At 42.5% G+C, this 144,179-nt stretch overlaps 6 protein-coding genes across 9 annotated transcripts in view; all 6 read left to right on the top strand.

Annotated features, from left to right (window-relative positions):
• The window catches only part of LOC139374766 (uncharacterized), a 14,388-nt gene extending 3,249 nt beyond the window's left edge, over positions 1-11,139 (top strand). The window contains exons 4-7 of one of the 2 annotated variants that reach the window (XM_071115899.1): positions 204-368; positions 727-838; positions 5,766-5,866; positions 7,493-11,139. In XM_071115899.1, the coding sequence (XP_070972000.1) occupies positions 204-368; positions 727-838; positions 5,766-5,866; positions 7,493-8,419 (1,305 nt within the window). In that variant the 3' untranslated portion in view covers positions 8,420-11,139. Of the gene's footprint in view, positions 1-203; positions 369-726; positions 839-5,765; positions 5,894-7,492 lie in introns of both variants that reach the window. The other variant, XM_071115898.1, reaches the window with a different exon arrangement.
• A 3,243-nt stretch (positions 11,140-14,382) lies between these two features.
• LOC139374786 (uncharacterized) lies at positions 14,383-24,047 on the top strand. Of its 2 annotated transcripts, none has more exons than XM_071115924.1 (6): positions 14,383-14,890; positions 15,286-15,416; positions 15,617-15,781; positions 21,127-21,291; positions 21,687-21,798; positions 22,724-24,047. In XM_071115924.1, the coding sequence occupies exons 1-6, from the start codon at positions 14,608-14,610 to the stop codon at positions 23,602-23,604; spliced, it is 1,737 nt and encodes a 578-aa protein (XP_070972025.1). In that variant the 5' UTR covers positions 14,383-14,607; the 3' UTR covers positions 23,605-24,047. The 2 variants fall into 2 exon arrangements, with proteins under 2 accessions (XP_070972025.1, XP_070972026.1); XM_071115925.1 differs by having other exon boundaries at positions 14,384-14,890; positions 21,130-21,291; positions 22,724-24,046.
• A 3,264-nt stretch (positions 24,048-27,311) lies between these two features.
• On the top strand, positions 27,312-58,677 carry LOC139374760 (uncharacterized). Its single transcript, XM_071115890.1, has 7 exons — positions 27,312-27,824; positions 30,848-30,978; positions 31,181-31,357; positions 45,556-45,717; positions 46,130-46,241; positions 47,674-47,801; positions 54,274-58,677. The coding sequence occupies exons 1-7, from the start codon at positions 27,542-27,544 to the stop codon at positions 55,189-55,191; spliced, it is 1,911 nt and encodes a 636-aa protein (XP_070971991.1). The 5' UTR covers positions 27,312-27,541; the 3' UTR covers positions 55,192-58,677.
• Positions 58,678-63,917: 5,240 nt separating this feature from the next.
• Positions 63,918-76,939, top strand: LOC139374756 (uncharacterized). 2 transcript variants are annotated; one of them, XM_071115884.1, is made up of 7 exons: positions 63,918-64,431; positions 64,803-64,933; positions 65,141-65,323; positions 67,589-67,753; positions 69,798-69,909; positions 70,197-70,324; positions 74,978-76,939. In XM_071115884.1, the coding sequence occupies exons 1-7, from the start codon at positions 64,149-64,151 to the stop codon at positions 75,974-75,976; spliced, it is 2,001 nt and encodes a 666-aa protein (XP_070971985.1). In that variant the 5' UTR covers positions 63,918-64,148; the 3' UTR covers positions 75,977-76,939. The 2 variants fall into 2 exon arrangements, with proteins under 2 accessions (XP_070971985.1, XP_070971987.1); XM_071115886.1 differs by having other exon boundaries at positions 67,592-67,753; positions 74,978-76,937.
• A 3,858-nt stretch (positions 76,940-80,797) lies between these two features.
• LOC139375546 (uncharacterized) lies at positions 80,798-142,621 on the top strand. Its single transcript, XM_071117376.1, has 12 exons — positions 80,798-81,266; positions 81,429-81,559; positions 81,753-82,916; positions 89,599-91,032; positions 104,795-105,064; positions 111,175-111,286; positions 117,506-118,451; positions 118,705-118,726; positions 133,096-133,147; positions 136,059-136,352; positions 140,897-141,027; positions 141,219-142,621. Exons 1-12 carry the CDS (start codon positions 80,990-80,992, stop codon positions 142,449-142,451), a joined length of 6,066 nt encoding a protein of 2,021 aa, XP_070973477.1. The 5' UTR covers positions 80,798-80,989; the 3' UTR covers positions 142,452-142,621.
• On the top strand, positions 99,544-107,544 carry LOC139374817 (uncharacterized). The gene is made up of 4 exons (XM_071115963.1): positions 99,544-100,064; positions 103,569-103,699; positions 103,886-104,071; positions 104,620-107,544. The coding sequence occupies exons 1-4, from the start codon at positions 99,770-99,772 to the stop codon at positions 104,746-104,748; spliced, it is 741 nt and encodes a 246-aa protein (XP_070972064.1). The 5' UTR covers positions 99,544-99,769; the 3' UTR covers positions 104,749-107,544.
• Positions 142,622-144,179: the final 1,558 nt, after the last annotated feature.

The following is a 144,179-nucleotide window of genomic DNA, read 5'->3' as shown; positions in this document are numbered from 1 at the left end:
GCTGACTTGTTTTTATCCACAACAACATGTTTATGTCCACCATGATGGGTTTAACAACAATGAGGTAATTCTGTTACTACATTATAGGACTCAAACCTAGTGGGGATGGGTAAAGACTCCATGTTGAAAGTGTGTTTATTATCTGTGTGTATGTACCTGAGGGAATGTATGTCTGTGTGATCTGTATCACCTGTCCCTTCCAGGAGGAGGAGGGTCCAGAGGTGCTGCTGGTGAAGGAGGAGGGGTGTGAGGAGGGTCTGTGGAACCCAGAAGGGACCATGGTCATAGAGGACAACCAGACTACACCTCCTCCTGAACCCGCAGAGGAACCAGCTGAGCAGCACAGGACCACACACAATCTCACTGAGGTGAGCCCACTGTAAACTACTGTCTGAATGGTATTAGGTCAGGGCACGTATCCACAGAGCGGGAGTGCTGATCTGGATCAGTTTTGCCTTTTTAGATCATAATGAGTGACTATGTAGGCAGGTGGGAACCTGATCATAGGTCAGCACTCTTACTCTGATGCTTTGTGAATACGGGCCCAGGTCTTGACATGCCTTTGAATTTATAAAACTATTAAAGAGTGACAAGTGATCAAATTAACTAACATGTTTGCATAGTACTCATAGCAATCCCTCATTGCCCAATCAGAAGATGCTCCACAGCAGGGTGCTCATATCAGATTTCTTAATCCAACATCCTCTCACTCTGTATCTCTTACAGTCAGTAGACATGGAGGATGGGAAGCCTGATCTGCTGCTGGTCAAAGAGGAGACAATAGAAGACGAACCAGAGAGCATTGATCTGCTGAGTGGAATAAAGATGGGGGAGCAAGGTAAGGGAGAAATACACACACTGCCTTCAGAAAGTATTCATACCCCTTGACTTATTCCACATTTGGTGTTACAACATGAATTCAAAATGTATTAAATAACAAATCCTCATCCATTTACACACACTACCCCATAATGACAAAGTGAAAACATGTTTTTATATATATAAAAAAAAATGAAATTCAGAAATATCTAAGTCACAAATATTCACACCGCTGTGTCAATACATCCTAGAATTACCTTTGTCAGCTATTACTGCTGTGAGCCTTTCTGGGTAAGTCCTGCTAAAAGGTGATTTTGTCTCCCAATGGAAAGCAGACTGAACCAGGTTTTCCTCTATTATTTTGACTGTGCTTAGCTCTATTCCATTTATTTTCATTACCAAAAACTCCCTAGTCCTTGCTGATGACCAGCATACCCATAACATGATGCAGCCACCACCATGCTTGAATATATGAAGAGTGATGCGTTGTGTTGGATCTGCCCCAAACATAACCCTTTGTATTCAGGATGTTTTTAAAAAAAATTCTTTGCCATATTTTTTGCAGTTTTAGCTTAGTGCCTTATTGCAAACAGGATTTTTTTTAATACATTTTTTTAGGGGGGGGGTACTTTTTACCCCATTTCTCACCAATTTTGTGATATCAAATTGGTAGTTATAGTTTTGTCCTATCGCTGCAACTCCTGTATGGACTCGGGAGAGGCGAAGGTCGAGAACAATGCATCCTCCGAAACACAACCCCTCCACGCTGCACTGCTTCTTGACACACTGCTCACTTAATCCGGAAGCACCAATGTGTCGGAGGACCGAAGTCAGTGCATGCGCCCATGTAGTCGCTCGAGCGCAGACAAGGACATCCCAGCTGGCCAAACCCTCCGCTAACCCGGACTACACTGGGCCAATTGTGCGCTGCCTCATGGGCCTCCCAGTCGTGGCCCGGCTTGAACCTGGGATTGAACCTGAATCTGTACTGACGCCTCTAGCACTGCAAAGCAGTGCCTTAGACTGCTGCACCACTCGGGAGGCCCTACAGGAAGCATGTTTTGAAATAGTTTTTTTTCTTTACAGGCTTCCTTCTTCTCACTCTGTCATTTAGGTTAGTATTGCGGAGTAACTACAATGTTGTTGATCCATACTCAGTTTTCTCGTGTCACAGCCGTTTAACTAAACTAACTATTTTAAAGTCACCATTGGCATCATGGTGGAAATCTGAGTGGTTTCCTTCCTCTCCGCAACTGATTTAGGAACGACGCCTGTATCTTTGTAGTGACTGGGTGTATTGATACACCATCCAATGTGTAGTTAATAACTTCACCAGGGCTCCTGAGTGGCACAGCGGTCTAAGGCACTGCATCTCAGTGCAAGGGGTGTCACTGCAGTCCCTGGTTTGAATCCAGGCTGCATCACATCCGGCTGTGATTGGGAGTTCCTTAGGGCGGCGCACAATTGGCCCAGCGTCGCCCGGGGTAGGCCGTCATAGTTAAGAACAAATTCTTATTTACAGACTTGCCAAGTTAAATATAGGGTAAATTCATTCGTTAATTTATTTTTATTTTTAAAAATGCTCAAAGGGATATTCAATGTCTGCTTTTTTGTTTATCCATCTACCAATAGATGCCTTTCTTTGTGAGGCATTGGAAACCTTCCTGGTCTTTGGTTGAATCTGTGTTTGAAATTCATTGCTTGACTGAGGGACCTTACAGATAATTGAATGTGTGGGGTACAGAGATGAGTCATGTTAAACACTATTATTTCACACAGTGAGTCCAAGCATCTTATTATGTGACTTGTTAAGCACTGTATAGCCTACATACTGTACAGTAATAGATATTACATTTTCTTAATTCATGAAATCAATAGAACTTATGTTTACATAGAAAAACACACACATTATAATGCATGAACTTGACTCAAAAAACATTGACTTATCAATGACCCAAGTCCAGCTCAGATAATCCCTACCATTGTGTCGCTGAGTTTTCGTAGTACTGCCTAAAATGTACATTGTCCCAGGGGTGTTGTCAGTCATCAGTAACTTAATTAATGTCCCTCTAACTGCCCCGAGTGCCTCTGTTCATCCTACAGCTATTGTATGCTGTAATGTGCCTATGAACTAGAGTTCTACTCTTAGCACTGAGGTGGTGTGCCCTAGTAGGAATTCCACTGTGTACAGCTCACCCTGCACTATCAACTCAAACATAAATAACATTGTCATGTCTACTTATAAGCTTCCCAGAAAAGTGCTGAAAATAGCCCACATTAAGAAGCAAGGTTCATTAATAAATTACTTGCTAGTAACAGATGAAATTCATATTTTGACTCTGAAAAGCACTTAGATAATACCTTTGATAATACAGTGGTATCAATACATGGTTATAACATCTACAGGAAAGACAGAAATGCCGATGGGGGCGGTGTTGCGGTCTATATTCAGAAGCACACTCCTTTAGAGCTTAGAGAGGATCTCATGTTAAATACTGTTGAAGTAATATGGCTACAGGTTAATCTGCCTCACCTAAAGCCCTTCTTGTGGGAAGCTTCTATAGACCCCCCATCTGCTAACAGTCAATATCTGGATAATATGTGTGATGCTTGATAATATATGTGATATCAACAGAGAGGTGTATTTTCTGGGTAATTTCAATATTGATTGGCTCTCATCAAGCTACCCACTCAAGAAAAAGCTTCAAACTGTAACCAGTGCCTTCCATCAGTCAACCTACCAGGGTAGTTACAAACAGCACAGGAATATAATCATCAACATGTATTGATCACATCTTTACAAATGTTGCCGAAATATGTTTTAAAGCCGTATTCAAATCCATTGGATGTAGTGATCACAATATAGTAGCTATATCTAGGAAAACCGAAGTTCCAAAGGCTTGGCCTAATATAGTGTATAAGAGTCTTGTAGTGATTTGTATGTTGTTGATGTAAAGAATATTTGCTGGTCTGTAGTGTGTAATGAGGAGCAACCAGACACTGTACTTGACACATTTATGACATTGCTTATTCCAGTTACTAATAAGCATGCACCCATTAAGAAAATGACTGTAAAAACTGTTAAATCCCCTTGGATTGATGAGGAATTGAAACATTTTATGGTTTTGAGGGATAAGGCAAAGGAATGGCAAATAAGTTTGGCTGTACAATCGATTGGCGAACATACTGCAAATGTGACTAAACTAAATAAAAATAAGAAACTGTACTATGAAACAAAGATAAATTATATTATAAAGAATGATCGTAAAAAGCTTTGGAGCACCTTAAATAAAATGTTGGGCAAAAAGGAAAACTCAGCTCCATCATTCACTGAAACAGACATTCATTTAATTGCCAACTACTTGAATATTTTTTTAAAAATTGGCAAGATTAGCAAGCTTAGGCATGACATGCCAGCAACAAACTCTGACACTACACATCCAAGTATAACTCACCAAGTTATGACAAGCATTGTCATTTTGAATTCCCTAAAGTGAGTGTGGAAGTGGTGAAAATATTGTGTTCTATCAACAGTGACAAGCCCCCGGGGTATGACAACTTGGAGGTAAAATGACTGAGAATAATAATGGATGATATTGCCACTCCTATTTGCCATGTCTTCAATTTAAGCCTACTAGAAAGTGTGTGCCCTCAAGCCTGGAAGGAAGCTAAATTCATTCATCTACCAAATAATAATAAAGCCCCCTTTACTGGCTCAAATAGCTGACCAATCAGCCTGTTACCAACCCATAGTAAACTTTTAGATATTTTTTTTGGGGGGTGCAAATACAATGCTATTTTACAGTAAACAAATTGACAAGACTTTCAGCACACTTCTTGGGAAGGACATTCAACAAGCATAGCATTTACACAAATTACTGATGATTGGCTGTGAGAAATTTATGATAAAAATATTGTGGGAGCTCTCTTGTTAGACTTCAGTGTGGCTTTTGACATTATCGATCATAGAGGCTGGAAAAGCATGTGTGTTATGGCTTTACACCTGCTATATTGTGGATAAAGAGTTATCTGTCTGAGGGTGCTCTTTAATGGAAGCCTCTACAACATAAACTAGGTAGAATCAGGAATTCCCCAGGGCAGCTGTTTCGGCCCCTTACTTTTCTATATTTAGTAATGACATGCCACGTGTTGATACAACAGTGGGGAGAAGTCTGTCCATAATAAAGTGCTGCTCTGCCTTAGCACTATCAACAAGGCAAGTCCACCTGGACTACTGTTCAGTCGTATGATCAGGTGCCACAGAAGGACTTAGGAAAGTTACAATTGGCTCAGAACAGGGCAGCTTGGCTGGCCCTTAAATGTACATAGAGAGCTAGCATTAATAATATGCATGTCAATTTCTAATGGCTCAAAGTAGAGGAGAGGTTGTCTTCATCACTACTTGTTTTTGTAAGAAGTGTTGTCAAGCTGAATGCACCGAGCTGCCTATTTAAACTACTAGAACACAGCTAGGACACCCATGCATACCCCACAAGACATACCAGCAGAGGTCTCTTCACAGTCCCCAAGTCCAGAATAAACTATGGGAGGTGCACATTACTACATAGAGCCATGACTACATGGAACTCTATTCCACATCAGGTAACTGATGCAAGCAGTAGAATTAGATTTTAAAAAACAGATAAATACACCTTATGGAATAGTGAGGACTGTGATGAGACACACACAGGTACAGACACACGCACACGCACTCTACACACAAATATATTGTTGTATGGTGGTATTATACATTTTGTATTGTAGATATGTAGTGGTGTAATAATGCTATATGATGTACTGTTTTAGCTTTTGTTTTATGTGTGATGTAAGTGCCTTAATGTGTTTGGACCCCAGGAAGTGTAGCAGCTAATGGGGATCCCTAATAAATACATATGTAGAGTTCTCTACCATGTTTGTAAAGTCTACTTTGTAACCTCTTCCTGCAGGTGGTTGGCTGGAGGCTAACAGAGGAGACTGGGCAGCCATATTGGATTCCCAGATCCAGACGGATGCAGCCAAGGGCCCAGGGATCAACATCACTGAGCAGGTCAGGAACAGAGGCGACATAGTGGAGGTCAGTGGATGGGACAGCATCCTCAACTCTGGGCTGGGGAACAACACTGTTAACTACAACCAGAAACAGACAGTGGAACACAAAACGACAACCAAAATTAGTCTCCATGACAACAGACTGGCTGAGACCAGGGCGAGGCTTAGATTTGGTCTGCGGGGACAGGGAGGTGTCCGTAAGACAACAGACACAGACTCGGCTAGCGATGCTCCATCCTGCTCCTATAGTTGTGATTCAGAGAGACTGATGACACCTCAGGTTAACCCCCTACCAGGTACTGCCTTCAGCCTGCCTTCTATAGGATCTATCAACTGGAACATGGACCCTGCGACGACACAGACACTCCCTGGCCTTAATCCTCCTCACACTCTCCTAATGTTAAACCAGACCTCGGACAATGCCAGTGCCTCAACACTAAATGGCTACACAAACCTATTGACAAATGACAGTAGTAGTAACACTATCAGTCGGTCCAGTGGCAAAGAGAAGCGCTTCCCTTGTTCATTCTGTGGGAAAACTTTCAGTTTTCCTAAACAGGTGGAGATCCACCAGAGGATGCACATAGCAGAGACATCGTTCAGCTGCCACCTGTGCCGGGCCTGTTTTTCACACTTGTCCAGCCTAAAGAGGCACCAGAGGGTCCACACAGGGGAGAAACCATTTGGCTGCCACCTGTGCAAGGCCAGTTTTTCACACTCATCCAACCTGACAAGGCACCAGAGAGTCCACACAAGGGAGAAATCCTAGAGCTGCCCCAGTGTAAGAAGAGGTTCTCGCACCAGCTGAAGATGCACCTGAAGATCCACACAAAAGAGCCCGTTCGCCTGTACGCACTGCGAGAAGAGGTTCTCAGAGAGGAGCTACCTCAGGATACACCAGCAGAAAATGCACACAGCCCATGTGTAGGGACATGTAATTTAGTACTAGTTAGTTTGTAGTCAATTCTGTTTGTTTTGGATGTAAGTAGGGAAACTGAATGAGGTGAATTGAGGAAAGAATGAGTATGATGAGACAGAGTTGATGATATGGTGATCGTTGGTGTGATGGTGTCTCTAAAAATGCTTCACTGATGTAAAGTGAACCTTGTCCTGTTTTGATGCCGGTGTTTTATAATGAGGAAATGATAGTGCCTTAATTCATGTTTACTTGACTTGAAGTAGTGATGTGTCTGTTGAACCTTTTCCAAAGTATTCTAAAATTAATTTTCTCAAAGCGAGTGTCCAAGAGTTACAGAAAAAGTCAAGTGTTACCATAGTGAAGTTATTCTACTTGTTACATGTTTTGTACAATTATAAAGTACTGTACTTCACTGTGTGTGTATGACCATTTTGTTGAAATTAAATACAACATTGACTCTGTTCTGACTGACTTGGTTATTTTTGTGTCATTGCAGGGACTGAGTTCACTTTCACTTTTTTAATCAACACATGGACATTTTTTATAATGAACTCCAAGGCTCCATTGTTATTGTTAGCTACTTGAATCACAGTGATAGAGATGGGCTTGACTGTGGTTATTTTTACTATCATGTCAATGTTCTGTGTACAGCAGAGAGTTTCTTATATAAACCTTTATGCTTTTCTGTTCAATTTGTGTTTACAGTCTGCAGTCCATGAGGACCTGCTGATATCCGGTGTTACTGGCGGGAGAGACTGGACCTCTGAAGCGGCTGGTCACAAACTCTGGCCCCGGATCAGGACCCTGGATCAGGAGCCGTCACTCTTCCTTCGTGAGTCGGAACCAGGACCCAACCACGAAGGACAGAGACCCCACCACCACACAGAACACAACCAGTGGACAGGTGGACTCAAGACCCTCAGTCCTGGTGGTCATCAGAGAGACCGAGGATCCAGTCAGCAATTGAGGCTCTTGTCTTCACAGTCTCAGTGCAGGGAAGGAACAGGGCCTGGGGCTGATAGAGATAGACCCTCCTGTTCCTATGATACAAACACCACAGTATCCATGATGAACAGAGCAGGTCACCCTGGGCTTCAGCCTTCACAGAGAGTGGTGGGAGACCCGCCTAGTGGGAGTCTAACAGGAAGTCTTTCTCCTTCAAGATCTCCTCTAATGCCTGGTGACTGGGTTCATAGAAAGCCTGGACCTGGGTCTAGCCTTTCTCAGCTGCCTCATAGTTATCCCACCAATACAGACAGGGTCAGGATGGGCTTTCACCATGAGAGGTACCTAGCCTATAACACTGCAGACAATCCCAACAACACCGAAACCATGGCTAGAGGTCAAGGAGGGAGCTCAAAGACTAACCACATGAGGGTGGTGGCTCCTGCTTCTACCTCCTCTGGTGTCATTGGGTCACAACGTGGGAGACCTAGTTTTAGGACGGACGCCGACAAGCCGTACGCCTGCCCCACATGTGGGAAGCGCTTTGCTGAGGCGAACTATGTGAAGAAGCACCAGACCGTTCACACCAAGGAGAGGCCCTTCAAGTGCAAACTATGTTACAAGAGCTTTTCCTTCCAGAGTAACCTTATCAAACATAGGAGTGTCCACAACGGGGAGAAATCGTAGCAGTGTGGCCATTCTTTTTTAGGTCAATTAGGGTAATGTCTGTACTGAGCTTGAAAGAGACTCATCATGGCCTTTTCTCATTTGGATTATCTCAACTTCTGCGTCCTCTGTCTTCCGTCCTCTCTCGCCTCCTTTTGAAAAAGGTAATCGAGGAGAGGGAACGTGGATGAAAATGCGCTTTTTTAAAAATCGACTCACCTTCTCCACTTGTGCGTCATCAGGCAAGTGACGTTTACAGGGGTGGATCCCAAAATAAATAAATGTGTAAAGTGATAAAAACAAATTTAGTTGTGTGAGACAAGTAGCATACAGGTCTGGGATAACTATAGTTTTAACGGTGCTTTGTGGAAAGTAACTTTGTCAGAGGAAAAAAGTTACTTTGGAGATGACTACAATTTTTTTGAATATTGATCCCAAAAAATCACTACTTTTTAAAACTATTTTGAAAATATAGATCTCAGAAAGCAACTACTTTTTTTTTTTTTTAATACAGATCTCAGGAAGTGACTACTTTTCTGAAACTGTTGGATTGGCTGTCTTCAACTAATGGCAGGGTTGTGCAGTGCCTAATTAGAAAGTATTCACACCCCTCGACTTTTTCCACATTTTGTTGTTACAGCCTGAATTTAAAATTGATTTAATTGTGATTTTGTGTCACTGGCCTTCACACAATACCCCATGTCAAAGTGGAATTTTTTTTTATTTTTACATATTAAAAGTGAAAAGCTGACATTTCTTGTCAGGTATTCAACCCATTTTGTTATGGCAAGCCTAAATAAGTAGAGTAGTAAATGTTTGGATTGTACCTTTTTTCAATTTTAGCCTAAAATGACACACAAATCAAACTGCCTGTAGCTCTTATCATGCATGCAATATTAGTGTAACATTATTTTTCAATTACTACCTCTCTGTACCCCGCACATACTATTATCTGTAAGGTTCCTCAGTTGAGCATTGGGTTTTTAACACTGATTCAACCACAAAGACCAGAGTTGTTTTCCCCCAATGCCTCACAAAGAAGTGCACCTATTGTTTTACATTTAAAAAAAATAATACATTTTTTACTGACGTTCAAAATCCCTTTGAGCATGGTGAAGTTATTAATTACACTTTGGATGGTGTGTCAATACACCCAGTTGCCGGAGAGGAAGGAAACCACTCAGGGATTTCACCATGAGTCCAATGGTGACTTTAATACAGTTACAGAAATGAATGGCTGTGATAGGAGAAAACTGTGGATGGAGCAACAACATTGTAGTTACTCCACAATACTAACCTAAATGACAGAGTGAAATGAAGGAAGCCTGTACAATATAAAAAAAGTTCTAAAACATGCAGCGTGTTTGCAATAAGCCATTAAAGTATAACTGTATCTGGAACTGCATGTTGAAGGCAGAATGAATAGAGCACACACGATCTCCTATACTATTCCAATATACTTGACAGTCATTTGATCTACACAATACATTTCTATCTGAACATTTTGTAAATGACCATTCTCCTGAATGTCCTTTGCCCTAGGACAGGGCTGCCCTACCCTCTTCCTGGAGATCTACTGTCCTGTGAGTTTTCAGTCAAACCCTAATTTAACACGCCTGATTCTACTGATTAGCTGATCAACAAGACCTTAACTAGCTGAATCTGATATGCTAAATTAGGGTTGGACTGAAAACCTACAGGACAGTAGATCTCCAGGAAGAGGGTAGGGCAGCCCTGTCCTAGGGGTACAAAATCAAGTCATACCAATTAACCAATGATATTTTGTACAGATAAGTATAAATACATTGACACTCAACTACTCTTTCAACATGCCACTGAAATGTTCAAAGCTCCAATACATTTTATGATACCTGAAAATACTGCAGAGTAATTCAAACCCATTTGCAAACGGCAAGTTGAATGCTTAGCAAAAACAACTTAGAACCTCTACGTTCATCTGAAGGTAAGTGTTCTTGTTTTGAGCACAATATACCATCTTTAAATAGACAGTTTACTCAGAATATAAACTAAAATGATTTTCCACCTACCTTTTGCCATAGTTGATTCAAGAAGGCAGTTTTGTGATATCTAGTTTACTTTTCAATGCTAAATACACATTTTGTTACTGTTAGCATTCTCAGTAATACTCTACGTTAAACTGTCATTGTGCCTGTGTAATAAAACAAACTACTTTTGGAGCAACATTTTACATTTACTTTTGTAAATGGATTTTAATTGCATGGCAATGAGCTTAGCGTTTTTAGCTACTGTACCTGAGGAATGGGGACTTCCTTATTCCACTTATGTAATAACTCCATTATTATGCTATTATAAAGCCATTTCCAAAGGCCTATGTAACAATGTTGCTATTGTAATAAGTTACTACACATGTATAAGAACTTGTCAAGTGTTACTGTATTACCTTATGTCTCACTCATGAAAACATATATGTTAGTCATTTTTGAAGTTGCAAAAGTAGTCTAGTGTAATGTTGAGGTGATTCCATGTTCCTCTATTTAATTCTAGGCTATAGGCTATATTAAGATTCATATCTGAGAGCCCTCTAAACCATATGCTTATGATCATCTATTTAGACTAATTCAACTAACTTTTTTCTTTTCAAATGATTTGCCTAGATTCAAATACCTCCAAGTATGATTTGGTTTTCTGAGACCTGTATTTGAATGTCAAACAACATAGTTGCCTTTTAGTTGAAACTCCATATAAACTATATTTGACTACTTCGAATTGGTATTTTCAAATAAACGACAAAATACAACTACTTTCTGCCGAGGACTGGTAGTATATTATTTATAAACGTGTGCATTATTTTCCCCCGACAAAAAAGCTCAATTCAATAAACATGACTATCGTCAATGAAAGGTGGCTGTCGAGGAGGGGAGGACACTGCAGGCAATACGTTAGTAATTGAACATCTCCTCGACCACGTCGGTTTCCCGGTGTTGTGCCGAAAATCTCCCTCCTGACAGAATCCCCCCCCCCCGCGTGAACGCGCACACACTCAATTCTTCATTGCTGCGACTTGTTTCTTGCTAGTTGAGATTTCTGCTCTTCACTCCGTTGTCAGTTTAGCCTACAATTATCTGATCTTAGTAGCAGAAAGCATTTTTTGGTTTGGTTATTACCCTTAGTCTTGTAATAAATCAAATCTAGTGATACGTAACTTGACATTTCTTCCATCCATTGTGATATTGTGGGAGAAATACCAACCTTCCAATTAATGGCCATGCTTTTCTTAGACGCTATAAATGCTAGGTTACACAGTTTCTTCTGATAACTGTAGTGTCTACATTTCCAAGCAAACAAAAACAGGGTGAAGGGAGGATCTGTAGACGTGCTGAGAAAAATAACATATTCTTTTCCGGAATTCAGCGAGCCTTCACAAGATCATAGCATATGCAAATATGTCCCCTTTTGTTTTGAGAGCATATATTAAGTTTTACTGGTATAGGATCTTCTGTGGATGGTCTTAAACTGCATTAATTTGTCTGAGATTATATGAACATGATTCGGCATTCAGACATACACTACATGACCAAAAGTATGTGGAAACCTGCTTGCCGAACATCTGATTCCAAAATCATGGGCATTAATATGGAGTTGGTCACCCCTTCGCTGCTATAATAGCCTCCTATCTTCTTGGAAGGCTTTCCACTAGATGTTGGAACATTGCTGCGGGGATTTTGCTCACTTTCAGCCACGAGCATTAGTGAGATTAGGCTTGGCTCGCAGTCGGCTATCAAATCAAATGTTATTGGTCACATACACATGGTTAGCAGATGTTAATGCGAGTGTTGCGAAATGCTTGTGCTTCTAGTAACGTCAGTGCAGTAATATCTAACAAGTACTCTAACAATTCCACATCAACTACTTGTACACACAAATCTAAGTAAAGGGATGGAATAAGAATATGTACAAATAAATATGGATGAGCGATGCCCGAGCGGCATAAGCAAGATATGTAAACATTATTAAAGTGGCATTATTAAAGTGACTAGTGATCCATTTATTAAAGTGACCAATGATTTTGAGTATGTACAGTGGGGCAAAAAAGTATTTAGTCAGCCACCAATTGTGCAAGTTCTCCCACTTAAAAAGATGAGAGGCCTGTAATTTTCATCATAGGTACACTTCAACTATGACAGACAAAATGAGAGAAAAAATCCAGAAAATCACATTGTAGGATTTTAATGAATTTATTTGCAAATTATGGTGGAAAATAAGTATTTGGTCAAACAAACCTACAAACAAGCAAGATTTCTGGCTCTCACAGACCTGTAGCTTCTTCTTTAAGAGGCTCCTCTGTCCTCCACTCGTTACCTGTATTAATGGCACCTGTTTGAACTTGTTATCAGTATAAAAGACACCTGTCCACAACCTCAAACAGTCACACTCCAAACTCCACTATGGCCAAGACCAAAGAGCTGTCAAAGGACACCAGAAACAAAATTGTAGACCTGCACCAGGCTGGGAAGACTGAATCTGCAATAGGTAAGCAGCTTGGTTTGAAGAAATCAACTATGGGAGCAATTATTAGGAAATGGAAGACATACAAGACCACTGATAATCTCCCTCGATCTGGGGCTCCACGCAAGATCTCACCCCGTGGGGTCAAAATGATCACAAGAACGGTGAGCAAAAATCCCAGAACCACACGGGGGGACCTAGTGAATGACCTGCAGAGAGCTGGGACCAAAGTAACAAAGCCTACCATCAGTAACACACTACGCCGCCAGGGACTCAAATCCTGCAGTGCCAGACGTGTCCCCCTGCTTAAGCCAGTACATGTCCAGGCCCGTCTGAAGTTTGCTAGAGAGCATTTGGATGATGCAGAAGAAGATTGGGAGAATGTCATATGGTCAGATGAAACCAAAATATAACTTTTTGGTAAAAACTGATCTGTGTAAAGGAAAGAATGAATGGGGCCATGTATCGTGAGATTTTGAGTGAAAACCTCCTTCCATCAGCAAGGGCATTGAAGATGAAACGTGGCTGGGTCTTTCAGCATGACAATGATCCCAAACACACCGCCTGGGGCAACGAAGGAGTGGCTTCGTAAGAAGCATTTCAAGGTCCTGGAGTGGCCTAGACAGTCTCCAGATCTCAACCCCATAGAAAATCTTTGGAGGGAGTTGAAAGTCTGTGTTGGCCAGCAACAGCCCCAAAACATCACTGCTCTAGAGGAGATCTGCATGGAGGAATGGGCCAAAATACCAGCAAAAGTGTGTGAAAACCTTGTTAAGACTTACAGAAAACGTTTGACCTCTGTCATTGCCAACAAAGGGTATATAACAAAGTATTGAGATGAACTTTTGTTATTGACCAAATACTTATTTTCCACCATCATTTGCAAATAAATTCATAAAAAATCCTACAATGTGATGTTCTGGATTTTTTTTCTCATTTTGTCTGTTTATAGTTGAAGTGTACCTATGATGAAAATTACAGGCCTCTCATCTTTTTAAGTGGGAGAACTTGCACAATTGGTGGCTGACTAAACACTTTTTTGCCCCACTGTATGTGGTAGTAGAGTAGGAGCCTGAGGGCACACACTTAATGTGTTATAAAAATCTATTGTGAATGTATGGGGATCCATAATAAATACAAATGCAAAATGCACCACAACCCGTAGTAAATGTTTATTGGCAGTCAAAATATACAGTTAAAAATCGGATTATTTTTTGCATCATTGCTACATTTATAAACTGTACTGGGACTGAAGGATTTTACATCTGATGACTTGTGCTGGTGCAAGAAGACCGCCCACCATTCCAGGCTCCCCTTGAGAGTGTGTAGGGATCAGATATGTTTTATTTTAACAGAAAAGTCGTTTGATTTAGTTTAGGTTATTCATTTTTGGAGGTTTGTATGAATATACCCGTTTCCATCCCGCACTGTAGGTGGCAGCATGCACAATACATTCTGCGAACTCAATATGCCAAGGAATAAGAAAATCACACGAAGAAGAGATAAGCGGATGTGAACAGTGACCAATAACAATTTCCACTTTGGCGCATTGTAATTTGTATTGTTGTTATTTAGACGTTTATGAACACACTGGAACTCGACATCACTACTTCAACTGCACAGCATCACTTAATCTAGTTCCCAAATGTGTGTTGGAGAAAGGACTTGGTGGATAGATTTGATATAGGTAAGGCTAGCCTAGATGCTAACGTTGGCTAACAATGGCTAATTGCATGGTTTTTCACACTCAAATAGCCTCCGTCATGGAGGTGCTGGCGAATGCAGCCGTGGCAGACATCTGTAAACTCGTAGACGAAGACTATGCAGTGTTTCGTTTGGAAATAACTCAAAGCCAGAAAGAAAACAGGGCATTGCGGAGGAAACTACAGCTACTAGAACTGAAGGTGTCACGGGAGCGCGCAGAGAGGACAATACGAGAGCGCGTCCTCACCAGTCGTCCCAGAAGTGTCAACATTCTTGACCGATACAGAGGAATGGCAAGAGGTACATTTAGCTTCGTTCCCCACTGCACATGTGTTCAGATTCTAGCTATGTGTACATGACCAATAAATGTGATTTGATGTGTTACCCAGAATTGGGTCTTGATCAGTTTTTGGATAGTATGCAATAATTCCTCTGATTACCTAACTATCTTGCGCAAAGAGCCAATGTCATATTCTAACCAGATAATTGATTACTGTATTCCCTATTATTTAGTCCTTGAAAACAATGTGATGCATGGAACATAATACATTAATCAATAAATAGTATATCAATAAGTTATGCTTACATCATTGCCAATTCTACACAGTATCAAAACTGTCAATAGTGTACAATATAGCGTTGACCATTGACTTTAGCTAACCTAACCACCTCTTTTACCCCAATCACACTCTCAGGTGAAGGACATCTCACTGGAGGCTACAGGAGTTTTGTGAAGCCAGCGGGACACAAAACATGGAGAGATGACCAACCAATCACTGTTGATGAGGGGAGTGGAACCTCAACCCAGCACATTATCATGATAGAGGTTAGTGTAATGGTATTACATAACAATGACAGTACATCAAATGTGGCCATTTTATTTCAGAAAGGCTCCCCTCAGCTATTCACTTGCTTACATGTACACCCTCATTTATCTGCCATAGGGGAGCTTGTGAGACTTCCCTATGGTATTGTTATGCAATTCTACACATGTACCGGAAATGACCTCTGCTCTTCTTGTCTCAGTCTGAAGATACAGAGGCTGCAGGTCCTGGGGTCAAGCAGGAGATGACCAAAGGAGAGCACCCACGACACAGCAGAGACAACCTGACTGGAGCGCCCCCTGTAGCCATAGAGGATCTCAACACTGCCACCACTCCCCACGCCAGGACCCAACACAGCATCACGGAGGTCAGTGGAATGCCGAACACCGTCCTCAAGTCAGAGACCGACACAGAGACTTTAACTGTAACACACAGGCTCTTACACACAGGATCTGACCACAGATCAGCCCCAGTGGACACTGGGCTGTCCTCTTGTCCCTGGCTCATAGTATTTACTTTGACTCGTTAGAGACCGGTAATGATCTGTGTTGCTCTTACACTACAGAGATGGACCCTGGCAACATGCCCTTGGCTTTAGAGACACAGACTGATCTGTCTAGAGCGGACTGGAACCGGTATAGTAGTAGTGTATACTTTGAAGGGTACCTAGATAAGAAAAGGGAGGGTCTGGTCGTAGATGAAGTGACTGGGAACGTTTTCGGGCAACGTTCCTCCCACACGGAATGCAGATAGTCACAGAGGAGATGGACACTCATAGGGGAAGAGAGTTCTTAGATTACAGGAAAAGCTTAGAGACAAATCTCGCGACCCACTCCCCTTTACATGCGCTTAGGGATCGCGATCCAGTGTCCATGTCAATGGGGCCTTCCGATTCACACAGCTGCATTCTTTTCGATCGGTTATTGAACTCAAACCACAGGGCTAGAGACCACTCGCAGGGAGGGGGAGCAACATCAGGCAATAGTCAAGAGAAATGGTTCCTCTGCATGTTCTGTTACAAAGGCTTCAGCTGCCCCCAGAAGGTGGCGATCCACCAGAGGTTCCACACAGGGGAGAAATACTTCAGCGGTACCCATTGTCAGATGTGCTTCCCCGAAAGTGGCAACCTGAAGATGCACCTGAAGGTCCACACAGGGAGAAATCATTCGGCTGCCACCTATGCCTGGTCAGTTTCACCCATTCGTCCAGCCTGAAGCGGCACCAGAGGGTTCACACAGGGAAGATATCATACAGCTGAGAAGAGGTTCTCCCCCCAGCACCTTCTCAAGATACACCTGGAGAGAGGCCATTCACCTGTATGCACTGCGGGAAGAGGAGCTACCTCAGGATACACTAGCAGAAAAAACATTCCACTCAGTAACATTGAAAGTAACCGTTAAACTCGATAGCATTCAATATTTATATCAAATCCTTCATTAAAGTCAAAAAATGAATTCATTATTGTCAATAGAAAAGATCCACAGAAGCATTTGGAATAACGAGAGTAACAGATTTCAGTGTTGAATATTCCTGGGTAGAATGTTGAATCCAGACATTGTGTGATACTCTGAGTGTACAAAACATTAAGAACACCTGACTAATATTGATTTACACCCCCCTTTGCCCTCAGAACAGCCTTACTTCATCGGCATGGACTCTACAAGGGTCAAGTGTTCCACAGGGATGCTGGCCCATGTTAACGCCAATGCTTCCCACAGTTGTGTCAAGTTTGCTGGATGGGTGTTGGACCATTCTTGATACTAGAGGTCGACCGATTATGATTTTTCAACGCCGATGCCGATTATTGGAGGACCAAAAAAAGCAGATACCGATTAATCTGACTTTTTTTTTTTTTTTCCTCCTTTATTTGTAATAATGACAATTACAACAATACTGAATGAACACTTATTTTAACTTAATATAATACATCAATAAAATCAATTTAGCCTCAAATAAATAATGAAACATGTTCAATTTGGTTTAAATAATGCAAAAACAAAGTGTTGGAGAAGAAAGTAAAAGTGCAATATGTGCCATGTAAGAAAGCTAACGTTTAAGTTCCTTGCTCGGTGGTTCCTTATAACATGAGTCTTCAATATTCCCAGTTAAGAAGGTTTAGGTTGTAGTTATTATAGGAATTATAGGACTATTTCTCTCTATACCATTTGTATTTCATATATTTGACTGTTGGATGTTCTTATAGGCACTTTAGTATTGCCAGTGTAACAGTATAGCTTCCATCACTCTCCTCACCGCTACCTGGGCTCGAACCAGGAATACATCGACAACAGCCACCCTCGAAGCATCGTTACCCATCGCTCCACAAAAGCCGCGGCCCTTGCAGAGCAAGGGGAACAACTACTCCAAGTCTCAGAGCGAGTGACGTTTGAAACGCTATTAGCGCGCACGCCGCTAACTAGCTAGCCATTTTACATTGGTTACACCAGCCTAATCTCTGGAGATGATAGGCTTGAAGTCATAAACAGCACAATGCTTGAAGCATTGCGAAGAGCTGCTGGCAAAGCGCACGGAAGTGCTGTTTGAATTAATGCTTACGAGCCCGCTGGTGCTTACCATCGCTCAGTCAGACTGCTCTATCAAATCATAGACTTAATTATAACATAATAACACTCAGAAATACGAGCCTTAGGTCATTAATATGGTTGAATCCGGAAACTATCATTTCGAAAACAAAACGTTTATTCTTTCAGTGAAATACGGAACCGTTCCGTATTTTATCTAACAGATGGCAACCCTAAGTCTAAATATTGCTGTTACATTGTACAACCTTTAATGTTATGTCATAGTTATGTAAAATTCAGGAAAATTAGTTCGCAATGAGCCAGGCGGCCCAAACTGTTGCATATACCCTGACTCTGCGTGCAATGAACGCAAGAGAAGTGACACAATTTCACCTGGTTAATATTGCCTGCTAACCTGGATTTCTTTTAGCTAAATATGCAAGTTTAAAAATATATACAGTGGAGCAAAAAAAGTATTTAGTCAGCCACCAATTGTGCAAGTTCTCCCACTTAAAAAAATGAGAGAGGCCTGTAATTTTCATCATAGGTACACTTCAACTATGACAGACAAAATGAGAAACAAAATCCAGAAAATCACATTGTAGGATTTTTTATTAATTTATTTGCAAATTATGGTGGAAAATAAGTATTTGGTCAATAACAAAAGTTTATCTCAATACCATTTGTTGGCAATGACAGAGGTCAAACGTTTTCACAAGGTTTTCACACACTGTTGCTGGTATTTTGGCCCATTCCTCCATGCAGATCTCCTCTAGAGCAGTGATGTTTTGGGGCTGTTGCTGGGCAACTCAGACTTTCAACTCCCTCCAAAGATTTTCTATGGGGTTGAGATCTGGAGACTGGCTAGGCCACTCCAGGACCTTGAAATGCTTCTTACGAAGCCACTCCTTCGTTGCCCCGGGCGGTGTGTTTGGGATCATTGTCATGTGAAAGACCCAGCCATGTTTCATCTTCAATGCCCTTGCTGATGGAAGGAGGTTTTCACTCAAAATCTCACGATACATGGCCCCATTCATTCTTTCCTTTACACGGATCAGTCATCCTGGTTCCTTTGTAGAAAAACAGCCCCAAAGCATGATGTTTCCACCCCCATGCTTCACAGTAGGTATGGTGTTCTTTGGATGCAACTCAGCATTCTTTGTCCTCCAAACACGATGAGTTGAGTGTTTACCAAAAAAGTTATATTTTGGTTTCATCTGACCATATGACATTCTCCCAATCTTCTTCTGGATCATCCAAATGCTCTCTATCAAACTTCAGACGGGCCTGGACATGTACTGGCTTAAGCAGGGGGACACGTCTGGCACTGCAGGATTTGAGTCCATGGCGGCGTAGTGTGTTACTGATGGTAGGCTTTGTTACTTTGGTCCCAGCTCTGCAGGTCATTCACTAGGTCCCCCCGTGTGGTTCTGGGATTTTTGCTCACCGTTCTTGTGATCATTTTGACCCCACGGGGTGAGATCTTGCGTGGAGCCCCAGATCGAGGGAGATTATCAGTGGTCTTGTAAGTCTTCCATTTCCTAATAATTGCTCCCACAGTTGGTTTCTTCAAACCAAGCTGCTTTCCTATTGCAGATTCAGTCTTCCCAGCCTGGTGCAGGTCTACAATTTTGTTTCTGGTGTCCTTTGACTGCTCTTTGGTCTTGGCCATAGTGGAGTTTGGAGTGTGACTGTTTGAGGTTGTGGACAGGTGTCTTTTATACTGATAACAAGTTCAAACAGGTGCCATTAATACAGGTAACGAGTGGAGGACAGAGGAGCCTCTTAAAGAAGAAGTTACAGGTCTGTGAGAGCCAGAAATCTTGCTTGTTTATAGGTGACCAAATACTTATTTTCCACCATAATTTGCAAATAAATTCATAAAAAAATCCTACAATGTGATTTTCTTGATTTTTTTCCCTCATTTTGTCTGCCATAGTTGAAGTGTACCTATGATGAAAATTACAGGCCTCTCTCATTTTTTTAAGTGGGAGAACTTGCACAATTGGTGGCTGACTAAATACTTTTCCCCCCACTGTACTTCTGTGTATTGATTTTAATAAAGGCAGGTGGTTAGAGCGTTGGACTAGTTAACCTTAAGGTTACAAGATTGAATCCCTGAGCTGACAAGGTAAAAATCTGTTGTTCTGCCCCTGAACAAGGCAGTTAAACCACCGTTCCTAGGCCGTCATTGAAAATAAGAATGTGATCTTAACTAACTTGCCTAGTTAAATAAAGTTGTAATAAAATATATATTACAAAATATATAAAAAAATCGGCGTCCAAAATTACCGATTGTTATGAAAACTTGAAATCGGCCCTAATTAATCGACCATTCCGATTAATCGGTCAACCTCTACTTGACACACGCAAGAAACTATTGAGCGTAAAAAACCCAGCAGAGTTGCAGTTCTTGACACACTCAAAAAGGTCCACCTGGTACCTTCTACCATGCCCCGTTCAAAGGCACTTAAACTATTTTTGTCTGGCCCATTCAACCTCTGAATGGCACACGTACAAAATCCTTCTTTAACCTCTCTTCCTTTTCATCTACACAGTGGATTTAACAAGTGATCTCTCAATAAGAGATCTTAGCTTTCACCTGGTCAGTCTGTCATGGAAAGAGCAGGTGTTCCTGTTTTTAAAAAGTCTTACATATTGTGTTTATACTGTGTATATGATGTTCACAAATGCCTATTTCATTACTTCCATTCAACTCCATTGTTTTTTTCCCAAGACACTTTTAATGAGAAAATGAATGCAGTTTATTAAGTTCATGCAGATTTTTTGTTGAGACGTGTATGTGGTTTTCATTTGGTGTATTTAAAAACATTATTTTAATTCTAAGACTTTCATTGAGACCCTCTTTAGAATACACCACCTGATCTCACCCTATTCTGAATAAACAGACAACGCTTTATAACAATTAGACTTAATAAATATACCTACGCTCTAACAAACACCTACTGTAAAATAGTTTAGTAAGGTTTGACTGACTTTTGAGTTATCGTAGCTGACTCATATTTACCCACAACATCATATTTATGTCCACAATGATGGGCTTAACAACAATGATGTAATTCTGTAATTACATTCTAGGTAACACTTCATGTTGAAAGTGTGTTTATTATCTGTGTGTATGTACTTGAGGGAGTGTATGTCTGTACTCTGTATCACCTGTCTCTTCCAGGAGGAGGAGGGTCCAGAGGTGCTGCTGGTGAAGGAGGAGGGGTGTGAGGAGGGTCTGGGGAACCCTGAGGGGACCATGGTCATGGAGGACAGCCAGACTACACCTCCTCCTGAACCCACAGAGGAACCAGCTGTGCAGCACAGGACCACACACAGCCTCACTGAGGTGAGCCCACTGTGAACTACTGGCTGAATGGTATTGGGTCAGGGCCCATATCCACAAAGCCTCTCAGAGTAGGAGTGCTGATCTAGGATCAGTTAGCATTTTAGATCATATTGAATAAGACTATTTAGACGGGTGGGAACCTGATCCTCGATCAGTACTCCTACTCTGATTCTCTTTGTGGATACGGGCCCAGGTCTTGATTAATTTGGTCTTAAGTGTGGGACCATGCCTTTTGAATTATTTAACCATTTAAGAGTGTTAAATAATCAAATTAACTAACACGTTCGTATAGTACTCCTAGCAATCCCTCATTGCCCAATCAGCAGATGCCCCATAGCAGGTTGCTTATATCAGATTTCTTGATTCAACATCCTCTCACTCTGTATCTCTTACAGTCAGTAGACATGGAGGATGGGAAGCCTGATCTGCTGCTAGTCAAAGAGGAGACGATAGAAGACGAACCAGAGAGCTTTGACCTGCTGAGTGGAGTAAAGATGGGGGAGCAAGGTAAGGTAGAAATACATATAGCCTACATACAGTAATAGGTCTTCAATGGGAATAGTAATACGCCTGATTTATTTTTGTATGAAACAATATGAGTACTTCATTTATAAATCAACATCAATACAATTTGTATGAAATACAAATAAACAATATGATGCAACATAAGTCATAAGCTAGGTTTCCATCCAATTGGTGAAAGATTTTAATTAGAATATTATCAAATCTGCATTTTCCCACCAGTGTGTTTCCAACAAACTGACTTGAGGGTAAAAAGCAGTGCGTAATGACGTAGTGCACATAAAGGGTACTTATTCCACTTTCAAAAATTAAATGTTTCTGCATCACATTTTGAACTCTACTGATAGTAAACTGTTGCGTTATACGCGAATATGCCCACTCTGGTCTTGAGGAGTGCGTTCTAGCCAACAGCTCGCAGATACAGTGCTGGTAAACCAGCCTACATGATGAGATAATTATGGATAAGAGCGGGATTTTTATTTGTCAAATGGCAGCCAAGCATCGATCATGTCACCAGAATAAGTAGCTTCAAGCTGAACACTGTGCATGTTCACCATCCTGTGAAGTCCATCGTAACTAATTTGTATCTGTAATAAACTGGATGCTTTCCCAAGTGGTAGTGGGAGAACCACAAAACATCACGTGACTCCATGTTTATATCAATACTTTCGTATAAAACATTTTACAGACAAAAAAGATCCCACCATGTCTAGCATATTTACTTTTGTCAACTTTTGGAAAGTTTAACAACAAAATTGCTGTTTCCATCAGGCCCTTTTTTTTTATCGTAAACGTACGTTACTCGTATAAGCGGTTGGATGGAAACCTGGCTATAGACATCACCAGGCCATGTCTATGATTTGTTTCTGTTGTGTCATGTTTAAGTCTGGATTGTAACATTTGCCCATAGGTGTTTGGTTGGAAGCTAACAGAGGCGACTGGGCTGCCATCTTAGATTCCCAGACCCAGACGGGTGCAGCCATGGGCCCAGGGGAGGACATCACTGAGCAGGCCAAGACCAGAGGCAACATTGTGGAAGTCAGTGGATGGGACAGCGTCCTCAACTCTGGACTGGGGGACAACACTGTTAAGCACAACCAGAAACAGACAGTTGAACACAAAACAACAACCGAGCAATGTCTCCATGACAACAGATTGGCTGAGACCAGGGCGAGGCATAGATTTGGTCTGCGGGGACTGGAAGGTGTCCCTATGCGGCGGGAGAGAACAGACACAGACTCAGCTAGCGATGATCCATCCTGCTCCTATAGTTGTGATTCAGAGAGACTGATGGTGCCTCAGGTTAACCCCCTAACGGGTGCTTCCTTCAGCATACCTTCTATAGGATCTATCGACTGGAACATGGACCCTGCGACAACACAGACACTCCCTGGCCTTCATCCTTCTCACACTCTCCTAATGTTAAACCAGACCTCAGACAATGCCAGTGCCTCAACACTAAATGGCTACACAAGCCCATTTGCAAATGACTGTAGTAGTAGCACTATCAGCAGATCCGGTGGCAAAAATAAGTGCTTCCCGTGTTCGTTCTGTGGGAAAGCCTTCAATTTCCCTAAACAGGTGGAGATCCACCAGAGGATGCACACGGGGGAGAAACCGTTCGGCTGCCACCTGTGTGAGAAAAGGTTCTCCCACCAGCACCACCTGAAGAGGCACCTGAAGGTCCACACAGGAGAGAGGCCATTCGCCTGTACGCACTGCGGGAAGAGGTTCTCAGAGAGGAGCAATCTCAGGATACACCAACAGAAAATGCACACAGCGCATGTGTAGTGTCGTGACATGTAATGTAGTACTAGCTAGTTTGTTTGCAGTTAATTCTGTTGGTTTTGGATGTATTTATTTATTTTACTAGGCAAGTCAGGAACAAATGTAGTAGGGAACTGAGGAAAGAAAGAGTATGATGAGACGGAGTAGATGATATGCTGATGGTGTCTATAAAAATGCTTCACTGATGAAATGTGACTATGACCATTTAGTTTGATACTGGTGTTTTATAGTGCCTTAATTCATGTTTACTTGACACAAAGATCTGTGTAATGTTGTTCATTTTAGTATTCTAAAAATATATTTTATCAGAGGGTCCCAGATTTACAGGAAAGGTTAAGTGTTACCATAGTGAGAAGTTATTGTTTTGTACAATAAAAGTGCTGCACTTCATGTTATGTGAGTGTATGACCATTTTGTTGAAATAAACATGTGCTGATTGACTTGGTTATTTTTGTATCATTGTAGGGACTGAATTTCCCTTCTCAGTCGAACCAAAACATACTTAATTCTTGAATCAACATATGGAATAGTTTTTATAATATACTCCAATCACTCCATATGGTTAGGTACTTGAATCACAGTGTTAGAAATGGGCTTGGCTATGATTAACATTGTATGATGTCATGTTTTTGTGTACAGCAATGAGTTTCTTATATAAACATTTATGCTCTTCTGTACAATTTGTGTTTTACAGTCTGCAGTCCATGAGGACCTGCTGATATCCAGTGTTGCTGGTGGGAGAGACTGGACCTGTGAAGCGGCTGATCACAAACCCTGGCAACGGATCAGGACCCTGGATCAGGGGCCATTGCTCTTCCTTCCCGAGTCAGAACCAGGACCCAACCGCAAGGGACAGCGACTCCACCACCACACAGAACACAACCAGTGGACAGGTGGACTGAACAATCTCGGTCCTGGTGGTCATCCGAGAGATGTAGACTCCAGTCAGGGATCAACTCTGCAGCCTAAAAACATTGTTTTTATGGGCAGAGGCAACTCATTCCATTCTGAGGCTCAAGTATACAAGAAAGTACATTTCCCACCATTACTCCTGAACCTGTATAAAAACACATTAGCAACACCTGATCTGGTGCTGGGATTATGTGCATCCCTAAAACGGCTAAAGTAATCAGTTAGATATCTGGGCGCAGAACCATATATACTTCTGTAAACCAAACCTAGCCTCAACAGGCAGCCAGTTTAGTTCCAGAAAGCAGCTCCTGCCTATGTGAGTACATGGACTCATCTTCAATACTACCCTGATCAGCTTATACTGGACTATCTGGAGCTTCCCCTTCGTAAGTGTAGATAAGCCCCCAAACCAGGAAGTACTAGCGTAGTCAAAATGGCATTGAATTAGGGCAGTGGCTAGCACTTACATGGAGTCCTTATCAAGCAGCTTGGACTTTCTAGCCAAAAACTTAGTCCTGGCATTTATCTTCCCTAGCACTTTATTGGCCACCCTCTCACCTCCCAAACTTCCATCTAGAATGCATCCCAGGTAGCTAACTGGTTTTAGTAGTCACCCCCTAACTCCACTCTGCTTTCAGAAAACCTACTCAATTTAGGTCTGGATCCAAAAATAATTGCCTCAGTTTTCCCTAAGTGCAGAGAGAGCTTCCAAGCCATTTGCTATTATTAGTATGCTCTCCAATATAGTTGTACTTTTGTGAGACTCCAGACGTCATTTGCATAAAGGAAAATTATCTTTCATAACGTTAATATACACTAAAAATAGTAGAGACCCAAGCACGCTCCCCTGCGGAATGCCACAACTCATTCGTTTTGCCTGAGACAGTGAACCATTAACCTCTACTACTTGCTCCCTACCTGATAAATAGGACTTTACCCAGCCTAGCGGGATGCTGCATTACCCCAGTGCCTCCATTTCGAGATTACTGTGTCAAAAGCCTTTTGTAGGTCAAGCAGTACCATTCCACAGAGATTTCCTTCAATCTCTTTCCTGATGAAGTCAGTCAAGTAAAGTAGACATGAATCGGTGGAGTATGCTTTTCTAAAACCTGACTGAAAATCATACATTAGACTATGTTGACATATTCATACATTTGCTCATGTACAACTCTCTCCAGGATCTTTGATGTTACACTGGGGATAGATACAGGCCAAATAATTCCCAGGTTCAGACTTTATCCCCTTCTTATACAGAGGTATACCTTTAGCTTGTTTCATATCCCTGGGAAAGATGCCTTGTTCAAGAGAGAGATTAACGATATGCCTAATACAAGGGCCAATTTGCTCAACAGAATCTCTAAGAAACCTTGCAGGAATGTTATCCAGGCCTGTGGCTTTGGAGCTAGCATACTGACTATTTTGGCTGTTGCTACCTTTGCAAAAGAAAGAGTTTGGCTGAACCCCTAACTCTGCATAATAATTCTTGACTTGGTTGTTTCCATGCGCGCCAGCTTGCCAGTCAGGATGGGCGTTCAACACGAGATGCCTAGCCTATAACACAGCACACAATCCCAACAACACCCAAGCAATGGCAAGAGTTCAAGGAGGGAGCTCAAAGACTAACCACCTGAGGGTGGTGGCTCCTGCTTCTACCTCCTCTGGTGTCATTGGGTCACGACGTGGGAGGCTGAGGATTAGGACAGACACAGACAAGCTGTACACCTGCTGCACGTGTTGAAGTGGTTCGTTAGGGCAAAATATTTGAAAGAACACCAGACCGTTCACAACAAGGAGAGGCTCTTCAAGTGCAAACTATGAGCTTCACCTTCTTGACTAACCTTGTCAGACATAGGAGTGTCCACAATGGGCGAAATAGGAGCAGTGTGGCTTGAGATGTGCACAGGGGCTATCTGGGAACCATTCTGTAGCTGACATACTTAATCCTATAAAACCGTTTTTCCAGGTTTCCTTTTTTGCAGGTTCTCTCTCGAAATCACATTTTTTTTAAATAGAAAAACAACATTTGATAAGTCCGCCTGAGGTCTGGGAAAAATAGAAGATATTTAGTTTGTGTAGTTACCCTTTAATGCAAATGTGCACCAGCAAGAGACTATATTTTGGTTGTGATGTTTCTGTAGCGCTCATGTGATTGCATAGTTTGCTAAACAAATGGCCACTGGATTGATGCAAATAATCAAGCCAGGTCGTCATAGGCTACATTGTAGTTAACATTTAAATTATTTTTTTGCGAAAGGCTTTCCATCTCTATCAGAAGAAGGTTATCATTAGCATCCTCGCTAACCGCTACACAAAGTGTAGACACAGGCACACACACACGGGCATTCATGTTTCAGGAAGTTGTAGGAAAATACGAATCACATGCATTCTTTATGTCTTATGATTCATATTTTTAAATATCGTTGAATTACGTTTTGATGTATAGATTATGTGATTCCGTCCGATTTTATAGGGCTCTACATATCATGTGAAGTGTCTTGGTAAGAGGATAATTAACACATTAATCACTTAACTTTTTTATTTGAAACATCCTTGTCTGATTACCTGTTTTTAGAGACAGTAAACCTAGGCTAGAACAAGGACAGTTTAATATTTACCTTACGGAGGATTAAATAAAGTAATTATAGTTTCTACTCTATTCTTGCTGACTTCTTCTAAAGAAGGCTGGGTTGAGCTTGGAAGATCATTAATATAATAGTTAGTACCGTAATTCAACAAACAGCGCGCATTCCTATTCCATTTCACCACAGCATTTTAGCTATGACGCCAACCAATAAGATGCCTTCTCTTTAGTGCGAAGTTAAGCTAACGTAACCAGGCTTAGTGAACGGATGTGCAGTAACCAAGAACAAATTCCACGTTAGCGTTTTTGTTATTTAGACGTTTATTGACACCGTGGAACTCAAAATATGACATTAGCAGCACACACTTGCCTCAGGTAGTCTTTAATTCGCGTTGGAGACGGAACTTGGTTGATAGATGTTATCTAGCTAGCTGCCTGCTAACAACAATGGCGGACTGTATGGTTTTTCACACTCAAATAGCCTCCGTCATGGAGATGCTAGCAAATGCAGCCGTGGCAGAGATCTGTAAACTCGTAGACGACGACTATGCAGTGTTTCGATTGGAAATAACTCAAAGCCAGAAAGAAAACAGGGGATTGCGGAGGAAACTACAGCTCCTGGAACTGAAGGTGGCACGGGAGCGCGCAGAAAGGACAATTAGAGAGCGCGTCCTCGCCAGTCGTCCCAATAGTGTCAAGATCCTCGACCGATACAGAGGAATTGCAAGAGGTACATTTAGCATTCGGCTGAGGGGAGTGTCGCCTCTGCACATGTGTTACCCAGAATTGGGTATTGGTCAGTTTTTGGATAGTTTTGTAAAGAAACAGGCAGGGAGTGCAGCTCTAACCCTTAACCTTCAGGTCCATTGCCCCGCGGAAATCGATACATGCTCAAGTGGCAGTGGCAGAGTAGATATCCGCTACTTTAAACCAGGGTCCGCCACACAACTCCCCTTTCTTGCTAGTTATTGTTTATGACCCTCTCGTGATAAATTACTTTTAGTTACATTTGAACATAGACTGCACAAATTGACTGTCTGGACTCAGCCATATCTTTTTTTACCCCCTTTTCCTGGTATCCAATTGGTAGTAGTTACAGTCTTGTCTCATGGCTGCAACTCCTGTACGGACTCGGGAGAGGCAAAGGTCGAGAGCCATGCATCCTCTGAAACACAACCAAGCCACACTGCTTCTTGACACAATGCACATCCAAGCTGGAAGCCAGCCGCACCAATGTCTCGGAGGAAACACCTTACACCTGGCGACCTGGTCAGCGTGCACTGCGCCCGGCCCGCCACAGGAGTCGCTAGTGTGCAATGAGACAAGGATTTCCCTGCTGGCCAAACCCTCCCTAACCAGGAAGTTGTGCGCCAATTGTGCGCTGCCCCTTGGGCATCCCGGTCGCGGCCAGCTGCGACAGAGCCTGGGCTCGAACCCAGAATCTCTGGTGGCACAGCTAGAATCTCTGGTGACACAGCTAGCACTGCGATGCAGTGCGTTCGACCACTGCGCCACCTGGGGGGCACACACACAACTTTAATCTCCATGTCTCTCTCTGCCACCCCCACTGCTCTGTGTGGTTTAAGCCACCCTGTCATGGAATGAATGCGTGAAGGGCATGGGGCTTGTTGCTGTGCATTGATGACATGACACCTGGGTCCTGCTGGTTATAATATGGGATGTCTTCCTTACACTGAACTGTCAGTGTCTGTGGGGTGATGTGGTGTCATGTACAGTACCAGTCCAAAGTTTGGACACACCTACTCATTCCAAGGTTTTTCTTTATTTTTCCTATTTTCTACTTTTTTTAATAATAGTGAAGACATCAAAACAATAAAATAACACATATGGAATTATGTAATAACCAAAAAAGTGTTAAACAAATCAAAATATATTTTAGATTCTTCAAAGTAGCCACCCTTTCAAAGCTTTGCACACTCTTGGCATTCTCTCAACCAGCTTCACCTGGAATGCTTTTCTAACAGTCTTGAAGGAGTTCCCACATATGCTGAGCACTTGTTGGCTACTTTTCCTTCTCTCTGCAGTCCAACTCATCCAAAACCATCTCAATTGGGTTGAGGCCAGGTCATCTGATGCAGCACTCCATCACTCCTTCTTTGTCAAATAGCCCTTACACAGGCTGGAGGTGTGTTGGGTCATTGTCCTGGTGAAAAACAAATAGTCCCACTAAGTGTAAACTAGATGGGATGGCGTATCGCTGCAGAATGCTGTGGTAGCCATGCTGGTTAAGTGTGCCTTGAATTCTAAATAAATCATGGACAGTGGCACCAGCAAAGCGCCCCACACCATCACACCACCTCGTCCATGCTTCACGGTGGGAACCACACATGCGGAGATATCCGTTCACCTACTCTGCATCACAAAGACATGTCGTTTGGACCTGAAAATCTCAAATTTGGACTCATCAGACCAAAGGACAGATTTCCACTGGTCTAATGTCCATTGCTTGTGTTTCTTGGTCCAAGCAAGTCTCTTCTTATTATTGGTATCCTTTAGAAGTGGTTTCTTTGCAGCAATTCGACCATGAAGGCCTGATTCACAAAGTCTCTTCTGAACCGCTGATGTTGAGATGTGTCTGTTACTTGGAACTCTGTGAAGCATTTATTTGGGCTGCAATTTCTGAGGCTGGTAACTCTAATTAACTTATCCTCAGCAGCAGAGGCGGTCCTCATGAGAGCCAGTTTCATCATAGCATTTGATGGTTTTTGCAACTGCACTTGAAGAAACTTTTAAAGTTCTTGAAATATTCCAGATTGACTGACCTTCTTGTCTTGGTGGACTTCATGTCTTGGTGGACCAAGTAATGGTGGACTGTTGTTTCCTTTACCAAGTAGGGCTATATTCTGTATACCACTCCTACCTTGACACAACACAACTGATTGGCTCAAATGCATTAAGAAGAAAATACATTTCACAAATTAACTTTTAAGAAGGCACACCTGTTAATTGAAATGCATTCCAGGTGACTACCTCATGAAGCTGGTTGAGAGAATGCCAAGAGTGTGTGAAGATGTCATCAAGGCAAAGGGTGGCTACTTTGAAGAATCTCAAATAAACAAATCAAAATATATTTTATAACTTATTTTGGTTACTACATGATTCCATGTGTTATTTCATAGTTTTGATGTCTTCACTATTATTCTACAATGTAGAAAATAGTAAAAATAAAGAAAAACCCTTGAATGAGTAGGTGTGTCCAAACTTTTGACTGGTACTGTAGGCAAGAGGAGTAGTGGTGCACATGCTCATACACGCACTGTTGTGGATGCGATGTCCGACTCGTATCACTTCTGACACCAGTGTAATGAAACAGGCAGGGAGTGCGGCGCGAACCATCAACCTTCTGGCCTGTAGCCCTGCGGAAATCGACTGTGCCCCAAAAGCATGCTCAAGTGGCAGTCTATCCACGCTTATAAATCCAGGGTAGCTACAGTATGCAACAATACTTCCCCTGATTTCTGAGCTATCTTGCACAATTTATTTTACCTTTACTTTACCAGGCAGGTCAGTTAAGAACAACTCCTTGCACAAAGAAACAATATCATATTCTATCCAAATTCTTGATTTACTGAATTTCCTATTTTCATACTCAATTAAAACAATGTGATGCATGGAATGGAACACTAAATAGTATATCAAGAAGTTATGAGAAGTGTTAGCTTACATCCTTGCCAATTGTAGACATTGTACAATATAACTTAACCATCCCCTTTCCCTCAATCACCCTCTTAGGTGAAGGACATCTCGCTGGAGGCCACAGGAGCTTTGTGAAGCCAGTGGGACACAATACATGGAGAGATGACCAACCCACAGCTATAGGTGAAGGAAATGGAACCTCAACCCAGGACGTTATTGTGATAGAGGTTTGTGTCACAGTAAAACATTAAAAATGACAGTACATCAGATGTGGCCCATTTTATTTCAGAAAGGCTCCCTTCAGCTTTTAATTGGCTTACATTTACATCCTTATTTATCTGCCATAGGGGAGCTTGTGAGACTTCCCTACGGCATTGTTATCCAATTCAACTCATGTACCGATAATAACCTCCTCTCTTCTTGTTTTAGTCTGCAGAGGCTTCAGGTCCTGGGGTCAAGCTGGAGAGGTCTGAAGGAGAGGAGGACCCACAGCACAGCAGAGACATCCAGTCTGGAGCAGTGGCTGGAGTGGCGTACCCTGTAGTCACGGAAGACCTCGCCACCGCTGCAGCGCCCCCGAACAGGACTGGACGCAGCATCACGGAGGTCAGTGGAACGCTGAACGCCGTCCTCAAGTTGGAGACTTTAACTGTAACACAAAGGCTCTTACACACAGGATCTGACAACAGGTCAGACCCAGAGAGACTGGGGCAGGAAATGCTGGGCTGTCCTCCTCCTCACGACTCAGAGTATTTACTTTATGGGAACCCGAGTTTGAGGAAGGTTCATTCCTATCAGGACTCAGATGACACATTAGAGACTGGCAATGATTCATCTTCTTCTTACACTCCAGAGATGGGTTTAGAGAGACAGGCTGATCTATCTAGAGGGGCCTGGAACCGGTACAGTAGTAGTGTATACTCTGAAGGTTGCCTCGATAAGCAAGGGGAGGTTATAGATGAGGTAACTGTGAAAGTGGAGGGCGATGCTCCTCTGACATGGAATGTAGACGAGACTCACTTAGTAGAAGGACACTCGCAAGGAAGATATTTCTTAGATTACAGGGAAAGCTTAGAGACAAATCCAAATGTCATGACCCACTCCCCTTTACAGGTGGTCAGGAATTGCAACCCAGTGTCCACGTCGATGGGGCCTTCCGATTCACACAGCAGTGTCCTTTTCGATCAGGTATTGAACTCAAACGACAGGGCTAGAGCCCAGGCTCAGGAAGGGGGAGACACATCAGGCAATACTAAAGAGAAACGGTTGTTCTGCATGTTCTCTAATAAAGGCTTCAGCTGCCCCCAGAAGGGGGTGATTAACAAGAGTGTTCACACAGGTGTGAAATCTTTCAGCTGTACCCAGTGTCATATGCGCTTTGCACAGTCCGGCAACCTGAAGAGGCACCAAAGGGTCCACACAGGGGAGAAACCATTCAGCTGTACCCAGTGTCAAATGCGCTTTGCTCAGGCTGGCCACCTGAAGAGGCACCAGAGGGTCCACACAGGGGAGAAACCCTACAGCTGCCCCCAGTGTGAGAAGAGGTTCTCCCACCAACACCATCTGAAGATGCACCTCAATGTCCACACGGGAGAGAGGCCATTCAGAGAGGAGATACCTCAGGATACACCAGCAGAAAAACCATTCCACTCTAACATAGAAAGTAATCATTCCACTCGATAGGTTCTGATGTTTAGATCAAACCCTGCATTAAAGAGAAATATACATGTTCATTGTCAGCATAAAAATATCCACAGATGCATTTGGAATAACGAGAGTAACAGATTTCAGTGTTGAATATTCCTGCGTAGAATATTGCTTCCAGGCATTGTGTGATTTATAAGGCATATAGAAGCCTAAAAAGTCTTACATATTGTGTTTTACTCTGTAGGCAATATGATGTTCACAAATGGCTATTTCATTACTTCAATTTAACTACTTTCCCAATACATTTTTAATGAGAAAATGAATGCAGTTTATCACATTATCATGCCTATTGAGAGGTGTCTGTGTGTTTATCATATGGTGTATTTAAAACTTGTTTGTTTAAATAATAAACACAAAATGGGACTTTTAATTCTAAGACTTTCATTGAGACTCTCTTTAGTATATATTACATCTGATCTTACACTATTCTCTATACACCGACAGTGATTTATAACCAATATACTCTTAAGGCCTACTAAATATACCTACACATACCAACACACTAACAAACACCTGCTGTACACATCAAAATAGTTTAGCCAGGTTTGTCTGATGATGGCTTTTGCCATAAGTCATAGCTGACTTGTTTTTACCCACAACATCATATTTATGTCCACCATGATGGTTTTAACAACAACTAAGTAATTCTCTAACTATCTAAAATATGATGGGGTCATTGCTGTGAGCCGGCAGCCTTCTGTGAGCCGGATGGCACCGCAATCGTTTCTCCTTCTTCCTCCAAGACACTACGAATCAGAATCACTTTTATTTGCCAAATATAAACTCAGCAAAAAAATAAATGTCCTTTTTTCAGGACCCTGTCTTTCAAAGATAATTTGTAAAAATACAAATAACTTCACAGATCTTCATTGTAAAGAGTTTAAACACTGTTTCCCATGCATGTTCAATGAACCATAAACAATTAATTAACATTCACCTGTGGAACGGTCATTAAGACACTAACAACTTACAGACGGTAGTCAATTAAGTTTCATCATGACATTTTACTATCTCTTCATTTTATTTTGGTGATTAAATGTATTTTTTCCTGTTATTGTTAACTGTAAGCTATAACAAGTTAATTGAAGGCCTATCACAAACCTTTTTGGCCTGAATGCCAAGCATCACATCTGGAGGAAATCTGGCACCATCCCTACGGTGATGCATGGTGGTGGCAGCATCATGATGTGGGGATGTTTTTCATCGGCAGGGACTGGGACCCTAGTCAGAATCAAGGGAAAGATGAACAAAGCAAAGTACAGAGAGATCCTTCATGAAAACCTGCTCCAGGGCACTCAGGACCTCAGACTGGGGCAAAGGTTCACCTTCCAACAGGACAACGACCCTAAGCAGACAGCCAAGACAATGCCGAAGTGGCTTCGGGACAAGATTCTGAATGTCCTTTAGTGGCCCAGCCAGAGCCCGGACTTGAATCCGATCGAACATTTCTAGAAAGACCCGAAAATAGCTGTGCAGCGACGATCCCCATCCAACCTGACAGAGCTTGAGAGGATTTGCAGAGAAGAATGGGAGAAACCATTTTTGCTTTGTCATTATGGGGTATTGTGTGTAGAGTGATGAAGAAAAAAACTGGTTTAATCAATTTTAGAATATGGCTGTAATGTAACGACATGTGGAAAAAGTCAAGGGGTCTGAATACTTTCCAAATGCACTGTTGCCATCCACACACTGGATGTATTTTTCAAATTTTTCGAATTCTATTCTCCTTTGTCGTTGTCTATATTATGGCTATATTCAGTCTAATATTCCTTTATGTAGTTAAGGTCTTACCCACTCTCACTCTCAATGCACATGTGAAGCTTGTTGGGGCTTACTTCTGTGCTCAAATCATTTCACTGGCTTTTATCATTTACGATTTATTTCTGATATTTTAGATTCATTCAATTGATTTATATTATGGTGTTTGAAAATACATGAAATACATTGTGCTGCCACAATTTACATACGTTTTCACACCCCTAAGTCAACACAAGTCAATGCAGCACCTTTGGCACTAATCACAGTTGTGAGTCTTTCTGAGTAAGTCTCTAAGAGTTTTCCAAACCTGGATTGTGCAAGATTTGCCCATTTTTCTTTTCAAAATTCTTCAAAAATCATGTTAAACACTATTATGTGACTCCTGAACTTATTTAGGCTTGCCATAACGAAGGAGTTGAATAATTATTGAGAAAAGACATTTCAGCTTTTCATTTTGAATTCATTTGTAAAAATGGTTTTAAAAAAAAACATATTTCCAGTTTGACATTATGGGGTATTGTGTGTAGGTCAGTGACAAATACATATACATTTAATACATTTTAAATTCAGGCTGTAACACAATTTACAGTGCCGTGCGAAAGTATTCGGCCCCCTTGAACTTTGCGACCTTTTGCCACATTTCAGGCTTCAAACATAAAGATATAAAACTGTATTTTTTTGTGAAGAATCAACAACAAGTGGGACACAATCATGAAGTGGAACAACATTTATTGGATATTTCAAACTTTTTTAACAAATCAAAAACTGAAAAATTGGGCGTGCAAAATTATTCAGCCCCCTTAAGTGAATACTTTGTAGCGCCACCTTTTGCTGCGATTACAGCTGTAAGTCGCTTGGGGTATGTCTCTATCAGTTTTGCACATCGAGAGACTGATTTTTTTTCCCATTCCACCTTGCAAAACAGCTCGAGCTCAGTGAGGTTGGATGGAGAGCATTTGTGAACAGCAGTTTTCAGTTCTTTCCACAGATTCTCGATTGGATTCAGGTCTGGACTTTGACTTGGCCATTCTAACACCTGGATATGTTTATTTTTGAACCATTCCATTGTAGATTTTGCTTTATGTTTTGGATCATTGTCTTGTTGGAAGACAAATTTCCGTCCCAGTCTCAGGTCTTTTGCAGACTCCATCAGGTTTTCTTCCAGAATGGTTCTGTATTTGGCTCCATCTATCTTCCCATCAATTTTAACCATCTTCCCTGTCCCTGCTGAAGAAAAGCAGGCCCAAACCATGATGCTGCCACCACCATGTTTGACAGTGGGGATGGTGTGTTCAGGGTGATGAGCTGTGTTGCTTTTACGCCAAACATAACGTTTTGCATTGTTGCCAAAAAGTTCAATTTTGGTTTCATCTGACCAGAGCACCTTCTTCCACATGTTTGGTGTGGCTTGTGGCAAACTTTAAACAACACTTTTTATGGATATCTTTAAGAAATGGCTTTCTTCTTACCACTCTTCCATAAAGGCCAGATTTGTGCAATATACGACTGATTGTTGTCCTATGGACAGAGTCTCCCACCTCAGCTGTAGATCTCTGCAGTTCATCCAGAGTGATCATGGGCCTCTTGGCTGCATCTCTGATCAGTCTTCTCCTTGCATGAGCTGAAAGTTTAGAGGGACAGCCAGGTCTTGGTAGATTTGCAGTGGTCTGATACTCCTTCCATTTCAATATTATCGCTTGCACAGTGCTCCTTGGGATGTTTAAAGCTTGGGAAATCTTTTTGTATCCAAATCCGGCTTTAATCTTCTTCACAACAGTATCTCGGACCTGTCTGGTGTGTTCCTTGTTCTTCATGATGCTCTCTGCGCTTTTAACGGACCTCTGAGACTATCACAGTGCAGGTGCATTTATACAGAGACTTGATTACACACAGGTGGATTGTATTTATCATCATTAGTCATTTAGGTCAACATTGGATCATTCAGAGATCCTCACTGAACTTCTGGAGAGAGTTTGCTGCACTGAAAGTAAAGGGGCTGAATAGTTTTGCACACCCAATTCTTCAGTTTTTGATTTGTTAAAAAAGTTTGAAATATCCAATAAAAGTAGTTCCACTTCATGATTGTGTCCCACTTGTTGTTGATTCTTCACAAAAAAATACAGTTTTATATCTTTATGTTTGAAGCCTGAAATGTGGCAAAAGGTCGCAAAGTTCAAGGGGGCCGAATACTTTCGCAAGGCACTGTATATATATTTTTTAAGTTAAGTGGTGTGAATACTTTCTGAAGGCACTGTATCGACACAGAATTTACTCAACCCACATACAGTATGTACATACCAGGCAAAGAAAACTACAGAGTACACTATAAACAGTCTAAACTACAGACTACACTATATGCCGCGACACCTTAGTGGGGCTTGACGGCAGAACTGGCATCCTGGAACTACCCCATCGATCCACCACTCATCTCTGCTCTGCCTCCTTACTGCCTCCTTGGCGCTGACACCGCTCATTCCACTTCAGGCAGATCCAACAGGATGTTCACTTCTGCCTGCTTGCTTACGTCAGCCACTAGCTTCTTCCTTGCCACTCCTTCAATGCTTAGTAGCCTCAGGGCTCTCCAGAGTGATTGGCCTGCGAAGCCACTGTAGCCGAGCTAAATGAGGACCACCTGCTTGGTGCCTCTAGACGAGAGAACGATAACCATTGGTCAGACCTGCTTTGCAGTAGGAGAGCACATACTCGAGATAGGCTTGTCATCCACATATTGTGCAGCTGGGCTCCACATGTGGAGATTTTTGGTGTGGGCAAAACATTGTACACAGAGCAAGCCAGAAACTTAATCTGCTGTCCTTTCATGTTCTAGAAGTGTTGCCAGGTGAATGCCCTGTCTCGCATACTCTCTCGACGTGTCCAGCTGCCCTATTTTTTCATGGCTACATGGCTGATCTCCCTCTGCACCATGCCTCAACACTCTGCTTTCTTCCAGCTTGACCTGGTTCTGCATACCACACCCAGTCTGCCTTGGTTTACCGACCCAACAATGTCAGTCTGTTGTTGCCGTTGCTCCGCCTGTATGAGCGCTCTGCTGGCTGACCACTTGTGACCCGATCTGACCTCAATCTCTCACCTCCGTTCTGACCTCTCAAATAAAATCAAATGTATTTGTCACATGCTTTGTAAACAACAGGTGTGGACTAATAGTAAAATGTTTATATACGGGCCCTTGCCAACAATGCAGAGAGAAAGAAAATTGAGAAGTAATATAAAAATAAAATGCATAATAATTAAAGTAATAATAGATTCACAATGAGTAACAATAACTTGGCTATATACAAGTGGTACCAGTACCGAGTCGATGTGCAGGGGTACAAGGTAATTAAGGTAGATATGTACATAACTAGGAATAAAGTGACAGACAGTAAGTCGTAACAGAGGTGTATGTGATGAGTCAAAAAAGTTAGTGTAAAAAGGGTCAATGCAGATAGTTAAATGGTTAAACAAATAGCTACCCGGACTAACTATTTAGCAGTCTTATTGCTTGGGGGTAGAAGCTGTTCAGGGTCCTGTTGTTTCCAGACTTGATGCATTGGTACCGCTTGCTGTGCAGTAGCAGAGAGAACAGTCTACGACTTGGGTGGCTGGAAGACTTTAAAAAAATGTATGGCCTTCCTCTGACACAGCCTGTTATTGAGGTCCTGGTTGGCAGGGAGCTCGGCCCCAGTGATGTACTGGGCCGTACGCAATACCTTCTGTAGCGCCTTGCGATCAGATGCCATGCAGTTGCCGTACCAAGCTGTGATGCAGCCAGTCAAGATGTTCTCCATGGTGCAGCTGTAGAACCTTTTGAGGATCTGAGGACCCATGCCAAACCTTTTCAGCCTCCTGAGGGGAAGAGGCGGTGTCGTGCCTTCTTCATGACTGTGTTGGTGTGTTTTGACCATGATAGATCCTTAGTGATGTGGACACAGAGGAACTTGCAGGTCTTGGCCCTGCTCCACTACAGCCCCGTCGATGTGAATGGGGGCGTGCTCGGCCCTCCGTTTCCTGTAGTCTACGATCGGATCTTTTGTCTTGCTGACGTTGAGGAAGAGGTTGTTTTCCTGGCACCAGACTGGCAGGTCTCTGAATTCCTTTTATGCTGTCTGATCATCGTCGGTGATCAGGCCTATCACGTCATGTCATCGGTAACTTAATGATGGTGTTTGGAGTCGTGGTTGGCCACGCAGTCGTGGGTTTTTAATTTATTTTTTATTTCACCTTTATTTAACCAGGTAGGCCAGTTGAGAACAAGTTCTCATTTACAACTGCAACCTCGTGTCTTTGGCTATGCCGGATTAAGTGATATGACATGCTATGCTATAAAATAATTTCTCCGTAATTAATATCACCTGATTGAGCTAATCATGTAAATGTAATTAACTAGAGAGTCGGGCACCACAACATAATATGTATAGAGCTGTTATCTTCCGAATAAACTCTTAAAGACCTAGTAATATTTTACATCAATAGCAGTCAATATCAATCGTCATCTTAATTCAGTCTCATCTGAAAGTTGTAAATTCTTGGTTATCTGCACGAACCCTGGCTAACAATTTGAATCAGCAATACAAAATTGGGTTTAATTATTTATTTACTATATACCTAACTAATCACACAGAATTACACATACACATAATTAAATCAGTTATATTGATTACAAATTACGTCATAAAGGAAAACGTCCCTAGCGGGCGGAACAGATATGACAGCTTGTTACACAAAAGAAAACGGGCTGGGTTTGAGTGAAGGAGCGGGAAGACTGAGGAACAAAGGCCGAAGCTGTGCTATCGTAAATACAGTATCTTGTGCATTCTAAATTTCCGCCCATTTGGAAAAGGAAAATGCAATAAATATTTACTCTGAGCTGCGCTTCGGTAGGTTGGTGGTAGATGGAAGGCTGTGTTGCCCAACCGAGTCCTTTGAAGAATGTCTCTGGTTGTCAATTGGATACGTTGTAGTAACGTTGTTGTGTGGTGGACCGGATACTCTGTCTGTTCCTTCCTAACCTGCATTTGCAGTTGCTGTTGCTAACTCAATGGCTAGGAGGTAATACCTCTGTAGTGAATAAGAGTTCAAAGTTCATACCATTCGCAACCAAAGCTCACGCTGATGTTGGCTTCATTCTGTAGTTATTATCTGAACCATTCTGACATCGGACCGTCGTCCTACATCCTCGGAACAGGAAGTTATATTGTCGTCAAGGGCTTATATAGGAAGGGAGAGGAGGTCGTGTTTGAAAAGTTTCATAGCCCATGTCCCTTCACAGGGGCGGGCCACTGATTGAGCAGAGCCCTATTTTATGAAAACCCAAATCTCACATCTTAGAAGATAAAATCACATTTCATCCCATCACAAATAATTTCATATTCAAACATTTATATTGAACAACAATTCCATGTGAATCCGATAACTCTGATGTGTAGACTTTCCACTGTCGAGTTTATGTCATCTTATCATTGATGAGAATGTCTCAGATGACAACCGAACTGACATCATATTCATTAAGTACCACCGCATCTGTTCAATTGTTCGGATTACCAGAATATATTTCATTTCCCCCCACCTTCTGATGTTCCCAGAATCTCTATGTTCACCAAGGGTTTTGCAAATGTAACCTCAGTAGAGTAGAGAGAGGAAAAAGGGGGGGAAGAGGTATTTATGACTGTCATAAACCTATCCCCCAGGCCAACGTCATGACACTGGCCAAAATAAAGCAAAGCAGTGTGACAAAAACAACAACATAGAGTTACACATAAACAAACGTACAGTCAATAACACAAAATAAAATAAAAAAACAGGGAGGATGAACAGGGAGTACAGGAGCGTACTAAGCACGCACCCCTGAGGGGCCCCTGTGTTGAGGGTCAGAGTGGCGGATATGTTGTTGCCTATTCTCACCACCTGATGTTGAACGCTGAACTATAGTCAATAAATAGCAGTCTTACGTAGGTCTTCATTTTGTCCAAGTGGGAAAGGGCAATGTGGAGTGCAATAGAGATTGCATCATCTGTGGATCTATTGTGGAGGTGGGCGAATTGGAGTGGGTCAAGGGTGTCTGGTATGATTGTGTTGATGTGAGCCATGCCCAGTCTTTCAAAGCATTTTATGGCTACAGAAGTGAGTGCTAATTTAGACAGGTTTTCTTGGCGTTCTTGGGCACAGGGACTATGGTGTTCTGCTTGTAGGTGTTAGACTGGGGTCAGGAAGAGGTTGAAAATGTCAGTGAAGACACTTGCCAGCGGGTCATCTGCCCTGCGGCCCTGTGAATGTTAACCTTGTGACAGGCTTTGGTTTTTCCATTTATATTTTGAGGTTGGGCGTTAGCACTTTCGCACTGATTGGTGTCACCTCGTTAGTCAGTATGTATTCCACCTGTGCTGGCTTGTTCATCTCGTTAGTCGTAAGGTGTTTTACCTGTGCTGTCCCAGGTAATATTTAAGAGTGGCTGGCCCAGTGCTCAAGTTGTCTTGAGAGACATGGAAAGTTAACACCTTTAGTTGGCTCTCCCTATTTGATTTGTAGACAAACAATCCTTTATCTAATCTTCCCTGTTTTGCTCCACTTTTTGCTTTGCTTCCTGTCTTTAAGTTTGGTGTGGGTTTTTGTTTTGTTTGCCTCTTCTTGGGAAAATTTTGTGAACCCCTCCTAAAATCCCAACAGTTTTGTTTTGGTTGTGGTCAGTGACTCTTTGTTAGTTCCCCCTTCTGTTTGAGCGACATTTTGTTTTTCTTGCTGGGGAATGTAACCTGTTTAAAGGTCTTACTCGCATTGGTTTCGAAGACCGTGATCACTGTCATCTAGAACAGCTGGTGCTCTCACGCATGGTTCAGTGTTGCTTTCCTCAAAGCGAGTATAGAAGGCATTTAGCTTGTCTGGTAGGTTAGTAGGCTCGTGTCACTTGGCAGCTCACAGCTGGGTCTCCCTTTGTAATTTGTGATGGTTTGCAAGCCCTGCCACATCCGATCAGCGTCAGAGCCGATGTAGTAGGATTTGATCTTAGTCTTGTAATGACACTTTGCCTTTTTGATGGTTCAAATGGTATAGCAGGATTTGTTATTAGCATCTGGGTTAGTGTCCCTCTCCTTGAAAGCGTCAACTCTAGCCTTTAGCTCAGTGCAGATGTTGCCTGTAATCCATGGCTTCTGTTGGGGATATGTACGAACAGTTGAAGTCGGAAGTTTACATACACCTTAGCCAAATACATTTAAACTCAGTTTTTCACAATTCCTGACATTTAATCCTAGTAAAGATTCCCTGTTTTAGGGCAGTTAGGATCACCACTTTATTTTAAGAATGTGAAATGTCAGAATAATAGTAGAGAAAATTATTTATTTCAGCTTTTATTTCTTTCATCACATTCCCAGTGGGTCAGAAGTTTACATACACTCAATAAGTATTTGGTAGCACTGCCTTTAAATTGTTTAACTTGAGCTAGTGTAACTGATTCAGGTTTGTAGGCCTCCTTGCTCGCACATGCTTTTTCAGTTCTGCCCACAAATGTTCTATAGGATTGAGGTCAGGGCTTTGTGATGGCCACTCCAATACCTTGACTTTGTTGTCCTTAAGCCATTTTTGACTGATGTCTTGAGATGTTGCTTCAATATATCCACATAATTTTCCTACCTCATGATGCCATCTATTTTGTGAAGTGCACCAGTCCTTCCTGCAGCAAAGCACCCCTACAACATGATGCTGCCACCCGCCGTGCTTCACGGTTGGTATGGTGTTCTTCGGCTTGCAAGCCTCCCCCTTTTTCCTCCGAACATAAAAATGGTCATTATGGCCAAACAGTTCTATTTTTGTTTCATCAGACCAGAGGACATTTCTCCAAAAAGTATGATCTTTGTCCCCATGTGCAGTTGCAACCCGTAGTCTGGATTTTTATGGCGTTTCTGGAGCAGTGGCTTCTTCCTTGCTGAGCGGCCTTTCAGGTTATGTCGATATAGGACTAGTTTTACTTTAGAAATACAGTGGGGCAAAAAAGTATTTAGTCAGCCACCAATTGTGCAAGTTATCCCACTTAAAAAGGTGAGAGAGGCCTGTAATTCATCATAGGTACACTTAAACTATGACAGACAAAATTAGAAGAAAAAAATCCAGAAAATCACATTGTAGGATTTTTAATGAATTTATTTGCAAATTATGGTGGAAAATAAGTATTTATTGGTTCCTGCACGTTGGCCTCTATATCACCGTCTCTTTCTTTCCGAGTGTTGGGGATTAGGCCTGGTCTGGGGTGAGGAAATTGAAGAATCCGATGGCGACAACATTATGTAATATATATTTTTTTTATATATCAGTGCAAAGAGTCACAACAAATATCAGAATTGGTCAGGAGCCCGTAAAACATCTGCTATACATTCCACTGCTATTCCTCATTTTTTTCTCATTCTAGCTGTCGATGGAGCAGAAAATTCTTGGGACGACCAGCCATCTCCTGAGGAAGTGGTTAATTTTCCTGTCTCGTGCCTCCACTGTTGAAAGAGCTACTTCATAGACATGCAGTGGCCAGAGGAGTTTAGGAAGTACCCAGTGTTGGTAGCCCTATGCCTTAAACTTTCCTGTTAGGCCGCTCTTCTCCAGAGATGTCATCCACTTGTCGGCTTGAAAGAACATCTCTTTCACACAATCTTTGTCATTGAGATCGGCCCTGTACCACTTTCCCAGGCTCTTCACAGGCTTCTCTCTGATGGTGGGAATGGTCTCCTCTCTGATTTTGATTTTGAATTGTCGCTTTTTCAGGACTAGGCTTCTTGACTTTGCAGACTTGAACTCCATTCTGGCCCATTTGATGAGCTCTTCCAGATCCTCCAAAATCAGCCTTCTGGAGCTGACTTCATTTTCAGATCGTCCAAGAATGCTCTGATTGGTGCCTGCTGGACGCCGCTTGCCGGTACTGCACCCTGTCTGAGCTTCTCTGCTGATTTAACGAGGAAGTTCATAGCTGTAGAAAACAAAATGATTGAGAGTGCACCCGGCCACAATACCTACCTCCAGCCTCTCCACTTGTGAAGCGCATCTTGAAGTAGCATTGGAGGAGCTTCTGGAATCTTGCAGGTACATGAGTGGGGTTTGCACCAGCTTGTGGGGTATGGTTCTGTAGGCATTGGTTAGGTCCAGCCACAGGACTGCCAGGCCTTCTTGGTTCCGCTTTGCATCCTCGATCTTTGAGATGAAGATTGTGTGTTCAAGGCAGCCGGACAGCTGGAACTCTGCCCTTTTGTATGGATGTAGTTGTCCAACATGAATGTTGCCAACCTCTTTGCCTGGATTCCAAATAAGATTTTACCTTCCACATTGAGGAGTGAGATGTTTCGGAATTGCTTGATGTTTGTGGAGTTATCTTCTTTGGGAATGAAACAGCCCTCAGCAACTTGCCAGCTTTCTGCAAGATAATTTTTCCTCCATGCCACTTTCAGCAGCCTTGTACTGAATACCATTAGACCTTGGTGCTGATCTTCCCCTGGCCTTCTTGAGAAAGTAATCTCCTGCCAGCTGGGTTCGGACACCTCGAAGGGGATGGTGGCTTCATTGGTTTGACGAGTTTTGACATCTCTTCCAGCTCCTTTTCATGCCTGAGGTCACTGTGGACTCCACGAAGGTGCTCCTCCACCTCTTCCTTCGTTGCTTTGAGTTCTCCTGATCTTTTGTCCCCCATGGGTTTTGATAGATACTGGAAGGGTAAAGTCTGTCCTCTTCTTCATCCGCCTCCTTCTGTCCCTGCGATGGTCCCTGCGATGGTATTCAGCTCGGCACAAGGTATTAATACGCTCCCTCAGATTGTCTCAGATGTCCTTCAATGCTGGTTTTGCTCCCTCCCTAGCTTGGTGAAAAGCCTTCTTCAGCCTCCGCAGGTCACGTCTTAGGGTTGTTATGTTCTTTAGATGTCGGTTTTCTCTTGTCTTGATGTTTTTTTCCAAGGCTGCCAGCCCCTATGCTCCAGATGATAGTTGACATGGCTCGGATTTTCTTCCCTACATCTCCAGCACTTGATCCATGTCTCGGTCGAACATGTCCCATTCCTTCTTTGCTGACGCAGCAGACCATCTTAAGAACGATCAGGGCTTAATGATCGTGTACTCTGATAATCTCCAATCAGCACAGCCAGAAAAGAACTGGCAACCCAGATGTGTTTTCAGACCTCTCGTTTTTACAAATCTTCACACATCTGTAGACCCTAGATAAATTGTTTAGCTGTTCGTTGTCCTTCATGGTCTGTCCTGTACGTCAATCATTCTCCTCCGCTTTCGCCCGAGAGTGCTATCTTATTAGGTATCTTTCCATAGTGATTGATAGTGGGTACCTTCTTGGGAAGGTTGTGCTTAAGCCTGCCAAGAAAGATCTTTAATGTTATGGGGCTATTTTGCTTCCACTGGTCCTGGGAATCTTAAGGTCAACTGCATCATGAACTTTACTACCAGGAAATTTTAGCTAAAAACATGGTTGCTTCTGCCAGGAGACTGAAACTAACCCCAAGCACATATCAAAATCCACAAAGAAATGGTTATTTGACCACAAAATGTACATTTTGCAATGACTTGAACCTCATTGAAAACCTGTTGTTTGAATTGAAGAGGGCAGTCCATAAGCGCAGACCAAGGATTTCAAGGATCTGGAAAGATTATGCATGGAGGAATGATCTAATATCCCTCCCAATGTGTTCTCCAATCTCATAAAATATTTTGGAAAAAGGCTCAGTGTCGTTATCGAGGGTGCTGGAGTATTGGAATAATTCTATTTTAGAAGAAAAAAATCCTTGTTAAAAAAAAATATTTCTCTGAGCAATTCTATTAGTATAAAATAATATAATTTTCCCAGTTTTGGGAGCATATAATTTAGCTTAGCAATTTTTTTTATACAGTCTTTTTTTGCTCATATTTTTTAAGGGTGCCAATAATTTGAGGTGACTGTACATTTGCATGTTCAGGAATTTTACTTGGTGAAATGGTATAGGACTGAAAGGTATTGGGGGTGGGTAAACATTCCATGTTGAAAGTGTGCTTATTATAGTGATGGGGCAAAAATCAGTACAGTTACATATTGGGATATTATTTTGGGCAATATATTGTATCGTTTTGACTATCACAATATTATTTTTGCGCTGGTTGGCTGTACCTGCACCAAAACTCCAGTATGTTTCCTTCATAGCTTGTTCTCCATATTTTTTTTTAATTAGTTTTTCTCATGGTTCTCTCTGGTTCTCTCTGTTTGGAACATCAAAACGCAATATCGTATCGTGACATCCCTGGCAATTCCCAGCCCTAGTGTATTATCTGTGTGTGTACGTACTTGAAGGAGTATATGTCTGTGTAATTTGTATCACCTGTCTCTTCCAGGAGGAGGAGGGTCCAGAGGTGCTGCTGGTGAAGGAGGAGGGCTGTGAGGAGGGTCTGGGGAACCCTGAGGGGACCATGATCATAGAAGACAACCAGACTACACCTCCTGAACCCACAAAGGAACCAGCTGAGCAGCACAGGACCACACACAGTCTCACTGAGGTGAGCCCACTGTGAACTACTGTCTGAATGGTATTAGGTCAGGGCCCGTATCCACAAAGCCTCTCAGAGTAGGAGTGCTGATCTAGGATCAGTTTAGTCTTTTAGATCATAATGAATAAGATCATATGGAAATATCCTAGATCAGCACTCCTACTCTGAGATTTTTTCTGGATACAGGCCCAGGTGTTGATTCATTTTGCCTTATGTGTGGGACCATGCATTTGAATTATCAAACCATTTTAATGAGTGTCAAGTAATCAAATCAACTAATATGGTTGCATAGTATCAAATTAACTAACATGTTTACATAATACTCATAGAAATCCCTCATTGCCCAATCAGAAGATGCTCCATAGCAAGGTGCTCATCAGATTTCTTGATCCAACATCCTCTCACTCTGTATCTCTTACAGTCAGTAGACATGGAGGATGGGAAGCCTGATCTGCTGCTGGTCAAAGAGGAGACGATAGAAGACGGACCAGAGAGCATTCACCTGCTGAGTGGACTAAAGATGGGGGAGCAAGGTAAGAGAGAAATACATATAGCCTACGTACAGTGTTTATAAAAGTATTCATAGTCCTTGACTTATTCCACATTGTGTTGTGTTACAGCCTGAATTCAAAATATTATTTCTCCCTCATCTCCATAGTGACAAAGTGAAAACCGTGTTTTTAGACATTTTAGCTAATTTTTCACACCCCTGAGTCAATACATGTTAGAATCACCTTTGGCAGCGATTACAGCTGAGACGGCAGGTAGCCTAGTGGTTAGAGCTTTGGGCCAGTAACAGTTAACTGCCTTGTTCAGGGGCAGAACGAAAGATTTGTATCCGCCCCAGCTGTAATTGCTGCCAAAGGTGATTCTAACATGTATTGACTCAGTGGTGTGAATAAATTTGCTAATATGTCTAAATATGTTTTCACTTTATTATTATGGGGTATTGTGTGTAGATGGGTGAGAAAAAATATTTAGAATTCAGGCTGTAACACAACACCATTTCAGTTTAATCGTCACTTGTGTCAGGTACAACTTGTGTACCTATTACAGTGAATTGCTGTCATAGTATGTATCTAGTATTTCTCATAGTAGAATAATAACAGAGTCATGATAATACAACATTAGATCAATAATAACACAAGGATAACCCTGATGAAAAAGTTTCAAGACAAAGTTTCATACTTATAATTGGATGGAACTACATGAGTTTTCATAGCCTACTGTTATATTACACCAAGACAAACCCAGTTGGTCAGATCATCATCAAGTATGCTAGACATTTATAGAATAAATCATCCCTAGTTTGATGATTCTGTCATAATCAGTGAAAACCAGTGAAACTGTTTCAGATGCAAAGTGTTAGCCATCCTGATCAGCTTACTTTAGCTAGCAGTAAAACGAACGTAACCGCCAAAAGGCGGCAGATAACGTGTGACGTCCACAGGCAGGAGCGAGCTCTGTCTATACTCCTGCCTATCTCATTACTTCTTTCGTGCCAATACACATGTATTATTTGAGTGCAATGAAAATGAATGGGACATATTGACACATGAAAGGCAGCGAAGCTCTCTGCCTGCCTTTTGGCGTCCGTTAGCTGCCAGTATAAGGTAGAAAAGACGCACGCGCAAGTCATGTCAATGCCTTGCATTGAGTTTGGAGTTTTGAAGGGCTGGAAAAAGGGATACAGTGAGTCTGCCTTTCTCCCTGGCCTGCTTGCTCATTTTGTACCAGATCACTACACACTTCCCAAATGAAGATGACAAGACACTGCCTACCCTGAATGCATGTCACTGCTACATACAGTAATATATTTTCTTCATTCATAAAATTAAATCAGTGCATCTTATTTTTACATACAAAACACACACGTTATAATGTATGCACTTGACCAGGTAATTGACAAAATAAACTCCATGTATAGAGTTTTCTGACATATTAAGTCTATTTTCTAACCCTCAGGTTGTTGGCTGGAGGATAACAGAGGAAAATGGGCGGCCATCATGGATTCCCAGACCCAGACCGGTGCAGCCAAGGGCCCAGTGGACAACATCACCAAGCAGGCCAGGACCAGAGGTGACATAGTGGAGGTCAGTGGATGGGACAGCGTCCTCAACTCTGGGCTGGGGAACAACATTGTTAATCAGAAACAGAAAGTTGAACACAAAACAACATCTGAACTTAGTCTCCATGACAACAGATTGGCTGAGACCAGGGCAAGGCGTAGATTTGGTCTTCATGGATGTGGAGGTGTCCGTATACGGCTGGAGAGAACAGACACAGACTCGGCTAGCGATGCTCCGTCCTGCTCCTATAGTTGTGATTCAGACAGACTGATGGCACCTCAGGTTAACCCCCTAACAGGTGCTGCCTTAAGCCTGCCTTCTATAGGATCTATCAACTGGAACATGGACCCTGAGACAACACAGACACTCCCTGGCCTTCATCCTCCTCACACTCTCCTAATGTTAAACCAGACCTCAGACAATGCCAGTGTCTCAACACCAAATGGCAACACAAGCCCATTGACAAATCACAGTAGTAGAGACGGAATCACTAAAGGTGGCAGCGCTAAAGAGAAGCGCTTCCCGTGTTCGTTCTGTGGGAAAACCTTCAGTTTCCCCAATCAGGTGAAGATCCACCAGAGGATGCACACAGGGGAGAAACCATTCGGCTGCCACTTGTGCGGGGACAGCTTCTCCTATTTGTCGAGCCTGAAGAGGCACCAGAGAGTCCACACAGGGGAGAAACCATACAGCTGCCCCCAGTGTCAGAAACGGTTCTCCCACCAGCACCACTTGAAGATACACCTGAAGACCCACACGGGAGAGAGGCCGTTTGCCTGTACGCACTGCGGGAAGAGGTTTTCAGAGAGGAGCTACCTCAGGATACACCAGCAGAAAATGCACACTGCCCATGTATAGAATATTGTGACATGTAATGTAGCTAGTTTGTTTGTAGTTAGTTATGTTGGTTGTGGATGTATAAGGAACTGGATGAGGTGAACTGAGGAAAGAATGAGTATGATGAGGCAGAGTAGATGATATGGTGATGGTTGGTGTGATGGTGTCTGTAAAAATGCTTCAATGATGAAAAGGTTGATATTGGTATGTTATTATGAAATAATAGTAGTGCCTTAATTGATGTTTACTTGTCATGAAGTAGTGAAGATGTGTAATGTGATGTTGAACCTTTTCCAAAGTCTTCTAAAATGAATTTGATCAAAGCGAGTCTACCAGATTTAAGGAAAAGGTCATGAGAAAAGTGATTATACTTGTCACATGTATTGTTTTGTGTAATAAAAGTACTGTACTTCATGTTTGGTGAGTATATGCCCATATTGAAATTATATACAACCTGACTCTGGTGAATGACTTAATTTTGTATCATTGCAGGGACAGATTTTCCCTCATCTCAGTTGAACCAAAACATTATACTAAATTCTTAAATCAACACATGGACATTTTTTTATAACTAACTCCAATGGCTACATATTGTTAGATAAACTATACAGTGCATTCTGAAAGCATTTAGACTCCTGCCCTTTTTCCACATTTTGTGACGTTAGTCTTATTCTAAAATGTATAAACTATTTTGTTTTTCATCAATCTACACAGAATACCCCATAATGGCAAAGCAAAAACAGGTTTTTAGAAATGTTTGCTAATTTATTAAATATAAAAAACAGAAATACCTTATTTACATAAGTATTCAGACCCTTTGCTATGAGACTCGAAATTGAGTTCCGCTGCATCCTGTTTCCATTGATCGTCCTTGAGATGTTTCTACAACTTGATTGGAGTCCACCTATGGTAAATTCAGTTGATTGGACATGATTTGGAAAGGCACACACCAGTCTCTATAAGGTCCCACAGTTGACAATGCATGTCAGAGCAAAAACCATGCCATGAGTTTGAAGGAATTGTCCATAGAGCTCAGAGACAGGATTGTGTTGAGGCACAGATCTGGGGAAGGGTACCAAAACATTTTTGCAGCATTGATGATCCCCAAGAACACAATGACCTCCATCATTCCTAAATGGAAGAAGTTTGGAACCACCAAGCCTCTTCCTAGAGCTGGCCGCCCGGCCAAACTGGGCAATCGGGGGAGAAGGGCCTTGGTCAGGGAGGTGACCAAGAACTCGATGGTCACTGACAGAGCTCCAGAGTTCCTCTGTGGAGATAGGAGAACCTTTTAGAAGGACAACCATCTCTGCAGCACTCCACCAATCAGGCCTTTATGGTAGAGTGGCCAGACGGAAGCTACTCCTCATGAAAAGGCATATGACAGCTCGCTTGGAGTTTGCCAAAAGGCACCCAAAGGACTCTTGGATTAAACCAAGATTGAACTATTTGGCCTGACTGCTAAGCGTCACGTCTGGAGGAAACCTGGCACCATTCCTACGGTGATGCATGGTGGTGGCAGCATCATGCTGTGGGGATGTTTTTCAGTGGCAGAGATTGGAAGACTAGTCAGGATCGAGGGAAATACGAATGGAGCAGATTACAGAGAAATCCTTGATGAAAACCTGCTCAGGACTTCAGACTGGAGCGAAGGTTCACTTTCCAACAGGACAATGACCCTAAGCACACAGACAAGACAACGCAGGAGTGGCTTCGGGACAAGGCTTTGAATGTCCTTGAGTGGCCCATCCAGAGCCCAGACTTGAACCCCATCGAACATCTCTGGAACATCTCTGGAACATCCAACCTGACAGAGCTTGAGAGGATCTGCAGAGAAGAATGGGAGAAACTCCCCAAATACAGGTGTGCCAAGCTTGTAGCGTCATACCCAAGAAGACTCAAGGCTGTAATCGCTGCCAAAGGTGCTTCAACAAAGTGCTGAGTAAAGGATCTGAATACTAATGTAAATGTGATATTTCCCCAAAAAATGTATATATACATTTGCAAAAAAATGAAAAACTATTTATTTTTTGTCATTATGGGGTATTGTGTGTAGATTGAAGAGGGGAAAAACTATATAATCAATTTTAGGATAAGAATGTAACGTAACAAAATGTCAAGGGGTCTGAATACTTTCTGAATGCATTGTATATAGAAACATACACTACTGTTCAAAAGTTTGGGGTCACTTAGAAATGTCCTTGTTTTTGAAAAAAAAGCTAATTTTTGTTGATTAAAATACCATCAAATTGATCATGAACACAGTGTAGACCTTGTTAATGTTGTAAATTAATATTGTAGCTGGAAACTGCAGATTATTTATGGAATATCTATATAGGTGTACAGAGGCCCATTATCAGCAACCATCACTCCTGTGTTTCAATGGTACGTTGTGTTAGCTAATCCAAGTTTATCATTTTAAAAGGCTAATTGATCATTAGAAAACCCTTTTACAATTATTTTAGCACAGCTGAACACTGTTGTGCTAATTAAAGACGCAATAAAACTGGCATTCTTTAGACTAGTTGAGTATCTGGAGCATCAGCATTTATGGGTTCGATTACAGGCTCAACATGGCCAGAAACAAAGAACTTTCTTCTGAAACTCGTCAGTCTATTCTTGTTCTGACGAATTATGGCTATTCCATGCGAGAAATTGCCAAGAAACTGAAGATATCGTACAACACTGTTGTCACAATCGTCGTTGGAAGCATACTCGGACCAAATTGCAGCGTGATCTGGGTTCCACATATATTGGAGTGAAACTAACAAAAAACAATAAAGAATACACAACACGTGAAGCTCATGCAGTGCTCACAGGCAACTACACAGAAACAAGATCCCATAAAACACAGTGGGGAAATGGCTGCCTAAATATGATCCCCAATCAGAGACAACGATAAACAGCTGCCTCTGATCGGGAACCATACCAGGCCAACATAGAAACAAAACAACCTAGATAGGAACAACCCCCCTAGTCACACCCCGACCTAACCAAAATAGACAATAAAAAAAGGTTCTCTATGGCCAGGGCGTGACAACTGTGTACTACTCCCTTCACAGAACAGTGCAAACTGGCTCTAACCAGAATAGAAAGAGGAGTGGGAGGCCCCGGTGCACAACTGAGCAAAAGGACAAGTACATTAGAGTGTCTAGTTTGAGAAACAGATGCCTCACAAGTCCTCAACTGGCATCTTCATTAAATAGTACCTGCAAAACAACAGTCTCAACGTCAACAGTGAAGAGGCGACTCCGGGATGCTGATAAACTTGGATTAGCTAACAAAACGTGCCATTGGCACACAGGAGTGATGGTTGCTGATAATGGGCCTCTGTACGCTTATGTACATTTGAAGTCGGGAAGTTTACATATACTTAGGTTGGAGTCATTAAAACTCGTTTTACAACCACTCCACAAAACTCTTGTTAACGAACTATAGTTTTGGCAAGTCGGTTAAGACATCTACTTTGCTGGAGGAAACAGGTACAAAAGTATCTATTTCCACAGTAAAACGAGTCCTATATCGACATGACCTGAAAGGCCATTCAGCAAGGAAGAAGCCACGTCTCCAAAACCACCATAAAAAAGCCAGACTACTTTTTGCAACTGCACATGGGGACAAAGATCGTACTTTTTGGAGAAATGTCCTCTGGTCTGATGAAACAGAATTAGAACTGTTTGGTCATAATGACCATCGTTATGTTTGGAGGAAAAGGGGGAGGCTTGCAAGCCGAAGAACACCATCCCAACCGTGAAGCACGGGGGTAGCAGCATCATGTTGTGGAGGTGCTTTGCTGCAGGAGGGACTGGTGCACTTCACAAAATAGATGGCATCATAAGGAAGGAAAATTGTAGATATATTGAAGCAACATCTCAAGACATCAATCACAAAGTTTAAGCTTGGTCGCAAATGGGTCTTCCAAATGGACAATGATCCCAAGCATACTTCCAAAGTTGTGGCAAAATGGCTTAAGGACAACAAAGTCAAGGTATTGGAGTGGCCATCACAAAGCCCTGACCTCAATCCTATAGAAAATTTGTGGGCAGAACCGAAAAAGCGTGTGCGAGCAAGGAGGCCTACAAACCTGACTCAGTTACACCAGCTCTGTCAGGAGGAATGGGCCAAGATTCAACCAACTTATTGTGGGAAGCTTGTGGAAGGCTACCCGAAACGTTTGACCCAAGTTAAACAATTTAAAGGCAATGCTACCAAATACTAATTGAGTGTATGTAGACTTCTGACCCACAGGAAATGTGATGAAAGCTGAAATAAATCATTCTCTCTAATATTATTCTGACATTTCACATTCTGAAAATAAAGTGGTGATCCTAACTGCCCTAAAACAGTTTTACTAGGATTATATGTCAGGAATTGTGAAAAACTGAGTTTAAATGTATTTGGCAAAGGTGTATGTAAACTTCCAACTTCAACTGTAGATATTCCATTAAAAAAACAGCAGTTTCCAGCTACAGTAGTCATTTACATGAACAATGTCTACACTGTATTTTAGATCAATTTGATGTTATTTTAATGGACAAAAAATTTCTAATTTCTAATTCTAAGTGACCCGAAACTTTTGAACGGTGGCGTAGGTGGACACCCCTTCAAATGAGTGGATTTGGCTATTTCAGCCACACCCGTTGCTTTTCGGTTAATTAAATCGAGCACACAGTCAGGCAGGCAATCTCCATATATAAACATTGGCAGCAGAATGGCCTTACTGACGAGCTCAGTGACTTTCAACGTGGCATTGTCATAGGATGCCACCTTTCCAACAAGTCAGTTCATCAAATGTCTGCCATACTATATCTGCCCTGGTAAGCCACACAAGCTCACAGAACAGAACCTCCCGAGTTCCAAACTGCCTGTGGAAGCAACACCAGCATGAAATGGGTTTCCATGGCCAAACAGCTGCATATAAGCCTAAGATCACCATGCACAATGCCAGTGTCGGCTAAAGTGGTGTAAAGCTCGCCGCAATTGGACTCTGGATCAGTGGAAACGCGTTCTCTGGAGTGATGAATCACGCTTCACCATCTGGCATTCCGACGGACAAATCTGGGTTTGGCGGATACCAGGAGAACTGCCCCAATGCATGCTGCTGACTATAAAGTTTGGTGGAGGAGGAATAATGGTCCGGGGCTGTTTTCCATGGTTCGGGCTAGGCCCCTTAGTTCCAGTGAAGGGAAATCTTAATGCTACAGCATACAATGTGACATTCTAATCTAGACTAATCTGTTTTCAACTTTGTGGCAACAGTTTGGGGAAGGCCCTTTCCTGTTTCAGCATGACAATGCCCCTGTACACAAAGCGAGGTCCATAAAGAAATGGTTTGTCAAGATCAGTGTGGAAGAACTTGAATGGCCTGCACAGACCCTGACCTCAACCCAATCGAACACCTTTGGGATGAATTGTAATGGCGACTGTGAGCCAGGCCTAATCGCCAACATCAATGCCCGACCTCACTAATGCTCTTCTGGCTGAATGGAAGCAAGTCCCCGCAGCAATGTTCCAACATCTAGTGGAAAGCCTTCTCAGAAGAGTGCTTGGGCTTGACTATGGTTTGCATTTTATACTATTATGTCATGTTTCTGTGTGTACAGTAAAGACTTTCTTATATACATCTTTATATGCTCTTCTCTACATTTTGTGTTTACAGTCTGCAGTCCATGAGGACCTGCTGATATCTGGTGTTGCTGGCGGGAGAGACTGGACCTCTGAAACAAATGGTCACAAACCTTGGCTCCGGATCAGGACACTGGATCAGGAGCCTTCGCTCTTACTTCCCGAGTTGGAACCAGGACCGAACCACGAGGAACAGAGACTCCACCACCACACAGAACACAACCAGTGGACAGGTGGACAGAACCACCTCAGTCCTGGTGGTCATCAGAGAGACAGAGGCTCCAGTCAGCGATCCAGTCTGCAGCCCAGACCCTTCTCTTTACAGTCTCAGTGCAGGGATGAAGCAGGGCCTGGGGATAATAGAGACAGACCCTCCTGTTCCTATGATACAAACACCACAATATCCATGATGAACAGAGCAGGTCACCCTGGGCTTCAGCTTTCACAGAGAGTAGTGGGAGACCCCCCTGGTGGTAGTCTATCAGCAAGTCTGTCTTCTCCTTCAGAGTCTCGTCTAATGCCTGGTGACTGGGTTCATAGAAAGCCTGGACCTGGGTCTAGCCTTCCTCAGTTACCTCATGGTTACCCCACCAATACAGACAGGGTCAGGATGGGCGTTCACCACGAGAGGTACCTTGCCTATAACACAGCAAATCCCAACAACACCCAAACAATGGCTAGAGGTCAAGGAGGGAGCTCAAATACCCCTGTTTCTACCTTCTCAGGTGTCATTGGGTCACAACGTGGGAGGCCGAGCGTTAGGACCGACGCCAACAAGCCGTACGCCTGCCCCACGTGTGGGAAGTGCTTCGCTGAAGCGTATTATGTGAAGATGCACCAGACCGTTCACACCAAGGAGAGGCCCTTCAAGTGTAAACTATGTTACAAGAGCTTCTCCTTCCTGAGTAACCTTATCAGACATAGGAGTGTTCACAACGGGGAGAAATCGTAGCAGTGTGGCTTGAGTTGTAAACAGTGGCTATCTGGGAACCATTCTTTAGCTGACATATTATATAGTAAGAGGGTAATCAACCACATACCCTTCATTAACTTTTCATTTGAAACAGGCTTGTTTTTAGAGAAGTCGTATTATTTTCTATTCTATTTTCTATTCTGTTCTTGCTAACGCCGCTCTTTCTTTCTCTCTGCTTGAAAGATACTGATCATAGGAGACCTGGTGTGTAATGTCATAAGAAGTATTTGAAAGAACAGCGAGCATACCCTTTTCATTTAACCACACCCTTTGAGGTATGACGCAAACCAATAAGATCGGTAGGTGGAAACCAGAAGAGATGACTCTGGCACAATGTCGGAAACGGATGTTTTGTTTGAAACTGCTGGCGAGTGAAGATGACAGTGAGAATGAGTGGGTTTCACTGGCGAAAAAGAAAGGAAACAAGAGAAGTAAAATTGTGATGTAAAATAGGAAACTGTTTTTTGGTCGAGGTGAAGGTGAAGGTTTTGGACCAATGGAACCTGGGAGATCCGTTTGAAGTCTCCATAAATGTCATGGATGTGTTGGGTGTCAGTGAGTCAGAAGAAGTGGGCTTATTTAGATTTTTTGGTGTGTGTCGAGACATGATCAGGTGTCTCGGTCAATGAGAGAAGACTTGAAATAGACAAGATGGCGGCGTACACATTGTTGGATTACTTCATGGAGCGCAAAAAAAATATTTATTTTAATAACAGATCATTTTCATCTGAATTCAAACGGACCCCTTGCAACTACACACAGACATTTTATGGGACTCCTGTTTCCACGAATCGAGGACGAAGGCAATATCACCAAACTAAAGTTGGTCGAAAATGATCTGTGCTACACCAAACAGTACTTATCCTGTAACACCCATTAATGGATACCAAAAGTCTTCGGATAAATCACATCTGGTGTAACAATCTGTAGCTTAGGCAGTACAAGGAATCCTGTACCCTGAACCTGTGTAGGGATTTGATTTGGATTGGACTGTGAGTGACTGAAGAAGTGGGATGGTTTTGATTGATCTATATTTGTATTTAGTGTATTGTCGTTTCTACCCCCCTCCCTCTTTCCCGCAATAGCTTCTAGAGGGTTCACACATGGGGAAAACCCTAAAGTTGCCACCAGCACCACCTTTAGATGTACCTGAAGGTCCACATGGGAGAGAGGCTGTAAGCCTGTACGCACTGCAGGAAGAGGTTCTCAGAGAGGAGCTACCTCAGGATACACCAGCAGAAAAATCATCCCACTCTATATCGTAGAAAGTCACCATTCCACTCAATAGCATACTAAGTAACCCTTCCACTCGATAGCTTCTGACGTTTAGATCAAACTCTTCATTAAAGACAAAGATTAATTTTCATTGTTGTCAGCAGAAAATATCATTTGGTATAATAAGAGTAACAGATTTCAGTGTTGAACATTCCTGGGTAGGATATTGCATCCAGACACTTATTGTGTTTGTACTGTGTAGGCTGAATGATGTTCACAAATTCATTTTTATTACTTCCATTCAACTACTTAATTTTTTCCAAAAGACACTTTTAATGAGAAAATGAACGCAGTTTATCAAGTTCATGCAGTTGTTTTGTTTAGACTTGTGTATGTGTGGTTCTATTGCTAATACTCGTTTTAATGTGTCACTATGGGATTTGCTCGGGGGTGGATTATTTGTTTGAAATCTCCAATCACACAGCATTTGTTGGAGACAGAGAAGTCGAGTGGCGCCCACTGGTCAACAAGGATTATCCCTCATCTTGGTAGCCCCTCGATGACCAGGGAAACTCTGGTTAGCGGAGATCAGTCTCCTGCTTTACATCGAGCCCTGGCAACTACTGTTACGCAGGGATCTTTTGACCCAGGCGAACTGAGAGATTTTCCACCCTCACCCAGAAACCATGGCCCTCTGGGCCTGGCCTGTGAGAGGGTACATCTGAATGTGACAGGCTTGCCTCTCTGAGTCATTGAGGCTATCCAGAATGCAAGAGCCCCTTCTACACGTTCACTGTATGGAAACAAATTATGCGTTTTTGATGAATTGGTGAGACCAAAAACAGATTATTCCTTACCAATGCTCTGTATCCGAGGTTTTATGCTTCTCGCAGGACTTTTTGGACATAGACCTTGACAGTGGAGAACACCTTCCCTATCTAGCCACTATCTCGGGCCGTGTCATATAGGCTTCAACAACAACACAGTAGGGAACACCCTCTGTTGTGTTGTTTCATGAAGGGAGCTCGTCGCTTATGCCCAGTCTCCAAGCCTTCAGCCCCGTCTTGGGGTCTGTCTTTTGTGCTTGAGGCGATTTCACAGCAACCTTTTGAGCCGACTTGAAAACTTAGTTGAAAAATCTCTCCTTCAAGATGGCTTTGCTGATTGCCCTTACATCCGGAAAGCAAGTGAGTGAGCTGCACGCACTGTCAGTCCACCATTCGTGCCTACAGTTTGCCCCGGGGTTATCCAAGGTAACATTGTTACCCAACCCTGCCTTTATGCCAAGGTCAGCAGCAATTACAATTGTCTCGCCCTGGAGCTTATGGCTTTCCGCCCGCCACCCTTCACTTATATGGAAGAAGAGCACCTCCACCGTTTATGTCCAGTACGTGCTTTATGCATCTACTTAGATAGAACGAGAGCATGGTATAAGAGTGACCAACTCTTCGTGTCTTGGGCATCCCCCTGTAAGTGCTGATCTAGAATCAGATTTGCCTTTTAAATCATAATGAATAAGACTATTTAGACAGGTGTGGACCTGATCCTCGATCAGCACTCCTACTTGGACTCTTTGTGGATACAGGCCAGGGTCTTCAATCATTTTAAGTGTGGGACCACACCTTTGAATTATCAAACCATTTAAAGTGTCAAGTAATCAAATCGACTTACATGTTTGCATAGTATCAAATGAACGAAGACGTTTTGCATAGTATCAAATCAACTAACATGATGTTCTCAGAGGGGAGCTACCTCAGGACACACCAGCAGAAAACGCACACGGCCCATGTATAGAGTGATATGTAGTACTAGTTTGTTTATTTGTAGTTCATTCTGGTGGATTTGGATATTGTAGGGAACTGGATGAGGTGACCTGAGGAAAGAATGAGTATGATGAGGCAGAGTAGATGATATGGTGATGGTTGATGTGATGGTGTCTGTAAAAATGCTTCACTAATGAAGAGTGACAACTGTGTCCCTTTTGGTTGAGACTGGTGTTTTATAGTGAGATAATGATAGTGCCTTAATTCATGTTTACTAGACATGAAGTAGTGAAGCTGTGTGTAATGTAATGTTGAACCCTTTCCAAAGTATTCAAAAAGGAATTCTATCAAAGTGAGGGTACCAGATTTACAGAAAAGGTAGTGTTACCATAGTGTCACGTATCGGTTTGTGCAATAAAAGTACTGTACTTCATGGTATGTGAGTGTATGACCATTTTGTCGAAATTAAATACAAAATTGACTCTGTGCTGACTGACTTGGTTATTTTTGAATCATTGCAGGGACTGCGTTTCCCTTCTCTCAGTCGAACCAAAACATTGTACTTAATAATTGAAACGACACATATGGAGAAAATATATCATAATAAACTCAACTGACTGTGGTTAACATGTTCTAATATGTCATGTTTCTGTGAGTACAGCAAAGACTTATATAAACCTTTATATGCTCTTCTGTACAATTTGCGTTTACAGTCTGCAGTCCATGAGGGCCTGATGATATCTGGTGTTGCTCGCCACAGTCTTGGTGCAGGGTTGGAGCAAGGAATGGGGCTGAAAGAGATAATCCCTCGTGTTCCTATGACACAAACACCACAGGGTCCACAATGAACAGAGCAGGTCACCCTGAGTGGTGGCAGACCCCCCCCCCCCCCCCCCCCCCCCCCCTGGTGGTAGTCTTTCAGCAAGTCTGTCTTCTCCTTGAGGGTCTTGTCTAATGTGTAGTACCTAGTGTGTAATTCAGCCCGCAATCCCAACAACACCCAAACAATGACTAGAAATCAAGGAGGGAGCTCAAACACTGACCACCTGAGAGTGGTGGCTCTTGCTTCTACCTCCTCAGGGTGACGTGGGAGGCCGAGCATTACGACGGACTCCGACAAGTCGTATGCCTGCCCCACGTGTGGGAAGCGCTTTGCTAAGACTAAATATGTGAAGCAGCACCAGACTGTCCCCACCAAGGAGAGGCCCTTCAAGTGCTTCTCCTTTCTGAGTATCCCTATGAGACATAGGAGTGTCCACAATGGGCACTGGGTAGTAGGTAGGAGTTGCCCTTAATCAGATATTTTGTCACCCTCCCCTCTATTAACTTTCATCATATCTGTTATGTGTATTATTGTTATGAATCTCCCATGGCTGTTGCAAACATTGTCACTTACTTACAATAATTTACTTACTCAGCCACACACTCAAATTTGACTGTATTTATACTGATGTACATTCACATATTTATTTGGACAGTGAAGCTAAAACTTTTAATTTGGATCTATACTTGGGCATTTTGGATTTGAGATCAATGTTTCATTAGGCGACAATACAGAATGACACCTTTTATTTGAGGGTATTTTCATACATCTGTTTTACCGTTTAGAAATGAATTACTTTATGTCTCTAAACCCCCATTTGAAGATGTCATACAGTGCATTCGGAAAGTATGTTTGTCTGTGGAGATTGCATGGCTGTGTGCTCGATTGTATACACATGAAAGCAACGGGTGTGGCTGAAATAGCCGAATCCACTAATTTGAAAGGGTGTCCACATACGTTTGCATATAAAGTGCATTCAGACCCCTAGACTTTTTCAAAATGTTGTTACGTTACAGCCTTATTCTAAAGTGGATTATATAGTTTTTTCGACTCATCAATCTATACACAATACCCCATAATGACAAAACAGGTTTTTAGAAATGTTTGATAATTTATTACAAATATTACATTTACATAAGAATTCAAACCATTTACTCAGTACTTTGTTGAAGCACATTTGGCAGTGATTACAGCCTCAAGTCTTCTTGGGTATTACACTACAAGCTTGGCATACCTGTATTTGGGGAGTTTCTCCCATTCTTCTGTGCTCTGTCAAGTTGGATGGGGCTCGTCGTTGCACAGCTATTTTCAGGTCTCTTCAGAGATGTTCGAGCGGGTTTAAGTTATGGCTCTGGCTGGGCCACTCAAGGACATTCAGAGACTTGACCCAAAGCCACTCCTGTGTTGTCTTGGTTGTTTGCTCAGGGTTCTTGTCCTGTTGGAAGGTGAACCTTTGCCCTAGTCTGTCCTGAGAGCTCTGGAGCAGATTTTCATCAAGAATCTCTTTGTACTTTGCTCCGTTAATCTTTCCCTTGATCCTGACTAGTCTCCCAGTCCCTGCCTCTGAAAAACATCCCCACAGCATGATGCTGCCACCGCCATGCTTCACATAGGGATGGTGCCAGGTTTCCTCCAGGTGTGACGTTTGGCATTCAGGCCAAAGAGTTCAATCTTGGTTTCATCAGACCAGTAACCTTTAGGCACCTCTTGGCAAAATCCAAGCGGGCTGGCATGTGACTTTTACTGAGGAGTGTCTTCAGTTTGACCATTCTACCATAAAGGCCTGATTGGTGAAGTGCTGCAGAGATGGTTGTCCTTCTGGAAGGTTCTCCCGTCGCCACAGAGCAACTCTAGAGCTCTGCCAGAGTGGCCATCGGGTTCTTGGTCACCTCCCTGACCAAAGCCCTTCACCCCCGATTGCTCAGTTTGGCCTGGCGGCCAGCTCTTGAAAGAGTCTTGGTGGTTCCAAACTTCTTCCATTTAGGAATTATGGAGGTCATTGTGTTCTTGGGGATCATCAATGCTGCAAAAATGTTTTGGTACCCTTCCCCAGATATGTGCCTAGACACAACCCTGTCTCGGAGCTCGACGGACAATTCCTTCAAACTCAAGGTTTGGTTTTTGCTCTGACATGTACTGTCAACTGTGGGACCTTCTATAAACAGGTGTTTGCCTTTCCAAATCATGTCCAATCCATTGAATTTACTACAGGTGGACTCCAATCCAGTTGTAGAAATGTCTGAAGGATGATCAATGGAAACAAAATGCACCTGAGCTCAATTTCGAGTCTCATAGCAAAGGGTCTGAATACTTAGGTAAATAAGGTATTTCAGTTTCATTTTTTAAAAATGTTTAGCCAAAATTTGTACAAAAAAAATCTGTTTTTGCTTTGTCATTATGGGGTATTGTGTGTAGGTTGATGAGGATGTTTTATATTTTTCATACATTTTAAAATAAGGCTGTAACGTAAAAACAAAATGTGGAAAAAGTGAAGGGGTCTGAATACTTTTCCCGAATGCACTGTACATTTACAGAAAAGTGTTACCATAGTGAGAAGTTATTCTACATGTCACATGTATTGTTTTGTACTGTACTTCAAATTATCTGTGTATGGCCATTTTAAATGGTCAGAAAAAAACTAAATTGACTCTGTGCTGCTGACTGACTTGGTTATTTTTGTGTCATTGCAGGGACTGAGTTTCCCTTCTGTCAGTCGAACCAAAATTCTTGAATCAACACATGGATTTTATGTAATAATAAACCCCAATGGCTCCATATTGTTAGGTACTTGAGTCAGTGTTAGAGATGGGCTTGACTGTGGTTAACATTTATAATATCATGTCTCTGTGTGTACAGCAAAGAGTTTTTCATATAAACCTTTATGCTTTTCTGTTCAATTTGTGTTTACAGTCTGCAGTCCATGCAGAAAAAAGTAGTATCTGGTCAATTTCCACAAGCGCGTGGCTAAACTTCTCAGCTGTTTTGGTTCAACCAATCATTAGAGTGTTTTTGTTTGACCCACGCGAACATGACCAAAGCCATGACTGAAACAGGAATTAATTTACCCTGGATATTTACAAATAAGTGTGATATTTGAGGCTCTCTGTCACTAAGTGATTGTACAATGTACACCTGGGTTGGGCTCAATTTGAATTGAAGGCAATCATTTCAGGAAGTAACCTGAAATTCCAATTCAATGTTTGAAAAAACAGCATCCATTTTCTATTACTTCTCAAACTGAAAATGAGAAGCCATTTATGTCAAAAGTAATACAAAAAATATATATATTTTAAATTCAAATCCCTTCCTGAATTGACTGACTGCAATTCAAATTGAGCCCAACCCTGGTGTACACACACCATGTTATGATTTCAGTTTGTGAGTGTGTGATATGGGGATTAGAATAGATGTTTATTTCGACATTATAAAGAAAACCTTTCATAAACAATGGCAAAGCTGCCATGTTGATCTGAGCCTTGCTGTTGGAAAACCACATTAGTTCGCAGATACGCCTCCCCTGACTTAACTCATCGACGTTCGTCAACTTATATCTGTGGTGCTGCTTGTGGCAACATCATCTCGCTGAATCTACCTTTAAAATATGAAGTCAATTTATACACCACCAAACTTAGTTGGAAGTGTTTTTGAGAAAGTTGCGGCTTGCAGTGCAACCATCCATTTAAAGTCTCCCAGTTTTCACCCCACACAGTAGGTGGCAGCAATACTGGCAGCAAAAACTTTTTGGTGCAGTCCAACTTGAAGAAGTAAACAGAAGGGAAAATCTGTACTGGAGATAGTGTCATATAATGGAAACAGAAGGGAGGCGGTTATGTTGTTTAGGGTGAGATTAGGGCGTCCTGGATTAAATTGATAGGGAAACATGGAAGAGGAAACGGTTGAACATGTATTATTATTTTGTGAAATGTATTATGTAAAAAAAGAGAGGTGTTTGACAGGGTCAATCAAATTTTATTGGTCACATACACATATTTCACGGATGTTGGTGCGGGTGTAGCGAAATGCTTGTGTTCTTTGCTCCAACAGTGCATCTAACAATTCACAACAATACAAAAAAATCTAAAAGTAAAGGAATGGAATTAAGAAATAAATATTAGGATGACCAGTGTCAGAGTGGCATTGACTAAAATACAGTAGAATAGAATACAGTATATACATATGAAATGAGTAAATCTGAACGTAAACATTATTAAAGAGACCAGTGATTCCATATATATATATATATATATATATATATGAGCAGCAGCCTGAGTGACGGCTATTTAACAGTGATGGCCTTGAGATAGAAGCTGGTTTTCAGTCATTCTGTCCCAGCTTTGATGCACCTGTACTGACCTCGCCTTCTGGATGGTAGCGGGGTGAACAGGACGTGGCTCGGGTGGTTGATGTCCTTGATGATCTTTTTGCCCTTCCTGTGACATTGGGTGCTGCTGTTATTGTCCTGGAGGGCAGGCAGTGTGCCCCCAGTGGTGCGTTGGGCAGACCGCACCACCCCCTGGAGAGCCCTGTGGTTGTGGGCGATGCAGTTGCAGTGCCAGACGGTGATACAGCCCGACAGCATGCTCTCAATTAGGCATCTGTAAAAGTTGAGGGTATTAGGTGTCAAGCCAAATTTCTTCAGCCTTCTGAGGTTGAAGAGGCGCTGTTGCGCCTTCTTCACCACACTGTCTGTGTGGGTGGACCATTTCAGATTGTCAGTGATGTGTATGCCGAAGAACTTGAAACTTTTCACCTTCTCCACTGCAGTCCCATTTTGGGTGGGGGTGATGGAAGTAGGAAGGTTTGTAGGGAATTATTTTATTATAAATGTAGGGTTAGTTAAGATAGTATAGTGGAATAGATATGTCGTAACGGTCTCACACTCCAGTACAGTAGGTGGCGGTGTGTGCACATGGCAGTTGGTTGCGATTCTCGAATAAAACTTAAAATAAGAAAAAAAGAAAACAGAACTGAAAAGCCTTTTTTTGTTGTTAATATTTTGACGTTTATTAACTAACACCCTGGAATTCAAAATATGATCAATTTAAATTCACCGCATCGCGTTGGAAACAGGACTTGGTTGATAGATGTTATCTAGGTAACGCTAGCTAGTTGTTAACGGCTAACGTTAGCCAACAATGGATAACTGTATGGTTTTTCACACTCAAATAGCCTCCGTCGTGGAGGTGCTAGCGAATGCAGCCGTGGCAGAGATCTGTAAACTCGTAGACGACGACTATGCAGTGTTTCGTTTGGAAATAACTCAAAGTCAGAAAGAAAACAGGGCATTGCGTAGGAAACTACAGCTACTGGAACTGAAGGTGGCACGGGAGCGCGCAGAGAGGACAATGCAAGAGCGCGTCCTCGGCAGTCGTCCCAGTAGTGTCAAGATCCTCGACCGATACAGAGCGATGGCAAGAGGTAAATGTAGCAGGAGACTGCGGGACCTGTCGCCCCCTTCCCTTCTGCGCTTGTGTGGCTTTAGATGTGTCAACCCCACCTATCTTGGTCAGTTTTAGGATAGTATGCAATAATTCCCCTGATTACTTAGCTATCTTGCGCACAGACACAATATCATATTCTAACCAGATTCTTGATTTACTGCATTTACTCAATGAAAACATGCCTGGAACATAATACATTTATCAATAAATAGTATATCAATAAGTTGTGAGAAGCATTACCTTACATCCTTGCCAATTCTAGACAGTGTCAAAACGGTCAATAGTATACAATATAGTGTTGAACATTAGATAACCTGACCACCTCTTTCCCCCCAATCACTCTCTCAGGTGAAGGACATCTCACTGGAGGCTACAGGAGCTTTGTGAAGCCAGCGGGACACAATACAAGGAGTGATGACCAACCAATCACTGTTGATGAGGGGAGTGGAACCTCAACCCAGAACATTATCATGATAGAGGTTAGAGTAATAGTGTTATGTAAAAAATTACAGTTACTTTGTAAGTCAAATGTGGACGGTTTATTTCAAAGGCTCCCCTCAGCTATTCACTTGCTTACATTTACATCCTAATTTATCTGCCATAGGGGAGCTTGTGAGACTTCCCTTTGACATTGTTATCCAATTCAACCCATGTACTGATAGTTATGTCCTCTCTTCTTGTGTCAGTCTGCAGATGCAGAGGCTGCAGATCCTGGAGTCAAACTGGAGAGGTCTGGAGGAGAGGAGGACCTGCGGCACAGCAGAGACATCCAGACTGGAGCAGCATCTGGAGTGGCGCCCCCTGTAGCCACGGAGGACCTCACCACCGCCGCTGCGCTCCAGGCCAGGAACCGTTGCAGCATCACGGAGGTCAGTCGAATGCTCTCCGACACAAAGACTTTAACTGTAACACACAGGCTCTTACACACACGATATGAACACAGATCAGAGCCAAAGAGACGAGGGCCACCAGTCTGACCTCCTGATCCTGGTTTCTACTACTTACTGGTGATTCATCAGAGCCAGAGGATGGTTTATTTCCGTGGAGATGGTGATGCGTTAGACACTCGCGGTGATGATCTGTTTTGTTCTTACGCTACAGAGATGGTCCCTGGAAACATATCCTTGGGTTTAGAGAGACAGACTGATCTGTCTAGAGGGGACTGGAACTGGTACATTTCTGTATGGACCTCGCTTAGTGCACGGGGGCATTGTCATTCTGAAACAGGAAAGGGCCTTCCCCAAACTGTTGCCACAAAGTTGGAAGCACAGAATCATCTTGAATGTCATTGTATGCTGTAGCGTTAAGATATCCCTTCACTGAAACTAAGGGGCCTAGCCCGAACCTTGAAAAAATAGCCCCAGACCATTATTCCTCCCCCACCAAACTTTACAGTTGGCACTATGCATTTGGGCAGGTAGCGTTCTCCTGGCATCCGCCAAACCCAAATTCGTCCGTCGGAGTGCCAGATGGTGAAGCGTGATTCATCACTCCAGAGAACGCGTTTCCACTGCTCTAGAGTCCAATGGCGGCGAGCTTTACACCACTCCATCTGACGCTTGGCATTACCCATGGTGATCTTAGGCTTGTTTGCGGCTGCTCGGCCATGGAAACCCATTTCCAGACAAACAGTTCTTGGGTTCTAACCAGATTCTTGAGGCAGTTTGGAACTCGGTAGTGAGTGTTGCAACTCGCTGCTGAGCTGCTGTTGCTTGTAAACGTTTCTACTTCACAATAACAGCACTTACAGTTGACCGGGAGGCTCTAGCAGGGCACTCTTACGTAGGTGTCATAACCAGCCTTAAAATAACGCAAAACATGTCTCAACAGGTCTAAATATGTGTTATGACCATATTATTACAGGTTATGACCGTGTCATAACGTGTTATGACACTGGGTGTCAAGTGAAGTGTTACCAAAAATCCTTCTTTACCTTGTCTCATCTACACTGATTGAAGTGGATTGAACAAGTGACATCAATAAGGAATCATAGCGTTCACCTGCATTCACCTGGTCAGTTTATGTCATGGAAAGAGCAGGTGTTCATAATGTTTGGTATACACTCAGTGTATAAGGCACGTAAAGCCTAAAAGTCTGTTTCATATTGTGTTTGTACTGTGTATCTGATGTTCGCAAATTTTCCAAAGACACTTTTTTTAATGAGAAAATGAATGCAGTCCATTCACTTCAGGCAGATATTTTTGTTGAGACATGACAAGTATGTGTGGTTTTCATGTGGTGTATTTAAAACTTGTTTGTTCAATGAACACAAAGTGGGACTTTTCATTCTAAGACTTTGATTGAGACTCGCGTTAGCATACATCACATCTGATCTTACCCTATTCTGCAAACACACAACAGTGCTTTATAACCAATATACACTTAGTCCACAAAACATTAGGAAAACCTGCTATTTCCATGGCATAGAATGACCAGGTGAATGCAGGTAAAAGCTATGATCCCTTATTGATGTCACCTATTAAATCCACTTCAATCGGTGTAAATGAAGGGGAGGAGACAGGTTAAAAATGATTTTTAAGCATTGAGACATGGATTGTGTATGTGTGGATGGGCAAGACAAAATATTTAAGTGCTTTTGTATGGGGTATGGTAGTAGGTGCCAGGTGCACCTGGTTTGATTGTGTCAAGAACTGCAACGCTGCTTGATTTTTCACGCGTGTATCAAGAATGGAACACCACCCAAAAGGACATCCAGCCAACTTGACACAACTTTGGGAAGCATTGGAGTTAACATGGGCCAGCAACCCTGTGGAACGCTTTCGACACCTTGTAGACTCCATGCCCCGATGAATTGTATTTGGAAGGTGTTCCTAATGGTTTGTACACTCAGTGAACACTCACCAAATATACCTACAAATACCCATACACTATACACTAGTCAGGTTTGTCTGATGATTACTTGACTTATCATTGCTGACTCTTTACCCACAACATCATATTTATGTCCACCATGACGGGTTTAACATCAATTAAGTCATTCTCTAACTACAGTATAGGACTCAAATGGAGTGGGGATGGGTAAACACTCCATGTTGAAAGTGTGTTTTATTATCTGTGTGTATGTACCTGAGGGAGTGTATGTCTGTGTGATCTGTATCACCTGTCTCTTCCAGGAGGAGGAGGGTCCAGAGGTGCTGCTGGTGAAGGAGGAGGGGTGTGAGGAGGTTCTGGGGAACCCTGAGGGGAACATGGTCATGGAGGACAACCAGACTACACCTCCTCCTGAACCCACAGAGGAACCAGCTGAGCAGCACAGGACCACACACAGTCTCACTGAGGTGAGCCCACTGTGAACTACTGGCTGAATGGTATTAGGTCAGGGCCCATATCCACAAAGCCTCTCAGAGTAGGAGTGCTGATTTAGGATCAGTTTAGCCTTTTAGATCATAATGAATAACATACAGTGCCTTGCAAAAGTATTCGGCCCCCTTGAACTTTGCGACCTTTTGCCACATTTCAGGCTTCAAACATAAAGATATAAAACTGTATTTTTTTGTGAAGAATCAACAACAAGTGGGACACAATCATGAAGTGGAACGACATTTATTGGATATTTCAAACTTTTTTAACAAATCAAAAACTGAAAAATTGGGCGTGCAAAATTATTCAGCCCCTTTACTTTCAGTGCAGCAAACTCTCTCCAGAAGTTCAGTGAGGATCTCTGAATGATCCAATGTTGACCTAAATGACTAATGATGATAAATACAATCCACCTGTGTGTAATCAAGTCTCCGTATAAATGCACCTGCACTGTGATAGTCTCAGAGGTCCGTTAAAAGCGCAGAGAGCATCATGAAGAACAAGGAACACACCAGGCAGGTCCGAGATACTGTTGTGAAGAAGTTTAAAGCCGAATTTGGATACAAAAAGATTTCCCAAGCTTTAAACATCCCAAGGAGCACTGTGCAAGCGATAATATTGAAATGGTAGGAGTATCAGACCACTGCAAATCTACCAAGACCTGGCCGTCCCTCTAAACTTTCAGCTCATACAAGGAGAAGACTGATCAGAGATGCAGCCAAGAGGCCTATGATCACTCTGGATGAACTGCAGAGATCTACAGCTGAGGTGGGAGACTCTGTCCATAGGACAACAATCAGTCAGATCTGCACAAATCTGGCCTTTATGGAAGAGTGGCAAGAAGAAAGCCATTTCTTAAAGATATCCATAAAAAGTGTTGTTTAAAGTTTGCCACAAGCCACCTGGGAGACACACCAAACATGTGGAAGAAGGTGCTCTGGTCAGATGAAACCAAAATTGAACTTTTTGGCAACAATGCAAAACGTTATGTTTGGCGTAAAAGCAACAGCTCATCACACTGAACACACCATCCCCACTGTCAAACATGGTGGTGGCAGCATCATGGGCCTGCTTTTCTTCAGCAGGGACAGGGAAGATGGTTAAAATTGATGGGAAGATAGATGGAGCCAAATACAGGACCATTCTGGAAGAAAACCTGATGGAGTCTGCAAAAGACCTGAGACTGGGACGGAGATTTGTCTTCCAACAAGACAATGATCCAAAACATAAAGCAAAATCTACAATGGAATGGTTCAAAAATAAACATATCCAGGTGTTAGAATGGCCAAGTCAAAGTCCAGACCTGAATCCAATCGAGAATCTGTGGAAAGAACTGAAAACTGCTGTTCACAAATGCTCTCCATCCAACCTCACTGAGCTCGAGCTGTTTTGCAAGGAGGAATGGGAAAAAAATTCAGTCTCTCGATGTGCAAAACTGATAGAGACATACCCCAAGCGACTTACAGCTGTAATCGCAGCAAAAGGTGGCGCTACAAAGTATTAACTTAAGGGGGCTGAATAATTTTGCACGCCCAATTTTTCAGTTTTTGATTTGTTAAAAAAGTTTGAAATATCCAATAAATGTCGTTCCACTTCATGATTGTGTCCCACTTGTTGTTGATTCTTCACAAAAAAATACAGTTTTATATCTTTATGTTTGAAGCCTGAAATGTGGCAAAAGGTCGCAAAGTTCAAGGGGGCCGAATACTTTCGCAAGGCACTGTATGTAAAGATCCTAGATCTGCATTCCTACTCTGAGAATCTTTGTGGTTACGGGCCCAGGTCTTGACCATACCTTTGAATTATAAAACTATTAAAGAGTGTCAAGTAATCAAATTAACTAACATGTTTGCATACTGTAGTTCTCATAGCAATCCATTATTGCCCAATCGTAATCACTCTTCTTTCACCCCAGCTGCCAAACTAACCCTGATTCAGATGACCATCCTACCCATGCTCCATAGCAGGGTGCTGATATCAGATTTCTTGATCCAACATCCTCTCACTCTGTATCTCTTACAGTCAGTAGACATGGAGGATGGGAAGCCTGATCTGCTGCTGGTCAAAGAGGAGACAATAGAAGACGGACCAGAGAGCTTTGACCTGCTGAGTGGACTAAAGATGGGGGAGCAAGGTAAGAGAGAAATACATATAGCCTACATACAGTAATAGGTCTTCAATGGGAATAGTAATGCATATAGCCTCCATACAGTAATACATCTTCAATGGGGATAGTGATGCACCTGGCTATGTGTTCTTATTTTTCTTCATTCATAAGATGAAATCAATACAACTTGTATTTACATACAAAAACACACATTATAATGTATGAACCGGACCTGGTAATTGATGAAAGAAAATCCATATGTAGAGTTCTCTCTGCCATGTTTATAAAGTCTATTTTGTAACCTCTTCCTGCAGGTGGTTGGCTGGAGGCTAACAGAGGAGACTGGGCAGCCATCTTGGATTCCCAGACTCAGACGGGTGCAGCCAAGGGCCCCGGGGACGAAAACATTGAGCAGGCCAGGACCAGAGGCGACATGGCTGAGGTCAGTGGCTGGGACCGCATCCTCAACTCTGGGCTGGGGAATAAAACTGTTAACCACAACCAGAAACAGACAATGGAACACAAAACAACATCCCAATTTAGTCTCCATGACAACAGACTGGCTGAGACTAGGGTGAGGCGTAGAATTGGTCTGCAGGGTCAGGGAGGTGTCCGTATGTGGTGGGAGAGAACAGACACAGACTTGTTTAGCGATGCTCCATCCTGCTCCTATAGTTGTGATTCAGAGAGACTGATGGCACCTCAGGCAACCCCCTAACAGGTGCTGCCTTCAGCCTGCCTTCTATAGGATCTATCAACTGGAACATGGTCCCTGCGACAACACAGACACTCCCTGGCCTTCGTCCTCGTCACACCTTCCTAATGTTAAATCAAACCTCAGACAATGCCAGGGCCTCAACACTAAATGGCTACACAAGCCCATTGACAAATGAGAGTAGTTGAGACGGAACAGGTGGATATCCACCAGAGGATACACACAGAGGAGAAACCATTCAGCTGCCACTTGTGCCGGGCCAGTTCCTCCCACTCATCCAGCCTGTAGAGGCACCAGAGGGTCCACACAGGGGAGAAATCCTACAGCTGCCCCCAGTGTGAGAATCAAATCAAATGTATTTCATGAAACCCTTTTTACATTAGCAGATGTGACTAAGTACTTATACAGAAACTCAGCCTAAAACCCCAGGGTTTAGAGCTTGAGGTAGTCACCTCATACAAGTACTTGGTAGTATGGCTAGACGGTGCACTGTCCTCCTCTCAGCACATATCAAAGCTGCAGGCTAAAGTTAAATATAGACTTGGTTTCCTTTATCGTAATCACAATTTTTTCACCCCAGCTGCCAAACTAACCCTGATTCAGATGACCATCCTACCCATGCTAGATTACGGAGACGTAATTTATAGATCGGCAGGTAAGGGTGCTCTCGAGCGGCTAGATGTTCTTTACCATTCGGCCATCAGATGTGCCACTAATGCTCTTTATAGGACACATCACTGCACTCTATATTCCTCTGTAAGCTAGTCATCTCTGTTTACCCGTCGCAAGACCCACTGGTTGATGCTTAATAATTATATAATTATAAATTATAATTATTATTGGTGCCCAATAATGTTTGAACCATGTTTTGTGCTGCTACCATGTTGTGTTGCTACCATGTTGTTTTGTTGTGTTTCTACCATGCTGTGTTGTCATGTGTTGCTGCCTTGCTATGGTGTCGTCTTAGGTCTCTCTTTATTTAGTGTTGTTTCTCTTGTTGTGATGTGTGTTTTGTCGCATATTTATATACGCCTTTTGGTAGGTTGTCATTGTAAATAAGAATTTGTTCTTAACTGACTCGCTTAGTTAAATAAAGATTAAATAAAAAATAATTAAATAAAAGCCAGGAACTTAGGAAGAAACCTAGAGAGGAACCAGGGCCTGAGGAGTAGGCAGTCCTCTTCAGGCTGTGCCAGGTGGAGATTATAAGAGTACACGGCCATTAAGGCCAGATTGTTCTTCAAGATGTTCAAACATTCAAATCAAAGTTTATTTGTCACGTGTGCCAAATACAACCTTACAGTGAAATGCTTACTTACAGGCTCTAACCAATAGTGCAAAAAAGGTATTAGGTGAACAATAGGTAGGTAAAGAAATAAAAACAACAGTAAAAAGACAGTGAAAAACAGTAGCGAGGCTATAAAAGTAGCGAGGCTACGTACAGACATCGGTTAGTCAGGCTGATTGAGGTTGTATGTAGATATGGTTAAAGTGACTATGCATATATGATGAACAGAGAGTAGCAGTAGCGTAAAGAGGGGTTGGCGGGTGGTTGGTGGCGGGACACAATGCAGATAGCCTGGTTAGGTAATGTGCGGGAGCACTGGTTGGTCGGGTCAATTGAGGCCGTATGTACATGAATGTATAGTTAAAGTGACTGTGCATATATGATAAACAGAGAGTAGCAGCAGCATAAAAGAGGGGTTGGGGGGGGCACACAATGCAAATAGTCTGGGTAGCCATTTGATTACCTGTTCAGGAGTCTTATGGCTTGGGGGTAAAGACTGTTGAGAAGCTTTTTTGTCCTAGACTTGGCACTCCGGTACTGCTTGCCATGCGGTAGTAGAGAGAACAGTCTATGACTGGGGTGGCTGGGGTTTTTGACAATTTTTAGGGCCTTCCTCTGACACCGCCTGGTGTAGAAGTCCTGGATGGCAGGCGGGCTTAGCCCCATGTGATGTACTGGGCCGTACGCACTACCCTCTGTCGTGTCTTGCGGTCGGAGGCCGAGCAATTGCCGTACCAGGCAGTGATGCAACCAGTCAGGATCTCTCGATGTTGCAGCTGTGGAACCTTTTGAGAATCTCAGGACCCATGCCAAATCTTTTTAGTTTCCTGAGGGGGAATAGGCTTTGTCGTGCCCCCTTCACAACAGTCTTGGTGTGCTTGGACCTTTCTAGTTTGTTGGTGATGTGGACACCAAGGAACTTGAAGCTCTCAACCTGCTCCACTACAGCCCCGTCAATGAGAATGGTGGCGTACTTGGTCCTCCTTTTCCTGTAGTCCACAATAATCTCCTTAGTCTTGGTTACGTTGAGGGAGAGGTTGTTATTCTGGCACCACCCGGCCAGGTCTCTGACCTACTCCCTATACGCTGTCTCATTGTTGTCGGTGATCAGGCCTACCACTGTTGTGTCGTCTGCAAACTTAATGGTGTTGGAGTCGTGCCTGGCCATGCAGTTGTGGGTGAACAGGGAGTACAGGTGGGGACTGAGCACGCACCCCTGGGGGGCTCCAGTGTTGAGGATCAGCGTGGCAGATGTGTTGCTACCTACCCTTACCATCTGGGGGCGGCCCATCAGGAAGTCCAGGATCCAGTTGCAGAGGGAGGTGTTTAGTTCCAGGATCCTTAGCTTAGTGATGAGCTTTGAGGGTACTATGGTGTTGAACGCTGAGCTATAGTCAATGAATAGCATTCTCACATAAGTGTTCCTTTTGTCCAGATGGGAAAGGGCAGTGTGGAGTGCAATAGAGACTGCATCATCTGTGGATCTGTTTGGGTGGTATGCAAATTGGAGTGGGTCTAGGGTTTCTGGGAAAATGGTGTTGATGTGAGGCATTACCAGCCTTTCAAAGCACTTCATGGCTACGGACGTGAGTGCTACGGGTCTGTAGTCATTTAGGCAGATTGCCTTTGTGTTCTTGGGCACAGGGACTATGGTGGTCTGCTTGAAACATGTTGATATTACAGACTCATTCAGGGACATATTGAAAATGTCAGTGAAGACACCTGCCAGTTGGTCAGCACATGCCCGGAGCACATGTCCTGGTAATCCATCTGGCCCCGCAGCCTTGTGTATATTGACCTGTTTAAAGGTCTTACTCACGTTGGCTACGGAGAGCGTGATCACACAGTCATCCGGAACAGCTGATGCTCTGACCAGCAGGGTCAAATAATAATCACAGTGGTTGTGCAACAGGTCAGCACCTCAGGATAAAATGTCAGTTGGCTTTTCATAGCCGAGCATTCAGAGGTCGAGGCAGCAGGTGCGGGGGATAGTGAGAGAGAGGGTCGAAAACAGCAGGTCCGGGACAGGTTAGCACGTCTGGTGAACAGGTCAGGGTTCCATAGCCACAGGCAAAACTGCATGACCAGGTGGACTGGGAAAGGGGACAGCCAGCAGTCATCAGGTGAGGTAGTCCTGAGGCATGGGAGAATTAGAGGGAGAATAATTCATACAGGACAAGAGATAAGACAGGATAATTTCACCAGACAGACTGACCCTAGCACCCCAGCACAGACTATTGCAGCATAGATACTGGAGGTTAAGGTGGGGCGGGGGGCTCAGGGGACACTGCGGCCCTGTCCAACGGTACCCCCGGACAGGGCCAACCAGGCAGGATAAAACCCTGACCACTTTGCCAAAGCACAGCCCCCACACCACTAGAGGGATATCAACAGACCACCAACTTACTACCCTGACACAAAGGCTGAGTTTAGCCCACAAGATCTCCTCCACCGCAGAGGGGGCGCATAACCGGGGTGGCATGGAAGGGGCACATAACCGGGGTGGCACCCTCTCCTTGGGGTGGCATGGAAGAGCACCAGTAAGCCAGTGACTCAGCCCCCGTAATAGGGGCAGAGGATCCCAGTGGAGAGAGCAAGGGCAGTTCGTCACTCAGGTGCCTTGCCATTCACCTTCGCTCCCCTGAGCCAGAGTCATTCGCAGTCATGTGAAATCCATAGAGTAGGGCCTAATTTATGTATTTACATTGACTGCTTTTCATATATGAACTGTAACTCTGTAATCGTATTGTTTTGTGCAATGAAAGTACTGTACTTCACGTTATGTGAGTGTATATATACAATTTTCTTGAAATTCAATACAAAATTGACTGTCTGACTTGGTTATTTTTGTATCATTACAGGGACTGAGTTTCCCTCATCTCAGTCGAACCTAAACATTATACTTAGTTCTTGAATCAACACACATGGACATTTTTTATAATAAACTCCAATGGATCCATATTGTTGGGTACTTGAATCACAGTGTTGGGGATGGGCTTGACTGTGGTTATTAATTTTCATGTTTCTGTGTGTACAGCAAATAATTTCTTATATAAAACCTTTATGCTTTTCTGTCCAATTTGTGTTTACAGTCTGCAGTCCATGAGGAACTGTTGATATCCGGTGTTGCTGGCGGGAGAGACTGGACCTCTGATGCGGCCGGTCACGAACCCTGGCCACAGATCAGGACCCTGGATCAGGAGCCGTCACTCTTCCTTCCTGAGTCAGAACCAAGACTGAACCATGAGGGACAGAGACTCCACCACCACACAGAAGACAACCAGTGGACAGGTGGACTGAACAACCTCAGTCCTGGTGGTCATCAGAGAGACAGAGGCTCCAGTCTGCAGCCCAGACCCTCTTCGCATTCTCGGTGCAAGGATGAAGCAGGGCCTGGGGCTGATAGAGATAGACCCTCCTGTTCCTATGATACAAACACCACAGTATCCATGATGAACAGAGCAGGTCACCCTGGGCTTCAGTCTTCACCGAGAGTAATGGGAGACCCCCCTGGTGGGAGTCGAACAGGAAGTCTGTCTTCTCCTTCAGGATCTCATCTAACGCCTGATGATTGGGTTCATAGAAAGCCTGGACCTGGGTCTAGCCTTCCTCAACTACCTCATGGTTACCCCACCAATACAGACAGGGTCAGGATGGGTGTTCACCACAAGAAGTATCTAGCTGATAACACGGCACACAATCCCAACAACACCGAAACAATGGCTAGAGGTCAAGGAGGGAGCTCAAAGACTAACCAGATGAGGGTGGTGGCTCCTGCTTCTACCTCCTCTGGTGTTATTTGGTCAAAACGTGGGAGGCCAAACATTAAGACCGACGCTAACAAGCCATACGCCTGCCCCACATGTGGGAAGTGCTTTGCTGAGGCGAACTATGTGAAGATCCACCAGAGGGTCCACACAGGGGAGAAACCGTTCAGCTGTACCCAGTGTCACATGCGCTTCTCAGAGGCTGGCACACTGAAGAGGCACCAGAGGGTCCACACAGGGGAGAAACCCTACAACTGCCCTCAGTGTGAGAAAAGGTTCTCCCACCAGCACCATCTGAAGAGGCACCTGAAGGTCCACACATGAGAAAGGCCATTCGCCTTCTCTGAGGTTCTCAGAGAGGAGCTACTTCAGGACACACCAGCAGAAAAACCATTACACTTCATAACATAAAAGGTAACCATTCCCTCCTCAGGGTACAGGAATCACTACTGTAACCCCCTAGTTCCTTAGGGCCACCCAATAGCACATTGTCTTCCCATCATTGGTGTTAGTGCGGTGACATACTGCCGACCTTCACTTTCTCTCATTAGCTTTAGTCCTGCCCTCTAACCTCTCATTCCCTATTTGTGTTTTTGATCTTATCTTCCTCCAAGCTAACCCTTAAATATTTCTACCTCACATTAAATAGTTCTCTCCTTTTGCCCACCTAACCATGCATGTACTCTTTGAGGGTGTCTCTTTTTCTGAGTTCCTTTATTTGTGTGTACAGAACATGATTCCTTTCTCATGTTTATCTACCCTCTTATTTTCCTACTTCATGCTGCTCATTGGTTAACTGTCACCGTGGAAGCCCCCATTGGGCCCACCACCAAGCCACGCAGCAAAGCTCTAGATAGGCTCGGTCAGGTGGACCAGATCCATAGAGCCAATCGGGATGCTTCTTAATCTTCTCTCAAGACAAAGACTGATTTTCATTACTGTCAACAGAAAAGATCCACAGATGCATTTGGAATAATGATAGGGACAGTGTTGAGTATTCCTGAATAGAATATTGCATCCAGACATTGTGTGATATAAACAGTATAATGCATATATAAGTCTAAAAGGTATATTATAGTGTTTGCACTGTGTAGGATATATGATGTTCACCAATCCCTATTTCATTACATCCATTTAACTACTTTATTATTTACCAAGACACTTTTAATGATAAAAATGCAGTTCATCAAGTTAATGCAGATTATTTTGTTGAGACTTGTATGTGTGGTTTTCATATGGTGTATTTCATTTGTTTAAATGTTTAATAAACACAAACTTATATTGAGACTCTCTTTAGTATACATCACATCTGATCTCACCCTATTCTACATACCGACAGCTTATATACACTTACTAAATATACCTACACAAACACCTATTGTACAAATAATTTAGTCAGGTTTGTCTGATGAATTTTGATGTATTATTACTTATATTTTACCCATATTTATGTCCACCATGATGGGTTTAACAACAATGAAGTCATTCTGTAACTACAGTATTGGACTCAAACATAGTCAGCCTGGTCTCAGAGAAAAACATTATGTTTTACTAAAATCCATGCCACTCCATTTAGCATGATGATATGTTACTTTAGATTAGGTTACATTACATTGGCCTACATAAATCCGGGACACTCAAATTAGTATATGTTACTCTTGGTATGACAGTAGGTTACTTAAAGCAAAAAAACGATAAGAAGGTGGTTGGTCAGGGGGGGATGGGTGGGTGGATAAAGCAAACTTCTAGCAACCCAATGGTTGCGTGTTTTCATGGACAAATATAGCATTCTTAGCTCATTTGCAACTACTTGCTACTTTAACTACTCAGCATGTTAGCTAACCCTTCCCCTAAACCTAACCATAACCCTAATCTAAAAAAGGTACAGAGGTTGTTCAGTCCACTGGTGGATGTAAATATTTTTCCTCATAATCCTGGACTATCGGACCAAAATCGTATTATGGTTGCAATCGTAACAAATAATCTGCTCAGACCACAACCAAGGATTATCAAAAGTTGCACTATAAATTCTCGGACAACCCAAAGATTCCTAGATGCCCTTCCAGACCCGCTCCACCTACTCAAGGATGTCAGAGTACAAAAATAACTTAACCACCTAACCAAGGATTTAACATTGAATAGATGGAGTCGCACCTCTTAAAACTAAAAACATTTGTCACAAGAAATCAGCTCCCTGGTATACACTAAATACACAAGCCTTGAAACAAACTTCCAGAAAATTGGAACGGAAATGGCGCTCCACCAAACTGGAAGTCTTCTGACTAACTTGGAAAGACATTACCATGCAATATTGAAGAGTCCTCACTGCTGCTCGATCACCCTACTTTTCCAACCTAATTGAGGAGAATAAAAACAATCCATATTTTATTTTTGATACTGTCGCAAAGCTAACTAAAAAGCAGCATTCCCCAAGAAAGGATGGCCTTCACTTCAGCAGTGATGAATTCATGATCATAAAAAAATGTAAAATAGATTTCTCAAACTCAGTTGTCCAGAACTACTTAATCCTGTATCTCTCGACTCATTAACGAAAATAGTCATAGCCTCTAAACCTTCTAGCTGCCTACTGGACCCTATTCCAACTAAACTACTGAGAGAGCTACTTCCTGTGCTTGGCCCTCATATGTTGAACATAATAAACGGCTCCCTATACTCCAGATGTGTACCAAACTCACTGGAAGTGGCAGTAATAAAGCCAAACCTGAAAAATCCAAACCTTGACTCGAAAATGTAAAAAACGATCGGCCTATATTGAATATCCCATTCCTCTCTCAAAAGAAAAGCTGTTGCACATTAACTCATACAAATAATGTACACAAAACGCTCCAGTCTAATTTGACACCATCATAGTACTGAGACTGCACTTGTGAAGGAGGTAAATTACCTTTTAATGGCGTCAGACCAAGGCTCTGCATCTGTTCTCGTGCTCCTAGACCTTAGTGCCACTTTTGACACCAATCACCACATTCTTTTGTAGAGATTGGAAATCCTAATGGGTAAACATGGTTTAGTTCTTGCCTGGGTTAGATCTTATCTGTCGGAATGATATCAGTTCATCTCTGTGGACTTAAGTTGATAAAAGTATCTAACACAACATTAGGTAATAATATATGCATTATCAAGGATTTATAATCATCTATAATGGGGCGGTCATTTTGGACCAGGAACACAGAATTAATTAACATGAAACGAACACAACAGGAGGGTTAACCAAACCCTTTGAGCTATGACCCCAACCAATAAGATCCTTTCTCAGTGTAAATGGAAGTGGGGTGTCTTGATTTGGCTCATAGAGAATGATTTAAACATCTAGTGACCAAAAGGCCATATTAGCATGGGCAGCGCCATTGAGGGCTTCCACCATTTTAATGTAGTCAACATGGGACTTCCTGGTAACCCTGTTGGAGTCATGTCCAACCGGGACATCAGGAGGGATCAGCCAATCGTGAATAAGAAAATGTAAAAATTCAAAATGGAGATAACGTGGGCAGTGCCATTGAGGCAATCACTGAAGCTATAATGGCACAGATACAAATATGAGTCCTCTACCTATCTCTATGATTTGTCTAGTTCTCTCTGACTTATAACGCAGACGTGGAAGAATGGGAAGAAAGGCGCCAGGCCAAACCTACGTCTCCTGAATATATACCTAGTAATGGTGTTAAAGAGTACAAAACAACTACTGAGTGTGAGACCCTGTCTCCTGTTACAAGTCACCAACGAGGGTGTGACATGGTGTTTGGAAGTGAGCCAGACCAGGATGAAGTACCTGAGGTGACAGGTGTGGTAGAGACTTCCAACGTTTGCCCTGAGAGGTGGATTCTGTTTTTTTGGCCAACCCGTACATTGTTTTAAGCGGAGTAAAGGACAAACTGGGAACTGTACATCTGTCAAAGTTTTGAGAAGTGGAATTGTTTAGCTTTTTTGTGCATCCTCCGCACAGAGGCAGCGGGGAAACTGTGTCACATGTCTCTGGGATCGACATGTGTAGTGCTTTGTTCTTCAGAGCAGGGTGCCACTCAAAAGAGTGATCAATGGGGTAGCGTTGAGTGTAGAGGTGGATCAAATGAAAAATAATATTCCTGGTGTTTGTGACACCCGCTGTTTGGTGAGACGTAGATCCGGTGGCAATGGCAAGACAGAGAATACGGTCTGTCTCGTTGAGCTTTGACACAGAGTTTCTACCTGATACGGTCAGGTTAGGTTATATTTGCTAAACTGTGATGGCATCTGTTCCGAACCCGTTACGGTGCTTTATGTGCTAAGGACTCAGACATATTGCAGCAGTGTGTAGAAAGGAGATCCCGCGATGTGGGAAATGTACAGGAGGGCATAGTCGGAGATGGTGTAAAGTTGGGATAAAGAAAGCAGTCTCCACTGTGGGGGCACCCATGCAACTGGGGATCCAAAGTGCCCTTTGAAGGAGAGACAGGTTGAGATTGCCAGAGTTAGAGTGTCCTATTCTGAGGCAGTGAAGAGAGTATAGGATAGCCCAAGGGTGAGTGATTAGACTGGGAGCCCCCCTGTGAATAAGAGAGAGATCCAGAGGATGAGTTTTAGTAAGGTAGGATTTCTTGTGTTTATTGCTATGGTTAATTGTACTGCACTGATGAAGCGTGAATCCCAGAAAATACATGTGGTAGTGGAAGTAGCAGAGACATTTGTGGGTGCAAGAGATCTACAAGGGGTTTCGAAGAGTAGGGGTTCCATGCTCCTGGTCAGTTGGCCTGGAGTATGATCTGGTAGGGCTAAAGTAGTGGGATAGGGGGTGGTGCGTTTTTGAGGTATAGTGGTGTATATGTGTAGGGTTATCAGGAACAGGCAACTCCAGTCTTTAGGGACCAGAGTGGTGTCACACTTTTTCTCCATCCCAAACACAGCTGATTAAACTAATTGCATTCTAAACTGAAGGTCATAATTAGTTGATTATTGGAGTCATGTTTGTTAGCTGGGGCAAAAGTGTTACACCAATCAGGTCCCATCCCTGGATTAGATGGCGGTGAGATTAATTCCCCGTTTTGTGTGACAATGTGCAATTCACCCTCCGACCTGTGAAAGGCAGCAATACTTGTATAGTCTGCCGGAAACTTACACAAAGAAGTACACGGAAGTCAACAAGAACAATTTCCACGATAGCGTTTTTATTGTTGTTATTTCGACGTTTAAAAACACCCTGGAACTTAAAATATGATTAATCTAACTGCACAGCATCACGTACTTACCACATGTAGTGTTTAATTGGCGTTGGAGACAGGACTTGGTTGATAGATGTTATCTAGGTAACGCTACCTAGCTATCTGCTAACGTCAGCTAACCATGGCTAACTGTATGGTTTTCCACACTCAATTAGCCTCCATCATGGAGGTTCTAGCGAATGCAGCCGTGGCAGAGATCTGTAAACTCGTAGACGACGACTATGCAGTGTTTCGTTTGGAAATAACTCAAAGCCAGAAAGAAAACAGGGCATTGCGGAGGAAACTACTGGAACTGAAGGTGGCTCGGGAGCGCGCAGAGAGGACAGTGCGAGAGCGCGTCCTCGCCAGTCGACCCAGTAGTGTCAAGATCCTCGACCGATACAGAGGAATGGCAAGAGGTACATTTTGCAGAAGGCCGAGACTGGGTAGTATATCAGGAAGTTAGAGGTGTTACCTTACATCCTTGCCAATTGTAGACAATGTCAATATTGTACACTATAGTGTTGAGCATTGACAGTGCCTAACCTAACCACCTATTTCCCCCCCAATCACTCTCTCAGGTGAAGGACATCTCACTTTAGGCCACAGGAGCTTTGTGAAGCCAGCAGGGCACAACACATGGAAAGACGACCAACAAATCACTGTTGATGAGAGGAGTGGAACTTCAACCCAGCATGTTATCGTGATAGAGGTTAGTGTAATAGTGTTGCATAAAAAAAATGTGTTACTTGGTAAATTAAATGTGTCCTGTTTATTTCAGAAAGGGTACCCTCAGCTATGTACATCATCATTTATCTGCCAATGGGGAGCTTGTGAGACTTCCCTAGGACATTGTTATCCTGTTCAACTCATGTACCAGTAATAACCTCCTCTCTTCTTGTCAGTCTGCGGATGCAGAGGCTACAGGTCCTGGGGTCAAACAGGAGAGGTCTGAAGGAGAGGAAGACCTACAGCACAGCAGAGACATCCAGGCTGGAGCGCCCCCTGTAGCCACAGAGGACCCCGCCCCAGCGCAGCCCAGGACCCGACACAGCATCAGTGGACTGCAGAACGCTGTCCTCAAGTCAGAGTCCGGCACCGAGACTTTAACTGTAACACACAGGTTCTTACACACAGGATCTGACCACAGATCAGACCCAGAGAGACTAGGGCCACTGGCCTGTCCTCCTGCTCCCGGCTCAGAATATTTACCAGTATTTCACCAGAGCCAGAGGACGGTTAATTCCTGTGGGGATGTTGAGGGTGATGCGTTAGACACTGGCAGTGATGATCCATCTTGTTCTTACGCTACAGAAATAGATCCTGGCAAAATGCCCTTGGGTTTAGAGACACAGACTGATCTGTCTAGAGGTGACTGGAACCGGTACAGTAATAGGTTATACTCTGAAGGGTGCCTAGATAAGAAAGAGGAGGTTATAATGGTAGATGAGGTGAAAGTGGAGGGTGACGCTCCTCCCACATGGAATGCAGATAGTCACCTAGGAGACAGACACTCACAGGGCAGAGATTTCTTAAATTACAGGGGAAGCTTAGAGACAAATCTAAATGTAGCCACCCACTCCTCTTTACATGCGTTCAGGGGTCGTGACCCAGTGTTCACGTCGATGGCACCTTCCGATTCACATAGCGACGTCCTTTTCGATCAGTTATTGAACTCAAACAACATGGCTAGAGCCCAGGCTCAGGGGGAAGGAGCCACATCAGGCAATAGTAAAGAGAAAAGATTCCTCTGCATGTTCTGTCACAAAGGCTTCAGTTGTCCCCAGAAGGTGGAGAGGCACCAGAGGGTCCACACAGGGGAGAAACCCTTCAGCTGTACCCAGTGTGAGAAGAGGTTCTCCCGCCAGGACAACCTAAAGATGCACCAGAGGGTCCACACAGGGGAGAAACCCTTCAGCTGTACCCAGTGTCACATGCGCTTCGCCCTGGCAGGCAACCTGAAGATGCACTTGAAGGTCCACACGGGAGAAAGGCCATTCGCCTGTACGCACTGCGGGAAGAGATTCTCAGAGAGGAGATACCTCAGGATACACCAGCAGAAAAACCATGCCATTCTATGATATAGAAAGTAACCATTCCACTCGATAGCTTCTGACGTTTAGATCAAACCCTGCATTAAAGACAAAGATGAATTTGTCAGCAGAATAGATCCACTGATTACTTTTGACTTATCATAGCTGCCTTTTTTCAGTATAGGACTCAAATGTAATGGGGATGGGTAAACTCTCCATGTTGATAGTGTGTTTATTATCTGTGTGTTCATATATGTCTGTGTCCTCTGCATCACCTCTCTTCCAGGAGGAGAATCCAGAGTGTCGATTTATATATTACACTAGATGACTGATAAGGGGCTCTGCTTTGAAACCGCGCCTCCATCTTGGCACTCCCCCACCCATGTAAAAAAAACATTTTGGAAGCTCCAGAATGCATTTATTAATGTCTACATTTGTTTTTGCCATGTTTATTATAATACAGACATCTTAATGCATACTTTAAATTATATTATGTAAGCTAAACATAATTTTTTTGAAAGGAAAATGGAGAAAAAAAAATTAGACTTAAGGAAAATGTTAAGGTTCTAATATTACTGTCCCTACTAGGAAAATAAATACTTAAAGCTGCAATATGTAACTTTTTGGTGACCTGACCAAATTCACATAGAAATGTGAGTTATAGATCTGTCATTCTGATTGAAATCAAGTCTAAGAAGAGATCATTTTTGCGTCTTTTACTTTCCGTTTTGTACACCGGCTTCAAACAACTGAAAGTATAATATTTTTCGTCATGGAAAATATATTTCACAGCGGTTTAGATGGTAGATTGATTCTCTGCACTATACTTACTTGTTTTGTCACAAATGGAAATTAGGTGAACTATTTAAGCAATAAGGGCAGAGGAGGTGTGGTATATGGCAAATATACCATGGCTAAGGGCTGTTCATATGTGCAACGCAGAGTGCCTGGACACAGTCCTTAGCCATGGTATATTGGCCATATATCACAAACCCCCGAGGTGCCTTATTGCTATTATGAACTGGTTACCAACGTAATTAGAGCAGTAAAAATACATGTTTTGTCATACCTGTGGTATAGGGTCTGAAATACCATGGCTGTCAGCCAATCAGCATTCAGGGCTCGAACCACCCAGTTTATAATTGAATTTGAACAACCAGGAAATGGGGGAGCGATTTCTGCATAGTGCAGCTTTAAATACATGTAATTTTGTCCTTGAAACATTTTAATTGAAAAACTGTAGAATTCCATTCCTTCCTATGGAGGACATGCTCCTTCTGGGGAGTGCCAATATGGCTTACCGGTGGCTTCAAAGCCGCTCACTGGCCAATAGGTCGTTATCAATAAAACGTCACAATAAGATGCAGAGTGTTCGATTTGCCTGCTTGAGGGGCAAGGAGACCCCAACTCCTTTAAAACCATTGACAACTGCGTGCCGTTTTCAAGGGATTGTTAAATAAATGTTAACCTGTCTAGGACTGGGGTTCCGCTAGCGGAAAAGCAATGGAACGAGAGCTTCCTCTCGTGTGAATGCGCGTGACTGAGATCGAGGCTGCTGCCGGACCTCTGACTCATTCCCCTCTCATCCGGCCCCCCTTCACAGTAGAAGCCTGAAACAACGTTCTAAAGACGGTTGACATCTAGTGAAAGCCTTAGGAAGTGCAAAATGACCCATATCCCACTGTGTATTCGATAGGGGCTGAGTTCAAAAACTACAAACCTCAGATTTCCCACTTCCTGTTTGTATTTTTTTTTTTTTTTTTCTTAGGTTTTTGCCTGCCATACGAGTTCTGTTATACTCACAGACATCATTCAAACAGTTTTAGAAACGTCCGAGTGTTTTCTATCCAATACTAATAATGATATGCATATATTAGCATCTGGGACTGAGTAGGAGGCAGTTTACTCTGGGCACGCTTTTCATCCAAAAGTGAAAATGTTGCCCCCTATCCCAAAGAAGTTGGTTGTAATATCATCACCTCGTCAGAACTATACATTTCCATGCAAAACAATTGTGCAGATTTAGCTACATCAAAGTTATACAGCCAATATACAGCATGCTTTTAATTATCAGTAAACATCAATTGATCATGTCATTTCAGATATTTGATGTTAGCCCACGACATCTCTCAGTAGTGGCCACTATTCATTTGATAATTGCATGATATAAAAGTGAACTATATCTGACAAGTATGAGTGGTTTAGATTAATATCCCATCCTTTGTGGGCTCCCATCCTTTGTGGGCTCTGTCAAGTGGCAGAAGGGCGCACTTGCCGTTGCAATGTTAGCAGATAATGTTTACTTTGCAAGTTTTTCAGTGTATAATCACGATTGCTGCTGACAGACATGATAGGCTATATTGATTGATGAACCAGGTGAAATTGGCTAGCTAGCTAGATAGCAAATAACAGATCACGTCAATATGGCTGGTTAACAAGCCAACTTTAAAATAATTACCTAGATGGCTATATCCAAATAATGTTTGATTTGCGGGCCATCTATAATGGTGATGACAGTAGTCCGACTGACATCCTTACCAGGATGAGGATATGACGATGTCAAGTTAAATTACGCATGTTGTTTGCTTAATTGCCAAATTGGTTATCTGAAAATACAGTGCCTTTTTAAAAAACATTTATTTCACCTTTATTTTGCCAGGTAGGCCAGTTGAGAACAAGTTCTCATTTACAACTGCAACCTAGCCAAGATAAAGCAAAGAAGTGCGACACAAACAACAACACAGTGTTACAAATGAAATAAACAAACGTACAGTCAATAACACAATAGAAAAAAATCCATATACAGTGTGTGCAAATGAGGTAAGATTAGGGAGGTAAGGCAATAAATAGGCCGTAGTGGAGGAATAATTACAATTTAGCAATTAACACTGTAGTGATAGATGTAGATATGCAGAAGATGAATGTGAAGTTTAGAAGCTCCTGGTGGGATAATTGACATAATGAGTCAATTGGAGGTGTACTTGTGGATGAATTTCAAGGCCTACCTTCAAACTCGATGCCTCTTTGCGTGACATCATGGGAAAATCAAAAGAAATCAGCCAAGACCTCAGAAAAAAATTGTAGACCTCCACAAGTCTGGTACATCCTTGGGAGCAATTTCCAAATGCCTGAAGGTACCACGTTCATCTGTACAAACAATAGTACGCAAGTATAAACACCATGGGACCACGCATCCGTCATACCGCTCAGGAAGGAGACGCGTTCTGTCTCCTAGAGATTAACGTACTTTGGTGCGAAAAGTGCAAATCAATCCCAGAACAACAACAAAAGACCTTATGAAGATGCTGGAGGAAACAGGTACAAAAGTATCTATATCCATAGTAAAACGAGTCCTATATCGACATAACCTGAAAGGCCGCTCAGCAAGGAAGAAGTCACTGCTCCAAAACTGCCATAAAAAAGCCAGACTACGGTTTGCAACTGCACATGGGGAAAAATATCGTACTTTTTAGAGAAATGTCCTCTGGTCTGATGAAAAAAAATTGGAACTGTTTGGCCACAATGACCACTGTTATGTTTGGAGGGAAAAGGGGGTGGCTTGCAAGCCGAAGAAGCACGGGGTGGCAGCATGATGTTGTGGGGTTGCTTTGCTGCAGGAGGGGCTGGTGCACTTCACAAAATAGATGACATCATGAAGCAGGAAAATTATGTGAAGCAACATCTCAAGACATCAGTCAGGAAGTTAAAGCTTGGTCACAAATGGATCTTCCAAATGGACAATGACCCCAAGCATACTTCCAAAGTTGTGGCAAAATGGCTTAAGGACAACAAAGTCAAGGTATTGGAGTGGCCATCACAAAGCCCTGACCTCAATCCTATAAAAAATGTGTGGGCAGAACTGAAAAAGTGTGTGTGAGCAACAAGGCCTACAAACCTGACTGGGCCAAAATTCACCCAACTTATTGTGGATGGCTATCCAAAACGTTTGACCCAAGTTAAACAATTTAAAAGCACTGCTACAAAATACTAATTGAGTGTATGTAAACTTCTGACCACTGGGAATGTGATGAAAGAAATCAAATCTGAAATAAATTATTATCTCTACTATTATTCTGACATTTCACATTCTTAAAATAAACTGGTGATTCTAACTGACCTAAGACAGGGAATTGTGACTATGATTAAATGTCAGGAATTGTGAAAAACTGAGTGTAAATGTATTTGGCAAAGGTGTATGTAAACTTCCGACTTCACCTGTATGTGGCTAAATCTAGTGCGCCTACTGCGATGACCAATGAAATAGCTCAAATTACCAATCGAATAGCTCAAATCATGACCCGGCCAGAGCAAAGCTGATACTAGAGAATTAATAACTTTTAAAACCATTACCAGAGAGAGACTGTCAAAGAATATAGCAAAGAGCTGCTGTTTTTATGTGTGTTCATGTCTAAGATTTTATTCAGAAATACAAAACGTGCTTCTCCCTACTTACACTCGCACTGCAATGAATCAGTAGCGAAGTGTATCGATAGCATTTTTATTATTAGTAACAGCTAGTCATGTTTATTTTAATATCAAGGAATATTTCACTTTGTCTGGTCTTAGGAACAATATACATATGGGCACGAGGTAGATGCGGTGCGACTTGGCATCAAGTGGAATACAGTGTCCCCTCTCTCTGGTCAGTCTCACAGGAGGAACAGAAAGAGAGAGCTGGAAGAGAAGGAGAGAACAGGAACCGCAAGAGGCCAACCCTCTGCTACTCTCTCCCTCCCTTCGCTGAGACTAATGCCTTGTTCAAAACAACTAGGAACTCGGAAATCCCTCTGACTTCAGTGCATTCTATACAACTAGGAACTGAAAAAAACTAGATCCGACTAGGGAAAATCGTTTTGAACAGTCATCCTACTAGGATTTCCAAGCCAGAAACTCGGGCATCTTCTAGAGCTCTGACTTTTAGACCTGAAGGTCACTGAAGTCATGATTTCATCTCTAGTTCCCAGTTGTCTTGAAAGCACCATGAGTACCATCAGTCCCGTAAAATAGTAAAGCTAATTATTTGCAAATTGTATCCACGATGAACAGTTTAATTAGGTATGGTTCAACTTTAGAACTACCCTGTCTCTGTTCCACACTCCAGTCGGTGGCGGTAATGCATCACTAAAGTTGGTTGCCAACCGCCATTTAAAAACCACTGAAGAAGTGTAAACGGAAGTGAACAGTGACAAAGACAAATTTCCACGTTAGCATTTATATTGTTATTTAGACATGTATTACACCATGGAACTCAGAATATGAGTCATTTAACTGCAGAGTATCATAAAGTAGGTAGTCTTTAATTCTCGTTGTAGACGGGCCTTGGTTGATCGATCTGTTATCTAAGTAACGCTAACTATCTAGCTGCTAATGTTAGCTAACAATGGCTAACTGTATGGTTTTTCACACTCAAATAGCCTCCATCATGGAGGTGTTAGCGAATGCAGCTGTGGCAGAGGTCTGTAAACTGGTAGACGATGACTATGCAGTGTTTCGTTTGGAAATAACTCAAAGCCAGAAAGAAAACAGCGCATTGCGAAGGAAAGTACAGCTACTCGAACTGAAGATGGTACGGGAGCGCATCCTCGCCACTCGCCCCGGTAGTGTCAAAATCCTTGACCGATACAGAGGAATGGCAAGAGGTACAGTTTGCCGAGGTTGAGGGGCCTGTCGCCCAGTTCACATCTGCACATGTTTGACTTTAGATGTGTTAACCATTGTCCAGAAACCTGATGTTAAATTTCATGACATTGGAGACCACGCCAAATGAGCGTTTGAATCAGGAAAGTTCTCTCTCAGGACCTCGACAAGCCAGAATGCTGAATAAAATACTTTTATTTATTTTGCCTGATGTCTGTGCAGTTGGTCCTTTTGCAGGTAGGAATGTTAGACAATATATACAAATAAATTATGATTATGTCAACTTTTTAAAATATGAATGCACTTCCAGCACATTTATCACCCATAGCGGTAAAGTAACATAAAATAACTGTATTCAACATACTGGCTTGTAAAGGTCGTGAGAATAATTTTTTTTTATCCAAACGCTCATTTGTGCCTTTAGTAGAATTCAATGTAATTCGACATAGTTTCCAGGCTAAGTTAACTGGAATTGGGTCTTGGTCAGTTTTTTGTTAGTATGCAATAATTCTCCTTTAGTTCACTTGCAGAAAGACCCACTATCATATCATAATCAGAAAACATTTACTGCATTAAAAAGCAATATGATGCATGGAACATAATAAATCAATCTATAAATGGTATATCAAGAAGTTATGCGAAGCGTTACCTTACATTCTTGCCAATTCTACACACTGTCAAAACGGTCAATAGTGTAGTATAAGTATTAAGCATTGACAGTAGATAACCTAACCACCTCTTTTCCTCCCAATCACTCTCTCTGGTGAAGGAAATCTCACTGGAGGCCACAGGAGCTTTGTGAAGCCAGCGGGACACAACACATGGAGAGATGACCAACCAATCACTGTTGATGAGGGGAGTGGAACCTCAACCAAGAATGTTATCGTGATAGAGGTTAATGTAATAGTATTACAGTACATCAAATGTGGCCAGTTTATTTCAGAAAAACTCCTCAGATATTTGCTTGCTTACATGTACATCCTCATGTATCTGCCATATGGGAGCTTGTGAGACTTCCCTATGACATTATTATTCAATTCTACTCATTTACTGGTAACAACTTCCCCTCTTCTTGTGTCAGTCTGCAAATGCAGAGGCTGCAGGTTCTGGGGTCAAGCTGGAGAGATCTGAAGGAGATGAGGACCCGCTGCACAGCAGAGACATCCAGACTGGAGCAGCTCATGGAGTGGCGCTCCCTGTAGCCACCGAGGACCTCACCACTACTGCTGCGCCCCAGACCAGGACCCGATGCAGCATCACGGAGGTCAGTGGAACGCCGAACGCCGTCCTCAAGGCAGAGACGGAGACAGAAACAGAGACTTTAATTGTAACACAAAGGCTATTACACACAGGATCTAACCACCAATCAGACCCCGAGAGACTGGACTGTCTTCCTGCTCCACACTCAGAGCATTTAATGGTATTTCACCAGAGGCAGGGGACAGTTAATTCCCGTGGAGATGGTGATACATTAGACACTGGCGTTGATGATCTGTCTTGTTCTTACGCTACAGAGATGGACCCTGGCAACATGCCCTTGGGTTTAGAGACCCAGACTGATCTGTCTAGAGGGGACTGGAACCGGTACAGTAGTAGTGTATACTCTGAAGGGTGCCTAGATGAGAAAGGGGATGTTATAGTGGTAGATGAGGTGACTGTGAAAGTAGAGGGCGACGCTCCTCCCACATGGAATGCAAATAGTCACCTAGGAGATGAACACTCACAGGACAGAGATTTCTTAGATTACAGGGGAAATCTAAATGTCGCCACCCACTCCCCTTTACACACGTTCAGGGATCGCGACCCAGTGTCCACATCAATGGCACCTTCCGATTCACACGGCCATGTGATTTTTGATCAGGTATTACATTTAAACGATAGGGCTGTAGCCCAGACTCGTGGAGGGGGAGCAACAACGGTCGGGAAAGAGAAACTGGCTAACTGGAATGCAGACGAGACTCACTTAGGAGAAGGACACTCGCAGGGCAACACTAGTGACTTCTTAGACTACAGGGAACGTTTAGGGACAAATCTAAATGTCGCAACCCACTCCCCGTTACACACAGTGTCCATGTCGATGGAACCTTCCGATTTGCACAGCCGTGTTTTTTCCAATCAGGTATTGAACTCAAACGACGAAAGGGCCAAGGCGCGGAGAGGGGGAGCAACAATGGGTGGAAAAGAGAAGCGGTTCCTCTGCATGTTCTGTAACAAAGGCTTCAGCTGCTCCCAGAAGGTGGAGATCCACCAGAGGGTCCACACAGGGGAGAAACCCTTCAGCTGTACCCAGTGTCACATGTGCTTCACCCATGCTGGCAACCTGAAGAGGCACCAGAGGGTCCACACAGGGGAGAAACCTTTCAGCTGTGCCCAGTGTCATATGTGCTTCGCTCAGACTGGTGACCTGAAGAGGCACCAGAGAGTCCACACTGGAGAGAGGCCGTACGCCTGTACGCACTGTGGGAAGAAGTTCTCAGAGAGGAGCTACCTCAGGATACACCAGCAGAAACACCATCCCACTCTATAACATAGAAAGTAACCATTCCACTCGATAGCTTCTGATGTTTAGATCAAATCCTGCATTAAAGACAAAAAATAATTTTAATTGTTGTCAGCAGAAAAGATCCACAGATGAATTTGGAATAACGAGAGTAAGATTTCAGTGTTGAATATTCCTGGGTAGAATATTGCATCCAGACATTGTTTCATATACAGTGAGGGAAATAAGTATTTTGATCCCCTGCTGATTTTGTATGTTTGCCCACTGACAAAGAAATGATCAGTCTATCATTTTAATGGTAGGTTTATTTGAACAGTGAGAGACAGAATAACAACAAAAAAATCCAGAAAAACGCAGGTCAAAAATGTTATAAATTGATTTGCATTTTAATGAGAGAAATAAGTATTTGACCCCTCTGCAAAACATGACTTAGTACTTGGTGGCAAAACCCTTGTTGGCAATCACAGAGGTCAGACGTTTCTTGTAGTTGGCCACCAGGTTTGCACACATCTCAGGAGGGATTTTGTCCCACTCCTCTTTGCAGATCTTCTCCAAGTCATTAAGGTTTCGAGGCTGACGTTTGGCAACTCGAACCTTCAGCTCCCTCCACAGATTTTCTATGGGATTAAGGTCTGAAGACTGGCTAGGCCACTCCAGGACCTTAATGTGCTTCTTCTTGAGCCACTCCTTTGTTGCCTTGGCCGTGTGTTTTGGGTCATTGTCATGCTGGAATATCCATCCACGACCCATTTTCAATGCCCTGGCTGAGGGAAGGAGGTTCTCACCCAAGATTTGACGGTACATTGCCCTGTCCATCGTTCCTTTGATGCGGTGAAGTTGTCCTGTCCCCTTAGCAGAAAAACACCCCCAAAGCATAATGTTTCCACCTCCATGTCTGACGGTGGGGATGGTGTTCTTGGGGTCATAGGCAGCATCCCTCCTCCTCAAAACACGGCGAGTTGAGTTGATGCCAAAGAGCTCCATTTTGGTCTCATCTGATCACAACACTTTCTCCCAGTTGTCCTCTGAATCATTCAGATGTTCATTGGCAAACTTCAGACGACCATGTATATGTGCTTTCTTGAGTAGGGGGACCTTGCGAGCGCTGCAGGATTTCAGTCCTTCACGGCGTAGTGTGTTACCAATTGTTTTCTTGGTGACTATGGTCCCAGCTGCCTTGAGATCATTGACAAGATCCTCCTGTGTAGTTCTGGGCTGATTCCTCACCGTTCTCATGATTATTGCAACTCCACGAGGTGAGATATTGCATGGAGCCCCAGGCCGAGGGAGATTGACAGTTCTTTTGTGTTTCTTCCATTTGCGAATAATCGCACCAACCGTTGTCACCTTCTCACCAAGCTGCTTGGCGATGGTCTTGTAGCCCATTCCAGCCTTGTGTAGGTCTACAATCTTGTCCCTGACATCCTTGGAGAGCTCTTTGGTCTTGGCCATGATGGAGAGTTTGGAATCGGATTGATTGCTTCTGTGGACAGGTGTCTTTTATACAGTTAACAAACTGAGATTAGGAGCATTCCCTTTAAGAGTGTGCTCCTAATCTCAGCTCGTTACCTGTATAAAAGGCACCTGGGAGCCAGAAATCTTTCTGATTGAAAGGGGGTCAAATACTTTTTTCTCTCATTAAAATGCAAATCAATTTATATCATTTTTGACATGCTTTTTCTGGATTTTTTGTTATTCTGTCTCTCACTGTTCAAATAAACCTACCATTAAAATTATAGACTGATCATTTCTTTGTCAGTGGGCAAACGTACAAAATCAGCAGGGAATCAAATACTTTTTTCCTCACTGTATAAGCCTAAAATGTCTTTTACATATTGTGTTTGTACTGCGTAGGTTATTTAACTATTTAATTACTTCCATTCAACTTCTACTACTTTTTCCCAAGACACTTTTAATGAGAAAATGATTTCATTTATGCAGTTTATCAAGTTCATGATAATTTTTATTTGAGGCATGTGTATACTGTATGTTTTCATATGGTGTATTTAAAACTTGTTCATCTTTAATAAACACAAAATGGGACTTTTCATTCTAAGACTTTCACGTCACATCTGATCTCACCCTATTCTGCAAACACCGACAGCGCTTTTGAACCAATATACACTTACTAAATATACACTACAATTCAAAAGTTGTTGGTCACTTACAAATGTTTTTGGAAGAAAAGCACTTTTTTTGTCCACTGAAATAACATCAAATTGATCAGAAATACAGTGTAGACATAGTTAATGTTGTAAATGAATATTGTAGCTGGAAACTGATTTAATGGAATATCTACGTAGGTGTACAGAGGTCCATTATCAGCAACCATCAGTCCTGTGTTCCAACGGCACGTTGTGTTAGCTAATCCAAGTGTATCATTTAAAAGGCTAATTAATCATTAGAAAACACTTTTGCAATTGTTAGCACAGCTGAAAACTGTTTCGCTGATTAAATAAGCAATAAAACTAGCCGCCTTTAGACTAGTTTAGTATCTGGAGCATCAGCATTTGTGGGTTCGGTTACTGGCTCAAAATGGCCAGAATCAAAGCACTTTCTTCTGAAACTCGTCAGTCTATTCTTCTTCTGAGAAATGAAGGCAATTCCGTGTGAGAAATTGGCAAGAAACTAAAGATCCCATACAACGCTGTGTACTACTCTCTTCACAGAACAGCGCAAACAGGCTCTAACCAGAATAGAAAGAGTGGGAGGCCCCGGTTCACGACTGAGCAAGAGGACAAGTACATTAGAGTGTCTAGTTTGAGAAACAGACGCCTCACAAGTCCTCAACTGGCATCTTCATTAAATAGTACCCGCAAAACACGAGTCTCAACGTCAACAGTGAAGAGACGACTCCAGTATGCTGGCCTTCTAGGCAGAGTTCCTCTGTCCAGTGTCTGTGTTCCCCAAGTCGCCTCTTCACTGTTGACGTTGAGACTGGTGTTTTGTGGGTACTATTTAATGAAGCTGCCAGTTGAGGACTTGTGAGGCGTCTGTTTCTCAAACTAGACACTCTAATGTACTTGTCCTCGGCTAGCGATTCTCTGGTCCTGTAGCCCTATAGTTCTGATTCAGAGAGACTGATGGCGCCTGAGGTTGACCCCCTTACCGATGCTGCCTTTAGCCTGCCTTCTATAGGATCTATCAACTGGAACATGAACCCTGTGACAATTGACACTCCCTGGCCTTCATCCTCCTCACACTCTCCTTATGTTAAACCAGACCTCAGACAATGCCAGTGCCTCAACACTAAATGGCTACACAAGCCCATTGACAAGTGACAGTAGTAGTAATGCTATCAGTAGATCCGGTGGCCATGATAAGCACTTCCTGTGTTTGTTGTGTGGGAAAGCCTTCTGTTTCCCCAAACAGGTGGAGATCCACCAGAGGATGCACATGGGGAAAAATCTTTTGGCCTGTGTGAGAATATGTTCTCCCACCAGCACCAGCTGAAGATGCACCTGTAAGTCCATAAGGGAGAGAGACCATTTGCCTGTACACACTGCTGGAAGAGGTTCTCAGAGAGGCGCTACCTCAGGATACACCAGCAGAAAATGCACACAGTCCATGTATAGAGTATAGTGACGTAACGTAGTACTAGTTAGTTTGTTTGTAGTTAATTATGTTGGTTTAGGATGTAGTAGGGAACTGGATGAGATTAACTGAGGAAAGAATGAGTATGATGAGACAGAGTAGATGATTGTGATGGTTGGTGTGATGGTGTCTGTAAAAATGCACTGATGAAGTCAACCTTGTCCTGTTTGATGGTCATGTTTTATAATGAGGAATTGAGTGCCTATGTTTACTTGACATGAAGTAGTGTGTAATGTAATGACAGTGTTAAATATGAATTTGATCAAAAGCGAGGGTACCAGATTTATAGAAAAGGTCAAGTGTTACCATAGTGAGAATGGTTATTCTACTAGTCACGTATCGTTTTGTGCAATAAAAGTACGGTACTTCATGTTGTGAGCGTAGGACTATTTTGTTGAAATTAAGGTTTTCCTTATCTCAGTTGAACCAAAACATACTTAATTTGAGTCAACACATTGCCATTCTTTTTTAGAATCTCCAATGACTCCATATTGTTTGGTACTTGAATCAGTGTTAGAGATGTGTTTGACTGTGGTTAACATTTTATCATGTCATGTTTCTGTGTGTATAGTGAAGAGTTTCTAATATAAACCTTCATGCTTTTCTGTTCAATTTGTCTTTCCAGTCTGCAGTCCATGAGGACCTGCTGATATCCGGTGTTGCTGGCACTTGAGGAGCGGGACACTAATCTGGACCTCTATAAGAAATCCAGCTATGCCCTCAGACGAACCATCAAACAAGCAAAGTGTCGATACAGGATTAAGATTGAATCGTACTACACCTTCTCTGACGCTCGTCAGATGTGGCAGGGCTTGGAAACTATTACGGACTACAAAGGGAAACCCAGCCGCGAGCTGCCCAGTGACGCAAGCCTACCAGACGAGCTAAAAGCCTTTTATACTCGCTTCAAGGCAAGCAATACATAAGCATGCACGAGATTACCAGCTGTTCTGGATGACTGTGTGATAATGCTCTCTGTAGCTGATGTGAGCAAGATCTTTAAACAGGTCAACGTTCACAAAGACACGTGGCCAGATGGATTACCAGGACGTGTACTCAAAGCATGCGCAGACCAACTGGCAAGTGTCTTCACTGACATTTTCAATCTCTCTGAGTCTGTAATACCTACATGTTTCAAGCAGACCACCATGGTTCCTGTGCCCAAGGAAGTAAAGGTAACCTGCCTAAATGATTACCGCCCCGTAACAATCACGTCGGTAGCCATGATGTGCTTTGAAAGGCTGGTCATGGCTCCCATCAACAGCATCATCACGGATACCCTAGACCAACTCCAATTTGCATACTGCCCCAACAGATCCACAGATGATGCAATCTCAATCGTACTCCACACTGCCCTTTCCCACCTGGACAAAAGGAACACCTATGTGAGAATGCTATTCATTGACTCATTGTGCCCACAAAGCTCATCACTAAGCTAAGGACCCTGGGACTAAACACCTCCCTCTGCAACTGGATCCTGGACTTCCTGACGGGCCGCCCCCAGGTGGTAAGGGTAGGCAACAACACGTCTGCCGCGCTGATCCTCAACACTGGGGCCCCTCAGTGGTGTGTACTTAGTCCCCTCCTGTACTCCCTGTTCACCCACGACTGCGTGGCCAAACACCATCATTAAGTTTGCTGATGACACAACAGTGGAAGGCCTGATCACCGACAACAATGAGACAGCCTATAGGGACGAGGTCAGAGAACTGTCAGTGTGGTGCCAGGACAACAACCTCTCCCTCAATGTGAGCAAGACAAAGGAGCTGATCGTGGACTACAGGACAATTTGGGCCGAACAGGCTCCCGTTAACATCAACGTGGCTGTAGTGGAGCGGTTCAAGAGTTTCAAGTTCCTTGGTGTCCAAATCACCAATGATCTATCATGGTCCTAACACACCAAGACAGTCGTGAAGAGGGCATGACAAAACCTTTTCCCTCTCAGGAGACTGAAAAGATTTGGTATGAGTCCCCAGATCTTCAAAAAGTTCTACAGCTGCACCATCGAGATCATCCTGACCGGTAGCATCACCGCCTGGTATGGCATCTGACCGTAAGGCGCTACAGAGGGTAGCGCGTACGGCCCAGTACATCACTGGGGCCAAGCTTCCTGCAATCCAGGACCTATATAATAGGTGGTTTCAGAGGAAAGCCCATAAAATGGTCAGAGACTCCAGTCACCCAAGTCATTGACTGTTTTCTTTGCTACAGAACGGCAAGATGTACCAGAGTGCCAAGCCTAGGACCAAAAGGCTCCTCAACAGCTTCTACCCCCAAGCCATAAGACTGCTGAACAATTAATCAAACAGCCACGGGATTATTACATTGACCCCCCCCCCCTCATTTTTGTTGTATTGCTACTTGCTGTTTATTATCTATGCATAGTCACTTCACCCCTACCTACATGTACAAATTGCCTCTAACCTGTACCCCCGCACACTGACTCTGTACCGCTACCCCTTGTATATAGCCTTGTTATTGTTATGTTATTGTGTTACTTATTTTTTACTTTAGTTTGTTTGGTAAATGTTTTTTTGTTTTGTTTTTTTACTTTTTTACTCCTTTTTTCTCCCCAATTTTGTGGTATCCAATTGGTAGTAGTTACAGTCTTGTCTCATCGCGGCAACTTCTGTATGGACTCGTGAGAGGCGAAGGTCGTGAGCCAAGCATCCCCCGAAACACAACCCAACCTAGCCCCACTGCTTCTTGACACAACGCACATCCAACCCGGAAGCCAGTCGCACCAATGTGTTGGAGGAAACACTGTACACCTGGCGACCTGGTCAGCGTGCACTGTGCCCGGCCCACCACAGGAGTCGCTAGTGCGCGAAGAGACAAGGATATCCCTGCTGGCCAAACCCTCCCTAACCCGGACGACGCTAGGCCAATTGTGTCGCGGCCAGCTGCGACAGAGCCTGGGCTCGAACCCAGATTCTCTAGTGGCACAGCTAGACCACTGCGCCACCCGGGACGCCCTTGTAAATATTTTCTTAACTCTTCTTGAAATGCACTGTTGGTTAAGGGCTTGTAAGTAAGCATTTCAAGGTAACTTGTTGTATTTGGCGCATGTGACAAATAAAGTTTGATTTGATTTTCCTCTCCTGAAAACCCTGAGCAGTCGAGAGATGGTGAACTCTCATTTTGAACCTGAGAAAAATGATTTGTAAGATCCTGCGCTGAGAGGTGAGGTGAAGGCTTCCAAGCCTCAACCGAATCACCAGGAAAATACTAGAGATGACTTTGGCCCAGTGGGAGTACAATTCTTGAAGAGCATGCTAACAGATACATTGTGATATAGCTAGTTAGCATTGGCTTGCGAAACTAGCTCTAACTTCCATACTGGACATAAAAATGGTATCCACTAGTCCATCTGCCTGGGGAAGTAGTATCCTGAAGTATCCCTTTAAATTGTACTGTACAGATGGAATGGAAATCCCAGAAGATTGATTTGGTAGAAGCAGCAGAGAAGTTTTTGGGTGTCATATTTGAATGTAGAAGGAACTACGGGGGTTTTGAGAGAAGGGGTTCCAGCCTCCCAGACTGATGGTGTTGATGTAGGACCTGTTAGGGCCAAAGTAGTGTGAAGGGGTGGTGGAGTGTGTTGGGGGATAATGCTATATAGAGAGCAATTTTAATGGTGTCTTTTCATAGGCACTAACACCCTCCATGGTTTGTTGTACAAAGCCTATAGGGAAATTAATGGAGTTTTTGTAGGGTTTTTGGATAAATGCCTGAAATAAGGTCTGTGGTAAACACAGGTTGTGTCTGAATACCCATACCAGTGTACTATATACTTAAACTGCATGGTATGTACTCATCTCAGTGCTAGAGGCGTCACTACAGACCCTGGTTCGATTCCAGGCTGTATCACAACCAGCCGCGATTGGGAGTCCCAAAGGGAGGCGCACAATTGGCCCAGCGTCGTCCGGGTTAGGCCATCATTGTAAATAATAATTTGTTCTTAACAGACTTGCCTAGTTAAATAAAGGTATAAAACAAATTGTCTCATACTATTTATGACCATGTTTATTAAAAAGTATGCGTTATGCCACAGCCGTAGCATACTCCTTTGATATGGCTTCGCAGATATAAACCAGAAAGTGAATCCTCAAAAATCTCTGGATACACAGTTCTAAATCTAAATATCATCCCTATTATAAATCTGTTTTCAAATATGTCCAATTCAATGGTCATGATATTTTTAAGGACAACAAAACACAAATTACATTTTAACAGAGACTCTTTGCTCGTCTTCTTTGCCAACTTAAAAAAAATATTGTTTTACTTCCAGAGAACTATGATATCTCAATGTCCTCCTTTTTTTCCAGTGTGAATGCATTGTTGGTGTGAAATGTCCAAAAAGTTTACAATTCATCCATACTATGTGAGAAGCCGAAATGACTATGACATCCAGGCATTTCAAGCGTACAACATTTTCAAAATGTCACATACTATAAAACAAAACAAAAATCACATACTCAAACAGCCTTTCTATTTAGGATGTAGTATGGGTATTTGGATACAACCACTGGCTTAGATCTTAAACGTTTTGTTCTATGACAATCTTAATCAGCTAACATCAAGGCCTAAAATGTACTTTTTGGTCCACCAGCCACTGGCAGGTACAGGAAAAAATCTACCAGCCACTCAGATTTTTTTTTTATCAGTCAAATTATTTTGGGGCCATAATTACATACAAAAAAAATGTAACGGATGACCATGCTTTGTAATGTTTATAATACAAATGTATTAGTAAGAAGTAACGTGGTATATTACTAAATTTCACAAAAACATGTGTGACTTCAGTCTTTTAACCAAAATATCAGATGATATCAGATATTTCCCTTTTTTTGAAAACAAATGTGCAATGCACTTTCCGAACAGTTAACAGCAGCAATACCCAACAAAGCGTCTACCCGGCCGGAAACCTACACGAAGAAGTAGTAAACGGAAGTGAACAGTGATCTAGAACAATTTCCACGTTAGCGTTTTTTTGTTATTTAGACATTTATTAACACCCTGGAACTCAAAATAGGATTAATTTAACTGCACAGCATAGCTTATGTATCCCTGGTAGTGTTTAATTCGCGTTGAAGACAGTACTTGGTTGATATAGGTGATATAGTTCATGATAGTTAGCTGCTAACGTTAGCTAACAATGGCTACCTGTAACTCAAACGTTATGATTTTTCACACTCAAATAGCCTCCGTCATGGAGGTACTAGCGAATGCGGCCGTTGCAGAGATCTGTAAACTCGTAGACGACGACTATGCAGTGTTTCGTTTAGAAATAACTCAAAGCCAGAAAGAAAACAGGGCATTGCGGAGGAAACTACAGCTAATTGAACTGAAGGTGGCACGGGAGCGCGCCGAGAGGACAACGCGAGAGCGCGTCTTCGCCAGTCGTCCCAGTAGTGTCAAGATCTTCGACCGATACAGAGGAATGACAAGAGGTAAGCTACACTTAGCAGAAGACCGAGGGGCCTGTTGTCCCGTTCCCCTCTGCGCATGTGTAACAGTATAACTTTAGACCGTCCCCTCGCCCATACCCGGGCGCGAACCAGGGACCCTCTGCACACACCAACAACAGTTACCCATCGCTCCACAAAAGCCGCGACCCTTGCAGAGCAAGGGGAACCACTACTTCAAGGTCTCAGAGCAAGTGACGTCACCGATTGAAACGCTATTTAGCGCGCACCGTTAACTAATCTAGCCGTTTCACATCCGTTACACATGTGCTCAGATGTCTTACCCAGAGTTTGGTCTTGGTCAGTTTTTGGATAGTATGCCATACTTCCCCTATCGTGCATTTTTTTCCCCATGTTACCTTTATTTTACCAGGCAGGTTAATTAATAAGAAATACTTACTGCACAAAGACTATTCAAACCAGATTTTTGATTTACTATATTTACTATTGTTATGCTCAATTAAAATAATGTGATGGATGGAACAAAATCAATAAATGTCAAGAATGTATTATAAGTGTTACATGACATCCAGGGCTATATTACCAAACGGCACGCAGCGCATGTGTCTTAACCTCCCGGGGCCCCCCACCAATATTTTGGGGGCCCCAATATTTTGCTGGGGGAGGTCGGGCTCCCCCAGATAGCATATGAAAGCACCAGTTGTGGGCAAGGTTCCCTTAACATGCAGCTGGCCAAGAACAGAGCAGCACGTTTTGGTCTTCACTGTAGTCAGAGGGCTAATTTCAATACTATGTATGCCAGTCTATCTTGGCTAAAAGTTGAGGAGAGACCGACTACATTGCTTCTCGTTTTTATAAGAAACAATGTGTTGAAAATTCCTAATTGTTTTCATTGTCAACTTACACACAACACTGACACACACACTTAACCCACCAGACATGTCACCAGGGGTATTTTCACAGTCAGCAAATCTTTTAGAATTTTTTTAAATGAATAATGCAACACCTCACGACTAATGTTGCCTCAAATTTTATTGGGGCACTCAGCAAATGTTTGGTCTTTGTTTGGGAAACTTGAACGTTGTGAGTTGTACCCTGCAAACTAAAGGGATTTCTTCTGAGCAGCAGTCCTTCGATGAGGTTTAACGGCGGTTGGCATCCAATAAATGTTGCATTACCGCCACCTACTAGACTGAAGTACACCCTTATACTTTTGCTTAAATAAATAAATGCCCTACCATCTAACACTACACAAAATAATAAAAAATAAAAAATAAAAAAAAGATCACCACTCTACTCCACTATTTACAACTATTTAGTGCTACCTCAGGCCAACAACCTGAAAGGATGGGACACCACCACTTAACACACCCTGTAACTCTTTTGATGTCAAGTCTCGCACACCCAAATATCTCTGCAGTTTTCTGTGACCTACGTTCCATCCCTGCAGTACAGTTGATGACCATTTCTATAAATGCTAAAACATATCACTTGTTGGCCTATCCATCTGTATAGGTACAAATCTACTACTCACACCACTCCTATCAGGATCCATCCACCTTGACCCATCTTCCTCTACTTTCTTCACTTGCCTCAACATATGACAACTTCTGCACTACTCTAACCCTGGAAACCTCAGCCTGAGTCTCTCGAACGGGACATTTCTGATCCCCAGTCCCATGGGCACCCCTACAATTAACACATACCACTTCCCTAATGCTATACATTCCTTTGTCTCATGCTGTTCTGCAAACTTCTCACACCTAGGAACCTCCCTCCTATACACTGCTGCCACATGCCCAGAGCAGCAGTCCTGGAGGAGGTGGTTGTGGGTTGGTTGTGGGTCACCTGGAGGTCAGACCCCCCCAGATATAGTACGATCAGGTCATAAACTATAGCAAATGTGTAGAATTGCAGGGAATTCGGTTAAAAACTCAAAAAGTTTCTCTCAGCCTCATGGCAAAATGTGTAAAATATCATGAGATTAGCTATAAAACGGTACATTTTTCTCTCTGCCTCATGGCAAAATGTGTAGAATTGCATGAAATGAGCTAAATGTGTAAAATAACATGAGATTATCTATAAAACTGCACATTTGCCCTGGAGGTACAGTGGGGTCCGATATTATTGACACCTTTGATAAAGATGAGAAAAAATGACTGTAAAATATATTATTCAAATACTGAACTATATTGTATGACTTTTTGTATGACTAAAGCACCGCTTCTAATCCAAGTGACAATGCTGTTTAGCATTTTTCCTTTTTTGGATGACATTACAATAGAGCTCTTTGGCCAGGCACGCCAGTGGTGGGCTTGGTGTTGAAATGAGGATGCATGAGCAGAAAATAACCCCATACCTACTGTAATATATGGTGGTGGGTCTTTGATGTTATGGGGTAGTTTTGATGTTTGATGTTATGGCCCAAGGACCAGTGGAAGTAGTCCATAAGCGCAGACGAAGGGTATCAATAATCTGGAAGGATTCTGTATGGAGGAATGGTCTATAGCCTTGTTCACATTGGCAGTTTGAAGTGACTACATTTTTTTCCCCTTGCGTATCTGATTTGAATCTGATCTTTTACCTACATTCTGACAGCCAAAAAGCACATCGAATCAGATATTTCAAGCCATACAAATCGGATTCCTGGCCTTGCGACTTATCTGAACAGTCAAATCTGATTTATTTGCCCTCGAGTGGTTTTTAAGACTTATTTGGCATATCTTGTTGCTTGCTAGCTACTCTGTTGACAGTTTTGACAAGATTATGTGGTAGCTAACTAGCTTGTTCATCGTTTACAAACAAATTAGTGAATATGCTAGAAAGCTAAATGGCTTCCCAGCCAGCTAGTTGACTGCTGTGACTAGCCAAAAAGGACTCATTTTGAATGTTGGATCTTTAAAAGCGTTCATAGCAGGCATTGTTGTCACCTTAGCTTGCTACATAACTTCTGAGTGATAGGAAGCAGGTGCACCACCACCAATCAGCCTACACAACTGTGCACACACCCGCTGTTGCTATGACAACTAGCGTAGCCATGTCAGGAAATGACTGATTTGAGCGTCAAGGCCTTCAGCGTGAACAAGGCTTTACATCCTTCTCAATGTGTTCTTCAACTCAAAAAACATTAGGAAAAGGCTCCCTGCCATTATCCTCATAAGGTGAGGTATTGAAAACAGGAGTGTCAATAATTTGGAACCCTACCCTTTTTGAGAATTGTATTTATTACTTGTTAAACAAAATTGATTTCTCAGAGCAATTGTATTATTATAATTCCCTCTTTTTGGAGCATACAATAAAGTTCAGTATTTTAAGGGTTTATTTTATACAGTCATTTTTGTTCATTGTTATTATTAAGGGTGTCAATAATTTCGGACCCCACTGTAGATGCCCCGGCGCCCCAGATGTGGTAGTCCAGCCCTGCTTACAGCTTTGCCAATTGTAGACAGTGTCATTAGTGTACAATATAGTGTTGAGCATAGACCGTACCTAATTTAACCACCCGTTTTCCCCCAATAACTCTCTTAGGTGAAGGACATCTCACTGGAGGCCACAGGAGCTTTGTGAAACCAACGGGACACAAAACATGGAGAGATGACCAACCCATAGCTATAGATGAGGGGAGTGGAACCTCAAACCAGCATGTTATCCTGATAGAGGTTTGTGTAACATGACAGTACATCAAATGTGTCCAGTTTATTTCAGAAAGACTCCCCTCAGCTATACACTTGCTTACATGGACATCCTTATTTATCTGCCATAGGGGAGCTTGTGAGACTTCTCTATGACATTGTTATCCAATTCAACTCATGTACCAATAATAACCTCCTCTCTTCTTGTGTCAGTCTGCAGATGCAGAGGCTGCTAGTCCTGGAGGATCGTCTCTGGTCAAACAGGAGAGGACTGAAGGAGAGGAGGACCCACGACACAGCAGAGACATCCAGATTGGAGCAGTTGGAGTGGCGCCCCCTGTAGCCACGGAGGACTTCGCCTCCGCGCCCCATCCTAGGGCCCAATGCAGCATCACGGAGGTCAGTGGAACGCCGAATGCCATCCTGAAGTCAGAGAAAGACACAGAGACTTTAGCTGTAACACAAAGGTTCTTACACACAGGACCTGACCAAATGTCAGACCCAGAGAGACTGGAGTTGGGACCACTGGGCTGTCCTCCTGCTCCTGGCTCAGAGTATTTACTTTACGGTAACCCGAGCCTGAGGACGGTTCATTCCCATGGGGACTCAGGTGACGTGTTGGAGACTGGCAGTGATCCGTCTTGTTCTTACACAACAGAGATGGACCCTGTCAACATGCCCTTGGGTTTAGAGACACAGACTGATCTGTCTAGAGGGGACTGGAAACAGTACAGTAGTAGCGTATACTCTGAAGGGTGCCTAGATAAGAAAGGGGAGGTTATAGTCATAGATGAGAGGACTGTGAAGGGCGAAGCTCCTCTGACATGGAATGTAGATGAGACTCACGTAGTAGTAGGACACTCACAAGGCAGAGATTTCTTAGATTACAGAGAAAGCTTAGAGTCTAATCCAAATGTTGCTTCCCATTCCCCTTTACACACGCTCAGGGATCTCAACCCAGTGTCCACGTCGATGGGGCCTTCCGATTCACAGAGCCGGGACTTTTTCGATCAGGTATTGAACTCAAAGGATCAAAGGGCCAAGGCTCGGGGAGGGGGAGCAACATCAGGCAATAGTAAAGAGAAGCGGTTCTGTAATGAAGGCTTCAATTGCCCCCAGAAGGTAGAGATCCATCAGAGGGTCCACATAGGGGTGAAACCCTTCAGCTGTACCCAGTGTCATATGCACTTTGCTGAGGCTGGCAACCTGAAGAGGCACCAGAGGGTCCACACAGGGGAGAAACCCTTCAGCTGTGTCCAGTGTCACATGCACTTCGCCCGGACAGGTGACCTGAAGAGGCACCAGAGGGTCCACACAGGGGAGAAACCCTTCAGCTGTACCCAGTGTCACATGCGCTTCGCCCAGGCTGGCAACCTGAAGATGCACCTGAAGGTCCACACGGGAGAAAGGCCATTTGCCTGTCCTCACTGCGGGAAGAGGTTCTCAGAAAGGAGATGCCTCAGGATACACCAGCAGAAAAAACATTCCATTTTATAATAAAGAAACCATTCCACTCAATAGCTTCTGACACTTAGATCTAACCCTGCATTAAAGACAAAGATTAATTTACATTGTAGTCAGCAGATGTATTTGAAGTAACGAATGTAACAGATTTCAGTGTTGAATATTCCTGTGTAAATATTGCATCCAGACATTGTGTGATACAATGCATTCAGGTAGTATTTTTCAACATTTTGTTACTTTACATCCTTATTCTAATATTGATTTTATATATTTTCTTCATCAACCTACAGACAATACCCCATAATGACAAATCAAAAAGTTTTATTTTTTTATTTTTGCAAATGTATAAAAAAATAACTGAATTATGACGTTTACATAAGTATTCAGACCCTTTACTCATCACTTTGTTGAAGCACCTTTGGCCTCAATTACATCCTTGAGTCTTCTTGGGTATGACGCTACAAGCTTGGCATACCTGTATTTGGGGAGATTCTCCCATTCTTCTCTGCAGATCCTCTCAAGCTCTTGTCAGGTTGGATGGGGAGTGTCGTGGCACAGCTATTTTCAGGTCTCTCCAGAGATGTTCGGTCGGGTTCAAGTTCGGGCTCTGGCTGGGCCACTCAAGGACATTCAGAGACTTGCCCCGAAGTCACTCTTGGCTGTGTGCTTAGGGTCATTGACCCGTTGGAAGGTGAACCTTCACCCCAGTCTGAGGTCCTGAGCACTCTGGAGCAGGTTTTCATCAAGAATCTCTCTGTACTTTGCTCCGTTCATCTGTCCCTCGATCCTGACTAGTCTCCCAGTCCCTGACGCTGAAAAACATATGCTGCCACCACCGTGCTTCACCGTAGGGATGATGACAGGTTTCCTCCAGACGTGATGCTTGGCATTCAGGCCGAAGAGTTCAATCTTGGTTTTGTCAGACCAGTGAATCTTGTTTCTCATGGTCTGAGAGTTTTTTGGTGCCTTTTGGCAAACTCAAAGTGGGCTGTCATGCCTTTTACTGAGGATTGGCTTCAGTCTGGCCACTCTACCCTAAAAGCCTGATTGGTGGAGTGCTGCAGAGATGGTTGTCCTTCTGGAACATTCTCCCATCTCCACAGAGGAACTCTGGAGCTCTGTCCGAGTGACGATCAATTTTTTTTTTTGGTCACCTCCCTGGCCAGTTTCGCTGGGCGGCCAGCTCTAGGAAGAGTCTTGGATGTTCCAAACTTCCTCCATTTAAGAATGATGGAGGCCACTGTGTTCTTGGGGACATGTCTCAGAGCTCTACGGACAATTCCTTCGACCTCATGGCTTGGTTTTTGCTCTGACATGCACTGTCGATTGTGGGACCTTTATATAGACAGGTGTGTGCCTTTCCAAATCATGTCCAATCAATTGAATTTACCACAGGTGAACTCCAAGTTGTAAAAATGATGATCAATGGAGGATGCACCTGAGCTCAATTTCGAGTCTCATAGCAAAGGGTCTGAATTTGCAAACTTTTCTAAAAACCTTTTTTCGCTTTGTCATTATGGTGTATTATATGTCAATTGATGAGGAAAAATAATTATTGAATCCATTTTAAAATAAGGCTATAACATAACAAAATGTGGATAAAGTCAAGTGGTCTCAATAGTTTCCGAATGCACTGTTTATAAGCATTATATACAATGAACAAAAAGCATAAATGTGAAGTGTTGGTCCCATGTTTCATGAGCTGAAATAAAAGATCACAGAACTTTACCATATGCACAAAAAGGTTATTTCTCTCAAATTATGTGCACTAATTTGTTTACATTTCTGTTAATGAGTTTCTCCTCTGACAAGATAGTCCATCCACCTGACAGGTGTGGCATTTCAAGAAACTGATTAAACAGCTTGATCATTACACAGGTGCACCTTGTACTGGGGACAATAAAAGGCCACTCTAAAATGTGCAGTTTTGTCACACAAGTTTTTCTACCTCCCTATTTCTCACCAATTTCAATGTCTCATCGCTGAAACTCCCCAACGGGCTCGGAAGGCGAAGGTGGAGTAATGCGTCCTCCGAAACATGCCCCGCCTTTGAGGGAGCGTGCAATTGGCATGCTGACTGCAGGAATGTCCACCTGAGCTGTTACCGGAGAATTGAATGTTCACTTCTCTACCATAAGCCGCCTCAGCGGTTTGCTGATGTCAACGTTGTGAACAGAATGCTCCATGGTGGCAGTGGGCTGATGATATGGGCAAGCATAAGCTACGGACAACAAACACAAATGCATTTTATTTGTAGCTATTTGAATACAGAGATAGCATGACTAGATCCTGAGGCCCATTGTCTTGCCATTCATCTGCCGCCATCGTCTCATGTTTCAGCATGATAATGCACTGCCCCATGTCACAAGCATCTATACACAATTCCTGGAAGCTGAACATTTCCCAGTTCTTCCATGGCCTGCATACTCAGACATGTCAGCTAATGAGCATTTTTGGGATGTTCTGGATCGACGTGTACGACAGTGTTCCAGTTCCTGACAATATCCAGCAACTTCGCACAGCCATTGAAGAGGAGAGGGACAACATTCAACGGGCCACAATTAACAGCCTGATCAACGCTTTGCGAAGGAGATGTGTCGCGCTGCATGAGGCGAATGCTGGTCACACTAGATGCTGACTGGTTTTCTGATCCACGCTCCTGCTTTTTTTTTAAAGATATCTGTGACCAACAGATGAGTATCTGTGTTCTCAGTCATGTGAAATCCATAGATTAGGGCCTAATGAATTTATTTCATTTGACTGATTTTCCTTAGTGGCAAGAAAAAGTATGTGAACCCTTTGGAATTACCTGGATTTCTGCATAAATTGGTCATAAAATTTGATCTGATCCTCATCTAAGTCACAACAATAGACAAACACAGTCTGTTTAAACTAATAACACACAAACAATTATACTTTTTCATGTCTTTATTGAGTACACCATGTAGACATTCACAGTGCAGGGTGGAAAAAGTATGTGAACCCTTGGATTTAATTACTGGTTGATCCTCCTTTGGCAGCAATAACCTCAACCAAACATTTTCTGTAGTTGCGGATCAGACCTGCACAATGGTCAGGAGGAATTTTTGACCATTATTTTTTGCAAAATTGTTTCAGTTCAGCAATTTTCTTGGGATGTCTGGTGTTAACTGCTCTCTTGATGTCATGCCACAGCATCTCAATTGGGTTGAGGTCAGGAATCTGACTGGGCCACTCCAGAAGGTGTATTTTCTTCTGTTGAAGCCATTTTGTTGTTGATTTAGTTTTGGGTTGTTGTCCTGTTGCATCACCCAACTTCTGTTGAGCTTCAATTGGCAGACAGCCTTACATTCTCCTGCAAAATCTCTTGATAAACTTGGGAATTCATATTTTCCTTCTGATAGCAAGCTGTCCAAGTACTGAGGCAGCAAAGCATCCCCAAACCATGATGCTTCCTCCACCATGCTTTACAGTTGGAATAGGTTTTTGATGTTGGTGTGCTGTACCTTTTTTTTCTCCACACATAGTGTTTTGTGTTCCTTGCAAAGAACCCAACTGTAGTTTCATCTGTCCACAGAATATTTTGCCAGCAGCGCTGTGGAACATCCAGGTGCACTTTTGCAAACTTCAGAGGTGCAGCAATGTTTTTTTTGGACAGCAGTGGCTTCTTCCCTGGTGTCCTCCCATGAACGCCATTCTTGTTTAGTGTTTTACGTATCGTAAACTCGTCAGCAGAGATGTTAACATGTTCCAGAGATTTCTGGAAGACTTTAGCTGACACTCTAGGATTATTCTTAACCTCATTGAGCATTCTACGCTGTGCTCTTGCAGTATTCTTTCCCATAAGGCCACTCCTAGAGAGAGTAGCAACATTGCTGAACTTCTCCAATTTGTCTTTCTGTGGACTGATGAACATCAAGGCTTTTAGAGATACTTTTGTAACCCTTTCCAGCTTCATGCAAGTTAACAATTCTTAATCTTAGGTCTTGTGAGATCTCTTTTGTTCGAGGCATGGTTCACATCAGGCAATGCTTCTTGTGAATAGCAACCTTAAATTTTGTGAGTATTTTTTTATAGGGCAAGGCAGCTCTAAACCACATCTCCAATCTCGTCTCATTGTTTGGACTCCAGGTTAGCTGACTCCTGACTCCAATTAGCTTTTGGAGAAGTCATTAGCATAGGGGTTCACATACTTTTCTCAAACTACACTGTGAATGTGTAAAATTATGTATTCAATATAGACAAAAAAGGATGTGTGTGTTATTAGATTAAGCACAGTATCTTTGTCTATTGTTGTGATTTAGATGATCAGATTACATTTTATGACCAATTTATGCAGAAATCCAGGTAATTCTAAAGGGTTCACATACTTTTTCTTGCCACTGTATATGAACTGCTGCATGTCGCATTCATATTTTTGTTCAGTGTATATAATCCTAAAATGTCTGTTACATATTGTGTTTGTACTGTGTAGGCTATATGTTCACATGCCTATTTCATTCAATTACTTTATTTCTTTCCCAAGACACTTATAATGAGAAAAGGAATGCAGTTGATCAAATTCACGCATATTTTTTGTTGATGTGTGTGATTTTCATATGGTGTATGTCGTGGACTTATTGTCATCAAAAGGAGAGACTTTTAAATTTCTTCAAAACAAGTAAACTTTGTTATTTAATTACTGCAGTAATGGAGCTTCTCAACGAGCCCCCGTGATTCTTTGAGAGCCCAACCAGCAGGACTAAGCCACAGCATTTTATAGCGAAGTCCATCCTCCTGGATGTTCATGACAAATCACAGATGTATAGAATGGGTCACAAGGTTAGGATTCGTATGAAAGATACTAATAATTCACAGCAAACAGTATCTGCTGTAAAGACTGATCTCATTGTGTAGAAACCAGAGTCTGGACCCCAGCTCCATACTGGAGCCATCTCCCCCTGGTACCCCAGTACAGAAACATTAACTCATGCTCTGGAATGCAGTATCACCCAAAAACATCGGAAATCATCTGTCAGTGTTAAATCTCCCAGAGGCCCATCCTCAGTAGAACACACACAGATGAACGTGTTTTCTTAGAACCCCCTATTCTGTTGCATAAAACAACCATTTGATGCATTAACAGTATTGTAACAATCTTGCAATATGTATTTAAAACTTGTTTAATAAACACAAAATGGGACTTTTCATTCTAACACTTTCATTGATTCTCTTTAGTATACATCACATCTGATCTCACCATATTCGGCATAAACCCAACAGTGCTTTATAACCAATATACCCACACAAACACCTACTGAATGTCAAAATAGGTTAGTTAGTTTTGTCTGACTTGACTTATCATAGCTGACTCATATTTACCCACAACATCATATTTATGTCCACCATGATGGGTTTAACAACAATTAAGTAATTCTGTAACTACAGTATAGGACTCAAACATATTGGGGATGGGTAAAGACTCCATTTTGAAAGTGTGTTTATTTGTGTGTATGTACCTGAGGAAGTGTATGTCTGTGTAATCTGTATCACCTCTCTTCCAGGAGGAGGAGGGTCCAGAGGTGCTGCTGGTGAAGGACGAGGGTCTGGGGAACCCTGAGGGGGAGGACAACCAGACTACACCTCCTCCTGAACCCACAGAGGAACCAGCTGAGCAGCACAGGACCACACACAGTCTCAATGAGGTGAGCCCCATGTGAACTACTGTCTGTGTGGTATTAGGTCAGGGCCCATATCCTCAAAGCCTCAGAGTAGGAGTGCTGATCTAGGATCAGATTAGCCTTTTCAATCATACTGAATAAGACTACATAGAGAGGTGGGGACCTGATCCTCGATCAGCAATTCTATTCTGAGACTCTGTGGATACGGGCCCAGGTCTTGATTAATTTTATCTTAAGTGTGGGACCATTCCTTTCAATTATCAACCAATTAAAGAGTGTAATAGCATTACATTTACGCTACATAGAAATCCCTCATTGGCCAATCAGAAGATGCTCCATAGCAGGGTGCTGATATCAGATGTCTTGATCCAACATCCTCTCACTCTGTATCTCTTACAGTCAGTAGACATGGAGGATGGGAAGCCTGATCTGCTGCTGGTCAAAGATGAGACAATAGAAGATGAACCAGAGAGCATTGACCTGCTGAGTGGACTAAAGATGGGGGAGCAAGGTAAGGGAGAAATACATATAGCCTCCATACAGTAATACATCTTCAATGGGAATAGTGATACTCCTGGCTGTTGTTTTTGCTTCATTCTAAAAATAAAATCAAAATAAGTTATGTTTACCTTCAGAAGATTCAAGTTTTATTTGTCGCATGCACAACAAGTACAGTGAAATTCTTAACTTGCAAGCCCAACCCAGAAGTACAGTATTCAATATCAAATAGTATAACTAATAAAAAATATATTGAAAAGGAGAAATAAGAGAGGAAGCTATATACAGGGTCAGTGCCAGTACCAAATGTACAATGTGCACCGATACTGGAGTGTTTGAGGTAGATACAGTGCCTTCGGTAGGTATTCACACCAGTGGCGGTCGGTGCAATGTAAGATGAGGGAGGATTTTTTTTTTTATGAGCATGGCCTTTTCTATTTCAGCATATTGAATGACTGTCATTCGTATTTTATTCATCCAGCCCAATGTAACATCGACAGGTTTAGGATACTACACAATACTCAAATGTTCCCTATACTCATTATGAGGTTGCTACAAAAGGTCAAGAGAAAAATAAGAGTAATCCAGACAGTTGACACATTCAATACCGCTTGCACACTCTTGCCTGCATCTAGCTGATCTAGGGTGTAGTCATTAGTCCAACAGTTGCAAATGAGAGTTTCTATTGGACAAATGTAGGTATGTTTATCCCCGTTTCGTTCCGTTTGCTTCCGTTTAAGAAATGTTTTTCAACAGAATCAGCAGAATGAATACACTCCTGATCACCACAAACACAGTTGACTTTCATAGCAGCCACATACAAAAATAATGATCATTTGCTCATTGTATAGTTCGTTCTCGCATCTATGCGCTCTCCTCCTGGACAAAAAAAAAAACTTCATTCCATAACTGCTAACCGCTACACACAGCCTACATCGTTGTCACCTAACGTCATAGTCAACATATATAGCTACTAGCATTAATAAATCAGCAACAAACGTTAGTTTTCAGCAAGCGGTTTAGTATTTACACCGGCGGTAATAAATTAATAAAACCAAAAGCTTACCTTGACTTGGAAGTGCTCCAGTGTTAGATGTGCTATGTTAGCTAGCTGGCTCTCTCTCTGTTTGAGTCGGGCGTACACTAGCTAGACAAGTGAAAGTGAAAAAAATAATATATACACCGTTAAAAAGTTTGGGGTCACTTAGAAATGTCCTTTTTTTTTTGTCCATTAAAATGACATACATTTTTATCAGAAATACAGTGTAGACATTGTTAATGTTGTAAATTACTATTGTTGCTGGAAACGGCTGATTTTTTTAAATGGAATATCTACAGTTAAAGGGAAGTTTACATACACTTAGGTTGGAGTCATTAAAACTTGTTTTTCAACCACTCCACAAATGTCTTGTTAACAAACTATAGTTTTGGCAAGTCGGTTAGTACTCCTGTGTATGACACAAGTAATTTTTTCAACAACTGTTTACAGACAGATTATTGCACTTATAATTCACTGTATCACAATTCCAGTGGGTCAGATGTTTACATACACTAAGTTGACTGTGCCTTTAAACAGCTTGGAAAATTCCAGAAAATGATGTCATGGCTTTAGAAGCTTCTGACAAGCTAATTTACATAATTTGAGTCAATTGGAGGTGTACCTGTGGATCTATTTCAAGGCCTTCAAGGCCAATTTCCAAATGCCTGAAGGTACCACGTTCATCTGTACAAACAATAGTATGCAAGTATAAACATCATGGGACCACGCAGCCGTCATACCGCTCAGGAAGGAGAGCCGTCATACCGCTCAGGAAGGAGACGTGTTCTGTCTCCTAGAGATGAACGTACTTTAGTGCGAAAAGTGCAAATCAATCCCAGAACAACAGCAAAGGACCTTGTGAAGATGTTGGAGGAAACAGGTACAAAAGTATCTATATCCACAGTAAAACGGGTCCTATATCGACATAACCTGAAAGGCCGCTCAGCAAGGAAGAAGTCAATGCTCCAAATCTGCCATAAAAAAGCCAGACTATGGTTTGAAACTGCACATGGGGACAAATATCGTACTTTTTGGAGAAATGTCCTCTGGTCTGATAAAACAAAAATAGAACTGTTTAGCCATAATGACCATTGTTATGTTTGGAGGAAAAAGGGGGAGGCTTGCAAGCCGAAGAACACCATCCCAACCGTGAAGCACGGGGATGGCAGCATGATGTTGTGGGGGTACTTTGCTGCAGGAGGGCCTGGTGCACTTCACAAAATAGATGGTATCATGAGGATATATTGAAGCAACATCTCAAGACATCAGTCAGGAAGTTAAAGCTTGGCCCCAAATGGGTCTTCCAAATGGACAATGACCCCAAGCATACTTCCAAAGTTGTGACAAAATGGCTTAAGGACAACAAAGTCAAGGTATTGGAGTGGCCATCACAAAGCCCTGACCTCAATCCTATAGAAAATGTGTGGGCAGAACTGAAAGTGTGTGCGAGCAAGGAGGCCTACAAACCTGACTCAGTTACATCAGCTCTGTCAGGAGGAATGGGCCAAAATTCACCCAACTTATTGTGGGAAGATTGTAGAAGGCTACCCAAAACGTTTGACCCAAGTTAAACAATTTAAAGGCAATGCTACCAAATACTAATTGAGTGTATATAAACTTCTGACCCACTGGGAATGTGATGAAAGAAATAAAATCTGAAAGAAATCATTCTCTCTACTATTATTCTGACATTTCACATTTTTTAAATAAAGTGGTGATCCTAACTGACCTAAGACAGGGAATTGTTATTTGGATTAAATGTCAGGAATTGTGAAAAACTGAGTTTAAATGTATTTGGCTAAGGTGTATGTAAACTTCCGACTTCAACTGTACATAGGCGTACAGAGGCCCATTATCAGCAACCATCAGTCCTGTGTTCCAATGGCACGTTGTGTTAGCTAATCCAAGTTTATCATTATAAAAGGCTAATTGATCATTAGAAAACCCTTTTGTAATTATGTTAGCACAGCTGAAAAGTGTTTAACACTTTCTTATCAATTCAATGTTATTTTAATGGACAAAAAATGTGCTTTTCTTTCAAAAACAAGGACATTTCTAAGTGACTCCAAAGTTTTGAACGTTAGTGTACATACCCCAACCAGAAGCCATGGATTACAGACAACATTTGCACTGAGCTCCAGGGTAGAGCTGCGGACTAACCCGGAAGCTTATAAGAAATCCCGCTATGCCTTCCGACGAACCATCAAACAGGCAAAGCGTCAATACAGGACTAAGATCGAATCGTACTACACTGGCTCCGACGCTGGTCGGATCTGGCAGGTCTTGCAAACTATTACAGCCTACAAAGGGAAGCACAGCCGAGAGCTGCCCAGTTACACGAGCCTGCCAGACTAGCTAAATAACTTATATGCTCGCTTCGAGGCAAGTAACACTGAAACATGCATGAGAGCATCAGATGTTCCGGACGACTGTGTGATCACGCTCTCCGCAGCCGATGTGAGTAATACCTTTAAACAGGTCAATATACACAAGGCTGCGGGGCCAGATGGATTACCAGGACCTTACTCCGAGCATGTGCTGACCCACTGGCAAGTGTCTTCACTGACATTTTCAACCTCTCCCTGTCTGAGTCTGTATTACCAACAAGTTTCAAGCAGACCACCATAGTCCCTGTGCCCGAGAACACTAAGGTAACCTGTTTAAATGACTACCGACCCGTAGTACTTACGTCTGTAGCCATGAAATGCTTTGAAATTCTGGTCATGACTTACATCAACACCATTATCCCAGAAACCCTAGACCCACTCCAATTTGCATACCGCCCAACAGATCCATAGATAATGCAATCTCTATTGCACTCCATGCTGCCCTTTCCCACCTGGACAAAAGGAACACCTATGTGAGAATGCTATTCATTGACTACAGCTCAGAATTCAACACCATAGTGCCCACAAAGCTCACCACTAAGCTATAGACCCTAGGACTAAACACCTCCCTCTGTACTTGAATCCTGGACTTCCTGATGGGCCACCCACAGGTGGTAAGGGTAGGTAAAAACACATCCGCCATGCTGATCCTCAACACTGGGGCCCCTCAGGGGTGCGAGCTCAGTCCCCTCCTGTACTCCCTGTTCGCTCATGACTGCACGGCCAGGCACGACTCCAACACCATCATTAAGTTTGCCGATGACACAACAGTGGTAGGCCTGATCACCGACAACGATGAGACAGCCTATAGGGAGGAGGTCAGAGACCTGACCGCGTGGTGCCAGGACAACAACCTCTCCCTCAATGTGATCAAGACAAAGGAGATGATTGTGGACTACAGGAAAAACGAGGACCAAGCACGCCCCCATTCTCATCGACGGGGCCGTAGTGGCGCAGGTTGAGAGCTTCAAGTTCCTTGGCGCCCACATCACCAACAAACTAACATTGTCCAAGCACACCAAGACAATCGTGAAAAGGGCACGACCAAACCTATTCCCCCTCAGCAGACTGGAAAGATTTGGCATGTGTCCTCAGATCCTCAAAATGTTTTACAGCTGCACCATCGAGAGCATCCTGACGGGTTGCATCACTGCCTGGTATGGCAACTGCTCGGCCTCCGACCACAAGGCACAAGCCACAAGGGTAGTGCGTATGGCCCAGTACATCACCGGGGTCAAGCTTCCTGCCATCCAGGACATTTATACCAGGCGGTGTCAGAAGAAGGCCCCATAAATTGTCAAAGACTCTAGCCACCCTAGTCATAGACTGTTCTCTTTGCTACCGCATGGCAAGCGGTACCAGAGCGCCAAGTCTATGTCCAAGAGGGTTCTAACCAGCTTCTACCCCTAAGCCATAAGACTCCATTACATCTAATCAAATGGCTACCCATACTATTCTCACCCCTAGACCTTTTCCACGTTTTGTTGCCTGAATTTCTTTTTTTTTGTCACTGGCCTACACACAATACCCCATAATGTCAGGAGTAAACATTTGCTTAACATGTCACATAAGTTGCATGGACTCACTCTGTGTGCAACAATAGTGTTTAACGTGATTTTTTTTGACTACCTCATCTATGTACCCCACACATAGAATTATCTGTAACCCTCCGTCGAGAAGTGAATTTCAAACACAGATTCAATCAGGGAGGTTTTCCAATGCCTCGCAAAGAAGAGCACCTATTGGGTAAAAAAAAAAAAAAGTAGTCATTGAATATTCCTTTGAGCATGCGGAAGTTATTAATTACACCAGTCACTACAAAGTTGCGGAGAGGAAAGAAACCTGAGGATGGATCAACAACATTGTAGTTACTCCACAATACTAACCTGAGCGAAAAGAAGGAAGTCTGTACAGAATAAAATATTCCAAACCATGCATCCTATTTGCAACAAGTTACTGAAGTAATACTGCAAAACAATTGGCAAGGCAATTAACTTTTTGTCCTGTATACAAAGTGTTATGTTTGGGGCAAATCCAATACAACACATTACTGAGTACCATTCTCCATATTTTTAAGCATAATGATGGCTGCATCATGTTATGGGCATGGGTTATCGTTAAGGACTGTAGTGTTTCGGGATAAAAAATAAACGTAATGGAGCTTAGCCCAGGCAAAACCCTAGAGGAAAACCTGGTTTAGTCTGCTTTGCATCAGACAATGGGAGATTAATTTGCCTTTCAGCAGGACATTGACCTAAAACAGGCTAAATCTACACTGGATTTTCTTACCAAGAAGACAGTGAATGTTCCTAAGTGGCCGAGTTAGTTTTGACTTCAACGTACTTTAAAATCGATGGCAAAACTTGAAAATGGTTGTCTAGCAATGATCAACAACCCATTTGATAGAGCTTGAGGAATTTTGCAAAAAATGTTGCACAATCCAGGTGTGGAAAACTCTTAAGAGACTTACCCAGAAAGACTCGCCTTTAATCGCTGCCAAAGGTGCTTCTACAAAGTATTGACTCGGGGGTTAATAATTATATAAATTAGCTGTTTCTGTATTTCATTTTCAATAAATCTGCTAAAACATTTTTTAAATATGTTTTCACTTTGTCATTATGCGATATTGTGTGTGGATGGGTGAGATTTTTTGTTTATTTTTAAACCATTTTGAATTCAGGCTGTAACAACAAAATGTGTAATAAGGAAAGGGTTATGAATCCCTAATAATGTATGAATTTAACCAGGTAATTGACAAATAAAACAACCGTGTTTGTAAAGTCTATTTTCTAACTTCTCCCTGCAGGTGATTGGCTGGAGGCTAACAGAGGGGACTGGGCAGCCCTTTTGAATTCCCAGACTGTAGCCAAGGGCCCAGGGGACAACATCACTGAGCAGGGTAGAACCAGAGGCGACATGGTGGAGGTCAGTGGATGGGACAGCGTCTTCAACTCTGGACTTGGGAACAACACTGTTAACCAGAAACAGACATTCGAACACAAAGCAACAGCTGAACTTAGTCTCTATGACGACAGACTGTCTGAGACCAGGGAGAGGGGTAGATATGGTCTGCAAGGACGGGGGCGTGTCCGTATGCAGCGGGAGAGAACAGACACAGACTCGGCTAGCGATGCTCCGTCCTGCTCCTATAGTTGTGATTCAGAGAGACTGATGGCGCCTCAGGTTAACCCCCTAAAAGGTGCAGCCTTCAGCCTGCCTTCTATAGGATCTATCGACTGGAACATAGACCCTGCAAAAACACAGACACTCCCTGGCCTTCATCCTCCTCACACTCTCCTTATGTTAAACCAGACCTCAGACAATGCCAGTGCCTCAACACTAAATGGCTACATATGCCCATTGACAAATGACAGTAGTGGTGACACTATCATCAGATCAGGTGGCAAAGAGAAGCGCTTCCCATGTTCATTTTGTGGGAAAGCCTTCAATTTCCGCAAACAGCTGGAGATCCACCAGAGGATGCACACAGGGGAGAAACCATTCGGTTGTCACCTATGCCGAGCAAGTTTCTCACACTCGTTCACCCTGAAGAGGCACCAGAGGGTCCACACAGGGGAGAAACCCTACACCTGCCCCCACTGTGAGAAGAGGTTCTCCCACCAGCACCATCTGAAGAGGCATTTGAAGGTCCATACGGGAGAGAGGCCGTTCGCCTGCACTAACTGTGGGAAGAGGTTCTCAGACAGGAGCTACCTCAGGATACACCAGCAGAAAAACCATTCCCATCTATAGCATAGAAAGTAACTATTCCACTCGATAGCTTCTGATGTTTAGATCAGACCATGCATTAAAGACAAATGCATGTTTTGTTGTCAGCAGAAAAGATCCACAAATGCATTTGGAATAACAAGAGTAATAGATTTCAGTGCCTTCAGAAAGTATTCACACCCATTGAATTTTTTCACATTGTGTTGTGGGATTAAAATGGATTTAATTGTACTTTTTATGTTAACAATCTACACAAAATACTCTTTAATGTCAAAGTGTAAGAAGAATTCTAACATTTGTAAAACATTTATGAAACATAAAACACTAATATACTGTATCCTGATTAGTATTCATACAGTGCATTCGGAAAGTAATTCAAACCCCTTGACTTTTACCACATTTTGTTAAATTATAATCTTATTCTAAAAATGAATTCAATTGTTTTTTTCCCCCTCATCAATCTACACACAATGCAAAAACAGGTTTTTTGAAATTTTAGCACATTTCATAAAATATTTCTTAACTGAAATATCACATTTACAAAAGTATTTGTTGGAAGTTGAACCTTTGCCTCAGTTGGAGGTCCTGAGCGCTCTGGAGCAGGTTTTCATCAAGGTTCTCTCTGTACTTTGCTCCGTACATCTTTCCCTCGATTCTGATTAGTCTCCCAGTCCCTGCTTGCTGAAAAACATCCCCACAGCATGATGCTGCCACCACCATGCTTCACTGTAGGGATGGCGGCAGGTTTCCTCCAGACATGATGCTTGGCATTCAGGCTAAATAGTTACATCTTGGTTTCATCAGACCAGAGAATCTTATTTCTCGTGGTCTGAGAGTCCTTCAGGTGCCTTTTGGCAAACTCCAAGTGGGCTGTCATTAGGGCCGTGGCGGTCACCAATTTTCGTCAGCTGGTGATTGTCAAGCAAATAACTCTCTGTCTCACGGTAATTGACCGTTAATTAATATAGACACGTTTAGCATCTCCTGGCTTCCACACATAGCCTACAAGCCACTGATGCAGACCTTAGGAACATCTACATTTTAAAAAGCATAATAAATCCATGTAATAAAGCCTACACCTTCACAATAAATCTATTTATTTTAGACAGGTCTAAAAAAGCATGATATGAAGAAAATGTAGTCTATTTCACAAGAACAGAATAGCATACTCTGAGTTGTCCTTATGTTAGGTCCTGATCTGGCTATGCCAATTGGGTGTGGGCTACACTATTTCATTTAGCAGACAAGATTCGCTTAGAATACCGTGGCATTATTTTATAGTATGAAGAATACAATTGAACAAAGCTGAAAAAAATTACGGATATTTTCTCAATGATTTGAGGGAGTGCGCACATGCAGTTATTCTGTGTTGAGCGCTTAACAAAGAAATAGGTAGTCCTATATGCTTAATTTTGAGTTATTAATGTAACTTTAGTTGTCCTGCAAATGTTGGGCTATATGTTTTGATTTGTAATAAATTGTAAGGCTGCATGATGTGACTCTAATGATGATTTGAAAAAAGTAACTTGAAAGGCATGAGCTCTGCTTTGTTTTTTGATAAGCACTTGATAATGCATAGAATTTTAAGGGCGGCTTCCCCTTTGTGTGGCCGTAATGCACCTAAAAAATTCCATGCCTTTTGCGTCCTTTGGCCATTATGCCCTTCTCCCTGAGTGCTGTGTGCTCCGAATCACCACTCTCATGGTTCACCATCATGTGATCAGATCTTTCTCACAGGCTACAAGTGACAATAGACACATCAGGGACGCAACTGCGAGGTGCATATGGAATATATTGGAAGAGCTGCCCACATTTACAGTGCCTTGCGAAAGTATTCGGCCCCCTTGAACTTTGCGACCTTTTGCCACATTTCAGGCTTCAAACATAAAGATATAAAACTGTATTTTTTTGTGAAGAATCAACAACAAGTGGGACACAATCATGAAGTGGAACGACATTTATTGGATATTTCAAACTTTTTTAACAAATCAAAAACTGAAAAATTGGGCGTGCAAAATTATTCAGCCCCTTTACTTTCAGTGCAGCAAACTCTCTCCAGAAGTTCAGTGAGGATCTCTGAATGATCCAATGTTGACCTAAATGACTAATGATGATAAATACAATCCACCTGTGTGTAATCAAGTCTCCGTATAAATGCACCTGCACTGTGATAGTCTCAGAGGTCCGTTAAAAGCGCAGAGAGCATCATGAAGAACAAAGAACACACCAGGCAGGTCCGAGATACTGTTGTGAAGAAGTGTAAAGCCGGATTTGGATACAAAAAGATTTCCCAAGCTTTAAACATCCCAAGGAGCACTGTGCAAGCGATAATATTGAAATGGAAGGAGTATCAGACCACTGCAAATCTACCAAGACCTGGCTGTCCCTCTAATCTTTCAGCTCATACAAGGAGAAAACTGATCAGAGATGCAGCCAAGAGGTCCATGATCACTCTGGATGAACTGCAGAGATCTACAGCTGAGGTGGGAGACTCTGTCCATAGGACAACAATCAGTCGTATATTGCACAAATCTGGCCTTTATGGAAGAGTGGCAAGAAGAAAGCCATTTCTTAAAGATATCCATAAAAAGTGTTGTTTAAAGTTTGCCACAAGCCACCTGGGAGACACACCAAACATGTGGAAGAAGGTGCTCTGGTCAGATGAAACCAAAATTGAACTTTTTGACAACAATGCAAAACGTTATGTTTGGCGTAAAAGCAACACAGCTGAACACACCATCCTCACTGTCAAACATGGTGGTGGCAGCATCATGGTTTGGGCCTGCTTTTCTTCAGCAGGGACAGGGAAGATGGTTAAAATTGATGGGAAGATGGATGGAGCCAAATACAGGACCATTCTGGAAGAAAACCTGATGGAGTCTGCAAAAGACCTGAGACTGGGACGGAGATTTGTCTTCCAACAAGACAATGATCCAAAACATAAAGCAAAATCTACAATGGAATGGTTCAAAAATAAACATATCCAGGTGTTAGAATGGCCAAGTCAAAGTCCAGACCTGAATCCAATCGAGAATCTGTGGAAATAACTGAAAACTGCTGTTCACAAATGCTCTCCATCCAACCTCACTGAGTTTGAGCTGTTTTGCAAGGAGGAATGGGAAAAAATGTCAGTCTCTCGATGTGCAAAACTGATAGAGACATACCCCAAGCGACTTACAGCTGTAATCGCAGCAAAAGGTGGCGCTACAAAGTATTAACTTAAGGGGGCTGAATAATTTTGCACGCCCAATTTTTCAGTTTTTGATTTGTTAAAAAAGTTTGAAATATCCAATAAATGTCGTTCCACTTCATGATTGTGTCCCACTTGTTGTTGATTCTTCACAAAAAAATACAGTTTTATATCTTTATGTTTGAAGCCTGAAATGTGGCAAAAGGTAGCAAAGTTCAAGGGGGCCGAATACTTTCGCAAGGCACTGTACTTTTCGCCAGCAAGATGAGTAGCCCTAACAAACAGCAAAAGCTCTACAAAAGTCGACCTATTCTACTCTGTGTGGGAAATAAATATTCCTAACAGTCTGGGACAGTTGTGGAATGCGATAGATTCCAAAATAATACAGCCACTATCAACACAATGTGGTTTACGCAACAGATCAGAACGTTTAGCTTACAATGTTGATAAACTATTAGCTTATTTCTTCACATTATACGTGCAGCAATGCGCACATGGTAGTAGGCTACAAGCGCAAATGTTCCATTAGCGGAAAACACCATTATCAAAAGTGACCGTAATGCAATTATGTATGTAATGCTTTTATTATAAAGGTGCATTTTTATGTTGAAATTTTTTTCCCAAACTTGAAACTCACAGGCTGCTTATGTATGCCAGTTAGGTGCTACACCCCTTGTAAAGTGAATTAATGTGCTTAATTTTAAGAAGTTATTTGGCCGCTTCAGTTGTTATACAAACCTTCTCAAAACATAAAGGCCTAGGGCCTCCCGCGCAGTGGTCTAAGACACTGCATCACAGTGCTAGATGTGCCACTAGAGATCCTGGTTTGAGTCCGGGCTCTGTCGCAGCCGGCCGTGACCGGGAGACCTATGGAGTGGCACACAATTGGCCCAGCGTTGTCTGGGTTAGGGGAGGGTTTGGCCGTCAGGGATGTCCTTGTCCCATCGCGCTCTAACGACTCCTATGAAAAGCTGGGCGACCTGTATGCTCGGCCTGCGACCTGTATGCTTTCGTTGGCTGGCCCTTGCTACATATTCATCGCCAAACCCACTGGCTCCAGGTCATCTATAAGTATTTTCTAGGTAAATCCCCAGTCACTGGTCACCCGTAGCATATGCTCCAGCAGGTATATTTCAATGGTCACCCCCAAAGTCAACACCTCTTTGGCTGCCTTTCCTTCCAGTTCTCTGCTGCCAATGACTGGAACGACATGCAAAAATCACTGAAGCTGGAGACTTATATCTCCCTCACTAACTTTAAGCATCAGCTGTCAGAGCAGCTTACTGATCACTGCACCTGTACACAGTCCATCTATAAATAGCCCATCCAACTACCTCATCCCCATATTGTTATTTATTTTTTGTTGCTCTTTTGCACCCCAGTATCTCTACTTGCACATGATCATCTGCACATCTATACCTCCAGTGTTAATGCTAAATTGTAATTATTTCGCCACTATGGCCTATTTATTGCCTTACCTCCCTAATCTTACCTCATTTGCACACACTGTACATATATTTTTCTATTGTGTTATTGACTGTATGTTTGTTTATCCCATGTGTAACTCTGTGTTGTTGTTTTTGTCGCACTGCTTTGCTTTATCTTGGCCAGGTCGCAGTTGAGAACTTGTTAAGTAAAATAAAAAACATGTCCTGTAGGCCTATGGGCTAGGCTACATGAGGTGTGTGAATAGGATTTTTTTAAAGTCGGGAAAAAAGGCATTGTTTCTTATGCTGGGCATCATTCACAAGTGATAATATATGAATCATGAAGTGTTTGATTTGCGCACCCTCGGGCTCGTGCAGTGGAGGAGATCTTCGTGGGTTATACTCAGCCAAGTCTCAGGGTAGTAAGTTGGTGGTCTGTTGATATCCCTCTAGTGGTGTGGGGGAAGTGCTTTGGCAAAGTGGGTGGGGTTATGTCCTGCCTGATTGGCCCTGTCCAGGGGTATTGTCGGACCGGGCCACAGTGTCCTCCGACCCACCCTTGTCTCAGTCTCCAGTATCTATTCTGCAATAGTCTTTGTGCCGGGGGGCTAGGGTCAGTCTGTTATATCTGGCGTAATTCTCCTATCTTATCTTGTGTCCTGTATGAATTTAAATATGCTCCCTCTAATTCTCTCTCTCCCTCTTTCTCTCCCCTCCCGAAGGTCCTGAGCCCTATGATCATGCCTTAGGAATACTTGGCCTGATGACTCCTGGCTGTCCCCAGTCCACCTGGTCGTGCTGCTGCTCCTGTTTCAACTGTTCTGCCCGCGGCTAGGGAACCCTGACCTGTTCACCGGACGTGCTACCTTGTCCCGGACCTGCTATTTTCGACTCTCTCCCTCTCTTTACCGCACCTGCTGTCTCAACCTCAGAATGCGCCGATATGAAAACGCAACTGACATCTACTCCTGACCTGTTGTTGTTGCACCCTCTACAACCACTGGGATTATTATTTGACCTGCTGGTCATCTTGAACGTTTGAACATCTTGAAGAACAATCTGGCCTTAATGGCCATGTTCTCTTATAATCTCCACCCGGCACAGCCAAAAGAGAACTGGTCAACCCTCAGAGCCTGGTTCCTCTAGGTTTCTTCCTAGTTTTCTGCCTTTCTAGGGGGGTTTTCCTAGCCACCGTGCTTCTACATCTGCATTGCTTGCTGTTTATGATTTTAGGCTGGGTTTCTGATTAGCACTTTGTGACATCCGCTGATGTAAAAAGTGCTTCATAAATAAATGTGATTGATTGATTACATTTGTATTGATGTCAGAGGGATTAGAGGGACCATAGAGTGTGGAGTACCAGGCAATTAGCAAGTTTGGTAGGCTACTAACCAGCAGCAACATCAGAACATGGAGAAGCTTAATTACCGTGACTCAAAAGTCACAATATAATTTGATGGCCTTCATGACTTGACCGGTGTGGCCGTAAAACTGTCACCGCAACATCCCTAGCTGTCATTTTCCTTTCACTAAGGAGTGGCTTCCGTCTGGACACTTTACCATAAAGGCCTGATTGGTGGAGTGCTGCAGAGATGGTTGTCCTTCTGGAAGGTTCTCGCATCTCTACAAAGGAATTCTGGAGCTCTGTCAGAGTGACAATCGGGTTTTTGGTTACCTCTCTGACCAAGGCCTTCTCCTCCGATTGCTCAGTAGGCCGGGTGGCCAGCTCTATAAAGAGTCTTGGTGATTCCAAACTTCTTCTATTTAAGAATGATGGAGGTCACAGTGTTCTTGGGGATCTTCAATGCTTCAAGAAATGTTTTGGTACCCTTCCCCAGATCTGGGGCTGTATGGACAATTCCTTCGAACTCATGGCTTGGTTTTTGCTCTGACATGCATTGTCAAATGTTGGTCCTTTATACAGTTTAAGCCGGAAGTTTACATACACTTAGTTGTGTTACTGCCTTATTCTAAAATGGATAAAGCAATAAAGAAAATCATCAGCAATCTACACACAATACCCCATAACGACAACAGGTGTAGACATTTTTGCAAATGTATTTAAAATAAAGAACAGAAATACCTTATTTACATAAGTATTCAGACCCTTTGCTGTGAGACTTGAAATTGAGCTCAGGTGTATACTGTTTCTACAACTTGATTGGAGTCTACCAGTGGAAAATTCGATTGGTTGGACATGATTTGGAAAGGGACACACCTGTCTATATAAGGTCCCACAGTTGACAGTGCATGTCAGAGCAAAAACCAAGTCACGAGGTCGAAGGAATTGTCCGTAGAGCTCCAAGCCAAGATTGTGTCGAGGTACAGATCTGTGGAAGGGTATCAAAAATAGTCTGCAGTGTTGAAGATCCCCAAGAACACAGCGGCCTCCATCATTCTTAAATAGAAAAAGTTTGGAACCACCAAGACTCTTCCTAGAGTCTGGGAGACTAGTCTGGATCGAGGGAAAGATGAACGGAGCAAAGTACAGAGAGATCCTTGATGAAAACCTGCTCCAGAGTGCTCAGGACCTCAGACTTGGGCGAAGGTTCACCTTCCAACAGAACAACGACCGTAAGCACATAGCCAAGACAATGCAGGATTGGCTTTGGGACAAGTCTCTGAATGTCCTTGAGTGGTCCAGCTAGAGCCCGGACTTAAACCCGATCAAACATCTCTGCAGAGACCTGAAAATAGCTGTGCAGCAACGCTCCCCATCCAACCTGACAGAGCTTGAGAGGGTCTGCAGAGAAGAATGGGAGAAACTCCCCAAATACAGGTGTTCTAAGCTTGTAGCGTCATACCCAAGCAGACTCAAGAATGTAATCGCTGCCAAAGGTTCTTAGCAAAAATACAATTTAATCAATTTTAGAATAAGGCTGTAATGTACCAAAATGTGGAAAAAGTCAAGGGGTCTGAATACTTTATGAAGGCGCTGTATGTGGTTCACAAATGCTGTTCTTCCTGGACCAGGCCAAAATCCACATAATTCGTAAGAAGAGGAGGGGTTCCAGGGATTGGCGAGCCGGATGTCTGGTGAGACTGCGTCGACGAGTGGATAATCCGCCTTTACCCTCTGTTATACTGGAGAACGTTAAATCACTGGAGAATAAACTGGATGATCTCTGTTTGAGACTACTATCAACAGGACATTAAAAACTATAATATCCTATGTTTCACAAAGTCGTAGCTGAACAAGGACATGGATAATATACAGTTAACTGGATTTTCCGTGCTTTGGCAAGACAGAACAGCAGATTAGGGGTGGAGATTGTCTCTTTTTATAAATAAAGAGAATTGCAAAGTGGGTGATTTTATTGGGCATTATTGTGCTTTATTAACAACAGCTGGTAGGCAATCTAATATTACGGAAGTGTCCAGGTTTTGCTTGGCTAAATTTGAGTATCTCATGATAAGCTGTAGACAAAATATTTACCAAGAGAGTTTATCGACACTGAACAAAAATATAGTTACAATATAGTTACAGTTCATTATAAGGAAATCAGTCAATTTAAATAAATCAATTAGGCCCTAATCTATGGATTTCACATGAATAGAAATAGAGATATGGTCACATATACCTTTTTAAAAAAGTAGGGGCGTGGACCAGAAAACCAGTTACTATCTGGTATAACCACCATTGCCTCATGCAGTGCGACACATCTCCTTCGCATAGAGTTGATCAGGCTGTTGATTGTGGCCTGTGGAATATTGTCTCACTCCTCTTCAGCGGCTGTGTGAAGTTGCTGGATATTGGCGGGAACTGGAACACGCTGTCGTACACGTCGACCCAGAGCATCCCAAATATGCTCAATAGGTGACATGTATGGTGAGTATGCAGGCCATGGAAGATCTGGGACATTTTCAGCTTCCAGGAATTGTCCACAGTTCCTTGCGACATCGGGCCGTGCATTATCATGCTGATGCATGAGGTGATGACGGCGGATGAATGGCACGACAATGGGTCTCAGGATCTTGTCATGGCATCTCTCCTCGTGTTTGTCCCCGTGTTTGTCCTCGTGTTTGCAGTAAACATAAAATGTCCTCTCTGAATGACTCGTTTTGAGGGAAGCGAACACAAACACATAATTGTCACTTAGATCATTGTTTTCGTCAAGCGCAATACTAAAACACGGCGCCACGGAAATGTCAGTAATCAGTTGCTTACCGATGTCTTCTATGTTATGGTCGAGTCTGAGAGTTGCAGTCCCTTAATTTGCTTTAAAATAGCTTCCTTGTTTGTGAAATCAGCATACAATATTTCGGGTGAGGCCAAAAAAACATTGTCAAATAATCTCTGCGTCTGTGAAGACCTTCGTGTTACTCGCGAGTATCCAAGCAATCTCATATGTTGCCTCTGTTGTTTTCTCTGCAACAGTGCTAGCTAGACCTGTTCATCATTTGTTGCTGTCCTTTGAGTTGCGCTATTTTGTTGTTTGAGGTTGCTTTGTGGCAGATATGTTTTGTCAAAGTGGGCATGGTGTGACTGGAAATGTCACTCTAAATTTCTTTGTTTAAAACAATTGACTGCCTTTGGTAAAATAATACAAGGTGAGCTAGTTCCATCATGCAGTACAGAAAAATAGTTGTCTGTCCATTTCTCTTTGAACTGTCTGTGTTCTTGAATCGACCGTATCATTATCTAAGTCTCTGGAGCCACGTTAGCTAGCTGCATTTCCCCGCCGCCATCTTCCCGATTTTTCTGGTTCTCCAGTTGTTGTTCGTTCATAGCATTGTTCTCCAGCTCTTCCCCCTAATTTTCATTGTCAGTAGATTTACATTTATTTTTTACAATAAATCGATCCATGTCAACCAGACTGCAAAATTAGCGAGTAGCAAACAATTTTTTTGGTCGCTGTAGCTGAGCAGTTGCGTTCTATTTGGCAAACTTTCTATTTCGGCCTTTCTTTTCAACAGCTGAGCTATAGTGCCATCTCTCTCCTGTCCAGGGAACAATAGATATATTCAATGAAGTGATTCAGGCCTGCATTAAAGACATTGAATTGAAATTGTATCATTGTTATGTATTATGAATGGAAAATTAAGGGCTCGCTGGCCAAATGCGGCCTGCGCAATGAGGACCACTGGCCTATACTATATGGAGGAGGTCAGAGACCTGGCATTGTGGTGCCAGACAACAACTTCTCCCTCAACGTGAGCAAAACAAAGGAGCTGTTCATGGACTTCAGAAAAAGGAGAGCCAAGCACGCCCCCATTCGTATTGACAGGGCTGTAGTGGAGAAGGTCGAAATCTTGAAGTTACCTGGTGTCCACATCACTAAGGACCTTTCATGGTCCAAACTAGGGTTGCACATTTTGGGGAATATTCAGAGGTGGAAACGTCTAATGGGAGTTAATGGGAATATATGGGAATTAACATACATTTATGCAAATTAATATTAATACCATTTGAATGTAGATGTTTTTTGCATTGGATATACACTACCGCTCAAATGTTTGGGGTCACTTAAAAAAGTCCTTGTTTTTTGCAGTTCCTATAGCTTCCACTAGGATGTCAAGTCTTTATACAAGGTTTTAGGCTCGTTTTTTTAAATTAAGAAGTATTTGTGGTCTTTCCAAGGTGAGCGCCAGGGCAAAAGTAGTATTTTTGCGCGCGTGAACGTGGGCACGCTCTTCGTTCTTTTCCTTTCCTATTGAACATAGTAATCTCCGTCTGAAATATTATTGTTTATTTACATATTAGACAACCTGAAGATGAATAAAAAACATTATTTGACTCGTTTGGACGAACTTTGCTGGTAACTTTTTGGAATCCTTTTGTATGCATGTTGAAGGAGTTGATTATTGAATTCAATGGCGCCAACTAAACAGCGTTTTTGGGATATGAAGAAGGACTTTATCGACCAAAACAACCATTCATTGTGTAGCTGCGACCCTTTGGATTTCAAACAGAGAAAGATCTTCAAAAGTAAGTGATTTATTTTATCCCTATTATTTTGTGACACCTGTGCTGGTTTGGAAAATATGCTAATGTTAGGCGCTGTCCTCAGACAATCGAATGCTATGCTTTCGCCATAAAGCCTTTTTGAAATCTGACAACGCAGTTCGATTACCAAGATTCTAAGCTTTTGAAACATGTAAGACAATTGTATTTTCATGAATGTTTAATGTTACGATTTTTTTATTTTGAATTTGGCGCTCTGCAATTTCATCGGATGTTGTCGATTTTGGTCCCGTAATCGGGATCCGTGCGCTAAGAGGAAACGGCAATTTTTTTATGGAATATCTACATAGACGTACAGAAGCCCATTATCAGCAATTAACCATTAACCAGCTAATCCAAGTTTATCATTTTAAAAGGCTAATTGATCATTAGAAAACCCTTTTGCAATTATGTTAGCACAGCTGAAAACTGTTGTTCTGATTAAAGAAGCAATAAAACTGGCCTTTAGACTAGTTGAGTATCCAGAGTATTAGCATTTGTGGGTTCGATTACAGGATCAAAATGGCCAGAAACAAAGAACCTTCTTCTGGAACTCGTCTTGTTCTGAGAAATGAAGGCTATTCCATGCGAGAAATTGCCAAGAAACTAAAGATCTCGTACAACACTGTGTACTACTCCCTTCACAGAACAGCGCAAACGGGCTCTAACCAGAATAGAAAGGAGTGGGAGGCCCCGGTGCACAACTGCGCAAGAAGACAAGTACATTAGAGTGTCTAGTTTGACAAACAGACGCCTCACAAGTCCTAAACTGGCAGCTTTATTAAATAGTACCCACAAAACACCAGTCTCAACGTCAACAGTGAAGAGGCGGCTCCGGGATGCTGGCCTTCTAGGCAGAGTTGCAAAGAAAAAGCTATATCTCAGACTGGCCAATAAAAAGAAAAGATTAAGATGGGCAAAAGAACTGACATTGGACAGAGGAACTCTGCCTAGAAGGCCACCATCCCGGATAGAAATAAAAAAATGATTTAGTTACGAATTGAACTTTAATTAAATGAGTTGACTCTTCACATGGGATGATTTCACTGAACAACAAAAGAAAGGGATATATTGAATGATCCCCAATGTACCATCGTATTGACCCAAAAATATTTTCAACATACATCTGTAAAATGATAGTCAAGAAACTAAAGCTTTGGTTGTCTTCCTCTCAGGCTTCCATGTCTTCTCCCTGGACCTCTTGAACTTCAGACTCTGAGGCCTCATTTTCACTGTCACTTTCCAACCTTGTTGAGGATGGCTCGTTGTCAGGCTCAAAAAGCCTCAAATTTGCCCAGATGGCCACCCTTGTATTGGTCAGCCTGTTGTATGCTTTGGTGTGTGTGTTCCCAAACAAGGACCAGTTGCGCTCTGAGGCGGCTGCTGTTGGGATTTGGAGGATGATGGACGCAACAGGGAAAAGAGCCTCAGATCCACAAAGTCCCTTCCACCAGGTGGCTGATGAGATATGTTGGCACAACTGCCATATTGCATCTCCATCCCAAAGCCCTTGCTTGGAAGTGTACTTCGCCAGACTGCCAAGAACCTTGTCCTCATCCAAGCTAAGGTGGTGAGACACGGTAGTGATGACGTCATAGGCCTTGTTCATCTCTACACCAGACAGGATGTTCTTGCCAGCATACTTGGGGTCCAACATGTACTCTGTGGTGTGTATGGGCTTCAGGCAGAAGTCTTCACGCTTTTTGATGTATTTCAGAACTGCAGTTTCCTCTGCTTGGAGCAACAGGGAAGTGGGCAGGGCAGTACGGATTTCTTCTCTTACATCTGCAAGCAGAGTCTGAACATCAGACAGGATGGCATTGTCTCCCTCAATCTGTGTAATGGCTACTGCTATAGGTTTCAGGAGCCTCAGGCTGCTTACCAGTCTCTCCCAAAATACATCATCCAGGAGGATCCTCTTGTTGGGGCTGTCCATATCGGCACACTCCTCCCCCTCCAGGAAACTGTCAAACATGATGACAACACCACCCCAACGGGTGTTGCTGGGCAGCTTCAACCTGTTGCTCTTATTCTTCTCACTTTGCTTGGTGAGGTAGATTGCTGCTATAACTTGATAACCCTTCACATACCTAACCATTTATTTGGCTCTCTTGTAGAGTGTATCCATTGTTTTCAGTGCCATGATGTCCTTGAAGAGCAGATTCAATGCATGAGCAGCACAGCCAATGGGTGTGATGTGAGGGTAGGACTCCTTCACTTTAGACAAGCAGCCTTCATGTTCTCAGCATTGTCTGTCACCAGTATAAATACCTTCTGTAGTCTAAGGTCATTGATGACTGCCTTCAGCTCATCTGTAATGTAGAGACCAGTGTGTGTTGTCCCTTGTGTCTGTGCTCTTATAGAATATTGGTTGAGGGGTGGAGATGATGTAGTTAATTATTCCTTGCCTACGAACATTCGACTACCCATCAGAGATGATTCTAATACAGTCAGCCTTCTCTATGATTTGCTTGACCTTCACTTGAATTCTGTTGAACTCTGCATCCAGCAAATTAGTAGATAAAATATTTCTGGTTGGAGGGGTGTATGCTGGACAAAGAACATTCCGAAAAAACTTCCAATACACATTGCCTGTGAGCATCAGAGGTCAACCAGTTGCATACACAGCTCGAGCAAGACAGTCATCAGCATTTCTCTGACTACGTTCCTCCATTGAATCCAAAAAAACTTCTGATTCCAGGAGACCCATGAGCTGTTGCTATCGATAAAGTGTCTGATTCATAATTTTCTCCGAGAATAGAAGTAGAGGGACTTTTGTCAGAGGTTGCTTGTGAGCGCTGAGGGAACTTTATGCACTTGGCTAGATGATTCTGCATCTTTGTTGATTTCTTCACATATGATTTGGCACAGTATTTGCAAATGTACACATCTTCTACATTAGCTGCAATGAAATGTCTCCACACACCAGATAGTGCCCATGGCATTTTCCTGTAAAGATTTGGAAGAAAAAAAAATAGTTAAGCAGTTAGATTAAACAACTCAATTGTAAGTTAAATGTTTTCAAATGAAACATGTACAGACACAGGTGAATTAACAGTCCTCAGTTAGCAGGCTCAAGCAAGCTAAAACCCACATGGTAGCAAAAACTAACTAGCAGAAATTGTTAACAAGTTAGAAATGATTTAAACACACTTTTCTGTAGGCTACTAGTTAACAAAAGAAGGACTATATGCATATAGTCCTAATGTATGTATAAAATATATTCACCCCACCCAGTATTGTAATCAAAAAACTTACCAGAAAGCATATAGTCCTTGGCTCAGACAGTGTAGTAGTGTGGACTCAATAGCATCTCATTAGTGTACAAGATCTTGAGAATCAACTGTAGATGTGATGGAAGAATGCACTGTGCATGCAGAGGTTTGCAATTCCATTGAATTGGGGATAGTTTAACCAAAATATGCCACAAGACCTAGAATTTCCTTATGTGTATCCCACACAAATGTTTTCACTGTTTTAAGCTAACTGTTTTGATGAATTTAAGCAAAATTCTCCAAATTCCAGCTCTTAACTTCCCATGGAAAATGTCAGAAATTTTCCGGAAGGTTTCTGACCCTTTGCAACCCTAGTCCAAACACGCCAACACAGTCATGAGGAAGGCACCACAATGTCTGTTCCGCCTCAGGAGACTGAAAAGATTTTTCATGGGTCCTCAGATCCTTCAAAAGTTCTCTGCACCAGAGAGAGCATCCTGACTGGTTGCATCACCGCTTGGTATGGCAACTGCTCGGCATCCGACCGCAAGGCTCTACAGAGGGTAGTGCGTACAGCCCAGGTACATCACTGGCGCCGAGCTCCCTGCCATCCAGGACCTCTATACCAGGGGGTGTCAGAGAAAGGCCACCCTTTCAAAGGTGGCCTGTTCTCTCTGCTACCGCACGACAAGTGATACAGGAGAGCCAAGTCTGGGAAAAATTATCCTTAACAGCTTCTACCCCCCAGACATAAGACTGCTGAACAGTTAATCAAATGGCTACACAGACTATTTGCTTTGACCCCCTTGTTTTACTCGTATCTATTCTTATTTTTTGCACTGACTTGTTCAAGTGTATGTCTGTGTAATCTGTATCACCTCTCTCTTCCAGGAGGAGGAGGGTCCTGAGGTGCTTCTGGTGAAGGAAGAGGGGTGTGAGGAGGGTCTGGGGAACCTTGAGGGACCTTGAGGGGACCATGGTCATGGAGGACAACAAGACTACACCTCCTCCTGAACCCACAGAGGAACCATCTGAGCAGCACAGGACCACATACAGTCTCGCTGAGGTGAGCCCACTCTAATCTACTGCTTGAATGGTACTAGCTCAGTGTCTCAGAGTAGGAGTGTTGATCTAAGATCAGTTTTGCCTTGTAGATCATAACTAATAAGATTATAACTAGGTCCTTCTTTGCAGCACTTGACCACATGACTGGACAATAATCAAGAGGTAATAATCTAGAGCCTGCAGGACTTACTTTGTGGAGTGTGGTGTCAAATAGCAAAGCATGTCTATCCTGGACAGACCTCCCCCATTTTTACAACCATGATGCTGGTGTTTTATGAGGAAATGATAGTGCCTTAATTGATGTCGTGAAGCTGTGTGTAATCTAATGTAGTAAAGTATTCTAAAATGTATTTTATCAAAGTGAGGGTACCAGATTTACAGAAAAGGTCAAGTGTTACCATAGTGAGAAAAGTTATTCTAATTGTCACATGCATCTTTTGTGCAATAAAAGTACTGTACCTTATGCGAGTATGACCATTTTGTTGAGGTTAAATACAAAATTGACTCTGTGTTGAATGACATGGTTATTTTTGTATCATTGCAGGGACTGAGTTAGGAATGGGTACTGTTATTCAAATATCCATGGACATTAGTATTTAATTACTTGGGAGAGTATTCATTTGAGAGAAACATATATAGGCCTATCTGAACAACAAAGGCTTTTGTCTCGAATTAAATACAATTATCTATGTGACATTTCTACATAGCCTACAAGGATAGACCATTACATTCAAGATGTTAATACAATTTTATTACAGTTATGAGTGTGCCCCATAAAAAAAGAGGCACCGGTAACCTACACACATTTCACAGGTGTAGCTTTATCTTATTGTCGTCAATCAACGCGGTGCTACATTGAGGCTCCATGTGTAGCAAGTGAAGTGGGAGATGTCTAATAAACGCAAAAGGCAATTGAGGAATTTACTTGTCTAAATGAGAAGGAGTAGGCTACAACGATCAACCAACAGGTAGGTTGTTTCATATTAATGGGGTTATTGTAGACAAGTATTGAGAGCAAAGCTAAATAGCCTCAATTAGACTTGCTACTTTTGCTAGCTAGCTAGCTGGCTACTGTAGCTAAATAGCTTATTTAAAACGATTTAATGCAGTTCAGACAGGCACTACCAGATGATATGATAAGTAAGGCAGCAGCAAGTTTGTCTAACTAGTGCAAGTTGGTTTGGATACTTTCTCGGTCTCCCTCTGTGCCGCACATTGACTTGACTGTCTCACACACACCTGCTCCTCTCTCGCCCCTCCCCACCCTTCTGCCGAAACAAGCAGAGCACGGCGCACCCGTGAGCAAAGTTTTAAAAAAAAGAAGTTTTCTTTAAATACATGTAGTTCGACTGTACAGATAACATTTGTATAGTTAAATCATCTCAAATTCAACAAGTGCTCAGCATATGTGGGAACTCCTTGGAAAAGCATTCCAGGTGAAGCTGGTTAAGAGAATGCCAATTGTGCAAAGCTGTCATCAAGGCAAAGGGTGGCTACTTTGAAGAATCTCAAATAAAATATATTTTTTATTTGTTTAACATTTTTTTGGTTACTATATTATTCCATATCTGATATTTCAGTTTTGAAGTCTTCACTATTATTGTAGAAAAGAAAAAAAAAATCTGAAAAAACCTGGAATGAGTAGGTGTGTCCAAACTTGACTGGTACTGTACTTGTGTAAATACCTGTTTTTAGAGAGACAGTAAATCTAGGCTAAAACAAGGACAGTTTAATATTTATCTTACAGGCTCTGGTTTTGTCGCACCTGGACTACTGTTCAGCCGTGTGGTCAGGTGTCACAAAGAGGGACTTAGGAAAAATGCAATAGGCTCAGAACAGGGCAGCACGGCTGGCAATTGGATGTACACAGAGAGCAAACAATAACATGCACGTCAATCTTTCCTGGCTCAAGGTGGAGGAGAGATTGACTTCATCACTACTTGTATTTCTGAGAGGTATTGACATGTTGAATGTACTGAGCTGTCTGTTAAAACGACAAGCACACAGCTCAGACACCCATGCATACACCACAAGATAAGCCACCAAGTCCAGAACAGACTATGGGAGGCGCACAGTACTATATAGAGCCATGACTACATGGAACTCTATTCCACATCAGGTAACTGATGCAAGCAGTAGAATTATATATATATATATATATATTTTTAACACCTTATGCAACAGTGGGAACTCAGAAGCAACACAAACATAGGCACAGACATATGCATACACACACACAGTGTGGGCCTGAGAGCACACACTTAGTGTGTTGTGAAATCTGTTATGAATGTATTGTAATGTTTTTAAAATGGTATAATTGCCCTAAATTTGCCGGACCCCAGGAAGAGTAGCTGCTGCCAATGGGGATCCGTAATAAATCCAAATACTGAGGTGATGTAAATGGAATTAAGTCAGTATTTTCTACTATATTCTTTCTAAACAAGTCTGCTCTCAGCTTGAAAGATAACGATCATCGGAGATTTAATGTAATAAGCAGTACCGTATTTAAAAGAATAGAGCGCATCCTTTTTCAATTTTACCACACCCTTTGGGCTATGACGCCAACCAATAAGATAATTTCTCTTCAGTGTAAACGGAAGTGACCAGTGCCTAAGAACAGTTTCCACGTTAGCGTTTTTATTATTGTTATTTAGACATTTATTATTACCCTGGAACTCAAAATATGTCTCATTTAACTGCTCAGCATCATATTCTCACTCCAGGTAGTGTTTAATTCGCGTTGGAGACAGAATTTAGTTGATAGATGTTATCTGTTTAACGTTTGCTAACAATGGCTAACTGTAACAGTAACGTTATGGTTTTTCACACTCAAATAGCCTCCATCATGGAGGTGTTAGCGAATTCAGCCGTGGCAGACATATGTAAACTCGTAGATGACGACTATGCAGTGTTTCGTTTGGAAATAACCCAAAGCCAGAAAGAAAATAGGACATTGCGGAGGAAACTACAGCAACTGGAACTGAAGGTGGCACGGGAGCGCGCAGAGAGGACAACGCGAGAGCGCGTTCTCGCCAGTCCGAATAGTGTCAAGGTCCTCGACAGATACAGAGGAATGACAAGAGGTACATTTAGCAGATGGCCAAGGCTGCGGAACCTGTCGCCCTGTTACAATATGCGCATGTGTTGAGATGTGTTACCCAGATATGGGTCTTGGTCAGTTTTTGGTTAGTAGTATGCAATACTTCCCCTGAATACTTAGTTAGCTAGCTACCTATCGTTCAATTTTTATTTTACTAGGACGGTAATTTAAGAGCAAATTATTTTTGCACAAAGACACAATATAACATTCTAACCAGATTCTTGATTTACTGTTTTTCCTATTGTCACACTCAATTAAAAGAATGTGATGCATGGAACATAATAAATAAATAGTATATCAATAAGTAATGAGTAGTATTACCTTACATCCAAGGCTGATTACCGAACTGGCAACTGCCCTGGGCGAAATCCAGAAACACAGCTGCTCTCTTCACTCTTTGAGTGTTTGCAGTGGTAGTGTAAGTAGCGCATCTGTGTATCTCACTGTGCCCAGGATGAAATGTCAAGCACAAGTTCTTTGCAGATTAGATTAACCAACATGACAATAACAGTAGCTGTAGATAATGTAATGAAAAGTGGGATCTTGGAGGGTGGTTCACACTACTGCGTGCGGTCACGTCATATCACTGAGTCTGCGTTCAAGTATATGCATTATGTACATAAACACATGCATTCACTCACTAATTTATTAGGAGATGCTGCATTACTCTTGATGTTGCATGTTACAAAATGTAACCTGGATTTAAATTGAATCAACATATGAGTAAATGTGTAGAAAAAAGAGGGAAGGGAAGCGCTGCTGGGATACTGTAGTATATAGATATGGAAACAACAGGCAGTCTTGTTTTACTTCTCTTAAAAGCTCAATACTTTTTGAGAAGTAGCCATTATTTACTATTTTACATCTTGGGGTTGCTGTACATAACTTTAACCCATTGTATAAGAGATTCACCGAAATAAAAGTAATCCAGGCATTTATATATAAATTCTAGTTGTGCTTTATCAAACGCCTTTTCAAAATTTGCTATGAAGACCAGGCCTGGTATCTTTGATGTTTCATAATGTTCAATTGTTTCAAGTAATTGTCGTATATTATCTCCAATATATCGCCCATGTAAAAAAACATGTCTGATCAGGATGAACAATATCTGGTAAAATATTTTTTATTCTATGTGCAATGCATTTCGGCAGGATTTTCGTGTAAGAGGCCTCCGTTTTTTTTTATGGACTGGATCTTTATACTTATCACCTGGGTCCTGTTTTAGTAGTAATAAAATCAGACCTTTTTGAGTACCTGAAAGTCTACAATTTTTATAGGATGAATTAAAACACACTAATAATGGATCTTTGAGTACATCAAAAAGGTCTGATGTACCTCTACTTGTATACCATCAAGCCCTGATGTTTTTCCAGATTGAAAATATTTAATTGCCCTAAACAGTTCCTCCTTTGTACATTGGCCTTCGCACAGGTCTTTCTGTAAATGTGTTAATTTTACATTATTATTAGGAAAGAAATCCTTATAGTTAACATCATTCAGTGGAAATGGAGGAGACTGAAAATAAAACATGTTTAAAATATTTTGCTTCTTTCAAAATATCATTTGGTGAATCATGGATGACTCCATCATTTGTAATGAGTTTCTGTAAATTCTTTTTTGTAGCATTTCTATGTTGAAGATTCAATAAAACATTTGTGCATTTTTCACAATTTTCCATCCAATTCGCTTTATTTTTTACAATACATTACTCTTGATTGTTCTTGAATAAGTACCCCAAATTCTTTTTGTTTTTCCTCTAACCTATTTTGTACCTCTATAATACAGTTTCCATTACCATCTACCTGCGCTGTTATTTCCACTATTTCCTTATTAGTCTAATCTCTTTTGAGCTAAACTGCTTTTGATTTGTATTGTATTGAATGGCCTCTAAAAGTACATTTAAAAGTGAATCAAACAATAAGGGGATCTTCTGTTGTGCAGAAAAAAGTCAATTATGAATTATTTTCTCTTAGTTAATTAAGAATAAATTGTCTTCCAATAGGCTTTGATTACATTTCCAATATCCCCGTCCACGTGGAAATTCTGTAAGAGTTATATGGAGGCCAATTAGATGGTGGTCCGATCGCATTCTGTCTCCTTTTAATACTTTTTAAAACTTTTGATGCCAGGATGAATAAGACCCGGAAGTAATCCAGACGGCTAGCTTTATTAAACCTCCACCGTGTATATCTCACAAGGTCAGGGTTTTTCAGCCTCCATATATCCACTAGTTCTAATTTAGCCATGATATTTGTGATCTCCTTAAGTGCTTGAGGGTGATAGTTTGTAGTGCGATTTCCTTTACATTGACGTACTTAAAACCGTATTCTAATCTACCACCATAATAATAGATTCATTTGTTGCTTGTGAGCTCAATAGATTATTATATATATATATATTCGATGAACTGTGGATCATCATTATTTGGCCCATATACATTAATTAGCCATATCTGTTTTTGGTCCAGTAGCATATTTAAAATAATCCATCTTCCCTGAGGATCTGTTTGCCCAGTGTGAACAATCGGATTACATTTTTTATTAATTAGTATAAACACCCCTTTTGAGTTTCTTTGCCCATGACGAAAATATTTCTCCCTCCCAGTCTCATCTATATTTGTAGTGAGTTTCCTGTAAACAATATATATTATATTCTTTCTCTTTTAGCCAGGTAGAAATGTATATCTTCTTTTTTTGTGATCTGCTCAGCCATTGCAAATGTAACTGGCTATACTTATTTCTCCACTTACCATAACGATACCCACGTTTGTTTGTAAACTTACCATTAAAAAGCACCAGGTTGATTAAGTGTCCATATAGCTGTACCATAATATTTGCACTGTTAAGCATACTGTAGCTGCAACTTTGTAAACCTCCAATTGTCCTCATATTTCACCCACTAAAACCTCCCCCATATCTAGGCCCAAGACCATCAGACCATCTCCCTGACTCATGACGCACCAAGGCTAATCCTTGGCCACCAATTGGCGTAGGCCAGAGGGAAATATGGGCAGTCCCATGAAAACAATTCAGTACTGCCACCCTTCACTAACGCATTCAAAGCACCGTAGGTCTATTGCATATCTATGAGGGTGCTTTAAGAGAACTAACCAAATAATATGGAAAGTCATACAAAAATTATAAATAACAATAATAGATCATATTAATAGAAATAATAACAGTGCAATATTATACATTTATGCACATATTTATACATTCCTAGCAACGCTATAAGCATGTCAGCCCCATCTGCTCAGATTTTTGGATCCAATTGTTTGATATACAGTATCAGTCAAAAGTTTTGACACACTACTCATTCCAGGGTTTTTCTTTATTTTTGACTATTTTCTACATTGTAGAATAATAGTGAAGACATCAAAACTATGAAATAACACATGGAAACATGTAGTATCGAAAAAAGTAGCCACCCTTTGCCTTGAAGACAGCTTTGCACACTCTTGGCATTCTCTCAACCAGCTTCACCTGGAATGCTTTTTCAACAGTCTTGAAGGAGTTCCCACATATTCTGAGCACTTGTTGGTTGCTTTTCCTTCACTCTGCAGTCCAACTCATCCCAAACCATCTCAATTGGGTTGAAGTCGGGTGATTGTGGAAGCCAGGTCAATCTGATGCAGCACTCCATCACTCTCCTTCTTGGTCAAATATCCCTTACACAGCCTGGAGGTGTGTTGGGTCATTGTCCTGTTGAAAAACAAATGATAGTCCCACTAAGCGCAGACCAGATGGGATGGCGTATCGCTGCAGAATGCTGTGGTAGCCATGCTGGTTAAGTGGTGGATTTGGTGTTGAAATGAGCAGAAAACAACCCCATACCTACTGTAAAATATGGTGTTGGATCTTTAATGTTATGGGGCTATTTTGCTTCCACTGGTCCTGGGGCCCTTGTTAATATCAACGGCATCATGACCCAGTACCAGGATTTTAGTCCAAAATCCGGTTGCCTCTGCCAGGAGGCGGAAACTTGGCGGCAAGTGGATCATCCAGAACTCATCAAAATCCATCATCTCAGTCTGTGGATTTGAAACCCATTGAAAACCTTTGGTTTGAATTGAAGTTGGCAGTCCATAAACGCAGACAAAGGATATCAAGGATCTGGAAGGATTCTGTATGGAGGAATGGTGTAAGATTCCTCCCAATGTGTTCTCCAACTCATAAAGCATTTTAGAAAAAGTATCGGTGCCGTTAAGGTATTGAAAGGATTTAAAAATGGGTGTAAAACAAAATATTGTTCTCTGAGCAATTGTATTAGTATAATATAATATAATTTCCCCAATGTTTTTTGCATACAATTTTGCTCAGTATTTGAATTATTTATTTTGCTAATCTTTATCAAGGGTGTCAATAATTTCCGAGCCCACTGTAGGTGCCCCAGATCCCCAGATGTTGTAGTCCAGCCCTGCTTACATCCTTGCCAATTGTAGACAGTGTCAATAGTGTACAATATATCATTGAGCATTGACAGTGGTACTTAACTTAAGCACCCTCTTTCCCCCAATCACTCTCTCAGGTGAAGAACATCTCACTGGAGGCCACAGGAGCTTTGTGAAGCCAGCGGGACAAAATACATGGAGAGATGACCAACCCATAGCTGTAGATGAGGAGAGTGGAACTTCAACCCAGCATGTTATTGTGATAGAGGTTAGTGTCATAGTGTAACGTAAACAATTTACTGTACATTTAACGTGGTCCGTTTATTTCAGAAAGGATTCCCTCAGCTTTTTACTTGCTTACATGTACATCCTTATTTATCTGCCTTAGGGGAGCTTGTGAGACTTTGTTATCCAATTCATCTCATGTACCGATAATAACCTCCTCTCGTCTTGTGTCAGTCTACAGATGCAGAGACTGCAGGTCCTGGAGGATCGTCTCTGGTCAAGCAGAAGAGGATTGAAGGAGAGGAGGACCCACGACACAGCAGAGACATCCAGACTGGAGCAGCGGCGGGAGTGGCGTCCCCTGTAGCCACGGAGGACATCGCCACAGCGCCGCAGCCCAGGACCCAACGCTGCATCACGGAGGTCAGTGGAACGCCGAACGCCGTTCTCAAGTCAGAGACCGACACAAAGACTTTAACTGTAACACGCAGGCTCTTACACACAGGATCTGACCACAGATCAGCCCCAGAGAGACTAGAGCTGGAGCATCTGCGCTGTCCTCCTGCTTCCAGCTCAGAGTATTTACTTTACGGTAACCCGAGCCCTAGGATGGTTCATTCCCATCGGGACTCGGGTGACGTGTTAGAGACTGGCAATGATCCGTTTTGTTCTTACGCTACAGAGATGGACCCTGGCAACATGCCCTTGGGTTTAGAGGCACAGACTGATCTGTCTAGAGGGGACTGGAACCGGTATAGTAATAGTGTATACTCTGAAGGGTTCCTAGATAAGAAAGGGGAGGGTCTGGTCATAGATGAGGTGACTGTGAAAGTGGAGGACGACACTCCTCTGACATGGAATATAGACGAGACTCACTTAGGAGAAGGACACTCACAGGGCAGAGATTTCTTAGTTTACATGGACAGTTTAGAGAAAAATTTAAATGTCGCCACCCAGTCCCATTTACACAGGCTCAGGGATCGGGACCCATTGTCCACGTCGATGGAGCCTTCCAATTCACACAGTCGTGTCCTTTTCGATCAGTTATTGAACTCAAAGGACCAAAGGGCCAAGGCTCGAGGAGTGGGAGCAACATCAGGTGATAATAAAGAAAAATGGTTCCTCTGCATGTTCTGTAACAAAGGCTTCAGCAGCTCCCAGAAGGTGGAGATCCACCAGAGGGTCCACACAGGAGAGAAATCCTTCAGCTGTACCCAGTGTCACATGCACTTCGCCCATGCTAGCAGCCTAAAGAGGCACCAAAGGGTCCATACAGGGGTGAAACCATTCAGCTGTACTCAGTGTCACATGCGCTTCGCCCAGACTGGTGACCTGAAGAGGCACCAGAGGGTCCACACAGGAGAGAAGCCCTACAGCTGCCCCCAGTGTGAGAAGAGATTCTCCCACCAGCACCATCTGAAGATGCACCTGAAGGTCCACACGGGAGAAAGGCCATTCAGAGAGTAACTAACTAAGGATACACCAGCAGAAAAAACACTCCACTATAACATAGAAAGTAACCATTCCTCTCGATAGCTTCTGACTTTTACATCAAACCCTGCATTAGACAACGATACATTTTCAATGTTGTCAGCAGAAAGATCTACAGATGCATTTTGAATAACGAGAGTAACAGTTTTCAGTGTAGAATATTCCTGGGTAAAATATTGCATCCAGACATTGTGTGAGATAAAAGGCATATACAGTGCCTTGCGAAAGTATTCGGCCCCCTTGAACTTTGCGACCTTTTGCCACATTTCAGGCTTCAAATATAAAGATATAAAACTGTATTTTTTTGTGAAGAATCAACAACAGGTAGGACACATTCATGAAGTGGAACGACATTTATTGGATATTTCAAACTTTTTTAACAAATCAAAAACTGAAAAATTGGGCGTACAAAATTATTCAGCCCCTTTACTTTCAGTGCAGCAAACTCTCTCCAGAAGTTCAGTGAGGATCTCTGAATGATCCAATGTTGACCTAAATGACTAATGATGATAAATACAATCCACCTGTGTGTAATCAAGTCTCCGTATAAATGCACCTGCACTGTGATAGTCTCAGAGGTCCGTTAAAAGCGCAGAGAGCATCATGAAGAACAAGGAACACACCAGGCAGATCCGAGATACTGTTGTGAAGAAGTTTAAAGCCGTATTTGGATACAAACATATTTCCCAAGCTTTAAACATCCCAAGGAGCACTGTGCAAGCGATAATATTGAAATGGAAGGAGTATCAGACCACTGCAAATCTACCAAGACCTGGCCGTCCCTGACTATTTCATTAACCTTTGACTATTGGATGTTCTTATAGGCACTTTAGTATTGCCAGTGTAACAGTATAGCTTCCGTTCCTCTTCTCGCTCGAACCAGCAACACAACGACAACAGCCACCATCGAAGCACCGTTACCCATGCAGAGCAAGGGGAACAACTACTAGAAGGATCAGAGCAAGTGACGTTTGAAACGCTGTTAGCGCGCGCTAACTAGCTAGCCATTTCACTTCGGTTACACCAGCCTCATCTTGGGAGTTGATAGGCTTGAAGTCATAAACAGCGCAATGCTTGACGCACAACGAAGAGCTGCTGGCAAAACGCACGAAAGTGCTGTTTGAATGAATGTTTACTTGCCTGCTTCTGCCTACCACTGCTCAGTCAGATACTTGTATGCTCAGTCAGATTATATGCAACGCAGGACACGCTAGATAATATCTAGTAATATCATCAACCATGTGTAGTTAACTAGTGATTATGATTGATTCTTTTTTATAAGATAAGTTTAATGCTAGCTAGCAACTTACTTTGGCTTACTGCATTCGCGTACAGACAGTCTCCTTGTGGAATGCAATGGGAGAGAGGCAGGTCGTTATTGCGTTGGACTAGTTAACTGAAAGGTTGCAAGATTGGATCCCCTGAGCTGACTAGCTGAAAATCTGTCGTTCTGCCCCTGAACAAGGCAGTTAACCCAATTTGAATGTGTTCTTAACTGACTTGCCTAGTTAAATAAAGGTCTAAAAAAAAATAAAAATAAAGATTTCCGATTGTCGGCCAACCTCTACCTTTAATCTAACTTTAAGGTTGTGAAACTATTCACATGGTAATTGATGATTAAGAATTCCTAATGATTGCTGTTTTTTTCTATTTTAAAAACTGGTATGTGTTGCTGTTCATTAACATTATTGGACTGTTTTTTAT

This window comes from Oncorhynchus clarkii, chromosome 19 (genome assembly GCF_045791955.1).
Source record: "Oncorhynchus clarkii lewisi isolate Uvic-CL-2024 chromosome 19, UVic_Ocla_1.0, whole genome shotgun sequence".
Lineage (NCBI taxonomy): Eukaryota > Metazoa > Chordata > Actinopteri > Salmoniformes > Salmonidae > Oncorhynchus > Oncorhynchus clarkii.
Note: the sequence above shows the minus strand (reverse complement) of the source record. Positions and strands in the feature narration are given on the sequence as shown.

Coding starts and splice junctions, on each gene's coding strand:
- LOC139374786 (XM_071115924.1), top strand. CDS start 14,608: ATGGCTAATTGCATGGTTTTTCACACTCAAATAGCCTCCGTCATGGAG. Junction 14,891..15,285: donor ATACAGAGGAATGGCAAGAG/GTACATTTAGCT, acceptor TCACACTCTCAG/GTGAAGGACATCTCACTGGA. Junction 15,782..21,126: donor CCCAACACAGCATCACGGAG/GTCAGTGGAATG, acceptor TGTCTCTTCCAG/GAGGAGGAGGGTCCAGAGGT.
- LOC139374760 (XM_071115890.1), top strand. CDS start 27,542: ATGGCGGACTGTATGGTTTTTCACACTCAAATAGCCTCCGTCATGGAG. Junction 30,979..31,180: donor AGGACGTTATTGTGATAGAG/GTTTGTGTCACA, acceptor TTCTTGTTTTAG/TCTGCAGAGGCTTCAGGTCC. Junction 31,358..45,555: donor CTGGACGCAGCATCACGGAG/GTCAGTGGAACG, acceptor TGTCTCTTCCAG/GAGGAGGAGGGTCCAGAGGT.
- LOC139374756 (XM_071115884.1), top strand. CDS start 64,149: ATGGATAACTGTATGGTTTTTCACACTCAAATAGCCTCCGTCGTGGAG. Junction 64,432..64,802: donor ATACAGAGCGATGGCAAGAG/GTAAATGTAGCA, acceptor TCACTCTCTCAG/GTGAAGGACATCTCACTGGA. Junction 65,324..67,588: donor ACCGTTGCAGCATCACGGAG/GTCAGTCGAATG, acceptor TGTCTCTTCCAG/GAGGAGGAGGGTCCAGAGGT.
- LOC139375546 (XM_071117376.1), top strand. CDS start 80,990: ATGGCTAACTGTATGGTTTTCCACACTCAATTAGCCTCCATCATGGAG. Junction 81,267..81,428: donor ATACAGAGGAATGGCAAGAG/GTACATTTTGCA, acceptor TCACTCTCTCAG/GTGAAGGACATCTCACTTTA. Junction 82,917..89,598: donor TACACCAGCAGAAAAACCAT/GCCATTCTATGA, acceptor TTCTTGTGTCAG/TCTGCAAATGCAGAGGCTGC.
- LOC139374817 (XM_071115963.1), top strand. CDS start 99,770: ATGGCTACCTGTAACTCAAACGTTATGATTTTTCACACTCAAATAGCC. Junction 100,065..103,568: donor ATACAGAGGAATGACAAGAG/GTAAGCTACACT, acceptor TAACTCTCTTAG/GTGAAGGACATCTCACTGGA. Junction 104,072..104,619: donor CCCAATGCAGCATCACGGAG/GTCAGTGGAACG, acceptor ACACACGCTCAG/GGATCTCAACCCAGTGTCCA.